Source organism: Littorina saxatilis, linkage group LG15 (genome assembly GCF_037325665.1).
Source record: "Littorina saxatilis isolate snail1 linkage group LG15, US_GU_Lsax_2.0, whole genome shotgun sequence".
NCBI lineage: Eukaryota > Metazoa > Mollusca > Gastropoda > Littorinimorpha > Littorinidae > Littorina > Littorina saxatilis.
In genome coordinates, this window is record NC_090259.1 from 12,464,347 (window position 1) to 12,571,846 (window position 107,500).

General features: G+C 40.9%; 4 protein-coding genes and 6 long non-coding RNA genes across 19 annotated transcripts; 4 read left to right on the forward strand and 6 right to left on the reverse strand.

Annotated features, from left to right (window-relative positions):
* Positions 1-6,193: 6,193 nt before the first annotated feature.
* On the reverse strand, positions 6,194-44,175 carry LOC138948574 (uncharacterized). Its single transcript, XM_070320132.1, has 3 exons — positions 43,646-44,175; positions 9,758-9,901; positions 6,194-9,155 (listed from the first exon to the last, which is right to left on the reverse strand). Exons 1-3 carry the CDS (start codon positions 43,866-43,868, stop codon positions 8,734-8,736), a joined length of 789 nt encoding a protein of 262 aa, XP_070176233.1. The 5' UTR covers positions 43,869-44,175; the 3' UTR covers positions 6,194-8,733.
* On the forward strand, positions 18,562-20,870 carry LOC138948573 (uncharacterized). The gene has a single exon (XM_070320131.1). The coding sequence runs from the start codon at positions 18,664-18,666 to the stop codon at positions 20,749-20,751; it is 2,088 nt and encodes a 695-aa protein (XP_070176232.1). The 5' UTR covers positions 18,562-18,663; the 3' UTR covers positions 20,752-20,870.
* Positions 44,176-45,237: 1,062 nt separating the features above from the next.
* Positions 45,238-49,510, forward strand: LOC138948567 (uncharacterized). The gene is made up of 2 exons (XM_070320127.1): positions 45,238-45,276; positions 49,082-49,510. Exons 1-2 carry the CDS (start codon positions 45,238-45,240, stop codon positions 49,508-49,510), a joined length of 468 nt encoding a protein of 155 aa, XP_070176228.1.
* Positions 49,511-52,594: 3,084 nt separating this feature from the next.
* Positions 52,595-56,790, reverse strand: LOC138948592 (uncharacterized). Its single transcript, XR_011450030.1, has 4 exons — positions 56,716-56,790; positions 56,168-56,302; positions 55,729-55,885; positions 52,595-55,189 (listed from the first exon to the last, which is right to left on the reverse strand). It is a non-coding gene; the product is annotated as an uncharacterized lncRNA (long non-coding RNA).
* A 210-nt stretch (positions 56,791-57,000) lies between these two features.
* On the forward strand, positions 57,001-61,483 carry LOC138948577 (uncharacterized). The gene is made up of 3 exons (XR_011450017.1): positions 57,001-57,570; positions 58,317-58,409; positions 59,213-61,483. It is a non-coding gene; the product is annotated as an uncharacterized lncRNA (long non-coding RNA).
* Positions 61,484-62,443: 960 nt separating this feature from the next.
* On the reverse strand, positions 62,444-75,027 carry LOC138948576 (uncharacterized). 2 transcript variants are annotated; one of them, XM_070320133.1, is made up of 3 exons: positions 74,540-75,027; positions 64,794-64,937; positions 62,444-64,330 (listed from the first exon to the last, which is right to left on the reverse strand). In XM_070320133.1, exons 1-3 carry the CDS (start codon positions 74,772-74,774, stop codon positions 63,915-63,917), a joined length of 795 nt encoding a protein of 264 aa, XP_070176234.1. In that variant the 5' UTR covers positions 74,775-75,027; the 3' UTR covers positions 62,444-63,914. The 2 variants fall into 2 exon arrangements, with proteins under 2 accessions (XP_070176234.1, XP_070176235.1); XM_070320134.1 differs by lacking the exon at positions 74,540-75,027 and adding an exon at positions 67,646-67,829.
* LOC138948575 (uncharacterized) lies at positions 70,180-73,484 on the reverse strand. The gene is made up of 2 exons (XR_011450015.1): positions 72,331-73,484; positions 70,180-71,568 (listed from the first exon to the last, which is right to left on the reverse strand). It is a non-coding gene; the product is annotated as an uncharacterized lncRNA (long non-coding RNA).
* A 2,459-nt stretch (positions 75,028-77,486) lies between the features above and the next one.
* On the forward strand, positions 77,487-85,269 carry LOC138948590 (uncharacterized). Of its 9 annotated transcripts, none has more exons than XR_011450022.1 (4): positions 77,487-77,806; positions 79,990-80,071; positions 81,338-81,568; positions 85,073-85,269. It is a non-coding gene; the product is annotated as an uncharacterized lncRNA (long non-coding RNA). The 9 variants fall into 9 exon arrangements; XR_011450024.1 differs by lacking the exon at positions 77,487-77,806 and adding an exon at positions 78,868-78,888; XR_011450021.1 differs by lacking the exon at positions 77,487-77,806 and adding an exon at positions 78,944-79,081.
* A 4,467-nt stretch (positions 85,270-89,736) lies between these two features.
* LOC138948593 (uncharacterized) lies at positions 89,737-90,973 on the reverse strand. Its single transcript, XR_011450031.1, has 2 exons — positions 90,733-90,973; positions 89,737-89,964 (listed from the first exon to the last, which is right to left on the reverse strand). It is a non-coding gene; the product is annotated as an uncharacterized lncRNA (long non-coding RNA).
* Positions 90,974-95,095: 4,122 nt separating this feature from the next.
* LOC138948578 (uncharacterized) lies at positions 95,096-98,327 on the reverse strand. The gene is made up of 2 exons (XR_011450018.1): positions 96,841-98,327; positions 95,096-96,054 (listed from the first exon to the last, which is right to left on the reverse strand). It is a non-coding gene; the product is annotated as an uncharacterized lncRNA (long non-coding RNA).
* Between the last annotated feature and the right edge of the window lie 9,173 nt (positions 98,328-107,500).

A 107,500-nucleotide genomic window follows, 5' to 3' on the forward strand; every position in this document is an offset into this window, starting at 1 on the left:
ATGAATATCTTCTGAACTATTCAAGATAGACTGTTTAAATTTGGCACACTTTTTGTTTACAGCATTTGCAGGATGCTGAACCTCCCCAAAAGACTGTAATATTGACTACATTCAGTGTTGGGCAAGTTGAAGTGGTTAAAATAAAACCTCTTTATTTACCGAAATGGGCATGTACTATAACATGATGATATTTATACTGACAGCTTGCATAATAAGGTTTAGGATCCTAACACACTCATTATCTAAAAGTATGTGAAGTCTCAAAGCTCTTTGCCTAATATATAAAACTACAAGGGTGACAGAGCACACAATACATTCACAATATCTGCCATAATGAATTTTTACGTTTATTTATGTACCCCAGTTCAGTATTAAACCAATGGATTTCTAATAATACCTGCTGCATAAATGGGGTTTTAGCTATCTCTCCTCAAAATTGTGTCAAAATCCACAAACATTTAGTCCATATATCTCCGTTATGATGTTGGTACCCGTTGCTAGGTACAACTGCCACCCAAACATCTCAGAAAACTTCCGAATACAGATTTTGTTGTTATCTGATTTTGTTTGTAACTGTTCTAATGAACACATCATAAGAAAGGTAAATACAATGAATAAACACATTGATATCGCATTTAATTATTTAGGAAAATAAATTCACAGGCATCCAAGCTTCAATTGATTGGGGTCAGCATCGATCTCTCAATCTACAAAAAATAGTTAAATGAAATTGTAAAAACAATCAAACCGCACCAGTTCACTCATCAATCCATGTACCTGTTACGAGGGGGTTTTGCTGAAATTTGTTTAAGTTATACAGATTAAGAAGTGTCTGTGTGTAAATAAATATTCTATCAAAAGTGCATGTTCTATCTCTGTTTACTAATTCACTCCCACTACACACACACATCACTCAAGCTAGGTACAAAGACGTAAATAAATTATCTCCCTTTGCCCTTGCACCTATAATCAGATCATTCACACAAAATACATATTTGGCGATTCACACAAAATAAACAGTCCGTTGCTTTCACTGGGGAATAATAATGTTGAGTGGAGGAAATTCTGTTCCTCACTGAAGTTGTCTCAATGTTTATCTCCGTGGATTCTTAGTGCACATACTACTTACAGTTCAGCGGGTACATAATCTTGGCCCATGTCACGCCAGTGAAGATACATGGTAATGGTGAGACATGGAGTGGGTTACCACCTGGCCCAAGAACTCCTGCGCGGAGTTTCAACCTTGCCGTTGCATCTGTCCTTCCAGTGCAGTGATGACAAGGAGAGGATGTTCTCTTCTTCTTCTCTTCTCACATCGGAGTGACATCCTGGCTCCAACCGGGGTGCTGTATAAAAAGTTTATACCGTCATAAGTCTCTTGAAGAACACTGAAGTGTTATCCTTTCTTCCCAAGTTGAATCCATAAATCCTTTTACATGATTTTCAACCACTCAGTTTCCATGTTGACTCCAACCACTCAATTTTAGTCAAACTTCCCCATAAAATATTAATTCCACTCTTACTCAATAATACCACATTCATCCATGAACTAGCCTATGCTATTACAATATCAGTTCAGCCCAATTACCAAATACTACATTACAAAGGAAAATACAAACATTCTTTTCCAAAATGGCTGACAACAGCTCACACATCTTCTGATCCAATTCACAACATTATTCTGAAAAATCATTTCATCAATGAAGACTACCGTACAAACACAAATCAATAAATACCTGTGTAATCACAGCAATAAATCAACCATGATTTGTCAATGCATGATGCAAATACAGTTGGCCTCAGTGCTGGTTGAGAAGCATTCTACAGATGTGAAGACTTGGACAGACACACCTTCCTTCAGTGACAATTGAGAATGTTCTGACTCACACAACAAACATGGCTACCTAAAGTTCCTCCAATTAGGAACCTCCTCTTCTATTAGTCAATTCCAAACGAGGTAATCAATGAAAGCAGAGCTTACAATAATCAAGCCATAGCAACCTCCTCCTCCATTGGTCAATTCCAAACGAGGTAACCAATGAAAGCAGAGCTTACAATAATCAGGCCACACTATGCAGATTGAAAGTATGACAAGCAAAACTGCACACATTTAATGAAAATGCTAAACATTCATTTAGAATAAAATATGTACAAATCCATTTGTCACAGTACCATCCCAACAGTATTTAATTAATCATCATTAATATCATTAGCAACAGTACCAACAACGATAAACTAACAACATTAAGAACAACAACAACAACAACAACAACAACAACAGTAGCACCTCCACCATCTCCACCACCACCACCACAACAACAACAACAGTATCACCACCACCATCTCCACCACCTCCATCTCCACCACCACCACCACAACAACAACAACAGTAGCACCACCACCTCCATAACAACAACAACAACAAGAACAACAATAGCACCACCACCACCACCTCCACCACAACAACAACAACAAGATCAGCAGTAGCACCACCACCACCACCACCACCACCACAACAACAACAACAACAACAGTAGCACCGCCACCACCACCATCTCCACCACCACCACCACAACAACAACAACAACAGTAGCACCACCACCACCAACTCCACCACCACAACAACAAAAACAACAACAACAGTAGCACCACCACCACCACCTCCACCACCACAACAACAACTACAACAACAACAACAACACGTCCTAAACGCGGTAGCGATATCAGCAGAACCCTTGTGTCGAGGTCGAACAGCCATTCGCTAAAGGGTCCAGTAAACAACGTACATGTCCGTTCTTCTTCTTCTTCAGCGTTCCAGAATGTTTCTGGTTACGTGTGAGCTCGTTTGCCCATTTGGGTTCCCCACACTATACTCTGAGAGCATAGTCAGCTCACTCCGCTTTCGTTGAGTAGGTATGCTGGGTATTTTCGTGTTTCCATAACCCACCGAACTCCGACATAGATTACAGGATCTTTTCCGTGCGCAGTTGGTCTTGTGCTTGCGTGTACACACGAAGGGGGTTAAGTCACTAGCAGGTCTGCACATAATTTGACCTGGGAGATCGGAAAAAAAACTCCCCTCTTAACCTACCAGGCGGCAGCGACCGGGATTCGGACTCACGACCTCCCGATTAGGAGGCCGACGTCTTATCACCACGCCACTGCACCCGTCTACATGTCCGTTCAAACATGCCGCAGCGCAGTCATGCATGGCCGTGTTATTTTGAGATGGTCGTTAAATATGACCATGCAGTCTCGTATAAAGGTGTTATATCGTGTACCGCCCCACTGCGGACCATACAGGTTCCAATTGATAAGGGTCAAATTACGCCAATGTTTCCACAGCTGAGCCCCCCCCCCCCAAAAAAAAAAAACCAAAAAAAAAAATCCTTCTTTGTAGCACATGGGCCCTCTCCGATCTAAAGTCCGGATAAAGTCAAAATTAGTTTGATCAAAGTTTCAATCGGTTTGCTTCACAAATGTGGTCACTAAGTCCTAAGTGCGGCGTCTAAACCGGATATGACGTCACAAAAAACTCGTTTTCAAAAACATGAAAACAAAATTGCCGGGATAAAATCTCGGAGAATGCTGATGTAACATTTCCTAAACTTATGTCCAATACTTTTCCGGAAACTTCTACACACACTGGTAAAATATTCTGTCCCAAGCGCAAGCCTGGGTAGGCTTTTTGGAATACACTATAGAGTTAAAGATAGTAAGGAACGTACCTTTCACGTTTTTGGTTCCAGTTGTTTTCATGTGAGTGGGAAATTCTATTAAACGTTCCAAAATATAACCATGCTTGTTTTCTGATTCTAAATTTTGAAATGCTAGCAGTCTATCTGCTTTTGTATTTTCGATTTCTGTATACTATACTGTTCAAAAAAAGAAACGCATAGCTTGTAATATTTGGTTAATTTAGTTATATGGCTACAAGGATATCCACCAAACTGCAGAAAATGTTTATCTGGTCGTCGACCTTTCGTCCATTGCCACAAGTGAGCTCTGCACGTGACGCATGCGTTATCAGTGGCTACAATGTCAAAATTGCTCATTTGGCATGACCACTCGTCATGCTTCAGTGTAATCTCGTGAAACTCGGGGAATATTGAGCTCTCACCATGTCTTCCAAAACCCATAAAAGCGGATTGTTCGCCACAAAGAAATCAGACGACAATTCAGCGACGAAAGATGGCCCGATTGAGCAGAGAAGACCGCCAAATTGCATTGGGTCGTTTACAAGCAGGCCAAAGTCAAAGTGCAATCGCCAGGCACTTCCACGTGTCCCAGAGCACCATCAGTAGACTGTGGGTCAGGTTTCAAGCCACTGGCTCCGTTGCTGACTTGCCACGAGCGGGAAGACCAAGGGCGACAACTGCTGCTCACGACCGCTTCATACGGCTCCGCCACCTCCGGAATCGTTTCCTGTCGGCCTCATCTTCTGTCCAGGCTCTCCCCGGGCCACACCGATTATCGGACCAGACCGTGCGGAACCGCCTGCATGAAGCTGGTTTGAGAGCTCGCAGACCTCACAGAGGAGCTGTCCTCACCCGCCGCCATCGCCAGAACCGAGTGCAGTGGGGCAACCAGCACCTTCGCTGGACCGTCCGGAATCACTGGAGACACATGTGGTTCAGCGACGAGTCCTACTTCCTGCTCCAGCGACATGATGGTCGGAGGAGGGTATACCGGAGAGTAAACGAACGTTACGCGCCCAACTGTGTGGATGAGGCACCCGTTCATGGTGGTGGAGGCGTCATGGTGTGGGGGGCGATCAATACCGCTGGAAGGAGCACCCTGGTGCACGTCCAAGGGCGCATAACTGCCCAGCGATACGTGGAGGAAATTCTACGCCCACACGCCCTTCCTCTTCTGGCTGACCAGGATGCCATATTCCAGCAGGACAACGCTCGCCCGCACACAGCACGACTCACCACCCAGTTCCTCACCGACCACCATGTCCAGGTGCTTCCCTGGCCATCCATGTCGCCAGACATGAACCCGATAGAACACCTCTGGGATGAATTGGACAGACGTGTGCGCAGGCGAGAAGAAGCGCCGGCAAATCACCGCGATCAATTGCAGGCACTTCAGGAGGAGTGGGACACCATCCCACAGCAAGATATTCGGCATCTGATCCAGTCCATGCCCAGAAGGTGCCGGGCAGTTGTTGCTGCTCAAGGCAGTCACACCCCCTACTGACTTGACAGCCTCGGCACCCAATCGTATTGATTGACTGATTGATTTGAAGATGCAAATGAACTGTGTGTGCATTCAACTGTGTCCATACCAAATTTCAAACAAATAATCTAAATATTGGATTTTCTGTTAGTTTTTTCGAAAAATAAAACAAATTTGGCAAGTAGCAACTATGCGTTTCTTTTTTTGAACAGTATATAAAAATGGTCAGTTCGTCAAAATAGCTGGACCCTAATTGTACTCGCGAAGAATATATTTACATGAAGAGGGACCGGCACGGTTGGCCTAGTGGTAAGGCGTCCGCCCTGTGATCGGGAGGTCGTGGCTTCGAACCCCGGCCGGGTCATACCTAAGACTTTAAAATTGGCAATTTAGTGGCTGCTCCGCCTGGCGTCTGGCATTACGGGGTTAGTGCTAGGACTGGTTGGTCCGGTGTCAGAATAATGTGACTGGGTGAGACATGAAGCCTGTGCTGCGACTTCTGTCTTGTGTGTGGCACGTTATATGTCAAAGGAGCACCGCCCTGATATGGCCCTTCGTGGTCGGCTGGGCGTTAAGCAAACAAACAAACAAACATCACGAGGCAAGTTTCAGAACGTAGGGGATTTTCCCTCGACCTTTTGTCGCACTCGACCTTTTGTCACACTCGACCTTTTGACCCTCGACCAAATGTCCTCGACCTTTTTGTGCCTCGACCTTTTGTACTTCGACCTTTTGGTTCTCACCCGAGCTTCCTATCACATAAATCCACACATGAAAATTCCGTGCTTCCTAGAGTACACTCGCACAATGATCGAGGCCCCCCCAAAAGACAGGGTTTGTCTCTTTAAGGGACGGGGCCGGAATTCCTCACGAACACGAAAACACCGAAAAGCAGGAACAATAGAAAGAGGATTAATGACCACTGTGTCCAGTTCGTCCGAGTCCCATGATACGCCTTTGGCTATTGGCACTCACAAACCCACACACAGGCACAGACACACACACACACACATTGTGAGAATTCATTTTATTGATAACAATGACCTACAAATATGTAGTTCAAGTACATTTACGATTCTGCAATGGAAAGCCGTCATAATTATAATAGACAATGAAGCTACGTCAGACTGGATAAAGCGTATGGCGTAATGTCTAATGAATTGGACTTTTTACATTTAGTCAAGTTTTGATTTTTACATTCAAAACGGATAGAACTCGCTGTAATCAGCTGGAACGTTCAGTGATTGACTTAGGACGATACAAATAGGAGAGATGTCTGCAGTCCCTTGGTTCGATTTTGCAGCCCAAAATTCTGAATTCTTTTGTTTTTCAATTTAGTCACTTGGTTGTCATGTTTCTAATTAGTCTCTTCTGTTTTTGCCCGGTCTATGTTGATGGTATACCCTTATTAAAGCGGCGGTAAACCTGATCTATGTAAAATATATCTAGATAGTCAAGTCAATACTTGAATTAGATGCAAAAGTTGTCGTCATTATGTTTTGGCGAAATGTATATAGAGACAAGGAACACACCATTAATGCACAACCCCCCTCCCACACACACACACAACATACGCACACGCTTAATCACACACACACACAGCCACACACAGACATAGACACACACGCGTACACGCGTATACGCACGTACACACACACACACACACATACACACACACACACACACACATACACACCCACACACAGACATACCCACACACGCGTACACGCAAACACACACACACACACACACAGTTACATACAAACACATACACACACACACACACACACACACACACACACACACCAATCCAAAAACAATGTACATAACTGTTATCATCAAGGAAATAATACAAACGCAAAACAAGCCATTGGAATCAGTCTAGTTGTCTGTACTAATGCTGAGTGTTTTTCCGAATAGACGGTAAACAAATCAAAGCTTCCTTTGGTCGTCAATGTTGAACAGAGACCATGTCTAAAAACAAAATCACCGTTGACCTGTGCAAATATCCCATGACCTTCCTTGTTTGTCTCGGTTATTCTAGTGAGACAAAATCCCGCGATATTGCTCAGTAGGCCAACAGTTCGGCCATGACCTAGGCAAATGAATTGCGCAGCCGCAGAAGCAACTAAAAGGACATCTTGAATGAGATGATGACGTTTTGAATGGGAACCAGGTAAATTTGACCTTGATTCTGATCATGAACCATCTGTTGATAACCTGGCCCGATGGAAGGTCGTACCGATTCATAGATTCAACCTGCAAACTGCGACCTCATCTGTGTTCAGATCCGAAACAATGCATGGAATCTTTTATTTAAAAGCCTTATGGCTTGTTTCGACATGCATTAAACGGATGAAATTACCTACATACAGTTCATTTCTTCAGCAAACTGCAAAAGCATCAATGCCTCCTGTTGGGTTGGGTGGTTTTTTGAGAGAAATTTCATCCACACGATAGATTCGCTGATTTGTCTCACGAAGCCGTCATCAACACGAACACAACGATTGCAGAAGCAAACTCTGTACCGACACGACTGAGACACAAGACTGATTATTTCACAGCTGCAATGCCAACAAAAACAAAGACGTTTTGGGCGCTGACGTCAAGTCTGACCACGGACCAGCCATTTGCCGGGACGACGGAATCGTCCGAACAAAAAACAAATGACGGCAAAGTCTCTGTCGTTTTGTGTGTAACTTTGTCAGAGCGTCAATGTATGCGCGTCCATTATTTTCGTTTCCGGTGTCATTTTAGACTAATAGGCTAAAATGACAGAAATGCGGAACAAGCTACTCGAAAGTGGCAGCTGAACCCGTGTGTTGAAACAGCTGAAACACTCTTTTGGGATGCCGTTTCAATCATAACCAAGAAGGGAAAAGAAGAAACAATGTTCAGTGGCGAAATGACAGCGGATTGAGCATTTATTCCGGTCAACGAAGGGACAATTGGAGCTTCTGCAATCCGTGTCAACCGCAAGGGCTAGATTCGTAGCAGACGACAAACAAAGCATATTATGTTATGAAGATTATGTCGTTATAAATTATCTGTTCTTTATGAAGACATTTCAAAGGAAAAATAGGCTTCGATGGGTCACGGGGTATATGCGTTACACCGCCGATTCATCCATGAAATTGCGTGGTATTTTGTCTCCACCCGGTGAATGAATACAATGACGTCACTCGAGGCTGTCATCATATATATTCATTGACCCAGTCTCGACAAAGTACCACGCAATACCATGAATGGGCGGAGGTGTAACTTATACATATATAACAGAATACCACAACAAGGAACGTAAGATGATGAAGAAAACAAAGTTAAGTGACAAACTGAACAGAGCTTGAGCACGGACATTTGAGCATTGCGATACAGCAACAGAAAGAAAGAAGGATCGAAAGAAACCAACTAACCGACCAACCTACCTACAAGCCAAATAAACAAGCAGGCAAGCAAATTAACAAATAAAGGAAGCTTAACAAACACAATTCATTAAAGTTATTAAAACAAAAATGATAATGATGTAAGATTACAACTGAACTATGGTGCTTCTCAAGGGTAACCAGCCTTCACGGTCTGGTCTGGCTGGGGACTAGGGTACGTTGGGGGATTTCCGTAGGGCTGGGGATTCCCATACGGCTGAGCATTCCCGTAAGCCTGAGGGTTCCCGTACGGTTGAGCATTCCCGTAAGCCTGAGGGTTTCCGAACGGTTGAGCATTCCCGTAGGGCTGAGCTTGAGCCTGACCTCCGGCCGTTGTGTAACTTTGACCTTGTGAGATGGTTGCCATGGTGATGACTTGACCCCCGGCCCCAACAGCGCTGGTGGGCAGGGGTTTGTTGCACACGGCGATGATGATACCGGCAACGACGCAGAGAGCACTACCAATGGCGGACAGGTAGAGGGACCAGCTGAAATATTCTTTGGTCGCCGCCTCTCCAACGTAGACCATGCAGCCTATGAACCCTAGCACTCCTAAAAAACAGAGGCAATGAAAAAACATGTAGTTCCGGATATTCTCTTAGCCGAATGATATGTAAGAATGTTCATAGAGGGCGATACGACTGGGTAATGGATTGAGACCGCAACAGCCAAGTTTGGAAGAAAACCTTTCGCCTAACGGACAAGACGGAACAGCAACAATAGAGACTGACAAACAAAGAAAACACACCGTGACCATTCAAATGGTCGTGACACCACCCGTTTGGTCGTTTTGCCGACATAATTCACATCTCAACATGTGGGTTATTGTACTTAGTTTGGATCCACTATAGCTCATGCATCCCGTATACATTAAATAATACAAACTGTCCTTGCACTTTGCTGCCCTACATGCCAACTGGCATAACGGTCAGCAAGTAAGTAGGTAAGTAAGTAAGTTAGTAAGTAAATAAATCCTTGCCCTTATCTCTTTTCCCGTTAACCAAATATTATGAACCCGCATAGCCAAATAGGATGATCTCGCTTCGCCAAATAAGATGAAGGGATTTTCTAAAAAAAAAAAAAAACCACACACAACCCCACCCAATTGCTTCTAGCTACCTCCTCAGATAAACCAACGATTATTTGTGACTTACCAGAACCGGCAGACAAAGCCTCAAGAATCCTAGTCACAGGTCCTGGAAAGGAGCGACAGCAGTTTGTGGCGAGGGCGTAGACACAGGCCGCGAACAGACCAATCAGAGAGAAACACTCCAGGGCCCTAACGGCGTGGAACCATGCTGGAACAGGCAGAGTTATTAATAAAGGTGTATAATAGATTAATTCACTCATCATTTTGGTATATTTGCAATAATCGAATTCCTCGAAATTAATCGAAATAACTCTGTCAGGTTTTTACATTTAGTCAAGTTATATTTTAACGTTGACCGGGAATCCAGATGAGGGTCTGGTGTATGTATGTATGTATGTACTAGATGAATACCCGCTTCGCCGGGTACGGCTTCGCCGGGAAGAAGTCGAGCCGAATACCCGGCTGTGCCGGGGACCCGGCTTTGCCGGGTGTACGCCGGCTTTGCCGGCGCACCGCACGAAGGAAGGGAGATAAACGCGCAAAACACTGGAGAAGATAAGGAAGAGACAGTGACCTTCTAAAAATAGTATAACGGGAATATGGATTGAGCGTTGTCGACAGTGACCTTCTAAAAATAGAAACGGGAATATGGATTGACGCCACACGAAGGAAGGGAGATAAACGCAAAAACACTGGAGAAGATAAGGAAGAGTTAGTGGGAATGGATCTGGGAAGATGAACAGAAAAACCAAAATCGGTTCAGCGCTGCGCGCTGAGAGCACGTGTTGAAATATCTCATCAACCAGGTTGTGTCCGGGGTGTACCATGGCCACCAAATTTGAAACAGATCCATCGAGAAGCTTGGCCGTGCATCGCGAACACACAGACACAGACACAGACACACACACACACACACACAAACACACACACACACACACACACACACACACACACACACACACACAAGTCGTATATATATATAGATGTACTAGATGATTACCCGCTTCGCCGGGTACCGGCTTCGCCGGGAAGAAGTAGAGCCGAATACCAGGCTGCGCCTGGGACCCGGATTTGCCGGGTGTACGAAGGAAAGGAGATAAACGCGCAAAACACTGGAGACCTTCTAAAAATAGTAACGTGCAGTGACCTTCTAAAAATAGTAACGTAGTAACGGGAATATGGATTGACGCCACACGGAGGAAGGGAGATAATCGCGGCTGAAAACACTGGAGAAGATAAGGAAGAGTTACTGAGAGCACGTGTTGAAATATCTCATCGATGAGGTTGTGTCCGGGGTGTAGCTGAATACGGTGTCCAAATTTGAAAAAGATCCACCGAGAACTTTGGCCGTGCATCGCGAACAGACAGACAGACAGACAGACAGACAGACACTAGTCGTATATATATATAGATGTAGAATAGAATAGAATAGAATAGAATAGAATAGAATATATTTTATTGTCGGAACCAAATTGGTTATTGACACAAAGAGCGATTAAAACAATCTGAAATAAACTTTCCTAGACGAATTTGTATTCTGTCTTCGCAAAATACTTCACTAGGTTTATTGTTGGAATACTTTATATCTATATTTGATAGATCCTTTATAAAATCATTTCGCAGTTCAGTGAACTTTTGACATCCGTCTAGGAAGTGAATTTCATCTTCAATAACGTTGCATTTATTACATAAACGATTTTCTCTTGGTATGTTATTATGTCTTCCAGTTTCAATTTTTAAAGAGTGTGTACTTGTCCTTAATTTACTCAGTAAATGTCTATGCTTGATATTCGTAATGCTTATAAGGTATGGCTGAACTTCGTATGTCTTGCTTACAGAGGAATAAAATTTCAGCCTTGGACGACCTTCACATTTAATTTTCTCCCAAAACTTTATGTAGTTAATCCTTAACTTTTCTTGTATGGCGTTTTGTAGTTTACCGATGTCAAATGTATATTGATTAAGCCATACATGTTTAAAACCTATTTTGTACAAAAGCTCTTTGATGAAAGTTAGCCACGGATTTTTTGGCGCTTGGTTTAACATTTCTTCATATATTTGATGAATAAGTGATTTATTCTCCGTTTTCAAAATATGTGCCCAATACGATATGCTTTGTGATAACATGTTTAGTCCCAAAGGAAATCTTCCTATTTCTGCTAAAACTGGAATCCACATGGCTTTTTTGTGCACACCAAGAATAAATCTACAAAATTTAACATGTACAGATTCGTGAAGACATTCATTCGAAATACATCTTTCAAAAAAGTTTTCAATGTCATTGGTATCGTTTTTGCTCGTGAACATGTAAGGGAACCAAATTTCTGCTTCACGAAAATCACAAATCACAAATCACGGTCACGGTAAAAGTTGCATGTACAGAAAGCACGTGTATGTGTATGTAGATGTATGTGTGCGCGTGTAGAACGATTCAGAGAAAACTACTGGACCGATCTTTACAAAACTTTACATGAGATTTCCTGGGTTTTTCTTGTTCGTGATAAATGTCTTTGATGACGTCATATCCGACTTTTTGTACACGTTGAGGCCGCACTGTTACGCCCTCATTGTTTAACAACATTTATTGACATTTTTGTCAGGCAATATTCGACGAAGTCCGGACTATGGGATTGCATTTCAGCTTGGAAGTTAAAACGTTCGTTGATTAGTTTGCTCGTTAAGAGGGCCCCAAAGGGGGGGTATCATCACGATCACGGGAAGGGAAATTTTAGCTTTCACGATCACAGTTACCTTGATTTTTGTTTTCACGATCACGAACACCAGTGGCAAATCACGGTCACGGTAAAAGTTGCATGTACAGAAAGCACGTGTCAAAGTAAACACAACCACACAGTAATTCGCTCCTCTGGATCTATTTTTTATTCAACACAAAGTCAGAACTGTTGCACTTTTTTATTATTATTTTTTTAATTCTCTTTCATACACACCTAGAAATACATATCATGATTTGTAATCAGTAACAAGAATGTTGTTTTCTCTGTCTCTGTCTCTGTCTCTGTCTCTGTCTCTGTCTCTGTCTCTCTCTCTCTCTCTCTCTCTCTCTCTCTCTACACTCATACACATTCAACGCCCACACCCTCACTCACACACATGAATATATACTTGCACCAACTGACTTGCACAATTTCACATTTCCAGAGCTAAATCTTGTAAACCCATTTTCTCAAAAACTATTGGGTGGATTGAAACTAAAGTACATGTATGTGTGATGGGTTCTTTATTTTCAACTTTGCCATACAATTTGAGGTACACCATCGCCTGGTTTCATGGCCTTGAAAAACAAACAGGAACGCCACAGGCCAAAAATGGTTTTACCTGAAAGAAGCGCGCAAGCCAACTAGTGGGGTCCGGGGGCATGCCCCCCCGGAATTTTTTTCAAAAAACGATTAAAATCTGTGCAATCTGGTGCATTTTGGGCATCATTTTCAGGGCTGTAATAGTGTTGTGATCTTGTTAAAAATCCCATTTTAGCCTCCCCCCACCACCATTCAACACACCTCCAAACTGGTGAAAACAACACTACTGTGCGCTGGCTTCATTGAGACCGGCGCCCGGTTGCGTTGCGCGATATTCACACGGATCGTTTTTGCGGAAATTGTTCAACTTCACCGGAATAAATTTGACTTTACCGGATTTTGAAAACGGCTTTATCGGATTTCCGGCAATTACCGGAAAAGTAGCATGCCTGACAAAATCAGTCCCCAACGAACATGACTTTGATCGTCTTTGACATGAGGATCAAGTGACCCAAACTGGCACGTCTCACCGCCATTGTTTCTGAATTTTGATGATATTAAAGTTTACACTTACAGGCGCTAAAATAAATCCAAGCTTAATGCAAAGAAGCGACAATTAGAATCTATGCCAAGCGTGTCCACGTTGCTGGGATGAAAAACACATTTCTAGTTTCGGTTTTGGCTACACGCAGACTCGATCTTGAGCCAGTCGAGGTCACACTGAGGTGACAGCCGGACGTGGCAATATCGACAATGTCAATGATCTCACTCAAACTCAAAGATCTTGAACAAATTTCAAGATCTTTGCCTACATTCAGAACAGTCATAGAGCAACATAGATCAACATAACTTGATATTTCGTCTTCGGAAAGACCGACCCGTAGCCTGACCTTTCCACCAAGGAAGGCATTCTCGCCGCCTGCTTTGGTCTGGCTTGAATCCACAAAATATAACAGAAGTTCGATGACAGTGCCGCTGCACGCCATTTTTGATCTTCGAATTCGATTTTGACTGAATGCACTCAAAACTTTTGCACGAAGCCCTTCCATTGGATGAAGTTTGGCAGACTTTTCTTCTTCTTCTTCTGCGTTCGATGAGGCAGACTTTTGCAATTTGGCTTCTGATTGGATCTCTTTTTTTGTGTGATTGGTTCTCTTAAAAGGAAGCAATCGCTGTCAAAATCATATTTCTGAATGTGTTGTTGCTTCCCTTCAATCAGGATTGGCTCCTTGACGAATAGAGGATCATAGAGTGATACAGCTGTAAAAAATGTACGTTGAAAATAAAATGCTTTGCAATAATGCCCATCACGATCACAAAAACAAATGACGATCACGATCACGAGACTTGATTTTTTTGTCATCACGGATCACGGGCAAAGTCCCATCACGATCACAGAAATGGAAATTTCGGCAATCACGGTCACAGAAAGGTCAAAAAACGCCAATCACGATCACGATTTTAAACCCTTTGGGGCCCTCCGTTAAAGTTGTCATTAAAATCGATTTTTCACAAACAGATTTAAGATTGATTGCATCGTATATTTCATCAAATTCTGAATCAGAATATAATTCTATACATATGTCATGTTTACTCTTAAAATGTGATCACAATTACCAAAAATAATTAGTACTACGATTAAAATGTCAGAAATCGGTCTTAAAATCCCACTTCGTCAAAATCACGGGCCAAAGAATCTAGACACAGCCATCGTCGAACGCTGAAGAAGAAGAAGAAGGTCTTAAAATGATTCCATCGTATTTTCTATCATTTCCTGATTCCAAAAACATCTATATATATATAATATGTGTTATTAAAAAAAAGCCCTGAACGTTACAAAATAAAATCCAGAAAAGCGCGCTTTCCTGCTTGGCACAATACGCTACCGCGCTATTCTCGCTTGTTAATTTCACCTCGTTTTGCATGTGAAAAGTGATTAATATCCTTGTCGCGGGGATTGACGAAGCTGTATTGTCTTGGTGAAAAAATGCAGTGCGTTCAGTTCCATTCCGTGAGTTCCACAGCTTGACTAAATGTAGTAATTTCGCCTTACGCGACTTGTTATCCCAGCGAAGCTGGAGGTATCCCGTGAACGCTATACTGTAATCGACTTGAGAAATGTGCATACCGAATAATACATGATAAAGAAGGATTCTTTGTGCCCGGCTACGTGCTACAGGTGGAGATGGAAGTTCACCAAAAATTGGGACCATACTAACAAAAATACGGTGGGTGCAATAGTCGCCCCCATTTTTTCAGCAAACGCCACCCAAGGCCGCTTTGGACGGGTAGAAATTCCGTAGTTTCCAAGTCTATGGATAAAGCTCGCGTAAGAAGAATACGTCACGGTCGAAAGTCTTTGACGTCAATTAATGCATCATGACGTCATGCCTCCCTGAAGTCTTTCTCTCTCGCGCAGTGTGTGTGTTTGTGTTCATTTTGTGCACATGTGTTAGTGTTACTGTTTGTGTGTGTGTGTGTGTGTGTGTGTGTGTGTGTGTGTGTGTGTGTGTGTGTGTGCGCACGCGTGCATGAGTCTGTACTCGTATGTGTGTGGTGTGTGTGTGTGTATGTGTGTGTGTGTGTGTGTGTGTGTGTGTGTGCGTGTGTGTGTGTGTGTGCGCACGCGTGCATGAGTTTGTACTCGTGTGTGTGTAAATGTGTGTGTGTATGTGTGTGCGTGTATGTGTGTTTGTTTGTAACGGTGTGTATGTCCGTCTGTCCATATGTGCGTATGGGTGTGTGTTTTGTGTGTATGAAGTTTTTTTGTGAGAGTGAGTGCGTGTTAGTGAGTGTGTGTATGTGTGTGTGTGTGACTTGGGGTGTGTGTGTGTGTGTGTGACTTGGGGTGTGTGTGTGTGTGTGCGTGGGTGTGTGTGTGTGTGTGTTTGAGAGAGAGAGAGAGTGTGTGTGTCTGTGTGAATGTGTGTGTGTGTGTGTTTGAGAGAGAGAGAGAGAGAGAGTGTGTGTGTGTGTGAATGTGTGTGTGCATGAGTTTGTGTGTATGTTTGTGTGTGTATGAGTGTGTATATGTGTTTGTTTGTAAAGGTGTGTGTGTCCGACTGTCCATGTGCGTATTTCTTTGTGCTTATGTACAGTGTGTGTGTGTGTGTGTGTGTGTGTGTGTGTGTGTCTGTTTGTATAAGTGAGAAAGAGAGAGAGAAAGAGAGAAAGAGAGAGAGTGGGTGTATGTGTGTGTGTGCGTAAGTGTATGTGTGTGTGTATGTGTGTTTGTTTGTAAAGGTGTTTATGTCCGTCTGTCTATATGTGCGTATGGGGGTGTGTTTTGTGTGTATGAAGTGTGTGTGAGAGAGTGAGTGAGTGCGTGTGAGTGAGTGTGTATGTGTGTACGTGTGTAACTTGGGGTATGTGTGTGTGTGTGTGTGTGTGTGTGTGTGTGTGTGTGTGTGTGTGTGTGTGTGTGTGTGTTTGAGAGAGAGAGAGAGAGAGAGAGAGAGAGAGAGAGAGAGAGAGAGAGAGAGAGAGAGAGAGAGAGATGTTTGTCTTTCGCTGGGGTATGCAGTGCCTTGGCGTTGCACATCTACTTAATTGGTTGTGGAAGAGTTGATTGTTGTCATGTTTGTCTGTGCTTTTTCATGGAAACGCAAAGGTAGACGGTAAGTCTCCCGTAAACCATCACAGATATAGAGAATACTACATGGCTTGCTGTGTCGTACCAGATTTACACGAGTTTTTTTTTTTAAATATTGAACTGCGAGCGAAAGCGAGCTGTTCACTATTTGAAAAAGCAACGAGTGTAAATCTGGTACGACACAGCAAGCCATGTAGTTTTCTGTTTATCCTACATACTGTACTTACGTGTATTTTCCTGAAAATGTCCTTCAGTCGAAACAGCTAAATTGAAGACGCTTGTTTTGAAACCTCGATCTCTTCTAAAACCTCGTGCAATATATTACGTCAAAGCAAAAAAAACGTCACTCTGAAAGTGTGGCGTGACGTGTTAGTTATCAGGGCCTAGCATTGGAAAAAGTGAGTTCAGCTTACAGGAGGCTCCCAGTGGGGTCCGGGGGGCAAAGCCCCCTGAATTTGAAGATTTTTTTGAGATTGTTTACCTAAAATGATCCCCCCCCCCCCCCCAAAGAAGATTGAGCAAATAAATTATGCCTTCACCAACAAGCAAAACACAGACAGAAAACAAGAAAACTGACATTGACAATCTTGTGTTATTTGGCCTAAAAGGTTTACCTTCTTCAAACAAACACAATGTCAGCAATGTCACTCCTTGTCTTAAAGTTGTTGAAAACGATACACAGTCTCAGGCATAAACAGGGTTCGTACAGAGTCCTTGAACCCTGGAAAACTCCTTGAAAATTGGAAAACCTTTTCCAGGGCTTGAAAAGTGCTTGAAAATAGAGTTTTGTTAAATAGTCCTTGAAAAGTACTTGATTTTTCCAAATTGTTGCCTATACATTTCGTCAGCAGCTTGTCTTATTAAAAAAAAAAAATGCAACCCCCTTTTTTTTCGTCAAATACAGTACACACATTTTGGGAGAATAAAAGATCGAGTGAAAACGAAAGCAGACGAACTATTACTAGTCACCCGTAGTTGCTTCCCTTCCCGGAAGTTGGCAAGGGAAACAACTACGGAATGACTAATAGTTTGCAGACGCGGAGAACCGCAGTGGCATTTCCTGTGTCTTAGCGTGGAAAATGGGGAAAGGCAACTGCGTCTTCAACCGTCAATGGCTTGCCAATGCAAAATACAAAGCTTGGCTTGCAGAAGCATCGGATAAATCGAAACATCATGCGCGATGCTTCGTGTGTAAAAAAGACTTCAACATTTCGAGCATGGGAGAAGCCGCCTTAAAAAGCCACATGGCCGGTGCACGACACCAGATGCTCATCAAAGGAAATGAAAACTCTGCCCCGAAATTGACGATGGAAGATTTTGTGCAGCAAAGGTGTGATCTCTCTCTGTCTCTCTCTTTCTCTCTCTCTCTCTCTCTCTCTCTCTCTCTCTCTCTCTCTCTCTTTTGGCTCACGAAGTGTAGCCTATGTGATCGTAACTTTATCTGTCTGTGCATGTGTGCGTGTGGTAGAAACTTTAACATTTCGTCATTTGAAGACATCACATTATGGCGTAAGAGGGTTAGACGTCACGCGTCTCGGTCATTGTTATTTTGAGCGGGCCGAGACTAGTTGGCAGTCGTGTCCCTGTAAGTAGGCTACATGCAGACAGACAGATCTAGATCTAGTGTCTCGCTTTCTTGCACAGTTTCACCTATGCTTACTGTGTGTATGTGTGACGGAGTGATTGAGTTTGTGTTACTGTTTGTTGATTTCTTACATGAGCTTTGAAGGCTTCGCCTCTTGTTCTCTTTCTTGACGATGGAACTTGGAAGATTTTATGCAGCAAAGGTGTGATCTCTGAGACTCTCTCTCTTTCTCCCTCTCTCTCTCCCTCTCCCCCCCTCTCTCTCTCTCTCTCTCTCTTTCTTCTCTTTCTTTTTTTGCCTCTTTTTTCCCTTCCCCTCTCTCTCTCTCTCTCTCTCTCCCTCCCTCTCCATCTCCCCCCCTCTCTCTCTCCCTCTCTCTCCCTCTCTTTCTCTGACTCTCTCTCTCTAGCATTCTTCTGATAGCTCTTTGGAGATGTGTGTTTTGTAGCTCTACACAATCCTCGGGGGCCTCAGTTGGTGCCTCATCTGCAGTGGCAGGGCATTCTTCGGGTCCAAGTTCATCTGCTACTCCAGTGATGACTGAACCTGATTCTTCTGTGCCTGTGACTGTATCAAGTTGGTGCTCTAACACTGATGTCTTGAAGGCAGAAGTCTACTGGACATTGTATTCAATGGAGAAGCATTTCTCGTTCAGAAGTTTCCAAGGCATGAACAGTATTTTGGGCAAGATGTTTCCAAACTGCCCAGAAGCAAGACAGTTCTCATGTGGAGAAAGCAAAGCGGCATATCTGGTCACCTTTGGTCTTGGACCATATTTCTCTGAAATGCTGACAGCAAATGCAAAAAAGGCTGCCGGAGGATACGTTCTTCTGTTCGATGAAAGCTTAAATAAGCAGCTTCAACAAAACCAACTTGACGTTCACATCCGGTTTTGGGATGATGGCCAGGTTCAGACACGCTATCTGACGTCCAAGTTTCTTGGCCATGCTACAGCTGATATTTTGTACTCTGAACTTGAAGAATGTTGTGAGATTCTAGGCAAGGAGAGCATCGTCCAGTTGTCAATGGACGGACCAAATGTCAATTGGTCAACATTTGGAAAGTTGTGCAAAGATATTGACACATCGACGCAAACCAAGAAACAGCTGTACAATGTTGGCAGCTGTGGGCTGCATACTTTGCATAACGCATTCAAGAATGGCTACGACAAAACTGGTTGGGATTTGGACAAATCACTGAGTTCCATGTACAAACTGTTTCATGACACCCCAGCTCGACGTGAGGATTTTGTTACTTGGACTGGATGTACTTCATTTCCCAAGAAGTTTTGTGCTCACCGCTGGCTTGAGAATGTGAGCGTCTGCGAAAGAGTCCTTGAAATCTGGCCACATCTTCAGACATTTGCTCACAAGTTGAAGGCAGCAAAAAACTGTCCCAGTACAGACACATTCTGCACAGTTTTGAAATGTTGCAATGATGTGCTGTTTACTGTGAAGCTGCAGATCTTCATTTCCATTGCAAAAGACATTGAGCCTTTCCTGAGGCAATATCAGACTGACAAGCCTGTCCTCCCCTTCCTTGCAGATGATTTATTTGATGTGGTGCGGAACATGATGGGCAGGTTTGTGAAGGATGACATCATGGAGAATGTTGGTTCCTCTACTTCCAAGCTGATCCTTGCTTCGCAGGACTTGTCAGAGGTAAAAACTCACAAGGATGGCAGCAAAATCAATATCGGCTTTGCATCCCACAGGTTACTGAGAGACCTGAAGTCACGGGGAAAGGTCTCTGAAAAGGATCAGATGGTGCTTCGACTTGAAACAAAGAAGTTTTTGATCCATGTTGTCACCAAGATTTTGGAAAAATCACCCCTGAGATACAGTCTTGTCCGCAACCTGGCTTGGCTCAAGCCCGATGTGGTCCTCAACAACAAAAAGAAGGCTGAGCAACAGCTACATAACTGCTTAGACGGCATGGCTGAGATCAAGAGAGTGGATGTTTTATTGGGAGATTCAATCATTGACCAGTACAAGGAGTTTGCAACTGAAATGGTTGGAAATGCTGAGCTACGAGATTTTGATTCCCAGACTGGACGCCTTGACTCACTGTACTTCTCCCTGCTTGCTTTGAGGAAGGAATGGAAAGACCTGTGGTGTGTCATAAGAGAGCTGCTGATGTTGTCCCACGGACAGGCCTCTGTCGAACGAGGATTCTCTGTTAACAAAGAGATTATGACAGACAACATGAAAGGGAGAACCCTTGTGGCACAGAGGCATGTGACAGACCACATTGCAAACGTAGGTGGAGCTGAGAAAGTGATGTTGTCAAAAAAGCTACTCTACAATGCTGCTAGTGCTCGGCAAAGGTACTCTGAGTACTTGGAGGAAGAGAAAGAGAAGAAGAAGAACGAGACACATGTGCAAAAAAGAAAGGCTGACATGGATGAGATTCAGACTCTCCAAGCAAAGAAAAGAAAGATCGAAGATTGTGTGGCTGACCTGCTCAAAAGCGCAGATGCTTTTGCAGAAAAGGCTGAACACACGCAGAACTTCAACTTCATAGCAAAGTCAAATGCTTTGAGGAAAAGTGCAAAAACCAAGAAGGACGAAGTGGCATCTCTTGAGAAAGAAATTCACCAGAAACTTGATAACTTGAAAAACTGAAGGTAAGCTTGGTGCTTTGCATTAATTTGGGGAAAATCATGTCCTTGAAAAGCATTTATTTGGTCCTGGAAATGTCCTTGAAAACTCCTTGAATTGTTTCAGCTCTGCCCTGCAGGAACCCTGCATAAAGCATGTCCCTCCTTTGCTTAAGTTGAAAATGTTGAAAACTATACACAGAGAACAAACTGAAGTTGTTAAAAAAAATTACACACTGGAAATGTCTTTAGCAGATGTTGTGAGATGATCCTTCTTGGTTTATTGTTTTTTGAAAAAGATTCAAGTTTGAACTGCTTGGCCTTGCGAAGCCCTTGTTCGCGTAAAATATTTCTTTCCGGCACAGTATGCTTTGCCAGAAATAGCAACCTTTCTGAGCCATAGTCCGTATCGGCACATTACTTCTTCTGACTTGCCTTCCGCCTTCGGAACGAAATCCAGCCATTCCCACTTCCAGGAATACCTGGATTCTTTGTCACTGAATGGCTGACCACGTTCAACAATGTCGCTTCGAGACATTATGTCAAGTCTAGAGCCATAAAACACCGGCACAAAGCATGCTCGCGCGATGCCAGAGGAAGTGCGTGCTCAAACACACTGTCAAACCGATTGAGAATTGAACCGAACGGAGCACAAAACGAAAGCTGGGACTGTTTGGGTTTACCGTTTGGGAATAACAGGTTTTTGCATTTCGGCGTACACCAAATCGAGTTCCGCGTACTGGAGATGTTATTTCGGCTTAAAGTACGCCGAACGGCTTACAATGCTAGGCCCTGTAGTTATACAAATTCATCGAGGGTAATTTGCTAGCGCAATTTTTGTTTCTATAAGGACGTTTGTCTCGATGACTGGCATCATAAGCAGTGGAAAAAAACAGGTCCTTGCCAGACTTGCTTGACATGACGTCATTTACATGATACACACACGTGTAATTTGAACGATTATTGAGGGCCCCAAAGGGTTTAAAATCGTGATCGTGATTGGCGTTTTTTGACCTTTCTGTGACCGTGATTGCCGAAATTTCTATTTCTGTGATCGTGATGGGACTTTGCCCGTGATCCGTGATGACAAAAAAATCAAGTCTCGTGATCGTGATCGTCATTTGTTTTCGTGATCGTGATGGGCATTATTGCAAAGCATTTTATTTTCAACGTACATTTTTCACAGCTGTATGATCCTCTATTCGCCAAGGAGCCAATCCCGATTGAAGGGAAGCAACAACACATTCAGAAATATGATTTTGACAGCGATTGCTTCCCTTTAAGAGAACCAATCACATACAAAAAGAGATCAAATCAGAAGGCAAATTGCAAAAGTCTGCCAAACTTCATCCAATGGAAGGGCTTCGTGCAAAAGTTTTGAGTGCATTCAGTCAAATTCGAATTCGAAGATCAAAAATGGCGTGCAGCGGCACTGTCATCGAACTTCTGTTATATTTTGTGGATTCAAGCCAGACCAAAGCAGGCGGCGAGAATGCCTTCCTTGGTGGAAAGGTCAGGCTACGGGTCGGTCTTTCCGAAGACGAAATATCAAGGTATGTTGCTCTATGACTGTTCTGAATGTAGGCAAAGATCTTGAAATTTGTTCAAGATCTTTGAGTTTGAGCACAGGCGGAAGGTATCGTCCACTGGACTACTACTATCACAGGAAGACTACAAGGTATGTCACTCACCTTCGAGTCTTCTGTGTTCTTGGAGTCGCTTCCTGGGAAAAAATATTGTTCAGGATGGGATTTTTAACAAGATCACAACACTATTACAGCCCTGAAAATGATGCCCAGAATGCACCAGATTGCACAGATTTTAACCGTTTTTTCAAAAACTTTCCGGGGGGGCATACCCCCGGACCCCCCTAGTTGGCTCGCCTGCTTCGCAGGCTCAGGCTTCTGGCTTCGCCACTGGCACTGCGCGCTTCTTTCAGGTAAAACCATTTTTGGCCCGTAGCATTCCTGTTTGCCGTTTTTTTAAGGCCATGAAACCAGGCGATGGTGTAGGCTACCTCAAATTGTATGGCAAAGTTGAAAATAAAGAACCCATCACACATACATGTATTTTAATTTCAATCTACCGAATAGTTTTTGAGAAAATGGGTTTACAAGATTTAGCTCTGGATATCTGAAATTGTGAAAGTATATATTCATGTGTGTGAGTGAGGGTGTGGGAGTTGAATGTGTATGAGTGGAGAGAGAGAGAGAGAGAGAGAGAGAGAGAGAGAGAGAGAGAGAGAGAGAGAGAGAGAGAGAGAGGAGAGAGAGAGAGAGAGAGAGAGAGAGAGAGAGAGAGAGAGAGAGAGAGAGAGAGAGAGAAAACAATGAAAACAATATTCTTGTTACTGATTACAAATCATGATATGTGTATTTCTATGTGTGTATGAAAGAGAATTAAAATAATAATAATAAAAAAGTGCAACAGTTCTCACTTTGTGGTGAATAAACAATAGATCCAGAGGAGCGAATTACTGTGTGGTTGTGTTTACTTTCACACGTGCTTTCTGTACATGCAACTTTTACCGTGACCGTGATTTGCCACTGGTGTTCGTGATCGCGAAAACAAAAATCAAGGTAACTGTGATCGTGAAAGCTAAAATTTCCCTTCCCGTGATCGTGATGATACCCCCCCCTTTGGGGCCCTCATTATTATCTCACGGGTGTCTCTCTCACGTATGTAGGATAAACTGTCAGTATTGAACACACAGTACAAAAACCCTTTCATTTAAACACTCACCGCTTGAGAACATCCTCGGTGCCCTCCATAAAGAGCGAACAATTTTCAAAGAATTTATTTTTGTGTGGTTTATCTTACCCCTGAGCCATCGTGAACCCGTGTGATCCAGTTTCCCTTTTTCACAATGTAGGGGGAGGGCTCCTAATATGGGCCGGCTCCTAATATGGACCACCCCCTTTCCATGGAAATAACAAGGCGAGAGCACTCATAAATGATTGCAAGCGATAGAGTTACTCTCCCTTACTGACTTGCAGAGGTTAAATATGTCCGGGAAGGCACGGAAGTCCAAACGGTGAGTCCTTTTCTCTTTTGATTGCTTACACTCTAAATCTGACCCTCGAAACTCATCAGTGTTTCTGCACATAAATAGCTTACAAGATAAACGACACCTTCTATCGGACACCTCAGGGTGTCTGTAATGTATGTTGCGAGTGTTGGCTTTCTGTAATCTTGGAGAACGAAGAGTACAACCAAATACTGAAAGATGCATGGGCGCCTAATATGGACCGCCTGTGGGCGCGTAATATGGACCGGTCCATATTAGGGGACCTAAGGTCCATATTAGGCGCCGTAAACTTTACAAAGTGATTGCAGATGAATCAAGACATCACAAAAGAATAGAACAATTCCAAACAGCTTGGCATGACTTCATTAAGTTCCTGACGACATGAAGTCATGCTGCTTGGAAATCTCGGACACCTAAACTTTATTTTTTAGTCATGGTGAACATTGAAGTTTAAAATCTTACCCAGAAAAAAACTTACCAACATCTTTTAACTAATGGGTTGTGTGTGTGTGTGTGTGTGTGTGTGTGTGTGTGTGTGTGTGTGTGTGTGTGTGTGTGTGTGTGTGTGTGTGTGCGTGTATGTGTATGTGTGTATGTGTTTGTGTGTGTGTATGTGTGTGTGTGTGTGTGTGTGGGTGTATGTGTGCTATACCTATCCCACGTCTCTATTTTTCAGTGGCCAATGGACTCACGATGAGCTAAGCACAGCATTGGACGCCTACCACTATGGCCTAGGGTTGAACGTATGTTCAAGGGAATATGACATTCCGAAAGCAACCTTGAAACGTCACATAACGAGCAAGAACAAGTACACAAACGGAAAGACAAAACTTCTCGGCAGACACCAGCTGTTGCCTACAGAAATTGAGGCTCAGCTGGTGAAGCACATCCTCTCTCTGTGTAAATCTTTTTTCGGGACTACTAGGCGGGCACTGATGGCTCTCGTGTTTGAGATCGCGGATATGAACGGGATGTCGCACACATTTAACAAAGAGAAAAAGATGGCTGGAAAGAAATGGTATCAGACGTTCATGCGAAGGCACCCTGAGATCAGTCGAGCCCAAGCATTCAACAAAGAAGCTGTTTATCGATACTTTGACCTGCTTGAGAAGATCATCGATGAAAACGGACTGGTAGGTTCACACATCTACAGTATGGATGAAACTGGCGTCAGCACTGTCCAGAAGAAGTGCCAGAAGGTGCTTGGCCAGAAGGGAACACATCAAATAGGTTCTCTTTCGAGCAGGGAACGTGGCACAAACACAACGGCTGTATGCTGTGCGTCGGCCAATGGCATTTACGTACCACCCATGGTGATATTCAAACGGAAGCGTATGCCCCCAGAACTAGCGGATGGAGCGCCACTTGGTTCCATTGTCACAAGCAATGAGAGTGGGTGGATGGACACTGACACCTTTTGCGACTGGCTTGAACATTTCATCCGACATGTGAAGCCGACAGTGGATGAGAAAGTTCTACTCATTCTTGATAGCCACAAGAGCCACACCTGTAACATCAGAGCAATCAATCAAGCCAGAGAAAACGGCGTGATCCTGTTGTCGTGACCACCACACACAACACACAAAATGCAGCCCATGGACCGCTCACTCTTCAAACCCCCGCAAACCTACTATACTACGACCAGGCCATTGCGAGTTGGCTGCGTAACCACCCAGGACGACGTGTCACCCCATTGCAGGTGTGCACGTTGTTCAATGAGGCATACCTGAAAGCTGCCAAGATGAGCACAGCCATCAATGGGTTCAGATCCTGCGGCATATGGCCATGTTCCAGAGAGGTGTTTGACAGCAGCGAGAGTTTCATGCGTCAGCCGATGGGTCGCCCAGGGTATTTGCAATTCCAAGTTCACAGGGTCTTTCACTGTCTCAATCAATCAATCAATCAATCAATATGACGCTTATATCGCGCGTATTCCGTGGGTACAGTTCTAATCGCAGGGATTTATTTATGCCGTGTGAGATGGAATTTTTTACACAATACATCACGCATTCACATCGGCCAGCAGATCGCATTTCGGCGCATATCCTACTTTTCACGGCCTATAATTCCAAGTCACACGGGTATTTGGTGGACAATTTTTAGCTATGCCTATACAGTTTTTCCAGGAAAGACCCTTTTGTCAATCGTGGGATCTTTAACGTGCACCCCCAATGTAGTGTACACGAAGGGACCTCGGTTTTTCGTCTCATCCGAAAGACTAGCACTTGAACCCACCACCCAGGTTAGGAAAGGGGGGAGAAAATAGCGGCCTGACCCAGGGTCGAACACGCAACCTCTCGATTCCGAGCGCAAGTGCGTTACCACTCGGCCACCCAGTCTCACCCACCACCGCCTCCAGTACAGGTTGCTAGATCGCCGCCATTTCAATCACTGGCTACAAAATCAGAGGTGTCTCCACCACAATCAGTTCATGAATACACAACATCGCTGCCGTCGCCACTGCCAGCACGACCACCGGTTGCAAGAACCACATTTTTGCAACCATCAGCAGCGGATGTGGAGCAATCACAATCGCAGCCATCCAGATCACCTGTTTCTGAATACATGTTTTCAGAATCAACGCAGCCCTTGGTATCACCACGACCAGATGTTGCAACCTCATCACCATCGGCTTCAGAACAACCATGGTCACCTCGGGCAACTACTTACGGACCATCACGACCACCAGGGACGGATGCTTCATCAAAAATGCTGAAAAGGCCGATCATCATCCTTGATAGGAGGAAAGGGAGCACACTGAAGTATGGGAGTGGATTTGCACATGCCTCTCCGGTGTATTTGATCTACCTCGCGTTCTGTGACAACGCTGGACATTATGATTGTGTCCTTCCACCTCAAGGTTCTACCGTGGAGCTTTCCAATCCATCGTCAAAAAACGTCAGAAAGACCGTAGAACATCCTCAGAAGAGCTCACCGCGAGCCCCTACAAACGTAAGCTGGAAGAAAAATCGTACCAGAGAAAAAAGAATGCCACCAGGATGACCATTCCGACGAACAGCAGGAAGAGAACAACAAAGAAAACCGCAGAGAACACGAAGCAAGCAGAAACTGAAACTGAGGGGAATTGGCACTGCAACCTGTGTGGCGAGTGGAGCCTGGAGGACATGATCTGCTGCAGGAGCTGCAAAAGATGGGCACACACTGCTTGTGCAGGGACAACCCGATCATATTTTGTTTGTGACTTTTGTTGTTAGCATTTTGTTTTTACTTCTGTTGCATGCCGGTTGCTTTTACCCTTCTTGTTTACATTTAGTCAAGTTTTGACTAAATGTTTTAACATTGAGGGGAAATCGAGACGAGGGTCGTGGTGTGTTTGTGTGTGTGTGTGTGTCAGTGTGTGTAGAGCGATTCAGAGAAAACTACTGGACCGACCGTCGCGATAAAACCTTCGTGGTTGAAAACGGCGTTAAACACCAAATAAAGAAATAAAGTACTGGACCGATCTTCATGAAACTTGACATGAGAGATCCTGAGTATGGTATCTCCAGACGTGTTTTTCATGTTTTTGATAAATGTCTTTGATGGCGTCATATCCGGCTTTTCGTGAAAGTTGAGGCGGCACTGTCACGCTCCCAGTTTTCAACCAAATTGGTTGAAATTTTGGTCAAGTAATCTTCGACGAAGTCCGGACTTTGGTATTGCATTTCAGCTTGAAGGCTTAAAAATTAATTAATGAGTTTGCTCATTAAAGTTGTCGTTAAAATCGATTTTTTGCAAACAGATTTAAAATTGATTGCAGTGTGTGTGTCCGTGTGAGTTTGTGTGTGTGTGTGGGGGGGGGGGGGGGGGGGGGTCGTCTTGACTCTTATGTTAGACTTGATAACAAAACTCCACTCTTGATTCGTGAAGTGTGTCACCATTTATCCCACTTCACATCCTGGTATGTTTAACAGAGATATTCTGAGTTCGTGTGCGTTGTCAGCTGACCTACGCTGGCTTGCTATGTCTCACGAAGGACTTAACGATTTTGATTTTTACATTTAGTCAAGTTTTGACTAAATATTTTAACATCGAGGGGGAATCGAAACGAGGGTCGTGGTGTATGTGCGTGTGTGTGTTTGTGTGTGTGTGTGTGTGTGTGTGTGTGTGTGTGTGTGTGTGTGTCTGTCTGTCTGTGTGTGTGTAGAGCGATTCAGACTAAACTACTGGACCGATCTTTATGAAATTTGACATGAGAGTTCCTGGGTATGAAATCCCCGAACGTTTTTTTCATTTTTTTGATAAATGTCTTTGATGACGTCATATCCGGCTTTTCGTGAAAGTTGAGGCGGCACTGTCACGCCCTCATTTTTCAACCAAATTGGTTGAAATTTTGGTCAAGTAATCTTCGACGAAGCCCGGACTTTGGTATTGCATTTCAGCTTGGTGGCTTAAAAATTAATTAATGACTTTGGTCATTAAAAATCTGAAAATTGTAAAAAAAAATACAAAATTGATAAAACGATCCCAATTTACGTTTATCTTATTCTCCATCATTTGCTGATTCCAAAAACATATAAATATGTTATATTCGGATTAAAAACAAGCTCTGAAAATTAAATATATACAAATTATTATCAAAATTAAATTGTCGAAATCAATTTAAAAACACTTTCATCTTATTCCTTGTCGGTTCCTGATTCCAAAAACATATAGATATGATATGTTTGGATTAAAAACACGCTCAGAAAGTTAAAACAAAGAGAGGTACAGAAAAGCGTGCTATCCTTCTTAGCGCAACTACTACCCCGCTCTTCTTGTCAATTTCACTGCCTTTGCCATGAGCGGTGGACTGACGATGCTACGAGTATAAGGTCTTGCTGAAAAATGGCATTGCGTTCAGTTTCATTCTGTGAGTTCGACAGCTACTTGACTAAATATTGTATTTTCGCCTTACGCGACTTGTTTAACTTGGTTTAAGCGTGTTTTTATTAATTTCTTGTATACATGTTATAAACAGGAACAGCATTAAGAACGTTTACAAGCAGACTGCTTATGGACACGTTCTAAAACTGATAATCAATACACATTCTGATAACAAGACATTTTTTAACTTCCGAGTTCGCCTATAAGAAGTGGTCTATTCTATATTTAATTCTGCTTGTCTGCCATTGAGTTGTCCAGGAATGACAGCAGATTGATGTTAACAATGCTGATTCCACTTCCTTTTTACCCGTTGAACCCGATTTTTATATTGAGTCAAGTTTTGACTAAATATTTTAACATCGAGGGGGAATCGAAACGAGGGTCGTGGTGTATGTGCGTGTGTCTGTGTGTCTGTGTGTCTGTGTGTCTGTGTGTGTGTAGAGCGATTCAGACTAAACTACTGGACCGATCTTTATGAAATTTGACATGAGAGTTCCTGGGTATGAAATCCCCGAACGTTTTTTTTCATTTTTTTGATAAATGTCTTTGATGACGTCATATCCGGCTTTTCGTGAAAGTTGAGGCGGCACTGTCACGCCCTCATTTTTCAACAAAATTGGTTGAAATTTTGGTCAAGTAATCTTCGACGAAGCCCGGACTTCGGTATTGCATTTCAGCTTGGTGGCTTAAAAATTGATTAATGACTTTGGTCATTAAAAATCTGAAAATTGTAAAAAAAAATAAAAATTTATAAAACGATCCAAATTTACGTTTATCTTATTCTCCATCATTTGCTGATTCCAAAAACATATAAATATGTTATATTCGGATTAAAAACAAGCTCTGAAAATTAAATATATAAAAATTATTATCAAAATTAAATTGTCCAAATCAATTTAAAAACACTTTCATCTTATTCCTTGTCGGTTCCTGATTCCAAAAACATATAGATATGATATGTTTGGTTTACAAACACGCTCAGAAAGTTAAAACAAAGAGAGGTACAGAAAAGCGTGCTATCCTTCTTAGCGCAACTACTACCCCGCTCTTCTTGTCAATTTCACTGCCTTTGCCATGAAAAATGGCATTGCGTTCAGTTTCATTCTGTGAGTTCGACAGCTACTTGACTAAATATTGTATTTTCGCCTTACGCGACTTGTTAATTCTTCTTCTTGTTGAATTGAATGACATTGTTCAGGTTTACGTTTCAATAAACGTTAAAGGGACATACTTGGTTGTAGCGTGTTATTTTGAATGTTTGTGGAATATTTGAATGTGGTCCATATTAGGAGCCTCACAGGTCCATATTTAGGAGCATGGACAATTTCAGTTGGAGATTTCAATACGACTCGCTATAACAGCAATATCACGTGTTTGTGTGCCTCTGAATCTAAAATGCAACAAACAATTAACTGCGGGTCACACGAGCTAATCGGCGGCGGTAGGATTTAAAGAGGCAAGCGCTGTGCAGAAGATTCGTGCGTTTGAAGAGACACGACCGTTGCGTTATCTGCTTCTGGGCTCCTATTTTTAAAACTTTCCAACCTTCGAGTTGTCCGGCTATGATTTTAAGAATGGGTGTTTAAAGGAAAGGGTGTTTGTATTGTGTGTGAAGGCCTGACGGTGTATGTGACCAGAGGCTGATGGTTAACGCGTTAACGTGAAGCTGTGAAGGGTGTGTAACTCGATAATTCGCTGTGCATAAAATAAAGTTGTTGCTTTTGCCTTTTAACGATTCGCTCAAGTTCGAGTATTTATATATTAACTTCAATTTATACTGAAAGGTCCATACCTGAACAGATAAAGATTGATTTGTAGATTATGGCTTTGATAGTATAAATAGACCTTTTCGGTATCCAAGCAGCCCTCGCGAAATATCCGCGATATTTGTTATTATGTTTGGAACATCGCAAGAAGCGGCTAAGCTGGTTGCCAGTTCCTGATTCCCGTGGCTGCCAGGGTGGCACTCATTACCGTACAATCCCTAGCATAAGCCCACCTCCCATGTGCACAGATTTAGGGCAAAATTGGGGGGTGGGCGTTTGCTAGGGATAGACCCCTTTGCACAAAGTAAGTTTTGTGCTCAACCGTGTAATTGAGTGAATACAAACCCAGAAAGCATGTAAGTTAGGTCGTGTGAGTAGAAGTGAAGGAAAAAAGAAAAAAAAGGACTTTGAGGCAAAGAAAGGCCAACCATGAGAGAGAGAGAGAGAGAGAGAGAGAGAGAGAGAGAGAGAGAGAGAGAGAGAGAGAGAGTGAGAGAGAGAGAGAGAAAAGGACTGGCTCTTCTGAAAACAACACGAGCATAGTCATTCATATAAATTTATGAGTAAAAAGAAAATCGCCAGACCTTTGCAAGGACAAACAATAACAACACAATTCCGGGAAAAAGAAACTTGATGAAATGTCGAAATGTCAACACCAATGAAGCCCTTTCTTTCTGTACAGGGAAGAAATTACACGATCGTCTTTGGAAATGAAACGTTCTGAACTTGGATTTTGTCTTCAAAAGGCCCAATCTTTCTGAGAAAGAAAAACCCACAAACTTAGGAAAAAAAAGAGAAGAGAAACTCGAAAAAAACATGAACGATGGGTGGGAGTGAGGAGAGGGGACAAAGAATAAGAAAAAAGGAAAGAAACACGAAAAGGTAAAGAAGGGGAAAAAGATGACTTTTGGAACAGTCTGCACAAATCCTAGTGAAAGTGAGCCTATAGTCTCTTTGAAAAAATCAGGGTGGGCGTTTGCTAGGTAGTTACCCCTGTGCACAACTTTTGGCCCAAAGTGGGGGGTGGGCGTTTGCTAGATGGTGGGCTTATGCTAGGGATTTTACGGTATTTACCCGACAAACAAGGTTCTAATATCAACTCCAGTTGGGGGAAGGAGTTTATGCTTGTATTTGATTTGTCTTATTCCATCCCGAAGGCAGGCATCCCACCAGATTTAGCAACGCTGCAGTGTCCGCCATGGATGCGGGGAGAACAGTGGTATTATGTCAGTTTAACATTCAATATCTTCACAGATACAAGCAGTTTGAAGTCCAAGGACACCTCGACACAGATGCACTTCAGACCGTGCCCCCCCTCCCCCCTCCCCCTTTATGAGGGGGACCCAAACATAGATTAATGTCAGCACATTTTCTGTTTGTGTGTGTGTGTGTGTGTGGGGAAGTCTATCTCCCAGCATCCTTGTTTATTCATTGTGAGGGTCCATTGCTGAACACATGTATTGTGAGTCAGAGTGTTTTTCTTTCTTTTAGAATTTGGCAGCAACCGCTGCAGCTTACGGTGTACAAGTCAAGAAGATGATTCTGCTTGGTTATACTATGTATGCAGGGATCGTGAACATTATTAGTGTGTGTGTATTTGTATCTGTGTGTGTGTGTTGTGTGTGTTTCTTTCTGTGTATGTTCATGTGTTTGGTTTTGTGTGTGTGTGTGTGTGTGTGTGTGTGTGTGTGTGTGTGTGTGTGTGTGTGTGTGTGTGTTTGCGTGCGTGCGTGCGTGTGTTTTTCCTCCTTTTTTTTCCCTCCCCCCCCCCTTTATGAGTGTGTATTACTTTTAGTCTGTATGCCTGCGCCCTTGACATCATCCAACCACTTCTCTCCCCTTTCATTCATTTCCGTTCCTAGAGTTCCTTCCCCTTTTTGCGTGTTTCCCCTCCATTTTCTTTCAAACCCTGTTCGTTCCGTGTTGCGTCTGCTTTTTGTTGTCTTTTGTGTTCTTTTCCTGATGAAGCTTCCAGAAGCGAAAATTCGTAATCGTCTTGTGTCGTCTTTGTATTGGTGAGTACAGTAATCCTTTGTTTTTTAACTTTGTTCATCTTACCACAGTCACTTCGTTGTTTAGATTAGGAAGACTGTTAGTATGAAAGACGTCTACTTTGCTTCAATTACGTACATATAAAAGTGCATTCGATGTGTTGGAAAGCTTCCACTTCCAGGGGGAAATAGCAATAAATAAATAATATTTAGTTTACATACCCGATGCCTTCCTTTAACAGGGATGCTACGTTGATAGATTTGTGGGCGATTCACCGGATGTGTGCCCTGCGCTGTTAATGCAATGTTGTTTTGTTTTGTTTTTTGTTTTGCCTTGCAGCTCCTCCAACATTCACAATTTACTCGTCATTCATGTTGATGGCTCATATCTGACCAGATATCAGTTTCAGGCTGTATCGCAAAAAAGGCAATGCGTCCATTTGGTGGAGATTTCATCCAATCTACCCAGGAACGGGACAGCCAGCGTTGCATGCAGTCCCGATACAACCATAAAAAGGGAGGTGTTTGTCTTTGGTCGTTCGTCAGACATAAGACAATGTATTGTCCACAAACAAGCAATGGATGGAAAAGTATAGTTCATCTGCCCTTTAGCAACCAAACAACATAATTATGACAACAACAACAAATCGCAAATCAGACCAAGTATAAACATCTAAAATGCAATTAAGAGAATGCTTGCACCCACACACAACCAAACAAACGCATATGGGTCCCGGTTGGGACAAATAAGACCGTCATCAATAATCTCATTTGTTAAAAGAACTGATTAAAACAGGCAGACACAAACCAGTATGCGGCTGCAATCTCTTGTTATAGAGAGGTTTTCTAATAATCAACTCTTAGTATCAGGTATTCTCGTTCATGGGTCAAGCTGTATGATCTGGCTAAAGACGCACCTTCACACTATCAGGAAGCACCTCTGCATCCCCCACCCGTTGTCAGTCCAGGCCTGCACAGCTGTAACGTATTTCCACTACTATGACACAGCAAAATACACATTTTGCAGACATTGTGCTACATTTTGGAGCGATTGGCAGTGCCACCTGGCTGTTCGTGATCTTGTCACAACCTCGAGAATGTGGTACATTTTAACTGTGTTGTTATACTCTGTCGTGATCCCAAGAACTAAATGGTCTTACTTTGGCAAAGTATGGAGCTGCGCGCAAGCAGCATAAATGCTGTGCAAGGGGCTAATTGGTTCTGGGGGCAGAAGGGGACGTGATTGTCCGCGCTCTGTTGGAGAAAGTGGACTTTCAGGCACAAGGTAGCGCGGATCTGGACATATTTCCAACGATGGGGAAGGGGTCTAACTACAATCATCTACTCTGAACGTTAAGAGCTTCTTTTACATAATAACATATGCATTGTTCCTTTACCTATAGTAAGCTGTCGACACATTTGCAAAATTCATTGATTTTAGAATTTCGAAGCGAAATGTTCCAAAATGTTATACACCTAACATTGTTGTTTTGAGATAAAGTAAAAGTTGTAGACAGCGTACTAGAGTTACATTAGGGCACAGGGGTGGCGGAAACTGGCTGTAACCAAACTTTGAAAAATCTGGTGTCGCCAGTTTGATGGCATAAGTAGACATGGCTAATACAAGTAACTGGCTTACCTAAAATTTAACATAGGCTTTAGCCAAGAAATTCAATGTAGACACCTAAATACAAAGGTGTGATTGCGTAAACGCAACAAATGCCCAGGATTCTGGAAGGCTCGAACGCCGATGTAAACAGAGGTATGAACGGATACTGGGTCCCCTAGTTGTTGACCTTTTCTCCATCTACGAATGGTAACTCGGATCAGATCGCATGCAACATGAAAGGGTAACATTTCCTTCAGCGGCCGTATGCACGGGGGGGCCCACTGCCAAAGAGCCGGAAGTCTTCGCGAAAAAGAGGCAGCGTATGGGGGAAAAGAATATATCAATTCGTAGAATTACGAAACACCCTCCGGTCCAATTACGGATTAGGCTTCTTCAGCTTAGGGGGAGTAGGGTTTTAAGAGCCATGCCTACTGCCGCCTTTGTGCCCTTATGTTGCCAACCTTGTTATATAAATACTGCATTAAAATCCCGTCGAAGCTGTCATCACTTTAAGACGTTTTAATTTGGTTGTTGCTGCATGCATGGAGTGGATGCAGGAACCTTTTGCTCTGCCTGTCTGATGCTGAAGTCTGGTCATAAAACAATTTAAGTCTTTACTTAAATTTGGTTATGGCCAGGTTTGGCTGTAAGACATGTAACTGGTAAGACGGTCGAAAATGATCATTTGTTCACCTTTCTGTAAAAAGTCGCACCGAGGATAAGTCAAGGGAGGTAAATCTCCCAACTTCCTTTTTATATTTAGTCAAGTTTTGACTAAATATTTTAACGTAGAGGGGGGAAATAGAGACGAGGGTGTGGAGTATGTGTGTGTGTGTGTGTGTGTGTGTGTGTGTGTGTGTGTGTGTGTGTATGTGTGTGCGTGTCTGTCTGTCTGTCTGTGCGTGTGTGTGTGTAGAGCGATTCAGACTAAACTACTGAACCGACCTTTATGACATTTTACATGAGAGTTCCTGGGAATGATATCCCCGGACATATTTTTCTTTTTTTCGATAAATGTCTTTGATGACGTCATATCCGGCTTTTTGTAAAAGTTGAGGCGGCACTGTCACTCCCTCATTTTTCAATCAAATTGATTGAAATTTTGGCCAAGCAATCTTCGACAAAGGCCGGACTTCGGTATTGCATTTCAGTTTGGTGGCTTAAAATTAATTAATGACTTTGGCCATTAAAAATCTGAAAATTGTAATTAAAATTATTTTTTTATAAAACGACCCAAAATTACTTTTATCTTATTTTTCATCACGTTCTGATTCCAAAAACATATAAATAATGTTATATTTGGATTAAAAAAAAGCTCTGAAAATTAAAAATATAAAAATTATGATCAAAATTAAATTTCCGAAATCGTTTTAAAAACAATTTCATCTTATTTCTTGCCGGTTCCTGATTCCAAAAACATATAGATATGATATGTTTGGATTAAAAACACGCTCAGAAAGTTAAAACGAAGAGAGGTACAGTAAAGCGTGCTATGAAGCACAGAGCAACCGCTACCGCGCCAAACAGGCTCGTCACTTTCACTGCCTTTTGCACTAGCGGCGGACTACGTTCAGTTTCATTCTGTGAGTTCGACAGCTACTTGACTAAATGTTGTATTTTCGCCTTACGCGACTTGTTCGTCTTGAACTTGGCGTGGTAAGACGTGTCGTAACGGAGAAAAAATTTCCCACCCACCCCACCACAAGAGTGAAAGGTTCTCCTGCTCCTAGCCGATACACTGGTGACAGCTTATTTGCCTGAATACCCATGCTGGGGGGAGTTGCATTGGTCAGAAGATGGGTTATCTCTTATTTGGTACCAGGTGGATTTGGGGGGGTGTGGGCCAGAAAATGCGTTATCTCCTTTTCAAGGGCCGAGGGGGGGGGGGGGGGGGAGAGAGTATGTTTACCTGATTACGGGTAATCTCCTGTTCATGTGCCTGGGGATGTATGAGGGGGGGTTGTTTGGCAGAATATGGGTCATATCTTATTCTGTGCCAGGAGGATTTTGCATGTTTATTACAATTGTTTATAGCGCCAGCAGGGTGATACAAAACTTGTCACGTGTGGAGTTTCTCGGTTAGGACTGCTACACGTAGTATTGTGTCGTAAAGGGACTTTGAATCACCTCCGATTCAGGGCAATCCTACACCTGCCTTCGGACACTTGTTTATAATTCTTATGTCCAACCTCTTGTTTATAATTCTTATGTCCAGCCTCTTGTTTATAATTCTTATGTCCAGCCTCTTGTTTATAATTCTTATGTCCAGCCTCTTGTTTATAATTCTTATGTCCAGCCTCTTGTTTATAATTCTTATGTCCAGCCTCTTGTTTATAATTCTTATGTCCAGCCTCTTGTTTATAATTCTTATGTCCAGCCTCTTGTTTATAATTCTTATGTCCAGCCTCTTGTTTATAATTCTTATGTCCAGCCTCTTGTTTATAATTCTTATGTCCAGCCTCTTGTTTATAATTCTTATGTCCAGCCTCTTGTTTATAATTCTTATGTCCAGCCTCTTGTTTATAATTCTTATGTCCAGCCTCTTGTTTATAATTCTTATGTCCAGCCTCTTGTTTATAATTCTTATGTCCAGCCTCTTGTTTATAATTCTTATGTCCAGCCTCTTGTTTATAATTCTTATGTCCAGCCTCTTGTATTTGTATCTCCTTTTCTATGCTGTTACAGGTCTTTTATGTTAAGGTTATGTCCAACTTCTCGTGCAGTATCCATATTGCAGTACATGTACATTATCTCAATTGCATTATCTCAATTACACGCCTTGTGGGTAAGGGTTTTGTCTAACCTCTCGTACAGTATCTCGATTACTTGTCTTGTAGGTTGGGGGTTATAATTATGTCAAACCTTACATGTGCTGAATAACGAAATTGATGACAACTGGTTTTATTCATGAGAAGACAACAAAATAAATACCTATATGTGATAATGTGTTTAGGGAGCTAGGAGTTAACTTAATCGGGGAATAGCATTAACACAATTTGTTGTCGTTTTATGATTGCTTGATGTTAACAAAGGCTAATCATTTGTCAGGTCTTCGGGGTTAGAGGTACCTCAAACCGCTTATACATGTTTTCTCTTAGGATGTTTATTTATGTGTCTGCTACTCTGGTGCAGTAGGCAGAGCTCTTTCATTTCACTGGCACGAGCTAATTCAAAGTCTGCATAAGTAGACATGGCTAATACAAGTAACTGGCTTACCTAAAAATGTAACATAGGCTTTAGCCAAGAAATTCAATGTAGACACCTAAATACAAAGGTGTGATTGCGTAAACGCAACAAATACCCAGGATTCTGGAATGCCCGAACGCCAATGTAAGCGGAGGTATGAACGGATACTGGGTCCCCTAGTTGTTGACCTTTTCTCCATCTACGAATGGTAACTCGGATCAGATCCCATGCTGGCATACGACTGGAATCTGAAAGGGTAACATTTCCTTCAGCGGCCGTATGCACAAGGGGCCCGCTGCCAAAGAACAGAACGGAAGTCTTCGTGAAACAAAAGGCAGCGTATGAGGGAAAAGAATATATCAATTCGTAGAATTACGAAACACCCTCCGGTCCAATTACGGATTAGGATTCTTCAGCTTAGGGGGAGTAGGGTTTTAAGAGCCATGCCTACTGCCGCCTTTGTGCCCTTATGTTGCCAACCTTGTTATATAAATACTGCATTAAAATCCCGTCGAAGCTGTCATCACTTTAAGACGTTTTAATTTGGTTGTTGCTGCATGCATGGAGTGGATGCAGGAACCTTTTGCTCTGCCTGTCTGATGCTGAAATCTGGTCATAACTGTGTTGTCTCGCAGTGCTCGCGCGCAGAGGGCCGTGTGCAAAGCGTTGTACTCAAACAGCCTTGTGGCGCTATATCCGATAATGGCACAAATATGTTCAAATGACACAATATTTTCGTCTATCCATACATTACGTACACAATTCACACCGGCTTCAATCCATTTATCAAAACACAACACATTATTTCTAAAAATAATATCTGCATTATTCCACAAACATTGATCAAAAATACTTTCTTTTTGAACAGGACATAAATATCTGTTCTCAATCCATACTTTTAAAACTTGTTGCCAAAATGTTGATTTAACTCTGGTCAGACCAATAAACTGTTTCGGTTTGGCAGTTGATTTAAAGTAACACAGCTGGCTTCCAAGAACCTCATAATAATGTCTTGGAATCAATTGCCAATTTGCAAAATCTGCTTGTTGTAGACTGACTGCCCAACATAACAAAAAGAATGTCTGCATATTGTGCCTATTTATCATGTGAATACCTCCTATTTCTAAATTATTACACAAAACTGTTCGTTTCACCTTTTCAAAAGCTTTACTATTTGAGTACTTCCGTTTCCACAAAAATTTAAAAAGGATAGTATTTAATCTATCAAGCACTTTTGTCGGTGCAGAGAGTGCCTGCAAAACATACTAACTGGGATATCAAAAAAGTTTTAATTATACACAATTTACCACTAATGCTATAAATTCCGTTTTGACCACATTCCAACAATTCTTTCAATTTAACGTTATCACGAGACGAACAGAGATCTCAGAGATCGTCTGCTTCTCAACTGTTTCGCGCAAATCGTGTAATATCTATTTTTGCGGAAACCTCCCGAAGAAATGCAATCTGAGCGGCTTCCACCTGGAACATAGTCGTGCTTATTTGGAATGTGACGTCCTGTTCTTCGTCAGTCACACCTATCTCGAAAACTAAGAGTCGCAAAGAACCAGCGCTCTTCCATTAATAGGCTTACTACCAAACATACGCCTGTCCCTCTTCAGTTCCGACACACACATTCAGATAGGCATTCAAGCCAAAGGTTCTCAAAGCTGAACTTGCCAAAAGAGGATCAACCTCCCCTGGAAGGGAATGGAATCGAAGTTCCTGCCATGTAATCAACCAAACAGAGCACCACCCCCACCCTTCACATACATACGGAAAACAGGCATAGGATCGAATGTCCGCAAAACTTCGCTACCAAACAGGGCAGGGTATGGAATTGAATGACCTATGATCTATCCCCCCCCCCCCCCCCCGCACACACACCCCCTCAAAAAACGGAAGACGGGCATGAAAACGAATGATCTAAACAACCAACCATAACCCCCCTCCTCCCACACACACATGGAAACCTGGCATAGGGTCGAAGGGCCGCAAAACTACACGACTAAACAGAGCACCCCCCATCTCACCCCATTCCTTTGGCATCCCCGCCCCCCCCCCCCCCCCCCCCCCCCCCGCTTCATTACCTTATCAAGTTTCGGGGTTGAAAAGAGGTCATTGTGTAAGGCGAGCATAGCTGTACGCCCCGTGATGTTGACAAAGTGGGCTGGCTGTACGCTTCAATTCAGCAAGCCCAGTAGTGTTTGGGAGCGCTCTGAAGAAAGACGGCTTTGTGAGCCATGACGAGGTTCTTTTCAAGTCTAAGTAGTTGGGCACATGAGCCGACACGTTGTCATTTGAGAAGTATGTCAATGTGTACAGTGATTCACCGTGCATTGCGACATCAGCAAATGCATACAGAGAAGAAAAATATGTTAAAAGTGAATTAATTTTGTGCTTGGTTGTCTACTTCACGAAATGTTGAAATGCTGTATAAAATCATGCTTTTGGGGCTCTGAGATATGGACACCCAGACAGGTTTTGCGAGTTGGAAATAAGTCAATCAAGAACCAACACAAAACATGCATGTGTCAGGTCTGACATCTTTGGCAGCTATAATATTCTACTTTAACGACAGTGTTCAAGTTGCATAATAAGACATTGCTAAATAAGGCTATCACTTATTAGTCATTACTTATTCCTTCAAAGATGTTTTATTCAGGCAATTTCACAATTTGTGATGCAATGCATAGAAGTCAGATAATAATCAGGGGCGGATTAGGAGGGGGGGGGGTTACAGGGGTTCTGGAAAGCCCCCCCCCCCCCGGCTGTCAAAAAAAAGAAGATGTAATACTAACTTTAAAAGACAAATGAGTGGCTGCTGACACCAGTTGATCATGTTTAAAATCAAGGATAATTTTATAACGTTTATAAATTGTGCATAAAATAGCAAAAACTCTTCAGCTTAACTGCTCCGCCCCTCATAATAGAGTGGATATGACGGATAAAAACATATTCAATACAATATACAATCAATTATAATAAGTGCTGTTCTACAAGGGTAAAGTATGAAACCCACTTGATATGATATGATATGTTGACAGACTGGTACTTAGGCTGTTGAGCCTTTGTCTGATCTTTTGATCAGTTGCTATCCTAGCCTAACTTTGAGCTAGGTAACCTACACGATCTTTTGACTGTGTCCTATCCTATCAACTTTTTCTTGGCTGGTGGGAATTTGTAGTGAGAGGCATACTGACATTTGGGCTATACATATAGTCTTTCAGTGCATTGTCCAAGCGATTTTTGAAACTGTTCATTGTCGGCGCTTCTATTACATTCTTGTCTACTTCAGCCTCAATTTTCCATAATTCAATTCTGTGGATATGTTGATCGATCTTGTATACATGTGTAGGCCAGCTCCTTAAACAAAAAAAGGTCAATGTTGGCTTTACTTTATTTATTCTACATTTGTATACACAACATTTGGCTTGCAATAAAATACAATCAAACCTTCATCGGTGTTTGTTATGTCGTCTTGTCCAAATAATACAAGTGTGGGGTTTAGCTCAAGCCTGCTGCAGTTCATTACTTATTACTTTTAAAAGATAAGTTCGAGTAAAAAGTAAAACAATTTTTACATTGTTTTAACGCTACTTTCCGGAAATGTTTGTTTAATTTGTTGTATTGTTTTTCATTGATGTGCTTTTTTAAGGTTACTGATCAAGGTACATTTTTACTTCAGTTTTGTTCTTTTTTCCACAGTTGAAAATGTAGATTGTCATGAGACTTTGTCTAAGTGTGGGTATGTGTGTCTGTCTTATGTCTGCCTGCTTGTTTTTACATTTAGTCAAGTTTTGACAAAATGTTTTAACGTAGAGGGGGAATCGAGACGAGGGTCGTGGTGTATGTGTGTGTGTGTGTGTGTGTCTGTGTGTCTGTGTGTGTGTGTGTGTGTGTGAGTGAGTGTGTGTGTGCGTGTGTTTGTGTGTGTGTGTGTGTGTGTGTGTGTGTGTGTGTGTGTAGAGCGATTCAGAGAAAACTACTGGACCGATCTTCATGAAACTTGACATGAGAAATACTGAGTATGGCATCCCCAGACTTTTTTTTATTTTTATAAATGTCTTTGATAACGTCATATCCGGATTATCGTGAAAGTTGAGGCGGCACTGTCACGCCCTCATTTTTCAACCAAATTGGTTGAATTTTGGTCAAACAATCTTTGATGAAGCCCGGACTATGGAATTGCATTGCAGCTCGAAAGCTTCAAAATTAGTTAATTAGTTTGCTCATTAAAGTTGTCATTAAAATCGCAAACAAATTTAAAATTGATTGCATCGTTTTCTTCATCAAATTCTGAATAAAAAAAATATATACATATGTCATGTTTACTCTAAAAATGGGATCGCAGTTAACGAAAATAGGTTAATTAGTACTACGATTAAAATTTAAGAAATCGATCCAACAATGATTTCATCTCATTCTTTACCATTTCTTGATTCAAAAAAACATTACCCAATATTGACTGACTGTGTGATGATATCTTCTGCTATGGTCTGTTGAGACAGTGATATCAAAATCGAGACCGGAGGTCGAGATTTTGATATCACTGTCGAAACAGACCAATAGCAGAAGATATCATCACACAGTCAGTCAATGTTAGATATATTGCTAATTCTTTGGACATTTTGTATCTACTGTAAAGAAATTACAAAAGTATTTGTCTCAGCTTTGGCTGTTCCATATCCCTCCCTCTGATTATTATTTCTTTTTGTTCACTCTTTTCTTGTACTTTTCAGTATTTCAAAATGTCTTTTCTTTCAAAAAGTCTTTAGTCACTTGCTCAACTAAATTCTTGGATAATTACATTTTCATATATATTTGTTTGTTTTTAAATGTAGGTGTTTTTGTTTTTGAAGTGGGGAAGCAATAAAGAGGTCGTCGATATCAAAACTGATATCGACGGAAATGTCGTCGATATCACTTTTGCACTGAGCTCAGTTTTGCCCAATTGACCAATGGAAATCCACGTAACATATGAAATAGCAATATATATATATATGATAGGTTGTATTCAAAACAAGCTCAGCAAGTTAACAAGAATGCAGAAAAGCGTGCTTTCCTGCTTAGCACAATACGCTACCGCGCTAATCTGGCGTGTCAATATCACTACGTTTTGCACGTGGGAGGTGAGCGATTTCCTGCACGCGGGGATTGACGAAGCTGTACTGTCTTGGTGCGTTCAGTTTCATCCCGTGAGTTCGATAGCTTGACTAAATGTAGTAATTTCGCCTTACGCGACTTGTTTTGCTTGCTATGGTCCTTTGACTAAATGGGTTTAATAGGAGACAAATATTATTGTTTATCGTTTTTTCAGAAGTTTTGTTTTCTCTCAACATGTTTTACACATTTTATATTTGACCTTTGCTGGACATAACCTTCATGATGTACAACACTTCTTTCAAATTAATCTTAAATATGTATATGTAAGTGCCGTTGGAAAATGTGTCTGCAGCATGTTATAATAAAACCGCTCATTAAATAGAGAGAGAGAAAGAGAGAGAGAGAGAGAGAGAGAGAGAGAGAGAGAGAGAGAGAGAGAGAGAGAGAGAGAGAGAGAGAGAGAGAGAGAGAGAGAGAGCGAGAGAGACTTAGACTTAGACTTAGAACATTTTATTGACATAAAGGGTAAACATTTTAAGCCAAGGGCCTAATCTTACAACGTGCCCTTTACATTCACACTAACACATCCGCACGCATATAAACAACATAATATAATGAATTCATATAGGCATAACATGTAAATGTACAGTAAATAAGCATAAGCACCACGGCCACACGAAACACAAAATATAATATACGAAGTAAAACAATATGAATACTATATGCTATGAATATGTAATATGACGTGAATATAATTATATAGTAATATTAATATAGTATACATTAGACAGAACTGTAAGATTCACATGATTATGTCACCGCGGGTGTGTACTTACAGAGAACAGTTTAGATGTTTTTTTTAAAGAAGATTTAAAAATATTTACAGATTTGCTAGTTTTAACATTCGAAGGAAGAGAGTTCCATCTTGACGGCCCAGCAAAGGCAAAACTAGTTTTATATAGATCTACACGGGTCCTTGGTAGTAGATATTTATCTGATCCGTATCTCTCAGGAGCCTCGGTTATGAATGCATTCAAGTATGGTGGTGCTAGCCCATGGAGTGCCTTGTACATTAACACGAGAGAGAGAGAGAGAGAGAGAGACTGAGAGAGAGAGAGAGGGAGAGAGACAGACAGACAGACAGACAGACAGACAGACAGACAGACAGACAGACAAACAGACAGAGAGAGAGAGAGAGAGATAGATAGAGAGAAAGAGAGAGAGAGAGAGAGAGACAGAGACAGACAGACAGACAGAGACAGATAGACAGACAGAGACAGATAGACAGACAGAGGCAGGGATACAGAGAGAGACAGACATACAGACAGAAAATCTGCCAGAAAGACAGTCAGACAAGAAAAACTTACGGAGAACATCCAAAGGGTACGTGACACAACTAGTGCTGGAGGCACCATAACTTGTCGCCGATTCACACACCATCCAAAGCCCTTCGTATGTTCTGTAAGACGACGATACAGAATAATAGAACCAAAAGGGAGTGGCGTAGCCCACGAAAAAAGCAATGGCGGAGAAAAAGAAGAGCATCACTCCCGCTTTGTAGCCTGAAGTGCGACTGGAGAACACAGACATGTTGAGATCAAACTGACTGTTTCAATATGGACAAAACCCCGCAATGGTGATGAGAAAAAACTCTTCCGAATCGATATCCCTGTGAGACAAGTTCTGAAGTTTCACTTCTCAGTCTTCAACCCTTTGCAGATACAACGTACACTTACACTCGCCCAAAACGAATTGTGCAATACACAACTGAGTATGCGTCAGTTGTTCACTTGCTGGCTTCGGAATTACCTTCCTCGTTCCGCCTCACTAGGACCGCACCCTTGCTATTCTAAGATGACCCCATAGGAATTGCAAAACCGGTTGGCACACACTGGCCACAGATAAACCGTGACCTACTGAGCCATTCCGCTCTCTGATTTCCCCGCTTTGTCCCCCTTCCACGCTCCACTTCCCGGTCCCGATTCTCTCCTCCCATCTTGCCCCCTCACATTTCGCCGGTCCCATCTCGCCGCCTCCCATCTCGCCCTCTCCCATCTCGCCCCCAATTATCTCACGATTTTCCATGAGCGGTATTTCGTCCCCACTCACCAGAATTCGTATCTGCTACCGGCACACATACTTATTCTCACTTGGCGATGGCATCAGTATTTTTGGACGCAGAGGGTATTTTTTTCCTGTTTGACTTAGTTCCGAAAGATGAGACGGTAGCCGATGAATACTATTTCATACTTCTGAGACAACTAAGATAGCATATCAAGGCTAAACACCGAGGAATGCTCCGCAAAGGGATGGTTTTTTTTCTCCGTTAAGACAACGTCGCTGCCCGAAAGTCCTTGGTTTCCATGGCAACAAATCATGAATGCGGCTTGGATATCGTTAACCATCTGCTTGTTTCGTCCTCAAATTATATAAAAATAGCATACAGGGTTCGAAACTAGCGGGGGCGGGGGGCGGAACGCCCCAGAGTTTTGTGTTCCGCCCCAAATATTGCCGAAGCTTGGGGCCCACTCCGCCCCAGGATAAATTCCAACAATGACAAACCGAAAATTCTAATGCCAGAGCCAATCACTAAAAATCGCCAGTCAAAGTCGTCACTGAAATTTGCGTTACGATCAATGCCGCAGTCAAGAAAAAAAAAACCATTGAAATCGTCGAAGGACAATGCCGCAAGGGAAATAACTCCCAGATTGCGCTCTTTAGTGTGAGAGATAAGTATCGCCTTCAAATGCCAAACGCAAAATGTGGCGACACATCCCTGGTGTAAAAAGACATGGAAATGAAGATGAAGAACAGGGTGGAGAGAAACGAAAAAAGGAGACCGATGCAGCCAAAAGCGCGAAGCGCTGTCGTAATTTCAATGTCAAATGGTAGAAAGAATTTCCCTGGCTTCAGTACGAGGAAGAAAAACAGACAATGCATTGCCGCCCGTGCAGATCTTATGGCGGAGAACCACTTGGAAAAAGTGGGGATTCTGAAGGTATATACTTAGCATGAATAAGAGTGGGCCCCAGATTTTTGTTTTCCGCGCCAGCAATTTTTATCTCTGGGGCCAGTGTGGCCCCAGGCCAAATAAGTTAGTGTCGACCCCTGGCATATGAATAACATACCCGTCTCAGAAAAATCACATCACGGTTCCTTTTCTGTTCGTAGCAAACCTGCCACGTGACCGCTCACTGGATACGTCTGTTCTGTTTGAAGCCCCAGCGAAAAGTGAATACCCCAACCCATAACATCCCGCGTGCCTACGTCACAAGGTTAAACCAAATTGAACTCAGAGGGGTGTCGGGTACCGAAAAGCGATCATTTTACCTATGCACATTTTTAAGAATCGGCTCTTCCGCCGATAGTACAGGTTTGAGTCCTCGATAGCACAGAGGTACCACAAGTTCACGAGTTCAAACGGATGCGCAAAAGTACATGTGTACCGTAACTGTCGTTCCCAAGCTTGCACAAATATGAAGAAGTACCTCAGGGATGAGCACTACGAAACGGACAATGACGTCAAGACTGCCCTTACGGATCGACTTACTACGGTTGCAATACACAAGCTTCTGCAGCACCGTCACTAAGGCTCAGAGACACAGTTGGAACAAGTGTGTGGAGGTCCGGAGGGACCATGTTGAAACGTAAACTTGTTCTAGTCTCGTAAGTCAACTCCTACTTAGTCGGGCTCGGTACTTTTTAGTTGATCCTCGTATAATTATATACACAGTTCCAATCTGTTTTTTGTCTTTATTCCTAATCAGTCAATTAGAAGGCTTTGTGTTCATCTTCTTTTTACCGTAAAACACAGGTAGAATCGTGGTGTATGTTTTCACTTCTTCTGATCAACAACCGTCAAAAATACAACATGACTTTATCGCCTGGGCCCATATTCAGGAAGGATCCGACAGTGGTTTTGTCGGTACGAGAAACAGAAAACTTCCGATAACCCCTGTCGTGGAATTCACGAAGAACCGATAGCGCCTATCGTGGGCACTGTCCTACGATAAAGTTAGAGGTGCCTATCCCTACCGATAAGCACTGTTGTCGTTCCGATAACTTTGATTTCAAGATTTCGTGAATATATTTTTGAAAATATGCCCATATTTTTTGAAAATAAGCCCTTATTTCTAAAATAAGGCCTTATTTTCCATGATTAAGGCCTTAAATCTTTAAGCCCTTAACACAATATGTGCATAAAAAATAAGTCCTTATTTAGAAATAAGGCCTCACGAGAAATAAGGCCTTATTTATGTAAGGCTTTAATACAAATAAGGGCATAAAAAAGGGCATAACAAAGGGCATAACAAAATATGGGCATAAAAAAATAAGGGCTAAAAAAAAATAAGGCCTTATTTTTTTGACCAATCATGAAGCTGAATAGAAGTCGGCTGCGCCGCACATGCGCAGAGATCTCATAACATACATGGCGAATGGGTTCAGTGATCGTGATGAACTTTTGAGAAGAATTTGTGCTGAATTTGAAAATTGCGAGAGAATTGGGGTTTCCGATGAGGTGTATGCGCGCTCAAGGTAATGACTGTTTCATTTATATCAGTGTAACATCTTGATCGCTTTCGAATGTCCGTATGCGCAGAAAAATAAGGGCATATTTTTTTTAAGGGCTTAGTTTGTTATGCCCTTATTTTTTATGCCCTTATTTTTTTAAGGTCATAACAGAAATAAGGCCTTATTTTAGTAAGGCCTTAACAGAAATCAGGCCTTATTTCATTATGCCCTTATTTCCTTATGGCTGTAAATATTTAAGGGCTTATTTTAGAAAATAAGGCCTTATTTTAGAAATAAGGGCTTATTTTCAAAAATATTGGCATATTTTCAAAATATGGGCATATTTTCAAAAATAAGGCTTTATTTTTTTAAGGGCTTATTTTTTGGATTTTTGACCCTTTGTGCCAAGGATAGACTATCGTTCCTAGGAACGGGAGCTAGGAACGAAAGTCCGTAGGACTCTTTTTCCCAGCGGACAACTTTTCCTTTTACACCGGGTTTCTGATTTGTTCTTGCTGCTTGCAAAATATTATTTGTATACCGCAAGACTGAAAGACATGCTGCCACACATTGGTATTTTTAAGAAAAATGTACAGCAACTATTTACAATAGAAAGATATAACTCCTTCATTAGTGGCAATATTCAACAATTTAATGCTGATTGGAACAAGTACAAGGATCATTTTTGATTGACCCTGTTTTGTTTGTTGTTGGGTTTTATTTGGTCTCCTATTACACATGTCCAGTTTAAAAGCCTTATATGTCCACAAGCCCGTTTTGTTTTAATTGAACCTGTACTCAATAACAATTACCTAGACCACCACCATCTCTCTCTCTCTCTCTCTCTCTCTCTCTCTCTCTCTCTCTCTCTCTCTCTCTCTCTCTCTCTCTCTTACACCCCTTACCTGTTCGCAAACCTTTACCCATATAAATGTATGTTAAATGTATGTTTATTGTTTACACGGGCCAATGTATATTTGTAAACTTGTATTTATGTATATCTGTTCAAAAAAAGAAACGCATAGCTTGTAATATTTGGTTGATTTAGTTATATGGCTACAAGGATATCCACCAAACTGCAGAAAATGTTTATCTGGTCGTCAACCTTTCGTCCATTGCCACAAGTGAGCTCTGCACGTGACGCATGCGTTATCAGTGGCTACAATGTCAAAATTGCTCATTTGGCATGACCACTCGTCATGCTTCAGTGTAATCTCGTGAAACTCGGGGAATATTGAGCTCTCACCATGTCTTCCAAAACCCATAAAAGCGGATTGTTCGCCACAAAGAAATCAGACGACAATTCAGCGACGAAAGATGGCCCGATTGAGCAGAGAAGACCGCCAAATTGCATTGGGTCGTTTACAAGCAGGCCAAAGTCAAAGTGCAATCGCCAGGCACTTCCACGTGTCCCAGAGCACCATCAGTAGACTGTGGGTCAGGTTTCAAGCCACTGGCTCCGTTGCTGACTTGCCACGAGCGGGAAGACCAAGGGTGACAACTGCTGCTCACGACCGCTTCATACGGCTCCGCCACCTCCGGAATCGTTTCCTGTCGGCCTCATCTTCTGTCCAGGCTCTCCCCGGGCCACACCGATTATCGGACCAGACCGTGCGGAACCGCCTGCATGAAGCTGGTTTGAGAGCTCGCAGACCTCACAGAGGAGCTGTCCTCACCCGCCGCCATCGCCAGAACCGAGTGCAGTGGGGCAACCAGCACCTTCGCTGGACCGTCCGGAATCACTGGAGACACGTGTGGTTCAGCGACGAGTCCTACTTCCTGCTCCAGCGACATGATGGTCGGAGGAGGGTCTACCGGAGAGTAAACGAACGTTACGCGCCCAACTGTCTTTCTGTCTTTGTATATGAAGATGACATTGATCACAGTACACAAAAGGTTATTCCTGTGTTAGGGATAAGATTACTGTTTATAGTTGATAAATAGTAAGTGATGTCTAAATATCAGCTTTTGATGATGTGGAATGATGAAAGGAAAATGGTGTGTTGGAACACAGTAACTATGTGGACACCGACACGTGTGTATACCCCCACCCCCCAACCCCCCACACACACACACATATCCCCCACCTGACAATGCGGTCAGAACCCTAACAACCCTAGAATATGCGTAGAAGTGGATGATCAGAAAAAGATGAGTCAAAAGAGGGAATCAAAAATGGACCTCACTTGAAAATGCAGTCAGAACCCTAACAATCCCCCCAGGTGTATACATGTGGCTACCGTTGCGAGCAATCTTCGACAACTGTGTAAACTTGCTCCCACGGAGCTCAGCTGGAACAATACCACCTCAGAGCTCAGCTGGAACAATACCACCTCAGAGCTCAGCTGGAAAAATACCACCTCAGAGCTCAGCTGGAACAATACCACCTCAGAGCTCAGCTGGCACAATACCACCTCAGAGCTCAGCTGGAAAAATACCGCCTCAGAGCTCAGCTGGAAAAATACCACCTCAGAGCTCAGCTGGAAAAATACCACCTCAGAGCTCAGCTGGAAAAATACCGGGACCACCTCAGAGCTCAGTTGGAAAAATACCACCTCAGAGCTCAGCTGGAAAAATACCACCTCAGAGCTCAGCTGGAAAAATACCACCTCAGAGCTCAGCTGGAACAATACCACCTCAGAGCTTTTTTTTGGTCTCCTGCACCGTGTAAGTGTAACAACTGCATTTTTGCAGAGCAAAATCATTCAAGATGTCGCTAAAATGTGTCGCCTTGCTGTTCGCCGCGGTGCTTGTGGCTCAGGGGAAAGAAAACGCTTTGCTAAAACAGACTTCTGAGGCTAAAGCCGAAGAGAACAATAGTAACACACGAGTGTTACCGGTTTAAACGTCGTCGTCTTCTTCTTCTTCTTCTTCTTCTTCTTCTTCTTCTGCGTTCGTGGGCTGAAACTCCCACGTACACTCGTGTTTTTTGCACGAGTGGAATTTTACGTGTATGACCGTTTTTTACCACGCCATTTAGGCAGCCATACGCCGTTTTCGGAGGAAGCATGCTGGGTATTTTCGTGTTTCTATAACCCACCGAACTCTGACATGGATTACAGGATCTTTTTCGTGCGCACTTGGTCTTGTGCTTGCGTGTACACACGGGGGTGTTCAGACACCGAAGAGAGTCTGCACACAAAGTTGACTCTGAGAAATAAATCTCTCGCCGAACGTGGGGACGAACTCACGCTGACAGCGGCCAACTGGATACAAATCCAGCGCGCTACCGACTGAGCTACATCCCCGCCAAGTTTAAACGTCAAATTGGTAGGCTAATCTCTCTCTTTCTCTCTCCGTCTGTCTCTCTGTTTGTCTGTCTGTCTTACTCTGTGTCTATCTCTGTCTGTATGTCTGTCTCACTGTCTGTCTCTCTCGCTCTCCCTCTCTCTCTTTTCTTATCTCTCTCTCTCACCATCGTTATCTATCTCTCTATCTTTTGTTCTTCTCTTTCTCTCCCTCTCTCTCACCCACACACAGACACAGATACAGATACAGACACACACACACACGCACACACACACACACACAGACACACAGACACACACGCACACACAAACACACACAGATACAGACACACACAAACACACACATACACACACACACACACACACACACACAAACACACACACACACACACACAAATTGCGAGAATTCATTTTTATTGATAACAATGACCTTCATATATGTAGTTCAAGTACATTTACGATTATGCAATGGAAAGCCGTCATATAATAGACAATGAAGCTACGTCAGACTGGATAAAGCGTTTGGCGTAATGTCTAATGAAATGGACTTTTGTTTACATTCAAAAACGATAGAACTCGCTGTAATCAGCTGGAACATTCAGTGATTGACTTAGGACGATACAAATAGGAGAGATGTTGCAGTCCCTTGGTTCGATTTTGCAGTCCAAAATCCAGAATTCGTTTGTTTTTCGATTTAGTTACTTGGTTGTCATGTTTCTAATTGGTCTCTTCTGTTTTTGCCCCAGTCTATGTTGATGGTATACCATTAGGCCAAAAAAAAAATTGTCTGTTTAGGGTAACATGACCAAAAAAAGTAGGGTCGGTAGGTAGGTTTTTGTTTTTGTTTTTTTGTTGTTGTTGTAAATGCTATGTTGGCTGAACATTCACTTCTTATATTTGATGAATACATGTTTCAAAACTAACGTATAAATAAAACAGAGAGAAAGGGAGAGAAAGAAACGCCAAATGTCTCTTTTTAGCATTTTTACCTCTTTTTTTTTCTTCTTTTTTTTGAAATCAAAAAAAAGTTTTTGGGTCGGCGCCAAATCGATAGGGTCCGTCGGGTTACCATAAACAGACAATTTTTTTTTTTGCCTTATTAAAGCGGCGGTAAACCTGATCTATGTAAAATAAATCTAGATAGTCAAGTCAATACTTGAATTAGATGCAAAAGTTGTCGTCATTATGTTTTGGCGAAATGTATATAGAGACAAGGAACACACCATTGATGCACACAAAAAACTCACACACACACTCACACACACACACACACACTCACACACACTCACACACACACACACACACAACATACGCAACATACGCACACGCTTAATCACACACACACACAGCCACACACAGACATAGACACACACGCGTACACGCGTATACGCACGTACACACATACACACTCTCTCACACACACACACACATACACACACACACACAGACACACACACACACACAGACATACCCTCACACGTGTACACACAAACACACACACACAAACACACACACTTACACACAGACAGACACAGACAGACACAGACACACACACACACACACACACACACACACACACACACACACACACACACACACACAGACCAATCCAAAAGCAATGTACATCACTGTTATCATCAAGGAAATAATACAAACGCAAAACAAGAGGCGAAGCCTTCAAGGCTAACGTAAGAAATAGACAAACAGTAGCACAAACTCAATCACTCTGTCACACACACACGCACACACACACACACACACACACACACACACACACACACACACACACACACACACACACACACACACACACACACACAGTAAGCATAGGTGACGACTGTGCAAGAAAGCGAGACACTAGATCTGGATCTGTCTGCATGTAGCATACTTACAGGGACACGACTGCCAACTAGTCTCGGCCCGCTCAAAATAACAATGACCGAGACTTGCAGTAATTCCTTCGCGTGACGTCTAACCCACTTACGCCATAATGTGACGTCTTCAAATGACGAAATGTTAAAGTTTCTACCACAGACATACACACGCACGCACACACGCACACACACACACACACACGCACGCACGCACAGACAGACAGACAAAGTTACGATCGCATAGGCTACTCTTACGTGAGCCAACAAGACATTGAAATCAGTCTAGTTGTCTGTACTGATGCAGAGTGTTTTTTCCGAATAAACGGTAAAAAAAAAATCAAAGCTTCTTTCGCTCGTCATGTTGAACAGAGACCATGTCTAAAAACAAAATCACCGTTGACCTGTGCAAATATCCCATGATCTTCCTTCCCAGATAGCATGCTAACGTTAAATTAACGTTAAATTAACGTTCGCGGTAAACGTTAAATTAACGTAAAAAGTTAACGTTACATTAACGTTACTTTGCTCATCTGGTTAACGTTAATGTAACGTTAACATTTTACGTTAATTTAACGTTAGTTTTACCAAAAACTAACCATAAAATAACGTAAAATTAACGTTAATTTTACGTTAATCTCTAACGTAAAAATAACTAAAAACAAACCAAAACAAAACCATAATATAACCGTTAGATTAACGTTTATTTAACGTTTTTTTAACGTTTGCATGCAAACATAAAATTAATCAAAACAAAACCATAATCAAACGTTTTCATGCAAACGTTAAATTAACGTTCACATGCCAACGTTAAATTAACGTTCACATGCAAACGTTAAATTTACGTTCTCCTGAAAACATTAAAATAACATTTGCAAATACAAATTTGAATTAATGCACAGAAAATTCAAGATCACAAATTTTATTTAAAATTTAAATTGTTGAGGTCTTTAAAGGCACAGTAAGCCTACCGTAAACCATCACAGATACGGTCAGGCTTTTACACACAGTACAAACACCCTTTCATTTAAACACTCACCGATTGAGAACATCCTAGGTGCCCTCCGTAAAGAGCGAACAATTTTAAAAGAATTTTTTTTGGCGTGTTTTTTTGGCGTGGTTTATCTCACCCCTGAGCCATCGTGAACCCGTGTGATCCAGTTTCCCTTTTTCACAATGTAGTCGTCAGTTAGTCATTTGAATGCGACTCGATGTGAGCTTATCTACAATAGCACGTTTTTATGCACGAAACAAACGGCTGTGGTTCACAAGAACTCTAGCGATGGCTTTTGACTGTTGAGAGGAACGGCGATATGCATAAACCGTCGTCTGCTATGACCCTTGCGTGACCCTGCTTCCGGGCTTTTCTTTTTTCAAACTTTCACAACTTCGAATTGTACTGATCTTGTCTTGATGAAAAAAGAATTCTTTTATGATTGAAGAATGTTTGTGTAACAAGCTGTCAATTTATTATTTAGATTTTAAAAGTTAGGTCCAGCGCAAAAACGCACCACGGTCCAAAAACATTCTGATAATCATCGATCCACGGCTATCGCCAGTTTACATCGATAGAATGAGACCCGAAGGGAAGTAACTCATTTTTTACCTGAGTTCAGGATGGGTCCAAAAAGTGAGACAATCTGCAAAATTCATTCTTTAAAAATTGCTCGCTCTTTACGTAGGGCACCTAGGATGTTCCCGTTTGGTGAGCGTTCAAATGGAAGGGTGTTTGTACGGTGTGTAAAAGCCTGACAGTATCTAATTTGATAACAGTAACACTTTTAAAATGTTGAACAATGCATACTAAATTCCTTCAATTGCTAAAACATGAAAATGTGAACTAAAAAATATTACAACACATTTTTCAGTCTCGGTAAAATACCACAGCATAGTATTATCAATCGGGAAAACAAAAATTATGTGTGGACTTAATCTCATTGAAGCATTCTTTCTTTCTTTATTTGGTGTTTAACATCGTTTTCAACCATTCAAGGTTATATCGCGACGGGGAAAGGGGGAAGATGGGATAGAGCCACTTGTTGATTGTTTCTTGTTCACAAAAGCACTAATCAAAAATTTGCTCCAGGGGCTTGCAACGTAGTACAATATATTACCTTACTGGGAGAATGCAAGTTTCCAGTACAAAGGACTTAACATTTCTTACATACTGCTTGTCTAAAATCTTTACAAACATTGACTATATTCTATACAAGAAACACTTAACAAGGGTAAAAGGAGAAACAGAACCGTTAGTCGCCTCTTACGACAGGCTGGGGAGCATCGGGTAAATTCTTTCACGTCCCAACCAATATGGGACTCCCCCTAACCCGCGGGGGGTCTCATTGAAGCATTGCTACATTGACTAATTATAGTCTGAACTTGATAAAAAAAAAAATCATCTGAAGGCGATAACAGGATCAGCAATTAAAAATTTCAATCACAATGTGTTGGTATGGATTCATCAAGGTAAATACCATAGGGCTGTGCAAACTCATTATCGACAGCGATCACTGTTAATGACAAAATCAGAGATGAAAACAATACAAAGTATTTGCACAATCAGTATTAACTGTATACAAACAAGTCAGTAGCACAAAATATGAGAAACAAAGGGATGTAAGCGCTATTAATGCATACAAGTGCGACAAGCATGTAAAGTCTCTTGTTCATTCCTAAGCGTGTTATTATTACAGGTGCCAAGAAAATTGCTTCCACATAATCTCACTTACTCTTGTTGCACATGTCATATGGCAGAGCAATTACGTCCCTTTGTTTCTCAGATCTTAAAATAGCGCTCTGCTTCATTTCATTAAGATTCTTGCTATCACAAAAGATATTAACATATTTTGTGGAGTAGCTAGATGAAAAACAATCATCGATGAATAAAAATTAACAAGCAGCAAGACTTCTGCTCCACTTTGCCAAACATGTGTGTGCACAGTGAATATTTGTTTATGAACTGTTGGTGTTAGTCCTGAATGATGGCACCCATGTAAATAAGGCTTGATGCCGGGCTGCTTTACAAACACAGCATTCAGAAGCTGTGGGTCAGCAAAGGTGTTGAATCTTGTTAGTGAGATGGCGCGCAATGATGTCCTGTAGCACTAGCAGCTGCCTGCACTCACTCTTTGACGCTGGTCAAACTTCTGGTCGTAGGTGAAGTCCACCTCACAGAATATGATGATGGTAATGATGAGTGAGTTCAACTTCTGCTTGAACTATGTGGCCAGGCCCAGCTCCATGACTTTGAAGTTGTCATAATCTTATGCAGGATACCAACCTGGGATAGAGAAGGAAAAATGGTTCTTAGTCAATGGCTGGGATTACAAACTAAATCACACACACACACACACACACACACACTAACACAAATATACACTTACAAACACACATACACACACACAGCACACATACACACACATTAGCAGTAACAAACACATGTATACAGTACATGTACTAAGAAACATACCCATGTATACACACATACACACAGGCACACACACACACAGACACACAGGCGCACACACATACACAGGCGCAAGTCCACATATGCAAAATCAAAAGTCTCAGCCCAATTTGTAACAACAGAGAAAGAAACAGAGAGAAAGAGAGAGAGAGAGTGTGTGTGTGTGTGTGTGTGTGTGTGTGTGTGTGTGTGTGTGTGTGTGTGTGTGTGTGTGTGTGTGTGTGTGTGTGTGTGTGTGTGTGTGTGTGTGTGTGTGTGTGTGTGTGTGTGTGTTGCAAACATTACACAACTGATATTGAAATTACGCACCACAGGAAAAAAAAAGACGACACTGAGTTAAACAATTCACTTACTGGTCAACAGTGTGAACTTTCAGCACAGACAATGGAAACTTCGATGTTTTCCCCCTTCTGATTGAATGACTTTGGTACAATCATCTGTCATCAATGAACTCATCATTCTTCCCACCAGTCCAGACACCGTCCCACCAATTGCAGACTTGTTTGTTATCTGAGCGAATAAAAGTCAATATAAATACATGTGCACAGGAATGAGAACAAGGATTCTTAGTTATCACAAAAACAAAAACAAACAAGCACAGAATGACAACATGTTTTTCTAAATGTTACTAAAGACAGAAAAGTTCATCATACCAGTCCATCACTGAAACAGAAACGGTTGATATTTGAAAGTATATAATTATGAGTGTGTGTGTGTGTGGGGGGGGGGGGGTCTGTTGCAAGCAATAAACAACTGACAACAATAATTATACATGTAGCAAATTGTACTCACTGTTTTCAAAGCAGATAATTGTAAACCTTGATGGGTTGTCCCCTTCCAACTGCATGCTTTGGTACAGTCATCCTTCAGACTGTGGCCCCCTCCCATTGCCACCCCCCTCTCCGATTGTAGAGAGGATTTTTTCATCTGAAAGAAATAATGTCCAATTAATACGAATTTGCACAAAGGACTGGAAACAGAATTGTAAGTAATTCTGATTTAACCAACAAATTTACAAAAGCACAATGATAGATTATTTTCCCTAGTAATATGTTCCAACAGACAGTTTTACAGGTCACCAGAAAGGTCCACCACTGAAACAGGAACAGTTCAAATTGGAGTTTGTTTGTGTGTGTGTGTGTGTGTGTGTGTGTGTGTGTGTGTGTGTGTGTGTGTGTGTGTGTGTGTGTGTGTGTGTGGAAAAGGGTGGGGTGGGGTGGGGGATGCGTGTGTACATGTGTGTGTGTGTGTTTTGCAAGCATTACACAACTGATTGTAATAATTATACAACAAATCGTTCTTTCAGTTACATTGAAAACTCATTTAAAAAACCCACTTACTGTTTTCCAATGCAAATCTTCAGCTTGTTGAAGAATGGAAACTGGTTTTGCTTTTCCCCATCCAAATGCGATGAACGACCATGCCATCAATCAGCTCACTTTTCTTTTGACCAGTTCAGACAGGTTTTTTTGTGGTATAAATCTGAAAGAATAAAAGCTATTTATTATGCACAACAGAATCATAAAACTGGATTCTTAGTTAAAAACACCATTTCAGGCAACAACAACAATAAAGAAAAACAGCAAACACACACACACACACACACACACACACACACACACACACACACACACACACACACACACACACACACCTAAGAAACAAACACACTTTTTAGTCTCATGTATTCCAAGAGAGAAAAAATACATCAACTGATCTTGAAAGTCTCAATAATTAGCAAATCTATCTTCCAAGTTCCATCGGCAATACTCACTCAAAGTTTGTAAAACTCTTGAAACCAGTCCAGTTATGTCTTGCGCCTTCGGTCTTAGTATTTGACTGTCCAGTCTGGTTTGTTTCTGTTGGTGTATATCACATAGTGCTCTTGCAACTGCTTGCAACTTGCCAGTTTTCAATCTTCCCAACGCATTGCCGTTATGGCCTTCGGCTTCGATAACTAGGAACGAACATTCTGAGTGACCTCCCTTGATCGCCAAGGGACATTACTCTCAGTCTCAAACTTTTCACTGTGAAAAAGTTTCTGCAAGTTGCAACAGTTTTTAACACGCTAGCAACTTCAAAGCCAGTGTGACTGCTGATACATGTATAAGATAACATGCTACACTTCAGCATATATCAGGACTACACAATACAGATCTTGTGACGCTGAGGCGAATGGGAAATGGAACTTTCAGGTAATGTTGAACTGTAGAGACATAGTTCACGATCGGTTGGCATTGTCATTTGTGATTGTTCAATTTGTTGACTTATTTTTCATACGAGTCACAAATATCAAAGCAATAATGATGCATAACGATTGGAAAGGTGGATTTCTCTCTCTTTCTTTCCTGCCTTCTGTCTCTTTCTTTCCTTTCTTTCTCAGATTCAGTCTCTCTCTGTGTCTTTCTGTCTCTTGATCTTGATCTTGATCTTGATAAGTTACGCCAACAGGTCCCAAGCTTGGGAATATACGTTGGCGTAATTTGGGGAGAGCACTTGGTGTTTTAGTCAGCGGTTGGCAGTTTTCCTCTGAATTCGTTGACCGTTGACGACTGGATCGTGTTGGGTCTCTGTCTGTCTGTTTCTCTCTCTCTCTCTCTCTCTCTCTCTCTCTCAATCTGAAACTTTCTCTCTCTCAATCTGATACTTTCCACACATGTGCACCCAGGGCACTTACTGTTCAATCTTACGGCTTCAGGTCAAATGCATTACTGTACAGTAAATAAGAGATCTCAGGAGAGGCATGGGGAGTTATTTTCGAAAATGATCTATTCAAAGACACTTAAAACAAAGTTTGATTGACAACTGCTCTCTCCCTCCCCCCCCCCCCCCCTCACCCATTACCACTCTCTATCTCTCTGTCTTTATTAACAAGTAAAGATTTGAGTGTGTTTAGACTATAGTAATTAATGCAATTCACACATCAATGCTTTCATTGCAGGGTGGGAGGAATTACCATGAGGATGGAACAGAAAGCATTCACCGGGATGTAAACTACAAGGTACAACCCCGACATTCTGGCTGTTGAGGCCAAGTAAGTGTGTGTGTGTGTGTGTGTGTGTGTGTGTGTGTGTGTGTGTGTGTGTGTGTGTGTGTGTGTGTGTGTGTGTGTGTGTGTGTGTGTGTGTTTGCAGGTAAAATCCTTGTTTAAAGCTTGATGAATGTTTCAGCAGTCATATTATTATATAACAGAAAATCATATGAGAGAAGGCAGTGTTATTGTCAGGCCTCAGCCTAGGGTCATTGATACATGCTTATATTATATGACGCATTGTTCTAATCCTTGGCTGGTCGACCATCACATCATTTCGACATGTAGGAGGTCTTCTGACAGAACAATTTGTTGTAGCTGGTACATGTATCTTCACCTATACATATTTTTAGTCAAGGTCCAACTGACATTCTATTGTATTAGTCTGGGGAAATTTTTTTGGAATGTGTTCTGTGTGTGGGTGGGTTGGGGATGGGGATGGACGGGTTGGTAGGGCTGTTGCCAGGCAGCATTGACTTAGAGCATTTCATTCAAACACAGAATGATGCTATCAAAGTTAGCAAATTCACAGACGTAAATTCAACAATATTGGCATAATGCAAAGACAATTTAAACCTTATTTACCTTTCTTTCTTTCTTTCTTTATTTGGTGTTTAACGTCGTTTTCAACCATTCAAGGTTATATCGCGACGGGGGAAGGGGGGAGATGGGACTTATTTACCTTCAGTTCTATGTTAAACAAAGAACACCAACAAAGAAGACATACTTATAGTGTTTACACTGAAGTTCTCAAATAACACTAAATTCTTTGTTTTTTAAGATTGTTGTATTCTTTGTCTTTGCAGGTGTCATAGCATGTGGAGCAGATCTTCAAAGTCGCCTATTGCAGACATGTCATCGTCTGCACTGGTTGTATCAACAACTTTTTCCATGGCTACTGCCGCAGATTTAACAAGTATATCGTCTGCTGCAAATTCAACAACTTCTTTGTCTGCTGCTGCTGCTGCAAACTCAACAACTTCTGTGTCTGCTCCTGCTTAAAATTCAACAATTCTTGTTGACTGGTGCTGCTGCAAAGCGAATGATTTCTTTGTTTGCTGCTGCAGATTTAACAAGTATATCGTCTGCTGAAAATTCAACAACTTTTTTGTCTGCTGCTGCTCCTGTTGCAAACTCAACAACTTCTGTGTCTGCTCCTGCTTAAAATTCAGCAATTCTTGTTGTCTGGAGCTGCTACAAAGTGAATGGCTTCTTTGTGTGCTGCTGCAGATTTAACAAATATATCGTCTGCTGTAAATTCAACAACTTCTTTGTCTGCTGCAGATACTACACATTCAACAACTTCTGTGTCTGCTCCTGCTTCAAATTCAACAATTCTTTTTATCTGCTGCTGCAAAATGAGCGACTTCTTCCTCTGCTGGTGGTGTTGCAAATAACCTCATATTTCCTTGTCTCTTCTGGCATCATTTTGGATGTATTATAATATATCTGCGAAGGCTTTTTTAAACCCAAAAGATGGAATATAATTGGTAAATTTCTAGGTACACAACCCAAAAGTGTGGTATATATCCAAACTCACTTCTAGAAACTTAAGAACTGATTCAACTTTTGACATTTTTATCATGGTTTTATTTTTTATTTTTTATATTGTGGAAATATCAGGGAATGATGAATAAATGTTTAGAAAATATTCTCAAAGTATGTTTCTAATGGTTTTATTTATTTGTCTTTTGTTTTGTTTTATGTTAGCATGTACACTGTTTTGCTCAAAATATGAGACCTGGCCAGTACCATCTTTCCAATGAGACAGAGATAAAAAAAACAAATCAACAGCCTGCATGCTCTCCGGATTAAGTAATACAACAAGATAAATTGTAATTCAATCAAGTTTGCGTTTTAATAAAACAGATCCTGTGATTGGTCAGAATGCCCCAACTCATTAAAAATTACCGGTCATTAATTGTCGATAACCACTCGCTAAAAAATCCATTAACAACCTGCTGGCGAGGCGCATTGATACAGCCTCAACTAGTCTCTGTTAGCTTTGAGGGTCATTTTACAAGTAGGAAATATGAAGGCCAACGAAATACCGAGACCATAAGGTATGCGAAGTGATGACGTCGAATATGTGACGTAAGTTGATGCATGAATTCTTCCGGACTACGTCAGTCAATTCCAAAGATCGCTTTTGTGATGAAAAGAATTTGTTTTAGAGTTTGCTGTCCAGAAACCCGTCAAAAATGAAGGGAAAATGTGTGTGAAAGAAAACAAAACAGGAGCAGAGTGATACGATAGGAATACAGAGACATATTTCTTGGGACTTGACCCTGGCAGGTAGGTGGACTGAAAGTAGTGTGTGAACAGAACAGAACCAATTCTGTCTGTTTACCATCGCATGAAAGCAGGAAATAGATCGTCGTCAGATTGAATTACAATAAGTGAATAACATTAACATGCTTCCATTTGAAACTTCGAGGTCTTCATCGTGGATTGACGCCCTCCCAAAGTCTAATTGAAGCCCTCCGTCGCTTCGTTCCGTCGGGCTTCAATTAGCTTTTGTCGGGCGTCAATCCCCGATGAAGACCTCGAAGTTTCAAATGGAAGCATGTTAATGTGTAATTAGCGTTAGCTGCAAAGTTAACCGTTCTCACCAAAAACCTTTTTCAAACTTTGATTTGACTTTACATGTTGGTGTTTGCTTGTCTTTTGTTAACATGGTTTTAGCTACATATAACACTACAACAACAGCAGACAAAAGACTATGGGAAATTGCATCTTCAAATAAGAAAAAAATTTAAAAAGCAAAAAAAAAAAAAATTAAATACATGTACAATTATTTTCCTTATGATTCGTTTGATTATGTTTTTGGGGGGGTTCTTTTAAATGTTACCACTCAACGTGAAAAATACGTTCAAACAGCCGTTGTATTGTACTTTTATTTTGGTCAAATCGACATTAGCGGTAAAGGTTAAATTAACGTTAATTTAACGTTGATTTAACGTTATATTATTTGGTTAAATTAACGTTAAATTAACGTTAAATGTTAACGTTAATTTAACGTTTATCTTGATGAGCAAACTAACCTAAATCTAACGTTAATTTAAGGTTAGCCCTAAAACGTGAATTAAACGTTAGCCATAAAACATAAAACTAACGTTAATTTAACGTTACATTATGGTATTTTTATTTTTTTTTATTTTTAACAATTTTTTTGTGCTTAAAATGTTTATTTTTTTTATTTTTTTTATTTTTTGTTGTTGTTGTTGCTTGTGTCAATGTTACCACCACAACAATAACATTTTTTTTGTTTTTTTGTTTTTGCTTTTGCTTTGATTTTGAACGGTTATGTGTCAACGTTTATTTAACGTTTTTTTAACGTTTCAGTGAAAACCGTTTTTTAATTGTCTTCGGGCAAACGTTAAATTAACGTTTGAAATTGGTTTGATTTTGAACGGTCATGTGCCAACGTTTATTTAACGTTAGTTTAACGTTTCAATGCAAACCGTTTTATATTGGTTTTCAGGCAAACGTTAGATTAACGTTTAAAAATGGTTTGATATTGAAAGGTTATGTGTCAACGTTTATTTAACGTTATTTTAACGTTTCAATGCAAACCGTTTTATATTGGTTTTCAGGCAAACGTTAAATTAACGTTTAAAAATGGTTTGATATTGAAAGGTTATGTGTCAACGTTTATTTAACGTTATTTTAACGTTTCAATGCAAACCGTTTTATATTGGTTTTCAGGCAAACGTTAAATTAACGTTTAAAAATGGTTTGATATTGAAAGGTTATGTGTCAACGTTTATTTAACGTTATTTTAACGTTTCAATGCAAACCGTTTTATATTGGTTTTCAGGCAAACGTTAAATTAACGTTTAAAAAAGGTTTGCCATGAAAACGGTTTGCTTGCTAACGTTAATTTAACGTTAATTTAACGTTTGCTTTATAACCGTTTTTCTGCTAACGTTAATTTAACGTTAATTTAACGTTTAATGCTAACCGTAAACCAAAATCTAACCATGCAAACGTTAAATTAACGTTAAATTAACGTTAGCATGCTATCTGGGTTGTTTATCTCGGTTATTCTAGTGAGACAAAATCCCGCGATATTGCTCAGTAGGCCAACAGTTCGGCCATGACCTAGGCAAATGAATTGCGCAGCCGCAGAAGCAACTAAAAGGACATCTTGAATGAGATGATGACGTTTTGAATGGGAACCAGGTAAATTTGACCTTGATTCTGATCATGAACCATCTGTTGATAATCTAGCCCGATGGAAGGTCGTACCGATTCATAGATTCAACCTGCAAACTGTGACCTCATCTGTGTTCAGATCCGAAACAATGCATGGAATCTTTTATTTAAAAGCCTTATGGCTTGTTTCGACATGCATTAAACGGATGAAATTACCTACATACAGTTCATGTCTTCAGCAAACTGCAAAAGCATTAATGCCTCCTGTTGGGTTGGGTGTTTTTGTAAGAGAAATTTCATCCACACGATAGATTCGCTGATTTGTCTCACGAAGCCGTCATCAACACGAACGCAGCGATTACTCTGTTCCGACACGACTGAGACACAAGACTGATTATTTCACAGCTGCAATGCCAACAAAAACAAAGACGTTTTGGGTGCTGACGTCAAGTCTGACCACGGACCAGCCATTTGCCGAAACGACGGAATCGTCCGAACAAAAAAACAAATGACGTCAAAGTCTCTGTCGTTTTGTGTGTAACTTTGTCAGAGCGTCAATGTATGCGCGTCAATTATTTTCGTGTCCGGTGTCATTTTAGACTAATAGGCTAAACTGACAGAAATGCGGAACAAGCCACTCAAGTGGCAGCTGAACCCGTGTGTTGAAACAGCTGAAACACTCTTTTGGGATGCCGTTTCAATCATAACCAAAAAGGGAAAAGAAGAAAAAATGTTCAGTGGCGAAATGACAGCGGATTGAGCATTTATTCCCCTCAATGAAGGGTCAATTGGAGCTTCTGCAATCCGTGTCAACCGCAAGGGCTAGATTCGTAGCAGACGACAAACAAAGCATATAATGTTATGAAGATTATTTCGTTATAAATTATCTGTTTTTTATGAAGACATTTAAAAGCAAAAATAAGCTTCGATGGGTCTCCACCGGGTGAATGAATACAATGACGTCACTCTGGGCAGAGCCTCGAGTGACGTCATCATATTCATTGACCCAGTCTCGACAAAGCACCACGCGATACCATGAATGGGCAGAGGTGCAACTTATACATGTATATACAATAGAATACCACAACAAGGAACGAAAGATGATGAAGAAAACAAAATTAAGTGACAAACTGAACAGAGCTTGAGCACGGACATTTGAGCATTGCGATACAGCAACAGAAAGAAAGAAGGATCGAAAGAAACCAACTAACCGACCAACCTACCTACAAGCCAAATAAACAAGCAGGCAAGCAAATTAACAAATAAAGGAAGTTAAACAAACCCAATTCATTGAAATTGTAAAAACAAAAATGATAATGATGTAAGACTACAACTGAACTATGGTGCCTCTCAAGGGTAACCAGCCTTTACGGTCTGGTCTGGCTGGGGACTAGGGTACGTTGGGGGATTTCCGTAGGGCTGGGGATTCCCATACGGCTGAGCATTACCGTAAGCCTGAGGGTACGGTTGAGCATTCCCGTAAGCCTGAGGGTTTCCGTACAGTTGAGCATTCCAGTAGGGCTGAGCTTGAGCCTGACCTCCGGCCGTTGTGTAACTTTGACCTTGTGAGATGGTTGCCAAGCTGATGACTTGACCCCCGGCCCCAACAGCGCTGGTGGGCAGGGGTTTGTTGCACACGGCGATGATGATAGTAGCAACGACGCAGAGAACACTCCCAATGGTGCACAGGTAGAAGGACCAGCTGAAAGATGCTTTGCTCTTGAACACTCCAACGTAGACCATGCAGCCTATGAACCCTAGCACTCCTAAAAAAAACAGGATCAATGAAAAAACATGTAGTTCCGGAAAACCTTCCGCCTAACGGACAAATCGGAACAGCAAAAATAGAGAAAGACAAAGAAAACACACCGTGACCATTCAAATGGTCATGACACCACCTGTTTGGTTGTTTTGCCGACATAATTCACATTCTAAACATGTGGGTTATTGTACTTAGTTTGGATCTACTATAGCTCATGCATCCCGTATACATTAAATAATACAAACTGTCATTTGCACTTTTCTGCCCTGCATGCCAACCGGCATAACGGTCAGTAAGTAAGTAAATAAGTAAGTTAGTAAGTCCTTGCCCTTATCTCTTGTTCCGTTAACCAAATATTATGAACCCGCATAGCCAAATAGGATGAAGGGATGCTTAAAAAAAACACAACCCCATCCAGTCGCTTCTAGCTACCTCCTCAGATAAACCAACGATTATTTGTGACTTACCAGAACCGGCAGACAAAGCCTCAAGAATCCTAGTCACAGGTCCTGGAAAGGAGCGACAGCAGTTTGTGGCGAGGGCGTAGACACAGGCCGCGAACAGACCAATCAGAGAGAAACACTCCAGGGCCCTAACGGCGTGGAACCATGCTGGAACAGGCAGAGTTATTGATAAAGGTGTATAATTGATGAATTCACTCATCATTTTGGTATATTTGCAATAATCGAATTCCTCGAAATTAATCAAAATAACTCTGTCAGGTTTTTACATTTAGTCAAGTTATATTTTAACGTTGACCGGGAATCCAGATGAGGGTCTGGTGTAAATGAGTATGTTTGTATGTATGTGTGTGCGTGTAGAACGATTCAGAGAAAACTACTGGACCGATCTTTATAAAACTTTACATGAGATTTCCTGGGTTTTTCTTGTTCGTGATAAATGTCTTCGATGACGTCATATCCGACTTTTTGTACACATTGAGGCCGCACTGTTACGCCCTCATTGTTTAACAACATTTATTGACATTTTTGTCAGGCAATATTCGACGAAGTCCGGACTATGGGATTGCATTTCAGCTTGGAAGCTAAAAAGTTAGTTAATTAGTTTGCTCGTTAAAGTTGTCATTAAAATCGATTTTTCATAAACAGATTTAAGATTGATTGCATCATATATTTCATCAAATTCCGAATCTAAACAAAATATACGTATGTCATGTTTACTCTTAAAATGTGATCACAATTAACAAAAATAAGTTAATTAGTACTACGATTAAAATGTTAGAAATCGGTCTTAAAATGATTCCATCTTATTTTTTATCATTTCTTAATTCCAAAAACATATATATATAAATATATATATATAATATGTGTTATAAAACAAAAGCCCTGAACGTTAAAAAATAAAATCCAGAAAAGTGTGCTTTCCTGCTTGGCACAATACGCTACCGCGCTATTCTGGCTTGTTAATTTCACCTTGTTTTGCATGTGAAAAGTGATTAATATCCTTGTCGCGGGGATTGACGAAGCTGTATTGTCTTGGTGAAAAAATGCAGTGCGTTCAGTTCCATTCCGTGAGTTCGATAGCTTGACTAAATGTAGTAATTTCGCCTTACGCGACTAGTTATTGGTTGTGGAAGAGTTGATTGTTGTCATGTTTGTCTGTGCTTTTTCATGGAAACGCAAAGGTAGACGGTAAGTCTCCCGTAAACCATCACAGACACTGTCAGGCTTTTACACACAGTACAAACACCCTTTCATTAAAACACTCACCTCTTGAGAACATCCTAGGTGCCCTCCGTAAAGAGCAAACAATTTTCAAAGAATTTATTTTTGCGTGCTTTATCTTACCCCTGAGCCATCGTGAACCCGTGTGATCCAGTTTCCCTTTTTCACAATGTACTCGTCAGTTAGTCATTTGAATGTGACTCGATGTGAGCTTATCTGCAATAGCACGTTATTATGTACCTCTGACTATGCACGAAAAAAACGGCTGTGGTTCACAAGAACTCCAGCGATGGCTTTTGACTGTTCAGAGGAACGGCGATAAACCGTCGTCTGCTACGAGAACAACGACCTTGCGTGACCCTGCTTCCGGGATTTTCTTTTTTCAAACTTTCAAAACTTCGAATTGTACTGATCTTGTCTTGATGAAAAAAGAATTCTTTTATGATTTAAGAATGTTTGTGTAACAAGCTGTCAATTTATTATTTAGATTTTAAAAGTTAGATCTAGCGCGAAAACGCACCACGGTCCGATTGTCTCTGACACAATCCGCAAAATGAATTCTTTAAAAATTGCTCGCTCTTTACGTAGGGCACCTATGATGTTCCCGTTTGGTGAGCGTTCAAATGGAAGGGTGTTTGTACTGTGTGTAAAAGCCTGACAGTATCTGTGATGGTTTACGGGAGGCTTACTGTGCCTTTAAGCTACACGTGACATTGGTAGGCTTGCCTCATTTTTTTATGACAACAAGGGAAAGCAATTAACTCATCCGCATCCCATACAATCTGGGCGGAGTTATTTCCTAAGATCAACTATTAATTATCGCTGATAGTTTTGTCTCCACTTAAATACTTTCCGCGACTTTAAATATCGAACAGTATGCATTTTGTAAAAGACATTTTAAAGGTGGCATTGATGTTGTCGTCCTACAACATCAAGTCATCAAAAATCGGGACACAATAATATGCAGTCATTTCTCAAGAAAACCGGATAGTGCATTTTAATCGGTAACATATGTACACAATTTATTTGAGAACATCTTTTTTTTCGGTGTGAAAGATTGAGCAAATTCAGGCAATTACGTCGTATATACCAAGAGGAAGAAGTGAAGAGAATTAAATACCAGTGTCAAAGTTTAAAAAAATGTCAAATGCAAGAAAAACCCGAACATTTCTCTTAGAAAGTTCTCACTGTCAATGTGAAATAAAAACAATCAGAAATCGGTGAACTCCAAACTGAAAGGAAAGTATTCGTGTGTGGGACTAAATTGCAAAACATTGAATGACATAAAAGCGCTAAGTAGGGTTGTTTCACCTTTTACGAACAGAACGTCAGAATATCAGAAGGTTCTCAAAGCTCTAATTATATATAATGCTGCGTCGCTCACAAGAAATAAGGTTTTAGGTGTGACGGAAAAAAAAGAACAGGGCCTGAGCACGGTGACAAATACAAGACTGATTTTACAACCATTTGAAAAATACATCAAGTCAAACAGTTTATTTACCAAATGCAAAGCACAGGATTTTGTTATGGTGTATGCATAAAACTTCACACTCCTTCCACACGCATATATCATAATAAATATGTACAGATAAAGTGTTCAATTTCACTGGGCCTATTTACGTGTGTATACCAACCAGACATCCCCCGTGGCTTAGGCTTACTACCAAACATACGCCTGTCCCTCTTCCGACACACACATTCAGACAGGCATCCAGCCAAAGGTTCTCAAAGCTGAACTTGCCAAAAGAGGATCAACCTCCCCTGGAAGGGAATGGAATCGAAGTTCCTGAAATGTAATCAACCAAACAGAGCACCACCCCCACCCTTCACATACATATGGAAAACAGGCATAGGATCGAATGTCCGCAAAACTTCGCTACCAAACAGGGCAGGGTATGAAATCGAATGACCTATGATCTACCCCCCCCCCCCCCCCCCCCCGCACACACACACACACCCTCAAAAAACGGAAGACGGACATGAAAACGAATGATCTAAACAACCAACCATAACCCCACCACACACACACACACACACACACACACACACACACACACACACACACACACACACACTCACACACACACACACACACACACACACACACACACACACACACACAACACACACACACATACACACACATATGGAAACCAGGCATAGGGCCGAAGGTCCGCAAAACTACACGACCAAACAGAGCACCCCCCATCCCACCTCATTCCTTTGTCATCCCCCCCCCCCCCCCCCGCTTTATTTCCTTATCAAGTTTCGGGGTTGAAAAGGGGTCATTGTGTAAGGCGAGAATAGCAGCTGCACGCTACTTTCCGGAAATGTTTGTTTAATTTGTTGTATTGTTTTTCATTGATTTTTGACTTCAGTTTTGTTCTTTTTTCCACAGTTGAAAATGTAGATTGTCATGAGACTTTGTCTAAGTGTGGGTATGTGTGTCTGCCTGCAATGGGTTTCCACACGCCCACGAATAAAATTAGGATACAACTTTGTAAACAAAAGAAGAATTTTAATCCAGTGAATAGGGTTTTCACTTGAAATAAATTATATTTGTTGTTTTGTTGCTTGTTGTGGTCCTTTGACTAAATGGGTTTAGCAGGAGACAAATATGTAGAGGTTACATGCCGAGTCTCAGTGATTATTAAAAATAATGGTCGAAGTTAGCGGATCATGAAAAATGCGAGCTTCAGCGAGCTTTTTCATGACCGCGAACTGAGACCATTATTTTTAATAATCACTGAGACGAGGTGTGTAACCTCTTTATTCCTCCTTTCTTCAGTTATTCAAAGAAAACAGGAGTTTTTGTGCGAAAGTTTCATCGAATCCGACTCACTCAACCAGTCAACCTGCGCAGGCGATCGATTGATGCGCGGTTGTATAGTTCCGTGCAAATCATTCCATTCTGTTAACACTTCTTGTCAGTTTCCTTGTTTTGGACTAAAATCAAGTACACAGATATGCTGTTATTCTGCTGTGGCGGTAAAGGCAGGTATTGTGTGTTCTGTTTATGTTTTAGTATCGCTTAAAGGACCAGACCACGCTGTTTTAAAGGTTATTAGAACCACTAACCGATGACTGAAGGTTAGAGAAATGCACCTAAAGATTCCAAAAATGTAAAGAAATTCACCGATTCGTAGCTTAATCATTGTGATTTAATTAAAAACGTTCCGCCAAATTCGTCTGCTAAACGAGACTTCGAAATGGCCGCCAGTAGACGAGAACCGGCTGTGACGTCACTTAGTGTTTGGAAACCGAAAGTTACAGCTTACGCTCAAGTGGGCGTTTGCCTAAATCGAGCATCAACAGCACGCCGAAGGAATGCGCACGGCTGCTGATAGCTATGAAGTATAGAAAAAAGGTTCAGGCATCAGTTGTCACCTTATTCCGATGGGCTTACAACTTCTGCAGCAAGACTGATTAACTGGAAACGGCCAACACGATGTGCTGTGTTTCGCGACACTTTCTTCCAATGCGAACGCAGTTAAGCCGGCAAGAAAACCTGGCACACACAAAACAGCTGTTGCCTAACGCAGTTCCAGTTCCGACAATTGTTGACCACTCACAGGAGGTCAGAAACCGGATACCAATGTCATCAGAACGATCTGCTTTCACTAAACGCAGACGAAAGGAAGTGAGTACATGTATACTGAATGTGTTCTGTAAGGGATAGGGGTTCAGTGTCACTGGGCGTTTTTGTCAGACTGACAGTATTTGTAGTGGAATGGCATCTGTTCCTAATTTTAAGCACATGTGTTAAGATTACAGATTAAAACATATATCTGTTACTACATGTCCGTCCCCATGCACCCACCTTAAAGTTCCCTCTCTCTCTCCCTCTTTTACACTCACCTGGGTAATCGATGAGTCTCAGGTTTAATCAGTGTCCGTCCATATACACATAGACATTCACACAAACACACACACGTTGTTATAGTTGTTATCTAATTCAGTGTTGTATTAAATAGATAAAGAAATCGTTAATACAGCAAGCTTGCATGAATAATTTGCTGTTGTCCTTTTTTTCAGATCAGGTTCTGTAATACAGTAATTATAATTAATACAAGTACAAATTCATGTTTGCAGTCATACTCATAGTGTGTGAGTGTGTGAGTGTGTGTGTGTGTGTGTGTGTGTGAAAAGCACTTTGATACTTAAAACATCTGTGTTATTTGATTTTATTACAAAACTGCAGTCAGAATATTAAGCAGACCTATTCCAACAATACATTTTGATCAGCAGTAAATGTAATGTCAAATTATGAACAACAATCATGTGAGCAGATATATCTAACAGAAACAAATAGTCTAGCAAAATAATACAACCAAGTACATGTATGGACATCATCATCCACATAAAAAAATTGATTGTAGGAAGAGCACTCTGTGTTATTACCACTGCTTCAGTCAAACTGCCAGTTCAACTTTATCTCTGTGGGTTGTTTTTTTCTCTCGGAGTAACATGGGGAAAAAAACCTTTAAAAAACTTGCATGCAACAGAGCTGGATTGTTTCTAGTGATCATGCAGCATGATTTATCCGCATAGAAAACTACTGAAACACCTAAACAGAAATAGCAATGTCTACAGAAAAAACCCACTGTTTGATTGCTGTCTGTAGTACTCCTCTTGCTAACAGTGGCATTAAAATAATTAAAACTAAGCTATGCTCTCTTGGGGGGGAAAAAGTGCTCTAAGTACTTTTTGTGTCTACATAGGCAAAACAAAACTATGCAATGTTTCAGATTTCCTGACCCACCCTATGTTTTTCCTCCTTATCCTGGACTATTTTGGACTCTTACAAAAATGTAGGCTACTTCAAAAATGACAAATCTTAATTTTGCAGGCTTACAAGGAAATTGACTCTTCTCTTACAACCAGAATACACCATGATTTCAAGCAAATAAAAAAACTACATGCACCTGAGAAAAAAAACACTTTAAATCAAGAAGTTAGACCTCCTAACCCCAGCTTTTCAATTCAATTCAATACGTTGTTGATGTTGATTATGGAGCTTAACGTCCTCCCAGGTAACTAGGGACCTATATTGGGGCATGATTTTTTATACAATGTTAAAAGTGTAGGGTGTAATGGGGGGGAGGGGGACTGGAGGGTGACGGGGTGTAGTCGCTAATAAATTTAAAGGTGCGTTTATTATCTAATATACCAGACATTTTGTTTTGGCTGGTGTACAGAATAACATCACATAAAATCGCACTCGCAAAACATACAAAACACATAAAATGTACACATCAGTACACACATAACCCAAACCACACATATCCATACCAGCACCATCACACACATATCCACAGACATACTCTAGTTTGTACATTATAAAAATAAATACATTATGATTAATATCATTACTAGTCAACTTAAATTAAGGCTCAAAATAGGTCTTAAGATGGATGTTATTTAGTGTAATGAAGAGATTATAAAAACCAAAAAAAGCTATGAGAAAGAAAGTATGAAAGAATTATGCCCTTTCTCCGGTGAAAGTTCTGCTGATTGTGGTAACTTTTTTTTCTGTCTAAAACAGGCATCAGGTTAACTGAACGAGCTGTTTGAGGGGGTGGTGATCCTAACACTGGCCTATGGCAACACTGGCCTATGGCAGCTACAACAAAGCTCTGCATACACAGCAAGACTACAATGCAACAGTGCCCAGACTTTGACTGCTACAGCTAGACCAGTTGACAAAGCTCAAGTTGTCACCAAGCAGGACGCCCCAACTGGCGACCAACTATATAGACTGAGGCTGCCTATCTCCAAATCTGACAAAGCAAGAATTGTTACGCAAGCTCCACATTTCTGTTTGCAGTTTAAGCCGACCTTAAGTATGCAATGGTTATGCACATCCCCCCCCACACACACACACCCCGCAGTTGAGAGTTGTAATGTACCTTTTATTTATCTTACATATATATATATATATATATATATATATATATTTGAAGCCTGTGTAGCTCTGTGACAGAAAGAGGTCTCTGATGGCAGCGACCAGACAGGCAGGAAGAACTTTCCTGTTCTTTCGGAAAGTCAGTGAGTGTGCAACTTGTTGGTATGTTCTGAACACATCAAAACATTTTCTTTAATTTAAGCTACATAATATCATGTGGATGCACTGATTGGGTGTAAATAATAACAGCAATTGGTACAGTCAATTCACTAAATGTGCAACAGAACCCTAATCATCAGACATTTTACAACAGCAAACTTCAACAGTCCTTTTACTTTCCTGAATGTCATTATTATTTATTAAAACATGCATCTAGAGCAACATACATATAAATCTTCTTTTATTAAAGTTCACCTGAAATTCAGGCTGCTTTCCCATGCAAAGTACAAATGCAAGTGTCCATAAACCAGGGTTTAATACAAAGTCATGTAGTATGTGAGTGAGTTCTGATGAAAAAGTGATTGTGTTGTAATATTGGTTATTACTGAGTGTTGATGTTACAATGATTACATTATAAAAACAACAACAGAACAATGTGAAGAGCAAACTTCTTCTGTGGGCATGCAAGTGAGTTAATCTTGTGTGTGTGTGTGTGAAACTATATGTGACTGAGTGTTACAAATTTAAATGACAACAGTTTTCTTGATAGCCTTTAAAAACAACAACAAATACATACATTTAACAATCAAACAAATATAGGCACCTCAAAAAAAGTTGTATGTACACCTTCGTGGCTGGTGATGCATTCTTGCTCCCCTGCAAGTTTTCATTCTACAATGTACCTCAGGCTAGCTTCCTCTCTCTCTCAAATCTGCCCCTCCCACACAATACAACAGGTACAGTGGCTACTCTGACACCAGTCTCTGAAATAATCAAGTACAGTTAAAACTGCGATGAGCTGTTGTTCTTTTACTCGTGAATGCAATGCATGAACACTTAAACAATATCCCACTTATTCGCGAGTGCGTTGACAAGGCGAGAGTGAAAAAATAGCACAGACTCGAAAGCAGACGATAAGTTCAGCACAGAGAGCGGGCGTGTTTACCTTTGATCGCTGAGACAAACAGTGTCGCAATTTTCATCGTCACTGTTTCACTACTTCTGGAACTCCGCCCTCATCTTTCATGCTTGATTCGAGGAGAGAAACCGGTAGTTCGAACATGTACGGTTCAATTTCGTCTGCAGTTACGCTTGTTGTTGTCATGTTCATGATGTTGGTAAACTACCATCTCCACACGGTGTGACGTCACGGATAATTTATTCATAAGCCAGTCTCGCGAAGATCACGCGGCACAATGGCGGGTCGTTTTGGAGAAGAAATCCGTCGCTTCGGTCACAAAATTCGTCGGATTACGGCCTTAGAAGATTCCGAAGTAAACCAAACATTGTTGAAGACGGTAAGAAAGTGGTTTTCTAACTAACTGCAAACATCGGGAAGTGTTCGGTCGCGCAGGAACACGATTCGAAGCGTTTTTGACGCTAAAACAGCGTGGTCTGGTCCTTTAAGATAATGTTCTTGCGTCAAATGGGACTAGCAGACGAACTTTTGCACCCGTGTTCCAACGTTAATTACTGTATGAAGTTCAGTTTTCTGGGGAAAATAGTGTATGAAACCGCTTTATGTTGTTTAAATTGATGAGATGTGTGCATTTGGTTGCGTGTGATCTGTTTATAAAATGAAATATTGTTGAAAACTGACCGTCGGATTGCAGTCAGTGTTGTCGAAGAAACTGAGTTAAAAGAAGGGGAACTACTCTTGTCGCGAGAGTATGAGTTACTTGCCTTGGGAATTTGCTTGTGATGAACGGTTTGTGCACAGCAGATCTAGATTCAGAAAACAACCGAACTCATGGATTTTATATGGATATTCATGTGTTCAGGCCTGTAGTTGTTAATTTAAATGCGGTATGTTTGTATTGTTTGCTCCAGAGATGTATACTTCGTACGTATAGAGCGTTCGGAACTTTTCAGTCGCAAAAGTAGTACCGAAACAGAACAGCTTCTCAACCCATTGCACTATCGAGGATTCAGGCTGTTGCTGGCTCGTTATTTGTTTGGTTGCTGGGTCATTATCGAAAAATAACTAGCTCTACAAGTTTACAGAGGTAAAGAAGCAGAGGGGGGAATAATATTGTTTATCGTCTCTTTAGCAGTTTTGTTTTCTCTCAACATGTTTACACATTTTATGTTTGACCCATGCTGGACATAAACTTTATAATGTACAACACTTCTTTCAAATTAATCTTAAATATTTATATGTATGTGCAGTTGGAAAATGTGTCTGCAGCATGTTATAATAAAAACGCACATTAAATAGAGAGAGAGAGAGAGAGAGAGAGAGAGAGAGAGAGAGAGAGAGACAGACAGACAGACAGACAGAGACAGAGAGACAGACAGACAAACAGACAGACTAGACAGACAAAGAGAGAAAGAGAGACAGAGAGAGACAGACAGACAGACAGACAGACAGAGACAGATAGACAGACAGAGGCAGGGATACAGAGAGAGACAGACATACAGACAGAAAATCTGCCAGAAATACAGTCAGACAAGAAAAACTTACGGAGGTCAAAATGCAAAGGGTACGTGGCACAACTAGTGCTGGAGGCACCATAACTTGTCGCCGATTCACACCCCATCCAAAGCCCTTTAGATACTTGGTATGTGCTGTAAGACGACGATGTAGAATTATAGACCCAAAATGGAGTAACGTAGCCCACGAAAAAAGCAATGGCGGAGAAAAAGAAGAGCATCACTCCCGCTTTGTAGCCTGAAGTGCGACTGGAGAACACAGACATGTTGAGATCAAACTGACTGTTTCAATATGGACAAAACCCCGCAATGGTGATGAGAAGAAACTCTTCCGAATCGATATCCCTGTGAGACAAGTTTTGAAGTTTCACTTCTCAGTCTTCAACCCTTTGCAGATACAACGTAAAATTACACTCGCCCAAAACGAATTGTGCAACACACAAGTATGCGTCAGTTGTTCACTTGCTGGCTTCGGAATTACCTTCCTCGTTCAGCTTCCTGTGTTCATGGTGCACCAGGACCGCACCCTTGCTATTCTGAGATGACCCCATTGGAATTGCAAAACCGATTGGCACACACTGGCCACAGATAAACCGTGACCTACTGAGCCATTCCGCTCTCTGATTTCCCCGCTTTGTCCCCCTTCCACGCTCCACTTCCCGGTCCCGATTCGCTCCTCCCATCTTGCCCCCTCACATTTCGCCGGTCCCATCTCGCCGCCTCCCATCTCGCCCTCTCCCATCTCGCCCCCAATTATATCACGATTGTCCATGAGCGGTATTTCATCCCCGCTCACCAGAATTCGTATCTGCTACCGGCACACATACTTATACTCACTTGGCGATGGCATCAGTTTTTTTGGACTCAGTTTGTTTTTTCCTGTTTGACTAAGTTTCAAAAGATGAGACAGTAGCCGATGAATATTGTTTCATACTTCTGAGACAACTAAGATAGCATATCAAGGCTAAGCACCGAGGAATGCTCCGCAAAGGGATGTTGGTCCATTAAGACAACGCCCTTATGCAAAAGTCCTTGGTTTCCTTGGCAACAAATCATGATTGCGGCTTGGAGATCGTTATAACCATCTGCTTGTTTCGCCAGATTTGGCACCCTCATACTATTAGATGTTTACAAACATGAAGAAGTACCTCTGGGGTGAGCACTACGAAACGGATAATGACGTCAAGACTGCCCTTACGGACTTACTACGTATACGGTTGCAATACACAAGCTTCTGCAGCACCGTCAATAAGGCTCAGAGACACAGGTGGAACAAGTGTGTGGAGGTCCGGAGGGACCATGTTGCTTTTTATTTTAATTTTTTTATTTTATTTTTTTATAGCAATGATTATGCGGTCACAAGGAGTGCACATGGCCCACATAACTAATTATATTTTTAACGATTTGTCTCGTTATAAGTAGGAAGACAAACAATGACAGGAGGTGGATAGTACGAGCTTCGAGAAGGAAAATTAATGTAGTTTGTGTCTCAATACAGTCGTTGTTTTTGGCTCAAAATATAGTTATAAAACAATTGCTGCCAATGAATAAAGGGATGTTTTTGTACCATACATCAGAACTGTAACTATTGTTGTCATTGTCATCTCTACGGTCATTTTAATATTGAACAATACGATGATGATAACAATTCGATTTTGCGAGTTACAATAATTCATGTCATAACCGTTTCATTTACTTAAATAGATTCTTTTTTGTCTGTGGGTGAACAAGTGTCGATGCTCTATTTAGAATGTATAACATTTTGCTTTTAAGTTCTCCTCTGTGTGTGTGTGTGTGTGTGTGTGTGTGTGTGTGTGTGTGTGTGTGTGTGTGTGTGTGTGTTTGTGTGAGTGCCTGTGTGTGTGTATGTTTGGTTGGTTTTTGGGGTTTAATGTCTCTTCAGCAGATGTGTGTGTGTGTGTGTGTGTGTGTGTGTGTGTGTGTGTGTGTGTGTGTGTTTGTGTCCTGCAACCTGTATTATACTTCCAAAATGTTTTGAGCAAGAAGTTATCTATAAGTTCGAAAAAAAATATTTTACCGATAATTGGGCCCCATGTGTTCCCTATTGTCCTGACCTTGATGAGCGGCATTAGAACCCGTCCAGCTGTCACTCGTGTCATGTCACGGTGTGTGACGACAGCATGATCCAATTACAACACGTGCAACCCACAGCCTTGATGCCCTGACACACTGATCCAATTAAACATGGGTCTGTTGTTTATTGGTTATTGTTTGTAGATAGGTTGTTCTCTGGAGTTGGGTACCACAGAGGGTCATTGGATTAAAATAATAAGTTTTACAGTTTTGTTCGTTACTATGCTTCTTTTATGTGTGTCTGAATGTTGCTTGACGATGTTAAAGCTATTAAACAATATTTTTAATATAAAAATAAAGTTTTGTGTAATCGTAATTTGGGCGAATACGTTTTAATCGAGAGGCCAAAATGGCGGGTAATTTGTGACATGCTGTTGGATAAACCAATAACTAGGTCGTACGGAATGAAAGGAACACAAAAAAAAAACATGAACAGTTAATAATTAATTTTATCATAAATGCATGCATTTTCAGTAGAATAAGTACTGTTTGCAGAAGATCAACACAATCTGAATTAACCATAGTTGTATGTGGTCTTTTGTTTTCTTTTTTTCTTTTTTCCGAGTGCTCTTTATGGAGAGAGTAACCACGGTTTTACTTTTTCCATCAAGTTTAGCAATTTCTCCGCAAAAACTCAGAACAAACATGCAGTTCGATTCACTTTAAAAGTAATGAGGCTTTCGTGGGATACAGTATACTTTTTTTCCAAGCACATCATTGTGGGGCTTTTAATGAATAACATGCATCCGTCCACTCACAATATATTTTCTTTCATCCTTTAACATTTACCACTCAAAAAGTCTATAGTATTACAATTCATGAAACAAATGAAAGGCATCTACGGATGTATAGATACATAATTGACCACACTCATTTGGAATACATTCTGACAGTTCATTTTAAAGATATAGTGTCCGCGCCACCATTTTGGAGAGTTTTTTGTCGAATTTGGCCGATTTGAAGATTTTGGGGAATCTAGTGTACCTTAATTAAGACGCACCTGGCCCGGTTTGCTCAATAAAGCACCACAAGTATGCTAAATAATTAAATCAAAATGAGTTTTTTGACGTCTGCTCTCCACCATTTGAAGATTAAAATTGGCCGTCATAGACTGGTTTTCGTCGCGAGCGCGTGCCGTTAGCATGACGACTCAAAACAATGGCGGATGGGATAGCCGCTCAGTGGGACAAGCCCGCAAGTTTCGGTAAGAAATCGACTCCATGTGGTTCAGAAATCAGCCGACTGACTCCGAACTACACAGAATCACGAGAAAGACACGCTCGGCGCACGAAATGCAAAGTTATCATCAGCAAGCAGACGGAAAGCTAGATTCAACTGATAGCTATGAGTGTTTTTATATTTAGTCAAGTTTTGACTAAATATTTTAACATCGAGGGGGAATCGAAACGAGGGTCGTGGTGTATGTGCGTGCGTGTGTGCGTGCGTGTGTGTGTGTGTGTGTGTGTGTGTGTGTGTGTGTGTGTGTGTAGAGCGATTCAGACTAAACTACTGGACCGATCTTTATGAAATTTGACATGAGAGTTCCTGGGTATGAAATCCCCGAACTTTTTTTTCATTTTTTTGATAAATGTCTTTGATGACGTCATATCCGGCTTTTTGTGAAAGTTGAGGCGGCACTGTCACGCCCTCATTTTTCAACCAAATTGGTTCAAATTTTGGTCAAGTAATCTTCGACGAAGCCCGGGGTTCGGTATTGCATTTCAGCTTGGTGGCTTAAAAATTAATTAATGACTTTGGTCATTAAAAATCGGAAAATTGTAAAAAAAAATAAAAATTTATAAAACGATCCAAATTTACGTTTATCTTATTCTCCATCATTTGCTGATTCCAAAAACATATAAATATGTTATATTCGGATTAAAAACAAGCTCTGAAAATTAAAGATATAAAAATTATTATCAAAATTAAATTGTCCAAATCAATTTAAAAACACTTTCATCTTATTCTTTGTCGGTTCCTGATTCCAAAAACATATAGATATGATATGTTTGGATTAAAAACACGCTCAGAAAGTTAAAACAAAGAGAGGTACAGAAAAGCGTGCTATCCTTCTTAGCGCAACTACTACCCCGCTTTTCTTGTCAATTTCACTGCCTTTGCCATGAGCGGTGGCCTGACGATGCTACGAGTAAAATGGCATTGCGTTCAGTTTCATTCTGTGAGTTCGACAGCTACTTGACTAAATATTGTATTTTCGCCTTACGCGACTTGTTTTCCGTTCAGTGTGTGCCGCGCGCGACGTAGCTCTATCCTGCTACTGGAGTTGTAAGTATTAAATAAAGCGAGTGTTGTCGTGTATACTTTGGAAAGACCTGGACACATTTTGCTTCCGTGTTGTATGTGTGTCTGCTGGTGTGTAGTGCGAATGAAGGATCAATCAAGCGGCCGAATGTGTCCCGCAGTTTTTCCTGTTTTTGTTTGAACACGGACAGTGTCAGTGTGTGTGTTTGCAACTACGGTGCGTGTGTGTCTGTGCACTGCACAGGAGCTTGTATCAAAACGCCGGTCGATCATCGTAGCAAAGTTATCATCGTAGTTATTTATTATTATTAGTGAGTATTTCTACGCACATACCCTCCCAGAGGGAGGCTCATGGCGTTTACAATATGCCGTGTGAGATGGAATTTTTTACACAATATATCACGCATTCACATCGGCCAGTAAATCTCAAGCGTGTTAGGCGAGTATATACTTTTCACGGCCTATTATTCCAAGTCACACGGGTATTTGGTGGACATTTTTTTTTATATATGTCTATACAATTTTGCCAGGAAAGACCCTTTTGTCAATCGTGGGATCTTTAACGTGCACACCCAGGGTAAGCATGCAGAAGTAAATAATGATCGACCGGCGGTTGAATACAAGCTCCTGTGATGCACTGTATGTGAGACAGAGAATGACAGAGTAGCCAGTCTGTGAGTAATCCCCCTAAAAAAATTTTGAGATGGAAAAAAGTAGGGTGATACTGATATTTTAACGCTTTATGGGCAGTTGTTTCTTTGCAGTCTTTGGAGGTTGTGCAACAGAACATGTTATTTATAACTGACATTTTATATTGTCAGTGGTATGAGTTTTTCTGTGCAGTAAGAACTATGATTGAAGTTTATTGGTAAAGCTTTGTGAAAGGGTTACTTTTAATGAAGAACACATTCTTCCTCAGTGTTCATTGAAGCAAACACTAAATGTGGCAGAATTTCATTCATCCTTTCTTTTTTGACTGCCATTTTAAGTGTCGCTGTGCATGTTCAAAGCTTCATGTTCAGAACTGATGTTGCTGTAGAACTATGTAATTGGCCAGCCTTTGGTTTACACTTAGTGGTTTTAGATGTTGCTATAATTACTATAACAATTTTCTGACATTTTCAGGGACCAAGCACCCGGACATCAAACATTCTTGCAATGTGTGGCAATAATGGCATAACATATTTCAGACAAAAAGATCAGTAAGGTGAGTTTAAATGTTCATAATTTTGGTGTAAGTCAAGCTTATCTTTTATCTTGAGCAACTATCTCTGTCGTGTCTCTCTCAGGCTGCGCACCCGACATAAGTTGCCAGGAACCAATTCCTTGAGTGTGGCAATGGTTTACCATTTCTGGTTTACTTGAACTGCAGCCATACAGAGAGGAATTGTTGAGTGATTAAAAGTTATGGAGTCTTTAAAAAGATGTAGTTAGAGGATAAGACACTGTAAACGTTTAGAAACAGTATTTTTCTTCTTCATGGTTATAACAAAACTGCAGCATGTGTCTTCAATTTCTGAAGATGCATTATAACGACAGTGGCACCCCCCTTTTAAGACCTCAAACAATCTGAGAAAATCAAGTCTTAAAAAGGAATGAGTCTTAAAATGGGGGTAATTTTACAGACGTTATGAACAGAAAATGTGAGAAAACAAGGTTTTAAAAAGGAGGGCGTTTTAAATTTGGGGTCTTAAAAAAGGGGGGGGGGGGGGTTTCCACTGCATTATACATGCCATGGAAATCATGATGATTTTACAGATAAATACAATGACAATTGAAAGCAATTTGCAGCCCAGTGTCTTATTATCTGATTATCTTCTGTCTATTTTTATCATTGCACCTTTGCTACAAAACTCGTGGTTACAACTTGACCAAAAGTCAATTATTATCAATAAACTAAGCAACATGCACACACAAAAACATACTCAATTGTCGAGAACAGTGTCAGTTTTATTCCATGTAGATCTTAAATGCAAATGCACACATTTTTAGAAACAAGTCTTGGAATTCTGCATTTCAATCATATAAAAGATGTGAATTAATATAACCCACACCCATGATTTGTATTACTTCAACAGGGTATAATTATGGCTTGGCTTGCTGCAACATGTCAACGAGTACTCTTCAACACATATTTGTTCTGCACACGGTTTACTAGACCTGTCAATTCAACGCATTAATCAAGATACTTTCAGGACCCTTCCCCAGACTTTATTGTTCATGTCAGCTGTTCTTTGTGCCAGATTGTGTATCCCTTTTGACTGACAATAATGCTGCAGAGGGAAATACTACAGTGGAACTTGTAAAATTCGGAGAAAATCAGCTACGTCTTAAACAGGGGGAGTAAATTTACAGAGATTATAAACAGAAAATCCAAAAAAAACCAGGATCTTAAAGAAGGGGGGGGGGGGGGGGGGGGGGGGGCTGTAAATGAGGGTTCCACTGCACAGCTAAAAGTGATCTTTCTCTGCAGGTACAATATAGTGTCTACAATACAAAGATGGTTTGCAGTGGAGGTTGACGTTGCAAAGTCCTATGCACACATCACTGAACACAAAGTTCGTCCCCAAAAGGCGGAGCAGCAGGGACGTTTTCTACAAGCCAGAACCCCCAAGTCTATCTAATCCCACGGTCTACACATCTGGTCCCCACAATGCCCTCCATCTACCAAGGAAATTGATTTACAGCAACAGTCACAATAATTGTAGGTGCACCTTTATGTCTGCTCATTTGAGTTTATTTTATGCAAAGAATTGCAAGTGAAATCACATGTATATATACCTGTAACTCCAATTATCCCAATACCTACACAAAACTATACTGAGACTAGAAATTAAAACAAGTCGCGTAAGGCGAAAATACAACATTTAGTCAAGTAGCTGTCGAACTCACAGAATGAAACTGAACGCAATGCAACGCAGCAAGACCGTATACTCGTAGCATCGTCAGTCCACCGCTCACGGCATAGGCAGTGAAATTGACAAGAAGAGCGGGGTAGTAGTTGCGCTGGGAAGGATAGCACGCTTTTCTGTACCTCTCTTCGTTTTAACTTTCTGAGCGTGTTTTTAATCCAAACATATCATATCTATATGTTTTTGGAATCAGGAACCGACAAGGAATAAGATGAAAGTCTTTTTAAATTGATTTGGAAAATTTAATTTTGATAATAATGTTTATATATTTAATTTTCAGAGCTTGTTTTTAATCCGAATATAACATATTTATATGTTTTTGGAATCAGCAAATGATGGAAAATACGATGAACGTAAATTTGGATCGTTTTATAAAAATTTTTTTTTTTTACAATTTTCAGATTTTTAATGACCAAAGTCATTAATTCATTTTTAAGCCACCACGCTGAAATGCAATACTGAAGTCCGGGCTTCGTCGGAGATTACTTGATCAAAATTTCAACCAATTTGGTTGAAAAATGAGAGCGTGACAGTGCCGCCTCAACTTTCACGAAAAGCCGGATATGACGTCATCAAAGACATTTATCAAAAAAATGAAAAAAACGTCTGAGGATATCATACCCAGGAACTCTCATGTCAAATTTCATAAAGATCGGTCCAGTAGTTTGGTCTGAATCGCTCTACACGCACGCACACACGCACACACACACACACACACACACACACACATACACCACGACCCTCGTCTCGATTCCCCCCTCTATGTTAAAACATTTAGTCATAACTTGACTAAATGTAATGAGGAAAAATATTAGTACTGTAAACTGCCTTTTAAGTGTCCATCCGCTTCATGCACAGATTTTGCCCAAAGTAGGAGGTGGGACGTTTACTAGGTACTGTGCCTGTGCAGGATCAGTTCCTCGTTAGAAATGGTGATATTTGGTATCTTGGTGTGAACATTTTAATAGGAGATGTATCTGTGCACAATTAGTCACCCTGTAAGTATCTTTCGCCTGATATGCAAGTGTCTAAACAGAAGAAAAAAACACTAAAAACCCAACAAAAAATTCACTGAGAGTGAATGAACACACATCCTACAAACCACAAAGTAAATAGTCAGTCAGTCAGTCATTGATACTGATCCAATCCATAGGAAATGGCGTAACCAAACACTGGTCGTTTCACATGCTCCCTTATATCACTAAAATCAGACCTCTTCAACTTCTGAAGACGCTCTCTCATCTCCATCTTCTTTTCACAGGGCTATCCAGATACTCCAGTGACCAGAGTATTAAATAAACATTATAGTTGTCTTTCAGCATTCCCTAGAATGACAATGTCACTACAGGGTGCAGAACTGTGCACATCATTTAAAACACACACACACACACACACAAAACACACAACATTATGTTGACGACACTGATCCAAATGTTGGAGGATGGGCGTTAACTAGGTACTGCGGGCGCTGAAAAGGTAGTTTATGGTACATAAAAAAAGCAAAAAACAATGTGCTTTGAGAGATAAAACATACACAAATTCAGAACGATGCTAAATACAGAGTATGGTTACACCAACCCCCAACGAAATGTACTTCATATAACACCACAATGTACTTCAATACGTGACAGGCGACTAGGACGAAAGTCAGTGTACTGGCCAGTTGGATCTAAATTGTCATTCCTATGACCCATACACAGCAACTGCACATGGCGACTCTTACACCTTCACCCAAATATGTATGGGGAGATTTATATAGCGCTTAACGTTCTCTAAGCGCTTTACATATCAAATTGTGTGGGGAGGTTCACTCTCACTCTCAACTCAACAGACTGGATTTCATCGTTTTATTTAAAACCCCACGTAGAACAACACGCAATGACCTGAAAACATAATACAAAAATTGTATTAAGTTTCAGGAAACAAGTCATGAAAATAGGCAATAGAAATCAAGCAATGTTGTAAACAACAAGAGCGGAAATATTTACACAATTATTCACAACACCATAAGTACTAGAGCAAAGAGTGACACAACACAACATACCGCAGTCCTAAAAACAACATGAACAAACCATGACTAGAGAGTCAAATGCAAACTACACAAGTAAGTTCAAGTCGCTATCAGAGTTTCTAGCACAACAGAACACAAGCTTATAGAAAGTCAACGTGTACAGTGCAAACTCTCAATCTCATTCCTCACAACATAACCGACAAGTTACTTTATGCCAGGATCAACAAGGGACTGTTGGGTATGGGTTATACAGCAAATACTCTAGCGCTTAATCGGTGAACAAACAATGACCAACCAACCAAACAAGAACAACAAATAAACATACAAATACCGACAAAACAAACAAGTAAACAAACAACTGACAGTTAACAAACAACAAACAACAACGCATAAATGACACAAAAGGATTCTAGTAAAAGACTACAAAAGACCTACAATATGTATTCAGAATAACCAAAGTCCTGAATGGACTAAATCAGTAAGTGGCACTATGTACTGACCAAACTGTACAGCAGTTTCCTACCACAACAAGGGAGGTAACAAATGAGGGCAATCAAATGAGGGCAATCAGTCTTTTTGTTTGTTTGTTTGCTTAACGCCCAGCCGACCACGAAGACTGAGCCATATCAGGGCGGTGCTGCTTTGACATATAACGTGCGCCACACACAAGACAGAAGTCGCAGCACAGGCTTCATGTCTCACCCAGTCACATTATTCTGACACCGGACCAACCAGTCCTAGCACTAACCCCATAATGCCAGACGCCAGGCGGAGCAGCCACTAGATTGCCAATTTTAAAGTCTTAGGTATGACCCGGCCGGGGTTCGAACCCACGACCTCCCAATCACGGGGCGGACGCCTTACCACTAGGCCAACCGTGCCGGTGGGCAATCAGTCTTCAAAGCACACAATTGGTGGGAGATGGGAACACACACATAAATACAACACAGGCACACGACAAACACACAACTAGGACAAGCAAACACAACACACACAACACAGGGGCATAGTTGTGTTACAAGCATCAGCATTGCAACAGAAACTAGGTCAATAGTACCACATCAAATACAGTTCTGGCAGCTAGGCTATGTATTTGACCTACATTCAAATACATCCAAAGTTTGCAAGGACTGACTCATTTCTATCAACCTGAACTGAGAACAACTCAAATCCTAGCCTGAGACAAGAAGAATAAGCTGGCACCCATGTATGTCCACAATGTAAGCTGTGTGAATGTTGCGTATCGTTTTGTTTTATTGATATTCCCATCCTCTTCTTCTTCCAGGGCGAGGGCACCTCCAATCTCTTCTCTGTGTGTGGGCCAGTGGGAGCCTGCTGTCATCAAGCACCAGTGCCTTGAAGTCCTGGAGCATACACAGAAAACCACCCATCACTAAAGACGCTTGATTCAGATTCAAACTTCAAGTAATAAACATGAACCAAATGCAAGAAAAAGTGTGAAAATAAAAAGTAAAAGAATAGTATTTGTAATCTATTCATCTATGTAATGGGGTGCAGGTGTGAGTAAAAGGTGTGTGTGGTGGTGGGGGGGGATTTACTTGTAGGCATAGGCTTTCCAGATTGTTGGCATTTAGACACACTGACCAGTGGCACTGTGTAAAAATGTGTTCCAGTACTACCGATGAGCAAAAGTGCCAGTTACACATCTTTAGGTACTTGGAATGAATGCCCAGTTTACCCATGCATTGAACAGTAAACCCCAACCCCCCCCCCCCCCCCCCCCCACCTTTTTTTCTAAACATTTGTCTTTTAAGACATTACTTTCTCAGATTTCTGTTTATAACCTCCATTCTAACACATATTGCTTTTTACATTTAGTCAAGTTTTGATCTTTAATTGAGTTTGTAATATCTTAAAAGAAGGGCTCCACTGTATCTCTAATTTTTTTCTGCACAATTAAGTGGTATTGAATTTGAAGCAGCAGTAGTCAAGTGCTAAACCGCATAAAGAAAAAGCCTGTTTGGTATACTATTCGATTCTGATGTTTCAAGCAGAACTGCTGTGTGACATGTGGTTGGAAAATGTGTCTCAGGGATTGTCTTGATTTTTAAACAATTGAACAGGAAGGCAGACATGAATTTGAACTGCAAGGCATACACAATTCTAAAACCTAAACATCATAATTATGACTTCCTACATTTTTAGCATGATCATGGAATCTGCTCGCCAATATATATTATAAAGATCAGTATGGAGGCAGAAATAATCAATCTGAAAAATATCCTTCATTTACAAAGAGCAAATGGGTGTAGTTTAAACAGTAAACAAGAATTCATATTTTAAAATACAGTGGAACCCTCTTTTACGACCCCCCAAAATCTGAGAAAATAAGGTCTTAAAAAGCAAGAAGTCTTACAATGAAGGTACATTTGCAGAGGTTATGACCTGAACATCTGAAACGCAAGGTCTTAAAATAGGGGAGATCTTGAATTGTAAAGGTTTTTAAAAGAGGGGTTTCATGGTACAGCACCCCAATTGTGGGGACTGTTCATTTGTATTTCCCTTTATGAGACACTAAAAGGTTGTGTGTAGTGACATGTAACTGCACAAAATATCTCGACAAAATCTGGATGCTGAAGCTGAATTTTAATTATTTGTCATTATCTTCTGAAAATAGGAAATAAATATATTTATTCCCCCCTCTGCTTCTTTACCTCTGTAAACTTGTAGGGGTAGTTATTTTTCGATAATGACCCAGCAACCAAACAAATAACGACCCAGCAACAGCCTGAATCCTCGATAGTGCAATGGGTTGAGAAGCTGTTCTGTTTCGGTACTACTTTTTGCGACTGAAAAGTTCCGAACGCTCTAATGTACGAAGTATACATCTCTGGAGCAAACAATACAAACATACCGCATTTAAATTAACAACTACAGGCCTGAACACATGAATCTCCATATAAAATCCATGAGTTCGGTTGTTTTCTGAATCTAGATCAGACGTTCATCACAAGCAATTTCCCAAGGCAAGTAACTCATACTTTGTCTAGCGACAAGAGTAGTTCCCCTTCTTTTCACTCAGTTTCTTCGACAACAGACTGCAATCCGACGGTCAGTTTTCAACAATATTTCATTTAATAAACAGATCACACGCAACCAAATGCACACATCTCATCAATTTAAACAACATAAAGCGGTTTCATACACTATTTTCCCCAGAAAACTTAACTTCATACAGTTTTTAACGTTGGAACACGGGTGCAAAAGTTCGTCTGCTAGTCCCATTTGACGAAAGAACATTATCCTAACCGATACCAAAACATATACAGAACACACAATATCTGCCTTTGCCGCCACAGCAGAATAACAGCATATCTGTGTACTTGATTTTAGCCCAAAATAGGAAAACTGACAAGAAGTGTTAACAGAATGGAATGATTTGCACGGAACTATACAACCGCGCATTAATCGATCGCCTGCGCAGGTTGACTGGTTGAGAGAATAGGATTCGATCAAACTTTCGCAAAAAAACTCCTCTTTTCTTTGAATAACTGAAGAAAGGAGGAATAAAGAGGTTACACACCTCGTCTCAGTGATTATAAAAAAATAATGGTCTCAGTTCGCGGTCATGAAAAAGCTCGCTAAAGCTCGCATTTTTCATGATCCGCTAACTTCGACCATTATTTTTAATAATCACTGAGACTCGGCATGTAACCTCTACGTATACACATTCACTAGAATAGCAAAAAACAATAGGCACCAGTAATATAATTTGCGACTGAGACCTGCAAACCTCACTTTTTGTCATTATTTAATATACCCTGCAACAAAGTCATCCACCTAACAAATCTTGCAGAATAAAAAGGTACTTACTGGAATTATTGAGTTTAGAGGAGGCCGGTTGGACTTGGAGGGCGGTGTTGTTTTTTGGATCAGCCTTCTTCCCCAGCAAACCAATTTCAGTTTGAGAGGACTTAGACCAGTCCTTTCCTCTTCATCTGCCCACACATAGAGGAGGGCCCCAAAGGGTTTAAAACCGTGATCGTGATTGGCGTTTTTTGACCTTTCTGTGACCGTGATTGCCGAAATTTCCATTTCTGTGATCGTGATGGGACTTTGCCCGTGATCCGTGATGACAAAAAAATCAAGTCTCGTGATCGTGATCGTCATTTGTTTTCGTGATCGTGATGGGCATTATTGCAAAGCATTTTATTTTCAACGTACATTTTTTCACAGCTGTATTACACTCTATGATCCTCTAGTCTATTCGGTAAGGAGCCAACCCCGATTGAAAGGGAAGCAACAACACATTCAGAAATATGATTTTGAGAGCGATTGCTTCCCTTTAAAAGAACCAATTACACACTGACAAAAAGAGATCCAATCAGAAGGCAAATTGCAAAAGTCTACCAAACTTCATCCAATGGAAGGGCTTCGTGCAAAAGTTTTGAGTGAAATTCGAATTCGAAGATCAAAAATGGCGTGCAGCGGTACTGTCATCGAACTTCTGTTATATTTTGTGGATTCAAGCCAGACCAAAGCAGGCGGCGAGAATGCCTTCCTTGGTGGAAAGGTCAGGCTACGGGTCGGTCTTTCTGAAGACGAAATACCAAGGTATGTTGATCTATGTTGCTCTATGACTGTTCTGAATGTAGGCAAAGATCTTGAAATTTGTTCAAGATCTTTGAGTTTGAGTGAGATCATTGACATTGTCGACATTGCCACGTCCGGCTGTCACTCGCTCAGTGTGACCTCGACTGGCTCGAGATCGAGTCTGCGTTTAGCCAAAACCGAAACTAGAAATGTGTTTTTCATCCCAGCAACGTGGACACGCTTGGCATAGATTCTAATTGTCGCTTCTTTGCATTAAGCTTGGATTTATTTTAGCGCCTGTAAACTTTAATATCAACAATGGGTTAAATTCAGAAACAATGGCGGGGAGACGCGCCAGTTTGGGTCACTTGATCCTCATGTCAAAGACGATCAAAGTCATGTTCGTTGGGGATTTTGTCAGGCATGCTACTTTTCCGGTAATTGCCGGAAATCCGATAAAGCCGTTTTCAAAATCCGGTAAAGTCAAATATTTTCCGGTGAAGTTGAAAAATTTCCGCAAAAACGATCCGTGTGAATATCGCGCAACGCGACCGGGCGCCGGTCTCAATGAAGCCAGCGCACGTAGTAGTGTTGTTTTCACCAGTTTGGAGGTGTGTTGAATGGTGGTGGGGGGAGGCTAAAATGGGATTTTTAACAAGATCACAACACTATTACAACCCCTAAAATGATGCCCAGAATGCACCAGATTGCACAGATTTTAACCGTTTTTTGAAAAAATTTCCGGGGGGGCATGTCCCCGGACCCCCCTAGTTGGCTCGCCTGCTTCGCAGGCTCAGGCTTGTGGCTTCGCTACTGGTACTGCGCGCTTCTTTCAGGTACGTAAAACCGTTTTTGGCCTGTTGCATTCCTGTTTTTTATTCAAGGCCATGGAACCAGGCGATGGTGTACCTCAAATTGTACGGCAAAGTTGAAAATAAAAAACCCATCACACATACATGTACTTTAATTTCAATCCACCCAATAGTTTTTGAGAAAATGGGTTTACAAGATTTAGCTCTGGAAATGTGAAATTGTGCAAGTATATATTCATGTGTGTGAGTGAGGGTGTGGGGGTTGAATGTGTATGAGTGGAGAGAGAGAGAGAGAGAGAGAGAGAGAGAGAGAGAGAGAGAGAGAGAGAGAGAGAGAGAACGCGAGAGAGAGAGAGAGAGAGAGAGAGAGAGAGAGAGAGAGAGAGAGAAAAAACCCAATGAAAACAACATTCTTGTTACTGATTACAAATCATGATATGTATTTCTATGTGTGTATGAAAGAGAATTCAAAAAATAATTATAAAAAAGTGCAACAGTTGTCACTTTGTGTTGAATAAACAATAGATCCAGAGGAGCGAATTACTGTGTGGTTGTGTTTACTTTGACACGTGCTTTCTGTACATGCAACTTTTACCGTGACCGTGATTTGCCACTGGTGTTCGTGATCGTGAAAACAAAAATCAAGGTAACTGTGATCGTGAAAGCGAAAATTTCCCTTCCCGTGATCGTGATGATACCCCCCCTTTGGGGCCCTCATAGAGACTGCTAATTCCTCTCCCTATCCTGCATCCGCACCTTTTCTCTTGCAGGGGCAGCTCTGTTGTTGTTTTGAACATGAAACTTCCATAGCCTGGAAATAAAGACAAATTCATGAAAAGGATACACTATTCATCAATCCACCTTACAGTTAATGAGTTATTGTATCAAACTTCAATCATCATCAACTTCAAGAAAAGCTGACTTGAGTTTGACATATATACTCCCCTGCATGCGCACACACACACACACACGCGCACACGCACACACACAGTGATCATGCATACACAAGTCTGAGAACACACAAACACACAGGCACACACATACCCACACACACACACACACACACACACACACACACACACACACACATAACAAATGCACAAGACAATGATTTCCTCGACACTGTTCAGTGGGATAAGTATGTCTTCTCTTTTGGGTTACTATTCTGAGAATAAACACGATTTTCAGAGCTCTCTCATGTTCGGTGAAATACTGCTTCGAACTCCGTCTTGCACGCAAAGCGCACGTTTACTGTTCCAAGTGATCGATCAGTGACATGAATGGAAGTTTTAACAATGCATATACGTAAGGGAGTAAAAGTGCAACTTCAGAGACAAATATTTGAAAGGATCACTAACAGGCAACAAACATGTCAAAGATAATCGGACTAAGTACTACCACAGTACCAGTACTGAATGATCTCTATCAAGGCGAATGATTCGGAGTGCACCAGAGCTATTTGACTCGCATGATCGATTCAGGCTTTGCAGTCCTGCTCAGAGCAACTTGTAAACAGATACTGACTGTCTCATTGAAAGCATTATTTTCTGTCAGATAACGTTTACTATGTAACACTCACCTTGTCAGACTAAAATAATCGCCGAGAGACGCCATTTTGATTGTTGTGACAAATTGGACAAAGGGAAATCACCCAACCATTACAAGAGTGCTCTTTCCTTGGATTCTTTTACGACAGTTAATTAGCTATCAAAACTGTTGAATTTGCAAAGTAAAGTTATTCCTCGTGGATGGTAGCATTATATGTAACATAGAATCTTATGGTGAAGCTTTGAAAGCGATCTGAAGGCCTTTTCCCGGCGGATACTATCCCTTTAAAGACATCTTTCTGTACTGATAGAGAGACAGAGATAGAGACAGAGATAGAGAGAGAGAGAGACAGAGAGAGAGACAGGGGAGAGAAAGAAAGAGAGAGAGAGAGAGAGAGAGAGAGAGAGAGAGAGAGAGAGAGAGAGAGAGAGAGAGAGAGAGAGAGAGTGAAAGGGAGGGGGTTAATGATGGTGGAGGTAACATTTACAATTGTTTTTATTAAAAAAAATGTACTAAATATTTGTCTTGGAACTTTTTAATCAAAAATAAATATTTCTGATCTGCAGTTGCCTTTCGAAGATAACAACAAGTCGCGTAAGGCGAAATTACAACATTTAGTCAAGCTGTCGAACTAACAGAATGAAACAACTCACTGCATTTTTAGAGCAAGAGCGTATACGCGTAGCATCGTCAGTCCACCGCTCGATGCAAAGGCAGTGAAGTTGACAAGAAGAGCGGGGTAGTAGTTGCGCTAAGAAGGATAGCACGCTTTTCTGTACCTCTCTTTGTTTTAACTTTCTGAGCGTGTTTTTAAGGCCATGTGAGGGCCAAATCGCTATTTTCCATATATGATGATCAGCACTGTTTGTGTCGCTTTTGTTATAATACTGATGGTCTCTGAATTAAGAAACGTTAATGTGTTTGTTTATTGTGTATGTCGTTGCTATAGAAACAGGAAAGTAAACAGCAGCCATATTGGATTTTAGGAACCGTTTTTTCCATATCCAAATGCTCGATTTCTGTCCAATATTTTGCATAAATATAGATTTAGATCATATCTACAGATTTACCATTTATTTTTTCTGTGAGTATTACAGTTATTTAAAAAAATTTTTTTTTATCATAATGTTGAAATTTTGCGTAAAATTTAATATTAAAAAAATCGTAAAGCCAACATTTCTTTTCCGATTCATTATTCAAATGGTAACTCTGTAGATAGTATGTAAAAGTACAAGTATGCAGAATTTCACAGAAATCTAACCAGTAGATTTGAAATCATGTTGTTCCCAAATGTCAAAACATGCAAACTGAGGAAAAGGCAAAAACGCACACAATTTGTTTTGAAACCATTGATAGTTGTAATTAAACCCAAAATACAGTATAGACCGGATGTATAAAACACCGGATGTATGAAAGTCTGGATGTATGAAAGGGGTAGGCAGGGTCCCGGCAGAAGCTATTCTTTGTTATTACTTAGAATGTTCCGGTTGTATGAAAATCGGATGTATAAAAGTCCGGTTGTATGAAAGCAAATCTCTGGTCCCGAGCAGCACAAATGCGTTCTTGCAAGACCGGTTGTAAGAAAACGAAAGTAGACCCAAGTCACCAAAGTGTGGTAAGAGTAATTTCCCTTCCATAGCGACTCGAACTTGCAAAATGGCGGACCGCAAAGCGAAAGCTACAGGCAAACGTAGAGTGTTGACAGGTCCGAGGAGAACATTTACCTCCGAAATCTCTGTGGCCATTTTGAGCGGGTGGTGTCCACAAAGGTAGTCTAAATGAGGATGCCCTGAAAACTTCCCCACCAACTGATTTTTATCCAGATTCTATAACTGTCAACGAGTTGTTCTGTTTAATTTGTTTCTCCATTCAATCATTTTTTTTAACCTGTTACAAATTCGTCACGAAGACCCATAAAAGCCCAGAAGGCATTTTTGTTACATTTATAACCAGAGACATTGGTCATGGTTGTGAATCAGTTGTTATCTTTTTGTGTTTTTATATTTAGTCAAGTTTTGACTAAATATTTTAACATCGAGGGGGAATCGAAACGAGGGTCGTGGTGTATGTGCGTGTGTGTGTGTGCGTGTGTGTGTGTGTGTGTCTGTGTGTGTGTGTAGAGCGATTCAGACTAAACTACTGGACCGATCTTTATGAAATTTGACATGAGAGTTCCTGGGTATGAAATCCCCATACGTTTTTTTCATTTTTTTGATAAATGTCTTTGATGACGTCATATCCGGCTTTTCGTGAAAGTTGAGGCGGCACTGTCACGCCCTCATTTTTCAACCAAATTGGTTGAAATTTTGGTCAAGTAATCTTCGACGAAGCCCGGACTTCGGTATTGCATTTCAGCTTGGTGGCTTAAAAATTAATTAATGACTTTGGTCATTAAAAATCTGAAAATTGTAAAAAAAAATAAAAATTTATAAAACGATCCAAATTTACGTTTATCTTATTCTCCATCATTTGTTGATTCCAAAAACATATAAATATGTTATATTCGGATTAAAAACAAGCTCTGAAAATTAAATATATAAAAAATATTATCAAAATTAAATTGTCGAAATCAATTTAAAAACACTTTCATCTTATTCCTTGTCGGTTCCTGATTCCAAAAACATATAGATATGATATGTTTGGATTAAAAACACGCTCAGAAAGTTAAAACAAAGAGAGGTACAGAAAAGCGTGCTATCCTTCTTAGCGCAACTACTACCCCGCTCTTCTTGTCAATTTCACTGCCTTTGCCATGAGCGGTGGACTGACGATGCTACGAGTATACGGTCTTGCTGAAAAATGGCATTGCGTTCAGTTTCATTCTGTGAGTTCGACAGCTACTTGACTAAATATTGTATTTTCGCCTTACGCGACTTGTTTTTTTATGTTGTTGTATTTTATGTTGTATTTTATTTTGTTGTATTTTATGTTGTTGTTTTTATGTTCTTGTTGTTGTTTTTATGTTGTTGTTGTTGTTGTTGTTGTTGATTTTATCCATTAAACTGATTTTATGTTTAACTCCATTAATAATCTGTTTTGTTTGTCTATTCAGTCATTTTAGCCTGTTATAAATTTGTCATGACTGAAGAGCCATAATAGCCCAGGAAGGCATTTTTTTTGTACAATTAGAACCAGAGGCATTGGTCGTGGGTGTGAGTTAGGTTTTTTTTATGTTGTTGTTGTTGTTTTAATCCATTAAACTGGTTTTAAGTTTAACTCACTTTTTTGTATTCAGTGCGCGCGCGTGTGTGTGTGTGTGTGTGTGTGTTATAAATGTGTGCGTTTTGGAGAGAGAGAGAGAGAGAGAGAGAGGGAGAGAGAGAGAGAGAGAGAGAGAGAACTCAGAAAATGTTATTTGCTACGCCAACGGTCATTACAAAGCTTCCACGACCAAAAACATTGTCAAAAGCGCAAAAGGGTTGTGGAGGGAACACACACAATACAGTTGAGCCACACACACACACACACACACGTGCGCACGAGCGCACGCACGTACGCACACACACACACACACACACAGAGGGACGGGGGGGGGGGGGGGGGGGGGGGGGGGCGGAGAGAGCACGGCCTTATGCAAAGCAGAACAGTTCCTTACACAAACAGTTGCTCTTTCTATCGGTTGTCCTGACTGTGTCAGTGTATGTAAGTACATGTACTTTTCCACTTGTTATTCACAACCCTTTTCTTCTAACAAGGATATGTATCAAAACATTTAAACATAAAAAAACAAATAAATACAAAAATGATATGAAAAAAACCCTACTTTTATCAAGTAACAGACGCGTGGCCGGATGTATGAAAGTCAATCCACAATATTTTCATACATCCGGTTAACCGGATTTAGTAAAGGCCGGATGTATGAAAGACAAAAAGTGGGTCCCGACGACTTTCTTACATCCGGTCTCGACTGTACATACATGTATCACCAAATTCCACACTGAGGAATGTTTTTCACACCTTAGAGACACCGTTTAAAAGTTAGGGAAGACATAAAACATAAGTTATTTCAAACATGTGCAGTACACCTGGAAAATTGTTTGTTCCGAGTTACAAACAATGCATACACACACTCCCAATCACAGCATGCACACCAAAAAAAGCTCGCTCACTCGCTCACATTCACACACACACACACACAAGCTAGCTCCAAATTACGAAACGTACCCAAGTCATCAATTGCACGCGTACAATAACCACAATATATATATGAGAATAATGTTAACCACAATAACAATGACAAGTCGCCTAAAGCGATATAAAAACATTTAGTCAATCGGTATGAAACTTAAATATCAACACCACAAACCAGTCATCACCAAGACTACGAGATACATTTAGATAGTCTCGGCTAACAATACCGAGACGGATCACGCTCGTCTCCGCAAAGCATGAGACCATATATGTAGTACTTACTAAACCTATTTTCTGTAATTATGAGCACATTGTTAGAGTGAACATGACATTTCTATATATTTTTGAATTCAGGAAAAAATGAGGAATGCAATGCAGTCAAGGTTTAATTTGTTACTAAAAATTAGATTTTAATGACAACTTTAACAAGCAAACTCATTAATTTATTTTTAAGATTTTGAGCTGAAATGCAATATTATAGTCCGGACTTCGTCGAAGATTGCTTTACCAAAATTGCAATCAATTTGGTTGAAAAATTAGGGTGATACAGCGCTGCCTCAACTGCCTAAAAAAATCCGGATATGACGTCATCAAAGACATCTTTCCAAAAAATGGAAAAAAACATCTGGGGATATCACACCCAGGAACTCTCGTTAAGTTTTGTCAAGATTGGTCCAGTAGTTTCCTCGGAATCACTTTATACACACACACATACACCATGACCCTCATCTCGATTCCCCGTCTAAGTTAAAACATTTAGTCAAAACTTAGAACATGCCTGCAGCATATGCAGGGCCACCTTCCAGCTGCATGAACAAGTTCTTCCAGTCTCTCTGACTTGGCTGCCCGCACTTTGTCTCTCCTTTTACTTTGCTTGTCTCTCACAGCCTTCAGACTGTTCCGCACCCTCTTGTGCATCCTGGCTGCTCCAAGCCTCTTCATGTGATGTCCAGTCTAGAATCCGAAGAACTGGGCAGAGTCGGCAGCAGCAGCAGGTCCAAAGTTGAACTCTCTAAGAGCTGTACCAAGTCGTTTACTCACATGGTTCGCACACTCTTCCTTGTCAATGTGAATATCCTCACCATAGGGCTTGATGTCGTTGAGCTATGTAAAAGTCTTGGAGTCACCGTCCGACAGTAGTGTTGTGTAGCGAAGCTTGTTGGTGTTCACCGATCGACGCCATATGACACGGGCTGCTTCCACCTCCATCATCCTGATGAGCCTGCAAACAAGAACAAAATAAGAAATGTAATTTGCAAACAGAGTATTTTTTAAGTGTGTGTGTGTGTGTGCGCGCATGTGTTATTCACAGTCATTGTCCAGCTAATACTTCAATTATAATTAATGCGGAAAAAAATGAAATAAACATGGAATTACCAAATTACTGAATATTAAATTTCTAGCAGCAGGTATAGGTGCACTGAACATTGTTAGATTGTAAACGTTAAGCATAATGCATTAATTGATACCATTTGAACGTTTTTAAATACACTTGTATTGTGCCACACATACATGTACTATTTGCCATCCCCTGACCACTATTCTAGCTCCCTCAGTTCTGGGAAGCCCGTTGATTCTGAAGACTTGTGAATCTCTCTTGATGCTGTAGATACAGCTCTCTCTCTCTCTCTCTCTCTCTCTCTCTCTCTCTCTCTCTCTGTCTGTCTGTCTGTCTATCTATCTGTGTGTGTTTTCTTATTATTTTCATCACACACATGCACTCCCCCATGCCCTGAACTATTCAAGATACAAATTGGATTTTTACGCATGTGTTACAACTTTCATTATTATTATCATAAATTGATGATCTGTCTTTATGACGCTTTTTTTTTTAATCCATCATCCATGCCTTTGGTTTTGGTTTTCAGTTTCACTGGAATGCATGGAAAATAATATCCACTCATCACTATTACATTTACTTGTAATTTGCTATATATTATTTGAGTAAGTTGCTTAAATTTGAAATAAACTCTATCCAAATATGTCTGTGCAAACAGATATAATTTACCTTTATAGTTCACCTCACACTTGTCTAAGTGGTCCACGAGCCAGGCCGCATACTCCTCTGGCTTTTCCTGAAACAGCTTCTGCCCCGTAGACTCCACACCTGGCAGTAGGTACACATGACATGGGCATCAACACAGAGTCCAGTAAGTAAGTCCACAACACACCCAACTCCAATGTGCGAAGAGTGTCCACGAGTAAGCCAGGTGCCATCATAGCTCACAATAATGTTCAGGGTGTCGTCGACACCAAGAGTAGTGCCACAGTATCTTGCATGAACTTCTCGAACATATGCAACAGTGTCACTGAACACATGCTTCCGGAATTTCTCCAGTTGTGTGAATACTTGGCTGGCATGAGTATGACTATGAAAGGTCTTGTGGTGAAGTCCAGCTAAATCCATGTTTTCACAGAAATTTCTGAATGTGGTGGCTCCCAGTCCACAAGCAAGTGAGGAATACACTGCCTGTCTGTTCATGTCGAACACTTTTGTCTTGGCCTTAAATTTTGTCGCAAGATACTGTTCATACACGCTCTTCGCACGAAGAACAGTTCACCTGGGCAAATACTGCCAAGCCACTTGTTGGTCTGGAGTCTGTGCAAAGAGACAAGCACTTGTTACACTGTGGACAGCACAGACTTGCAACCATACTGTCTACTTCGGCAAAGTCTACAACACCCCTCTGGGTTTTTACCAGGGTTTCAGTAGCAGCAGATGACTTTGTGTCAACTCCACCGGACACAAACCTCTCATACGATTCTTTTTTGAACTCACTTCTTGTCTTCGTGCCGAGAATGTTTTCATCGACTCAAGGAATCGACGCGGAAAATGTAGCACTAGCAGACGACCCCAAAACCGGCACTAATTCTGCCACGTCAGCCAGCACAGAAGCTGATTGCGCTGATTTCTTCGCCTTCCATTGATTCTTCACTTGATCTGTCCTCTTTTTCGTAGATTTTGGGGCTCCTCTGGTTGTTGATGGCTTGGTGCGAACCATTTTTGCACAGGAGCGTGTACTTTCACTGCTTGTAAACAAGCGCCATTGTTGTACCACGTGACCCCGGTTGAACGAATCAAGATCACATCATACGTCATACTCTCCGTATAAGGAAGTTGGCGTAGATTGACCTACATTGAAAATGTTCCGTTAGAGCCGAAGTAGTCCGGAAAATAACGAAACAACGGTCACATGCAAACAGGGGAGGCTATGTAGCAAGCAACGTCATGCAGTGTTCGCCCTGTCGTCTGCTCAAATTTGCTGATCAAGGTGTTGAAAATCGGCAATAATAAGGCAAGTTCAAGACAAATGAACGCAATCAGGCGAGGGTTGGTGTATTGAATTTATTTTTATTGCACAAAAAAAACATGTATATGCAACATCAACGGCAGAAATTGAAAGAAAAATGACCACAGTTTTCCAAACAGTCAAAATGTCTAAATGCCCAAATCTGCCCAAAAGCTCAAAAATCACCCCCGCACATCCCCTTAATCCAAACATATCATATCTATATGTTTTTGGAATCAGGAACCCACACGGGAAATTGTTTTTAAATCGATTTCGGAAATTTCATTGTAATAAAATGTTTTATATTTTTAATTTTCAGAGCTTGTTTTTAATCCGAATATAACATATTTATATGTATTTGGAATCAGAAAATGATGAAGAATAAGATGAACGTAAATTTGGATCGTTTTAAAAACAAATTTTATTTTTTACAATTTATAGATGTTTAATGACCAAAGTCATAAATTAAATTTTAAGCCACCAAGTTGAAATGCAATACCGAAGTCCGGCCTTTGTCGAAGATTGCTTGGCCAAAATTTCAATCAATTTGATTGAAAAATGAGGGTGTGACAGTGCCGCCTCAACTTTTACAAAAAGCCGAATATGACGTCATCAAAGGTATTTATTGAAAAAAAGAAAAAAACATCCGGGGATATCATTCCCAGAAACTCTCATGTCGAATTTAATAAAGATCGGTCCAGTAGTTTAGTCTGAATCGCTCTACACACACACACACACACGCACAGACAGACAGACAGACCACACACACACACACACAGGCGCAGACAGACAGACAGACAGACAGACAGACAGACAGACAGACAGACAGACACACACACATACACACACACACACACACACACACCACGACCCTCGTCTCGATTCCCCCTCTACGTTAAAACATTTAGTCAAAACTTGACTAAATGTAAAAAGAGGCATTGAAGCCTCGGTTTTCTTATAAATACTTTGCACATTTTAGCAACCAGAATTATACAGTTTAATTGACCCATGGAGAGCCTCCGGCGTACAGCGGCCTTCATCAGGGCCTCCGGAATTGCTGTCTGAGCGAACGACGAAGAAGAAGAATACAGTTTAATTCTGTCAACAGAGTTGCATGCATGTTTCGATTTTTAACTCCAAACATGATTTCATGCACAGTTAACTTTATCTGTTTATCCAAGTGTACCCAAATATAAAATTCAATTTGTTTCCAAAACTAAAGCACCACTGGGCAAAAGAAAAAAAGTGTTCTATATAGTCAATGCTATTACTATAGTGTGAACTAATATTGTCTTCCACAACTTTCATTTTACATAACATAATGCTTGTGGGGTAAATATTGTGAAGTAATTTCCATTGTAATACTCGTAGCCTTGTCTCTTTAACCAATTCAAAACTCATCAGCCAATCTTTTTTATCAATTTCATAATTAAATTTCCTACTCCAAAATCCAATTGCACACGGTTCAACAAGTTTCATGCTTACTAATTCTTTTCTGAACTATTGTGCGTTGTGTACTTTCTTACCACGATAAGACGGGATATCCATCAAATCAATTTCTTCCTTTCTGTGCATCATCTTATTAATAACATTTACAACAACAGCACGAATCATGTTATATTCCTAAATTCTCTGTGGGGATTTTCCTAAAACATCACAAATGAACTGATAGGAAACAAACTCTTTTCTATGTAATGCATAATATACGCTAACAAGACCCTTTCTTTTCTTTTTTTTTTCCTTTTTTTATTTTATTTTTTTTTTATTTTTTATTTTTAGGAGATCAGACATTGTTAATCACACATGTGCGTGCGTTTTTTTATTGTTTTTTTTTCGGAAGTTTTTTTTTAATTTTTTTTTTATAATCATTTTAATTCTTATTAAGTTATTATTGTTTTCCTTCAGTCTCACTCTTTCTCTCAGCTTCACACTCAATGGACAGTAAACAGATCATGGACAATTGTTTTTAATTTTTTTTATTTACATTTACCCTCTCTCTCTCTCCTCTCTCTCTCTTTCTCTCTCTCCTCTCTCTCTCTCTCTCTCTCACACTTGTCCACACAACATCTCTCTCTCTCTCACTCTCTCTCTCTCTCTCTCTCTCTCTCTCTCTCTCTCTCTCTCACTGACTCCCTAGTCTGTCTTTCTCTGCATCCACTTTCTTTCTCTTCGACTTGTCTGTTTTTTTCTGAATTTTGTTCTTTGGAATTTTCTGTCTTCTTCTTTGTTCTTCTTTTTTGCTTCGTCTCTCTCTCTCTCTCTCTCTCTCTCTCTCTCTCTCTCTCTCTCTCTCTCTCTCTCTCTCTCTCTCTCTCTCTCTCTCTCCTCTCCCCCATACTCTGTCGGTCTCTCTCTCCCCCTCTCTCCCATAGTCTGCCAATCTCTCTCTCTCTCTCTCTCTCTCTCTCTCTCTCTCTCTCTCTCTCTCTCTCTCTCTCTCACTGTCTCCTCTCGTTCTATCTTCTCTCTCTCCACCTATTTTTTTTTTTTATACGTTTTGTCCTATATTTTCTTCCGTCATCATTTCTCCTTTTGTTACCTAACGTTTCTTTATTTCAATTTCACAGATAGCAACATATATGCGAGTCACAAGTCAATTATTTTTCTTAAACTTAACTCTTTTTCAAAAATACATCCGATCTCTAAAGGGGTACCGTATCTATAAATACCTATGCACATTTTTGCAATCAAGATCAGCAAATTGACATAGTTTGCTTCAGCGGATGAAATAGAATTCCTTTTAACTAGGCCAAATAGGGCATCCCGCACATCAACATGAATTCTTTTTGAACAAGCGGTGAAGAAGGCTTCTTCAACAAGATTCCACACTTTGCTTATTTTTATACAATAATAAAAGAAATGTTCGATATAATCTGTCTCTTCTGTACAATGTGTACAACTAATACTCTCAGCAATGCCCATTTTATACAATATAATGTTCGTTGGATAAATGTTATGAGTTATTTTCCAGTGTAGCAGTCTCAATCTTACTTCTTTTGATGCGTTGCTTGCTATCTGCCAAATGTCCTTGTTTATTTCAATTCCCATCTTTCTTTTCCAGAAACTGACTGCAATAGTGTCAGTTTGATAAGCGTCTACCATTAATTTACGAAACTGCCTGGGTTTAAATGTACTTATTTTTTGATAATCCATTACCTTCATAGCTTGTATTCCATTATCATTCATCTTCAAAAAAAGGGATGCTATTGCTGTGCGAATTGCCCCATATTCAAATAGTCTTGTTGGTTTATGCCCAACTCTTTCACAAATCCTGTGAAATGGTAAAAACATATTATTCTCGTATAAATCCTTCACATAGCATATATTAGATGTAACCCAATCACGTAGAAACATTGTCTTGCCACGATAAGCAATTAGAGAGTTATTCCATAGGCATAAATTCTCCAGCTGGGTCATTTTTTTCACGCAAGGTAATATCTTTTCATGGTTGTCAAGCCAACATTCTAAAACGCTTTTCCAGAACTTGTTTGTAATCAACCCCAACCCTTTAAATAAGGCTGGTTTGACGTTTGCTTGAAAGCAGCATAGATTTTTTCCGAGTTTGGAGAACATACTGAGTGGAATACTTTTCCAAGCTTCTTCGTTTGGTTGCAGTAATTTCGAAAACCATCCAAGTACAAAGGATTTTTGAAAGTCACCCAAGTCAATCATATTTAGGCCACCTTTACTTGTTTCCTGGCACATAACTTTTCGTTTTACCTTTTCATAAGCTTTTGTGTTTGAAAATCTTTTTTTCCAAATGAATCTGAAAAACATTGAGTTCAGTTTACATATGATCTTTTCGGGTATAATCAAAGCTTGCAAAGCATGTGTTAATTGAGGGATCAAAAGTGATTTTACAAGGCAAATCTTTCCCATTATACTGCAGTTTCTCTTAGACCACTTAATCATTGTGCTCTGAATATGATTAATTTTTTCCGTCCAGTTTTCTTCGATTTCCGAGGCTTCTAAATTATTACTAAAATATATACCAAGAATTTTGACTTTTGATTTCCATCTGAAGCCACATGGCTGCTCCTCAGAGTACTTCTGTGAACCCAACCACATGGCCTCCGATTTCAGTCTGTTCACAGCCAGTCCTGAGAACTTGGAGAAATATGACACCAATGTCAGAGCATTTTGCACATCATCAGTGCCTTTCAGAAAAAGCGTAATATCATCAGCGTACAAGATCATTTTCAATAGTCTTTCTTGATTAGTACTATTGGCTGATGGCAAGAATACCCCTTTAACTGACTGATCTGCCCTCATCTTGACTGCCAGCAGCTCTAAGGCGAGCACGAAGGCCATTGGTGAGAATGAGCAGCCTTGTCGAATTCCAGCGTTCATTTCTATAGGCTCTGACAACCACCCCATATAATTTACACAACTTACTGTTTCGTTCATGAGCGTAGTGACCCATCTAACAAAAGTGTTACCAAAATTGAAGCGTTTAAAGGCATACATTATGTATTCTTTTGATATTGTGTCGAAAGCAGCTTTGTAGTCTAGAGCTAGGAGTAGCCCTGGTTTGTTCGTTTGTTTGAGATGTGTAATTATATCATCAATCATTCTAACTGCTGTGCTACTATTTCTGCCTTTCATAAAACCAAACTGATTTTCATGAATTATTGTTCCAAGCACACTTTTTAGGCGTACTGCTAGACACTTTGCCAGTAACTTATAATCTGAGTTTAGTAAAGATATTGGTCGCCAGTTATTCAGATCATCCCTTGACAGTTGCTTCCCTTTGTGTATTAATGTTATAACTGCTCTCTTTTGGGTCGGAGACATTTGACCATTATCGAAAGGGGCGTTCAAGGAACATATAACCATTGTCTTTATCTGACACCAGAAAAATTTCATAAAACCAGTTGTTAGACCATCTCCGCCTGGTGCTGAGCCATTTTTCATTATTTTTAAAGCCTTTGTGATTTCATCTTCAGTTAAAATGCCCTCAATGCTATTTTTCTGTTCTTCGGTCAATTGTGGAACTTCTACGTCTTGTAAAAACATTTCAACATATTGTTCATCAAAGTTAATTCTTTTTTTGTATCTATTTGAATAAAAACGAGTTTGCTCTTTTACAATATCTTGTCTTTTTTTCAATACTTGTCCCTCCTCATTAGTTAGTCTATCCATTACTTTACTATTTGCTCGAGCCTTTTCTAGGTTGAGAAAATATTTAGTGTTTTTTTCCCCGTCTTCAATAAATTTTACACGTGCCCGTGCATGGGCACCTTTTGCTTCTCTAATCGCATACAATTCCATTTCTGTTTTATACTTCTCCCGTTGATCAACTAATTCTTTGTCTGTCGGGTTAAGAGCCAAGTTCTTCTCTATCTCATCTAATTCAGACTGTAACTCTGCTTTCCTTTTGTTTGATAATTTGTTCTTAGTTTTACAGTATGCCATGCACCATTCCCTTATTTTAATTTTGCAGAGTTCCCATTTTAGTTGATCATCTATTTCGGTGTTTTCATTAGCATAGTCTGTTAATAGTTTATTCATTGAGTCTACAAAAGTTTTATCGTGTAACAAACTGTCATTAAATTTCCAATATGAGGGTCCCCTCTTGATTTGAGACATGTTATGGGAGAGGGAAACGAGTCTGTGGACAAGACCCTTTCTTGCCCAATCTTCAAAATACAGTACATTTCCAGCATAAACAAAATATTGGTTATTCCATAAAAGCGGATTCAATAAGTTATCATCAATACATACATTGTTATCAAGTCAGGTTTTCAAGACAGTTTTCCAAAATTTGGATTTGACAAGTTCACTCCCTTTTATTCTTCGAAAATCAACATTTGAATAAAAACATTCACAATTTGAGCCGTACATTGAAAACACTGACTTTGGCACATATTTCCACTTATCTGTGACTTCGCGGGATGTCAGTCTGACAGCCCATTGTAATAAAAAGGAAAGCTGCATGTGTTTCAAATCAATCATATTTAAGCCACCACTTTCTATATCACTACACAATATTATCCTCTTAACCTTTTCAAATGCTTTTTTTTATTATTTTCTTTCTTTTTCCATAAAAATCTAAACAACAATCTATTAACTTCTGCTAATACATTATGTCAGGGATTACAAATGCCTGCATATAATAAACAAATTGGGAAATCAAAAACGTTTTAATTACAATAATTTTACCCATAATACTCAAATTTCTTTTCTCCCATGCCGAAATCAAGCGCTTAACAGACGTAATTCGCTCTGTCCAATTTACCTCAACATCAGAGGCTGATCTGTCATTACAAAAATAAATTCCCCAAATCCTTAATTTTTTCTTCCATTTAAAATTATAAAAGGTGTCTTCACAATGTTTCTGACTTCCTAACCACATGGCTTCGCATTTCGACAAATTCAACTTTAATCTGGAAACGTAGTAAAAAAAATCAAAAATCAATAAGGCATATTTTAAATCCGTTTCACTTTTCAAAAATAACGTAACATCGTCAGCATACAAAGCAATTTTTAACATATCATCCAAAAACCTATCATTGAAGCAATGCAAATTCAAAATACCTTTAACATTCTTACTCTGCCTAATCTTAATGGCTAATAACTCAATTGCCAAAACAAAGGCTAAATGCGAGAACGGACATCCCTGACGGATTCCAGACTCCACTGGAACATAATCAGACAACCAGCCTGCATAATTAACAGAGCTCTTGGCATCTTTCATCAAAACTTCGACCCAAGTTACAGACTCCGGGCCAAACCCAAGTTTTTTAAAAACATTTATCATAAAGTCTTATGAAATACAGTCAAATGCATGAAACATGTCAATGGTAACCAAAAGACCTGGTTTATCTTGCACATTCATTTGATCTATAACATCATCAATCAATCTTAATAAAGATGATATTTGCCTCCCTTTAATATATCCAACCTGATCAGGATTAATCACATTATGTACAACTTTGTTCATGCGCAGAGCCAAACACTTAGCCAGTAATTTATAATCACTGTTGGTTAATGAAATTGGACGCCAATTATGTAATTCATCTCTTGGAAGGTTTTTACCTTTATGAATTAACACAATGACAGCATTTCTTTGAGACGCAGACAAACTACCATTCTCAAATGCTGCTAAAAAAAGAGCGTAATATAAATATACTCACTCGGGACCAAAATACTTTAATAAATTCAATTGTAATGCCATCAGAGCCTGGGGAAGAACCATTTTTCATTTGTTTTAGTGCGTGTAACAGTTCACTAGCAGTTAAAGTACCCAGATGTTTTTCTCTTCGTCAGAAAGAGAAGGAACGCTGCAGCCTTGCAAAAAATCATCAACATTACCAACATTATCTTCTGTATGTATTTTCTTTTTATATAAATTCACAAAATATGTTTTTTGCACACTGTGTGTTTGTTTTTGATCTGTACACACTCTCCCTTCATCATTTTTCACGCGATCCATAATCTTTGCATTTGCACGTGCTTTTTCCAAACCCAAAAAGTATTTTGTGTTTTTCTCCCCTTCCTCGACCCATTTAGCGCTAGCTCTAACCTGAGTGGTTCGTGCTTTTTACTTGACTAAATGTTTTAACATAGAGAGGGAATCGATACGAGGGTCGTGGTGTATGTGTGTGTGTGTGTGTGTGTGTGTGTGTGTGTGTGTGTGTGTGTGTGTGTGTGTGTGTGTGTATGTGTGACGGAGTGATTGAGTTTGTGTTACTGTTTGTCGATTTCTTACGTGAGCCTCGAAGGCTTCGCCTCTTGTTTTGTGTGTGATATGCACTGTTTTGATGTCTTTTTATTCTTTTTTTGCAACTTAAATATCATTTTATGGTTTACTTCTCATTCATGTTACTTAATATTTTTGCAAAGTAGGCTACATGCAAATACTCTAGTCATTCAGTTGAAAACTGAAATGGTGCCTCTTGCATTTTTTTCTTTTTCTTCAAAAGCGTTGCCAATTGTGTTTCTAGTATGATAACTGCAGCATAGTTGTTGTTTTTCAGTTATTATTTTTTGTTTGTATCAACCTGCCCCTGAGTGTATCAACCTGCCCCAGACTGTATCGACCTGCCCCGGTCTGTATCAACCTGCCCCAGACTGTATCAACATACCCCAGACTGTATCGATCTGCCCCAGACTGTATAAACCTGCCCCGGTCTGTATCAACCTGCCCCAGACTGTATCAACCTGCCCCGCCTTGTGTATCAACCTGCTCCAGACTGTATAAACCTGCCCCAGACTGTACTATAAACCTGCACCAGACTGTATCAACCTGCCCCTGAGTGTATCAACCTGCCCCAGACTGTATCGACCTGCCCCGGTCTGTATCAACCTGCCCCAGACTGTATCAACCTGCCCCGCCTTGTGTATCAACCTGCTCCAGACTGTATAAACCTGCCCCAGACTGTACTATAAACCTGCACCAGACTGTATCAACCTGCCCCAGACTGTATCAACCTGCCCCAGACTGTATCGACCTGCCCCAGACTGTATCAACCTGCCCCAGACTGTATCGATTTGCCCCAGACTGTATCGACCTGCCCCAGACTGTATCGACCTGCCCCGGACTGTATCAACCTGCCCCAGACTGTATCGACCTGCCCCAGACTGTATCAACCTGCCCCAGACTGTATCGACCTGCCCCGGACCGTATCGACCTGCCCCAGACTGTATCGACCTGCCCCAGACTGTATAAACCTGCCCCAGACCGTATCGACCTGCCCCAGACTGTATCAACCTGCCCCAGACTGTATCGACCTGCCCCAGACTGTATCAACCTGCCCCAGACTGTATCGACCTGCCCCACCTTGTGTATCGACCTGCCCCGGTCTGTATCAACCTACCCCAGACTGTATCGACCTGCCCCAGACTGTATCGACCTGCCCCAGACTGTATCGACCTGCCCCAGACTGTATCGACCTGCCCCAGACTGTATCGACCTGCCCCACCTTGTGTATCGACCTGCCCCGGTCTGTATCAACCTACCCCAGACTGTATCGACCTGCCCCGGTCTGTATCAACCTGCCCCAGACTGTATCGACCTGCCCCAGACTGTATCGACCTGCCCCAGACTGTATCGACCTGCCCCACCTTGTGTATCAACCTACCCCAGACTGTATCAACCTACCCCAGACTGTATCGACCTGCCCCGGTCTGTATCAACCTGCCCCGGACTGTATCAACCTGCTCCAGACTGTATCAACCTGCCCCGGTCTGTATCGACCTGCCCCAGACTGTATCAACCTGCCCCAGACTGTATCAACCTGCCCCGGTCTGTATCAACCTGCCCCGGACTGTTTCAACCTGCCCCAGACTGTATCAACCTGCCCCGGTCTGTATCGACCTGCCCCAGACTGTATCAACCTGCCCCAGACTGTCTCAACCTGCCCCGGTCTGTATCAA

Coding starts and splice junctions, on each gene's coding strand:
- LOC138948573 (XM_070320131.1), top strand. CDS start 18,664: ATGACTGAACCTGATTCTTCTGTGCCTGTGACTGTATCAAGTTGGTGC.
- LOC138948576 (XM_070320133.1), bottom strand. CDS start 74,774: ATGTCTGTGTTCTCCAGTCGCACTTCAGGCTACAAAGCGGGAGTGATG. Junction 64,938..74,539: donor CCCTTTGCATTTTGACCTCC/GTAAGTTTTTCT, acceptor TGCCTGTTCCAG/CATGGTTCCACGCCGTTAGG. Junction 64,331..64,793: donor GGCTTTGTCTGCCGGTTCTG/GTAAGTCACAAA, acceptor TGTTTTTTTTAG/GAGTGCTAGGGTTCATAGGC.
- LOC138948567 (XM_070320127.1), top strand. CDS start 45,238: ATGGCGGAGAACCACTTGGAAAAAGTGGGGATTCTGAAG. Junction 45,277..49,081: donor AAAAAGTGGGGATTCTGAAG/GTATATACTTAG, acceptor CACGGAGCTCAG/CTGGAACAATACCACCTCAG.
- LOC138948574 (XM_070320132.1), bottom strand. CDS start 43,868: ATGTCTGTGTTCTCCAGTCGCACTTCAGGCTACAAAGCGGGAGTGATG. Junction 9,902..43,645: donor GTACCCTTTGGATGTTCTCC/GTAAGTTTTTCT, acceptor TGCCTGTTCCAG/CATGGTTCCACGCCGTTAGG. Junction 9,156..9,757: donor GGCTTTGTCTGCCGGTTCTG/GTAAGTCACAAA, acceptor TCTGTTTTTTAG/GAGTGCTAGGGTTCATAGGC.